Source organism: Capricornis sumatraensis, chromosome 14, assembly GCF_032405125.1.
Source record: "Capricornis sumatraensis isolate serow.1 chromosome 14, serow.2, whole genome shotgun sequence".
NCBI lineage: Eukaryota > Metazoa > Chordata > Mammalia > Artiodactyla > Bovidae > Capricornis > Capricornis sumatraensis.
The window spans coordinates 26309741-26453919 of record NC_091082.1 but is presented as its reverse complement, the minus strand read 5'-3'; the positions used below and the strand labels follow the sequence as shown (position 1 = coordinate 26453919).

The 144179-nt window shown below is 39.5% G+C and overlaps 2 protein-coding genes across 2 annotated transcripts in view; one reads left to right on the top strand and one right to left on the bottom strand.

Moving 5' to 3' along the window:
* USH2A (usherin) overlaps positions 1-19576 on the top strand; it is a 930103-nt gene extending 910527 nt beyond the window's left edge. The window contains exons 70-71 of the mRNA XM_068986285.1: positions 17860-18081; positions 19487-19576. Coding sequence (XP_068842386.1) covers positions 17860-18081; positions 19487-19576 — 312 coding nt within the window. The remainder of the gene's footprint in view (positions 1-17859; positions 18082-19486) is intronic.
* A 6646-nt stretch (positions 19577-26222) lies between these two features.
* Positions 26223-88947, bottom strand: KCTD3 (potassium channel tetramerization domain containing 3). Its single transcript, XM_068985863.1, is given in 19 exon segments — positions 26223-26379; positions 26382-26782; positions 27521-27659; positions 27739-27923; positions 30735-30831; positions 32378-32533; positions 36397-36567; positions 38431-38547; positions 38664-38751; positions 48552-48667; positions 60268-60458; positions 73604-73694; positions 74139-74279; positions 75289-75369; positions 75643-75701; positions 80808-80881; positions 82879-82924; positions 83161-83214; positions 88865-88947. Coding segments are annotated over 19 exon segments (2343 nt in total). The 3' UTR covers positions 26223-26326.
* Between the last annotated feature and the right edge of the window lie 55232 nt (positions 88948-144179).

The window sequence follows — 144179 nt, the reverse complement described above, 5'->3', positions numbered from 1 at the left end:
GAGGAGCCTGGTAAGCTGCAGTCCATGGGGTCGCTAGGAGTCGGACACGACTGAGTTTCACTTTCACTTTCATGCACTGGAGAAGGAAATGGCAACCCACTCCAGTGTTCTTGCCTGGAGAATCCCAGGGACAGGGGAGCCTGGTGGGCTGCCATCTCTGGGGTCGCACAGAGTCGGACACGACTGAAGCGACTTGCAGCAGCAGCGGCAGCGGCAACCCACTTCAGTACTCTTGCCTGGAAAATCCCATGGATGGAGGAGCCTGGCAGGCTGCAGTCCATGGGGTCTCTAAGAGTCGGATATGACTGAGTTTCACTTTCACTTTCATGCACTGGAGAAGGAAATGGCACCCCACTCCAGTATTCTTGCCTGGAGAATCCCAAGGATGGGGGAGCCTGGTGGGCTGCCATCTATGGGGTCACACAGAGTCGGACACGACTGAAGCGACTTAGCAGCATAGGTTGTTACAGAGCTCCAGTTTGAGCTGCCTGAGTCATACAGCAAATTTCCATTGGTTACATGTATCTTTCTGAATTAATTTTTTTTTTTTTTTTTTTTTTGCTGGATATATGCCCCGGGGTGGGATTGCTGGATCATATGGTAGCTCTATTTTTAGTTTTTTGAGGACCTTCCATTCTTTTTTTCACAGTTGCTGTACCAGTTCACATTCCCACCAGTAATACAAGAGGGTTCCCTTTTCTGTACAGCCACTCTTGTATTTGTAGTTTGTAGACTTTTTAATGCTGGTCATTCTGATCAGTGTGAGATGGTACCTCATTGTAATTTTGATTTGCATTTCTTTAGTAATTAGTGACACTGACCATCTTTTCATGTGCCTTGTGGCCATCCTTCTGTCCATTTCCCCACTGGATTGTTTGTATTTTGTTACTCAGTTGTATGAGATGTTTGTATATTTTAGAAATTAAGCCATCTTTTGCATTATTTTCAAGCATATTCTCCCAATTTATAGGTTGTTTTTTTTTTTTTTTTTAATAGTTTCCTTTGCTGTGCAAAAGCTGATAAGTTTGCTTAGGTCTCATTTTGTTTTATCTTTGCTTTTATTTCTATTACTTAAGGAAACTGACTTTTAAAAATCTTTGGTACAATTTACACTAGAGAATGCTTTGCCTATGTTCTCTTCTAGGAATTTGATAGTATCATGTCTTATATTTAAGTCTTTGAGCCAGTTTTAGCTTATTTTTGTGTATGATATGAAGGAGTCCTCTAACTTCATTGATTTGCATGTGACTGTCCAGCTTTCCCAAAATCACTTGCTGAATAAACTCTCTTTTCCCCATTGTATATTTTTGCTTCCTTTGTTGAAGATTAATTGATCAGAGAGTTTATTGAGTTAATTGACCATTGAGTTTATTTCTGGGCTCTTTATTCTGTTCCACTGGTCCAAATGTTTTTTGTTCCAGTACCAAACCCTGTTTTGATTACTGTAGCTTTGTAGTATTGTCTGAAGCCTAGGAAGATTATGCCTTCTGCTTTGTTCTTTTTCTTCAAGATTCCTTTTGCAATTCTGAGTTTTTTATGGTTTCATATAAATTTTAGGGTTATTTGTTCTTGTTCTGAGAAAAATGACATGGTTAATTTGATAGGGATTGCATTAAATGTATAGACTACTTTGGGCAGTATGGCCATTTTCACGAATTTATTTCTTCCAATCCAAGAGCATGAAATGTCTTTCCATTTCTTTGAGTCTTTTTCACTTTACTTTATTAATCTTTTGTAGTTGTCAGCATATAAATTTGTCTCCTCCTTTGTGATTATTCTGAAGTTTGTGGGGTTTTTTTTGATGCAACTTTAAAAGAGATTGTCTGATATTTCAGTTAGTGTAAAGAAATGCAACTGATTTCTGTGTGTTAATTTTGTATCCTGCTAACTTTCTGAAGTAGTTTATCAGTTCTAGTAGTTTCTATAAGGTGTCATTTTCTATATATACAGTATTTTGTTGTCTGTATATAATTACAATTTTACCTCTTCCTTACCAATTTTGGTACCCTTTTTAAATTTCTCTTTTATGATTGCAGTGTCTAAGACTTCCAATTCTGCTCTGAGTGGAAGATGTGACAGTGGGCATCCTTGTCTTGTATATTTTAGCACAAAGGATTTCAGCTTTTCACCATTAAATATTACACTGGCTATGAGTCCATCATAAGCAGCTTTTATTATGTTTATTTTCCCTTTCTACATACTTTCATATGGGTTTTTTTTTTTTTTTATCATGAATGAATGCTGAATTTTATCAAATGCTTTTTCGGTATCTGTTGAGATGACCATGTGGTATTTGTCATTTCTTTTGCTAGTGAGGTATATCACATCAACTAATTAGCATATCTTGAACCATCCTGTGACACTGCAAGGTACCAAATTGCTTGTGCCACGTGATACTTTTTTTGTGTTCTTAGATTTAATTTCCTAATATTTTATTGAGAATTTTTGCATCTATATTCATCAATGATATTGGCCTATAATTTTCTTTTTTGGTTGTGACTTTGGTTGTGGTATCAGGGTGATGGTGTCTTCATGGAATGCCTTTTGGAGTGTTTCTTCTTTTTCAGTATTTTGGAACAGTTTGAGAAGGATCAATACAAGTTCTTCTTTGTATACTTGGTAGAATTTGCCTGGGAAGACATCTGGTCCTGGAGTTTTGTTTGTAACTTTTGTTTGTTTATTTAAATTATAGACTCTGTTTCACTTCTAGTGATTGCTCTGTTCAAGTTATCAATTTCTTCTTCAGTTTTGGTACATTTTATGTTTCTCAAAACTTGCCCTTTTCTTCTAGGTTGTTGAATTTGTTGGCATGTAATTCCTCATAGAATTCTCTTATATATATATATTTTCATTTCTGTGGTATCTGCTGTCATTTCTCTTCTTCTCTTTCTTATTTTCTTTGTATCTTCTCCTGTCTTTTGGTCTTGCTAAGCCTGGCAAGAAGTTTGTCAATTTTGTTTACCACCTCAAAGAACCAGCCCTTCCTGTTGTTTTTTTTCCCCTAAACTTTAAAATCTCTAATTCATTTACTTCATCTCTGATCTCTGTTATTTGCTTCTTTCTGCTGGCTTTAGGTTTTGTTTGTTTCTTTCCTAACTCTTAGGTGGTGGATTGAATTGTTAGAGGTTTTTCTTGTTTCTTAAAGAAGTTCCTTAAAGAACTATTCTGATGCATCACACAGATTTTGTATGGTTGTGTTTTCATTGTCATTTGCCTCAAGGTATTTTTATTTTCTGCTTTTTTCATTTTTCAGAGAACATTTTTTTATTTTTCTTATTTATTTTAAAATATTTTATATTGAAGTATAGTATTTTGGAATGATGTGTTAAGTTTCAGCTGTACAGCAAAGTGATTTTGTTATACATGTTCACTCGCTAAGTTGTGTCCAACTCTTTACAACACATGGACTGCAGAACTGCAGAATTTCCTTTAGGATTGACTGGTTTGATCTCCTTCCCGTCCAAGGTACTCTCAAGAGTCTTTTCCAGCACCACAGTTCAAAAACATTAATTCTTCAGTGCTTAGTCTTCTTTATGATTCAACTCTCACATTGGTACATGACTACTGGGAAAACCGTAGCTTTGACTAGATGGACTTTGTAAGCAAAGTGATGTTTCTGATTTTTAATACACTCTCTATGTTTATCACAGCTTTTCTTCCAAGGAGCAAGTGTTTTTTAATTTCATTGCTGCAGTCACTGTCCACAGTGATTTTAGAGCCCAGAAAAACAAAATCTGCCACTGTTTCCACTTTTTCCATCTATTGGCCATAAAGTGATAGGACTGGATGTGATGATCTTCATTTTTTGAATGCTGAGTTTTATGCCAGATTTTTCACTCTCCTCTGTTACTTTCATCAAGAGGCTCTTTAGTTCTTCTTCACTTTCTGTTATTAGGGTGGTATCATCTGCATATCTGAGGTTGTTGATTCAGATATGCTGTGCTTCATCCAGACCAGCATTTCATATAATGTATTCTGCAAAAAAGTTGAATAAGCATGGTGACAATACACAGCCTTCACTTCTTTCCCAACTTTAAACCAGTCTGTTGTTCCATGTTTGATTCGAACTGTTGCTTCTTGACCTGCATACACGTTTCTCAGGAGGCAGATAAGGTGATTTGGCATTCCCAACTCACTGTGATCCACACAGTCAAAAACTTTAGAGTAGTCAATGAAGCAGAAGTAGATGTTTTTGGAATTCCCTTGCCTTCTCTATGATCCAGCAAATGTTGGCACTGTGATCTCTGGTTCCTCTGCCTATTCTAAACCCATCTTGTACATCTGGAAGTTCTTGGTTCACATACTGCTGAAGCTTAGCTTGACAGATTTTGAGCATAACCTTACTAGCATGTGAAATGAGTGTGATTGTACAGAAGTTTGAACATTCTTTGACATTGCCCTTCTTTGAGATTGGAATGAAAACCGACCTTTTCCAGTTCTATGGCCACTGCTAAGTTTTCCAAATGTGCTGGCATATTGAGTGCAGCACTTTCACAGCATCATCTTTTAGGATTTGAAAAAGCTCTGCTGGAATTCCATCATTTCCACTAGCTTTGTTCGTAGTAATATTTCCTAAGGCCTACCTGACTTCACACACCAGGATTTCTGGCTCTAGGTGACTGACCACACCATCGTGCTTATCCAGGTCATTAGGACCTTTTTTATATACTTCTTCAGTGTATTTCTGCCACCTCTTCTTAATCTCTTCTGCTTCTGTTAGGTCCTTGCCATTTCTGTCCTTTATTGAGCCCATCTTTGCATGAAATGTTCCCTTGGTATCTCTAATTTTCTTGCAGAGATCTCTAGTCTTTCCTGTTCTATTGTTTTCCTCTATTTCTTTGCATTGTTCACTTAAGGTTTTCTTGTCTTTCCTTGCTATTGTCTGGAACTCTGCACTCTGTTGAGTGTATCTTTCCCTTTCTCTTTTGCCTTTCTCTTCTCTTCTTTCCTCTGCTATTTGTAAGGCCTCCTCAGAAAACCACTTTGCCTTCTTGCATTTCTTTTTCTTGAAGATGGTTTGGTCACTGGCTTCTGTACAGTGTTACAAACCTCTGTCCATAGTTCTTCAGGCACTTGGTCTACCAGATCTAATCCCTTGAACCTGTTTGTCACTTGTACTGTATAAACATGAAGGATTTGATTTAGGTCATAAGTGAGTGATCTAATGATTTTTCTCTATTTTCTTCAATTTAAGCCTGAATTTTGCAATAAGGAGCTCATGATCAGAGACACAGTCAGCTCCAAAGCCACAGTCTTATTTTTGCTGATTGTATAGAGCTTCTCTATCTTTAGCTGCTCACTGGTAAAGAATCAGCTTGCCAATGAAGGAGACTCAGGTTCAATTCCTGGGTAAGAAGATCCCCTGAAGAAGGACATAGCAACCCACTCAAAGATTCTTGCCTGGGAAATCCCATGTATAGAAGAGCCTGGTGGGCTACAGTCTATGGGTTCTCAAAAGAGTCAGACACAACAGTGACTAAACAACAACATCTTCAGCTGCAAAGGAGATAATCACTCTGATTTCAGTGTTGACCATCTGGTGAAGTCCAAGTGTAGAGTTGTCTCTTGTGTGGTTGACAAAGGGTGTTTGGTATGACCAGTGTGTTCTCTTGACAAAACTCTCTTAGCTTTTCACTGCTTTATTTTGTACTCTAAGTTGAAACTTGCCTGTTATTCCATGTATCTCTTGACCTGATACTTCTGCATTCCAATCCCCTATGATGAAAAGGACATCTTTTTTTTTTTTTTGGTGTTAGTTCTATAAAGTCTTGTACATCTTCAGAGACGCATTCAACTTACTTCATCTTCTTAAGCATTAGTGGTTGGGACATAGACTTGGATTACTGTGATGTTAAATGGTTTGCCTGACTGTATTTTTGAGATTGTATGCATGTACTGCCTTTTGGACTCCTATTGACTATCAGGACTACTCCATTTTTTCAAAGGGATTCTTGCGGACAGTAGCAGACATAATAGTCATCTGAATTAAATTCACCCATTTCCCGCCCATTTTAGTTCACTGATTACTAAAATGTGGATGTTCACTCTTGCCATCTCCTGCTTCAGTCATTCAGTTCAGTCACTCAGTTGTGTCAGACTCTTTGTGACCCCATGGACTATAGCACATCAGGCTGCCCTGTCCATTACCAACTCCTGGAGATTGTTCAAACTCATGTCCATCGAGTCAGATGCCATTCAACCATCTCATCCTGTCATCCCCTTCTCCTCCTGCCCCTAATCCTTCCCAGCATCAGGATCTTTTCCAATGAATCAACTCTTCACATAAGGTGGCCAAAGTATGGGAATTTCAGCTTCAGCATCAGTCCTTCCAATGAATATATATTCAGGACTGATTTCCTTTAGGATGGACTGGTTGGATCTCCTTGCAGTCCAAGGGACTCTCAAGAGTCTTCTCCAACACCACAGTTCAAAAGCATCAATTCTTTGGCACTCAGCTTTCTTTATAGTCCAACTCTCACATCCATACATGACTACTGGGAAAACCATAGCTTTGACTAGATGGACCTTTGTTGGCCAAGTAATGTCTCTGCTTTTTAATATGCTGTCTAGGTTGGTCACAGCTTTTCTTCCAAGGACCAAGTGTCTTTTAATTTCATGGCTGCAGTCACCATCTGCAGTGATTTTGGAGCCCAAGAAAATAAAGTCTCTCACTATTCCCATTGTTTCCCCATCTATTTGCCATTGAGTGATGGGACCACTTGCCATGATCTTAGTTTTTTGATTGTTGAGGTTTAAGCCAGCTTTTTCACTCTCCTCTTTCACTTTCATCAAGAGGCTCTTCAGTTCCTCTTCACTTTCTGCCATAAAGGTGGTGCCATCTGGATATCTGAGGTTATTGATATTTCTCCCTGCAACCTTGATTCCAGCTTGTGCTTCATCCAGCCCAGTGTTTCTCATGATGTAATCTGCATATAAGTTAAATAAGAAGGATGACAATATAAAGCTTCGATTTACTACTTTCCCAATTAGGACCAGTCTGTTGTTCCATGTCTGGTTCTAACAGTTGCTTCTTTACCTGCATATAGATTTCTCAGGAGGCAGGTAAGGTGGTCTGGTATTCCCATGTCTTTAAGAATATTCCAGTTTGTTGTGATCTACAATTAAAGGCTTTGGTGTAATCAATAAAGCAGAAGTAGATTTTTTTCTGGAACTTTCTTGCTTTTTCTATGAGCCAACAGATGTTGGCAATTTGATCTCTGGTTCCTCTGCATTTTCTAAAACCAGCTTGAACATCTGGAAGTTCACAGTTCACGTATTGCTGAAGCCTGGCTTGGAGAGTTTTAAGCATTACTTTACTAGCCGGTGAGATGAGTGCAATTGTGTGGTAGTTTGAGCATTCTTTGGCATTGCCTTTCTTTGCGATTGGAATGAAAACTGACCTTTTGCAGTCCTGTGGTCACTGCTGAGTTTTCCAAATTTGCTGGCATATTGAGTGTAGCACTTTCACAGCATCATTGTCTAGGATTTGAAATAGCTCAACTGGAATTCCATCACCTCCACTAGCTTTCTTTGTAGTGACGCTTCCTAAGGCCCATTTGACTTCACATTCCAGGATGTATGGCTCTCAGTGAGTGATGACACCATCATGACTATCGAGGTCATGAAGATCTTTTTTTGTATAATTCTTCTGTGTATTCTACCACTTCTTCTTAATTTCTTCTGCTTCTGCTTCCATACCATTTCTGTCCTTTATTGTGCCCATCTTTGCATGAAATGTCCCCTTGGTATCTCTAATTTTCTTGAAGAGATCTGTAGGCTTTCCCATTCTGTTGTTTCCCTCTATTTCTTTGCATTGATCGCTGAGGAAGGCTTTCTTATCTCTCCTTGCTATTCTTTGAAACTCTACAATCAAATGGATATATCTTACCTTTGTCCTTTGCCTTTTGCTTTTCTTCTTTTCTCAGCTATTTGTAAGGCCTCCTCAGACAGCGATTTTGCCTTTTTGCATTTCTTTTTCTTGGGGCTGGTCTTGAACCCTGCCTCCTGTACAATGTCATGAACCTCTTTCCATAGTTCTTCAGGCACTCTATCTATCAGATCTAATCCCTTGAATCTATTTTTCACTTCCACTGTATAATGATAAGGGGTTTGTTAGGTCATGTCTGAATGGTCTAGTGGTTTTCCCCACATTCTTCAATTTAAGTCCGAATTTTGCAATAAGGAGTTCATGATCTGAGCCACAGTCAGCTCCTAGTCTTGTTTTGCTAACATTTCAGAGCTTTTCCATCTTTAGCTGCAAATAATATAATTAATCTGATTTCAGTATTGACCATCTGGCGAGGTCCATGTGTAGAGTCTTCTCTTGTGTTGTTGGAAGAGGGTGTTTGCTATGACCAGTGTGTTCTCTTGGCAAAACGGTTAGCCTTTGCCCTGCTTCATTTTGTACTCCAAAGCCAAATTTGCCTGTTACTCCAGGTACCTCTTGACTTCCTACTTTTGCATTCCAGTCTCCTATGATGGAAAGGACATCTTTTCGGGGGGTTAATTCTCAAAGGCCTTGTAGGTCTTCATCAGTTCAGTTAAGTCGCTCAGTCATGTCCGACTCTTTGTGACCACATGAATCACAGCACGCCAGGCCTCCCTGTCCATCACCAACTCCTGGAGTTTACCCAAACTCATGTCTATTGAGTCTGTGATGCCATCCAGCCGTCTCATCCTCTGTCATCCCCTTCTCCTCCTATCCCTAATCCCTCCCAGCATCAGGGTATTTTCCAATGAGTTAACTCTTCGCATGAGGTGGCCAAAGTATTGTAGTTTCAGTTTCAGCATCAGTCCTTCCAATGAACACCCAGGACTGATCTCCTTTAGGATGGACTAGTTGGATCTCCTTGAAGTCCAAGGGACTCTCAAGTCTTCTCCAACACCACAGTTCAAAAGCATCAATTCTTCAGCACTTAGCTTTCTTCACAGTCCAACTCTCACATCCATACATGACCACAGGAAAAACCATAGCCTTGACTAGATGGACCTTTGTTGGCCAAGTAATGTCTCTGCTTTTTAATATGCTGTCTAGGTTGGTCATAACTGTCCTTCCAAGGAGTAAGTGTCTTTTAATTTCATGGCTGCAATCACCATCTGCAGTGATTTTGGAGCCCAAAAAAAAACGTCTGACACTGTTCCCACTGTTTCCCCATCTATTTCCCATGAAGTGATGGGACTGGATGCCATGATACTAGTTTTCTGAATGTTGAGCTTGAAGCCAACTTTTTCACTCTCCTCTTTCACTTTCTTCAAGAGGCTTTTTAGTTCCTCTTCACTTTCTGCCATAAGGATGGTGTCATCTGCATATCTGAGGTTATTGATATTTCTCCCGGCAATCTTGATTCCAGTTTGTGCTTCTTCCAGCCCAGCGTTTCTCATGATGTACTCTGCATATAAGTTAAATAAGTAGGGTGACAATATACAGCCTTGACATACTCCTTTTCCTATTTGGAACCAGTCTGTTGTTCCATGTCCAGTTCTAACTATGTCCTTGCTTTATTTGTCATAGAATAGGTGATAGCAGGTGCATGGGTTTATTTCTTGACTTTCAATCCTGTACCATTGATATACATTTCTGTTTTTGTTCCAATACAGCACTGTTTTGTTTACTGTAGTTTTTATAGTATAGTGTAAATTCAGGTAGCCTGATTTCTCCAGCTCCATTTTTCTTTCTTACGTTACTTTGGCTATTTGGGGTCTTTTGGTTTTAATTCTGTGAAAAATGCCATTGATAATTTGATAGGAATTACATTGCATCTATAGATTGCTTTGGGTATTATAGTCATTTTCATAATATTGATTCTTCTAATCCAGTGCTATGCTATATCTCTCCATATCTTTGTGCCATCCTTGATTTCATCAAAATCTTACAGTTTTCTGAGTATGAGTCTCTTGCTTCCTTAGATAAGTTTATTCATAGTTATTTTATTCTTTTTGAGGCAGTGGTAAATGGGATTCTTTCCTGAATTTCTCTTTCTGATCATTCATTGTTAGTGTATAGGAAGGCAAGAGATTTCTGTGTATTAATTTTGTATCCTGTCCCTTTACCAAATTCACTGATGGCCTTCAAAAAGTTTCTGACGGCATCTTTAGAATTCTGTACATATAGTATCATATCATTTGCAAACAGTGAGTTTTACTTCTTCTTTTCAAATTATGATTCTTTTTCTTTTTCTTCTCTGATTGCCATGCTAGGACTTTCAAAAGTATGTTGAATAATGGTGGCAAGAGTGGACATCCTTGTCTTTTCCTGAAGTTAGAGGAAATGCTTTTAGTTTTTCACCATTGAAAATTGTATTTGCTGAGTGTTTGCCAAATATGGCCTTATTATGTTGATATTGGTTCCCTCTATGCACACTTTCTGGGGAGATTTTTTATCCTAAATAGGTGATGAATTTTATCAAATGCTTTTTCTATTTCTATTGAGAAGATCATGTGGTGTTTGTCTTTTTTGATGTGTCATATTTCATTGATTTACACTTCTTGGACCATACTTGTGACCCTGGGATGAATCAAAGTTATCCATGGTATATGATATCTTTATGTATTGTTGGATTTGGTTTGCTGATATTTGTTGAGAATTTTTCTGTATTCATCAGTGATATTGACCTATAAATATCTTTTCTGGTAGTGACTTTAGTTGTGGTGGGGCTTCCATGATAGCTCAGTTGGTGAAAAAAATCCATTGGCAATGCAGGAGACCCTGGTTCAATTCCTGGGTCAGGAAGATACACTGGAGAAGGGATAGGTTATCCACTCCAGTATTCTTGGGCTTCGCTTGTGGCTCAGCTGGTAAAAAATCTGCCTGCAATGCAGGAGACCTGGGTTTGATCCCTGGGTTGAGAAGATCCCCTGGAGAAGGGAAAGGCTACCCACTCCAGTATTCTGACCTGGAGAATTCCATGGACTGTATAGTCCATGGGGTCGCAAAGAGTCAGACATGGCTGAGCGACTTTCACTTGCACTTTCACTGTTTGTGGTATCAGGGTTGGTATCACCATGGAATGCCTTTGGGAGTGTTCCCTCCTCTTTAGTCTTTTGGAAGAGTTTGGGAAGGATCAATGTTATTCTTTGTATGTTTGGTAAATTTGCCTGAGAAAACATCTGGCCCTGGAGTTTTGTTTGTAAGTTTTATTTAAATTACAGATTCTGTTCCACTTCTAGTGATTGGTCTGTTCAGGTAATCTATTTCTTACTTCAGTTTTGATACACTGTGTTTCTCAAAACTTGTCTGTTTCTTTTACTTTGTTGAATTTGTTGACAAAATAATTCTTCACAGTTTTCTTTTTTCATTTCTGTGGTGTCAGTTATCAATTCTGCTCTTCCTTTTCTTATTTACTTTCATTGCATCTTTTTCTATAACTTTAAAATCTCTAATTTATTTCCTATCTGATCTTATCTGCTTGTTTCTGCTGACTTTAGGTTTTGTTTCTTCCTTTCCTAACTCTTTCAGATGGTGTGTCTATTAGAGAGTTTTCTTGTTCTTAAATTCTATATAGCTGTGAACTTCTGTCTCATCAGAACTGCTTTTGCTGCATTGCTCAGATTTTGTATGGTTGTTTTCATTATCATTTGCCTCAATGCATTTTTAAATTTTTTTTGTGTCTTTCACAGAAAAGTTTTTATTTTCCTTATTTATCTTAAAATAGTTTATTTTATACTGAACTATAGTTGATTTACATTGATGTGTTTCAGCTATACAGCAAAGTGATTTAGTTATACATAGTACATATTGTCAACATTCATGGATCACAGAGAAAGCAAGGGAATTCCTGAAAGACATCTACCTCTGTTTCATCAACTACACTAAAGCCTCTGACTGTGTGGATCATAACAAACTGTGGAAAGCTCTTAGAGAGATGGGAATACCAGGCCATCTTACCTGTCTCCTGAGAAACCTGTATGCAAGTCAAGAAGCAACTGTTAGAACCCTATATGTAACAACTGGTTGGTTCAGGATTGAGAAAGAAGTATGACAGGGCTATCTGTTGTCACCCTGTTTAATTTATACACTGAGCACATCATGAGAAATGCCAGGCTGGATGAGTTACAAGCTGGAATCAAGATAGGTGGGAGAAACATTAAACCTCAGATGATACCACTCTAATGGCAGAAAGCAAAGAGGAACTAAAGAACCTCTTGATGGGCATGAAGGAGGGGAGTGAAAAAGCTGACTTAAAAAAAAAAAAAAAAAACAGATCATGACATCCAATCCCATTACTTCGTGGCAAATAGAAGGGAAAAAGGTGGAAGCAGTGACAGATTGCCTCTTCTTAGGCTCTAAAATCACTGAAGATGGTGACTGCAGCCATGAAATCCGATGATTGTTTCTTGGTAAGAAAGTTAAGACAAACCTAGCCAGTGTGTTGAAAAACAGAGACATCACTGTGTGACAAAGGTCTGAATAGTCAAGACTATGTTCTTCCCAGTGGTCACATACAGTTGTGAGAGCTGGACTGTAAAAAGGGCAGAGCACCAAAGAATTGATGCCTTTGAACTAGAGAGGACTGGAGAAGACTCCTGAGAGTCCCTTGGAGATCAAACCAGTCAATTTTAAAGGAAATCAACCCTGAATATTCATTGGAAGGGCTGATGCTGAAGCTGATATTTTGGTCACCTAATGCGAACAGCCAACTCATTGGAAAAGTTCCTGATACTGGGAAACATTGAGGATAGAAGAAGAGAGTGTCAGTGAGATGGTTGGATGGCATCACCGATGCAATGGACATGAACTTGGGCAAACTTCAGGAAATGGTGAGGAACAGGGATGCCTGGCATGCTACAGTTCATGGGGTCACAGAGTCAGCTACGACTGGGTGACTGAAAAACAGTACATACATTAATGCAGTTTCAGATTCTCTTCTCAAATAGGTTATTACGGAGTATTACATTGAGTTCCTTGTGCTATATATTAGATTCTGGTTGATTATGTTTATACACAGTAGTGTATATATGTTAATCACAACCTTCTAATTCATTCCTACCCATAACTTTCCCCTTTGTAACCATAAGTTTATTTCCTAAGTCTGTGAGTGTGTTTCTGTTTTTTAAATTCATTTGTATCATGTTTAGATTTCACATATAAGTGGTATCATATGACATTTGCCTTTGTCTGTTGGGCTTACTTCCCTTAGTATAATGATTTCTAAGTCCATCCATGTTCCTTTAGATGGCATTGTTTCCTTCTTTAATGGCTGAGTAATATTCCATCATGTATATATACCGCATCTGTTGATGGACATTCAGATTGCTTCCATGTCCTGGCTGTTGTAAATAGTGCTGCAGTGAACGCTGGTCTGCATTGACTTTTTCCTGGTATGGTTTTCTCTGAATATATGCCCAGGTGTGTGAATGCTGGATCATATGGTAGTTCTAGTTTCTTAAGGAACCTCCATCCTGTTCTCCATAGTGGCTGTACCAATTTGCATTCCCACCAACAGGGGTAGGAGGGTTCCCCTTTCTCCACAACCTCTCAAGCATTTACTGGTCACAGACTTTTTGATGATGGCCAGACAGCCGCGAGGTGATACTTCATTGTAGTTTTTATTTGCATTTGTCTAATAATTAGTGATACCGAGCATCTCTTCATCTGTTTTTTTTTTTTTTTTTGTCACCTGGATGTCTCCTGTACAGACATGTCTGTTTGGATATTCTGCCCATATTTTGATTGTTTTTATTTTTTTATTGAGCTGTATGAGCTGTTCATACCCTTTGGAGATTAATCCCTTTCTGGTCACATGGTTTGCAAATATTTCTTTTTCCCATTCTGTGGTTTGTCTTTTTAATTTCAGTGGTTTCCTTTGCTGTGCAAAACTTAGTTTAATTACATCTCGTTTGTTTTTATTTACCATACTCTGGGAGGTATATGTGAAAATATCTGCTGCATATATGAAAAGATTCTTGCTTATCTCAAAGAATGTCCTGTCTATACTTCCCAAGAAGAGTTTTATAGTGTCTGGACTTACACTTAGGTCTTTAATCCATTTTGAGTTTTTTTCATGTATGGTCTTGGGAATTGTCCTAATTTCATTCTTTCACTTGTAGCTGCCCATTTTTTTCCCAGCACCACTTATTGAAGAAACCATCTTTTCTCATCTTTTGGTATATTCTTGCCTCTCTTCATAGGTAGGAGATGATAGGTTTATTTATAGGCTCTATCCTGTACCATTAATCCATATTTCTGTTTTTGTGCCAGAACTGTACAGTTGTGACTACTGTAGTTTTATAGTATTGTGTAAAGTCAGAGATCCTGATTCCTCCAGCTCCATCTTTCTTTCTCAAGATGCTTTGGCTATTCAGGATCTTTTGTGTTTCTATATAAATTTTTTTGTTCTAGTTCTTTGAAAAATGCCATTGGTAGTTTGGTAGGGATTGCATTACATCTGTAGACTTTCTTTGGGTTGTATAGTCATTTTCACAATATTGGTTCTTCTAAGCCAAGGATATGCTGTATCTCTCCATCTGTTTCTGTCATCTTTCTTTCATCAGTATCTTAAATGGTTTTCTGAGTACAGGTCCATTATTTATTTCTGGGAATTTATTCTTTTTGATGCAGTCGTAAATGGGATTGTTTCTTGAATTTCTCTCTCCAATCTTTCATTGTTAGTGTATAGGAATGCAAGAGATTTCTATGTATTTTGTATCCTGGAACTCTATCAAATTCATTAATAGGTTCTAAGTTTCCTGGCAACTTTTGAATTTTCTACGTATAGAATGATGTCATTTGCAAACAGTGGCAGTTTTGCCTCTTTTCTGATTTGGATTCTCTTCATTTTTCTTCTGATTGATCTGACTAGGACTTTCAAAAATACGGTCAATAATAGTGGTGAGATTGGACATCCTTGTCTTTTCCTGATCTTAGAAGAAATGCTTTGTTTTTCACCACTGAGCAAGATGTTTGCTATGGATTTGTCATATATGGCCCCATTATGTTGAGACTGGTTCCCTCTATGCCCACTTTCTAGAGTTTTTTCATCATAAATGGGTAACTTTTATCAAATGATTTTTCTATACCCATTAATATGACCATGTGGTGTTTGTCTTCTCTGATGTGGTGTATTATCTTGATTGATTCACATATGTTGAACCATCCTTGTGACCCTAGTATGGATCCAAGTTGTTCATGGTGTTTGATCTTTTTTATGTATTGTTGGATTCTGTTTGCTAATATTTTCTTGAGAATTTTTGCATCTATATTCACCAATGATATTGGCCTGTAATTTTCTTTTTGGTGGTGTCTTTTTCTGGTTTTGGTATCAGGGTGATGGTGGTTTAATTCAATGTCTCTGGGAGTGTTCCCTTCTCTTCAGTCTTTTTGGAAGAGTTAGAGAAGGATCAGTGTTTAAAATTTTTCTTTGTATGTTTGGTAGAATTTGCCTGTGAAGCCATTTGTAAGGAGTATCTTTTATTGTCTATTCTTTTTGTTTTCATCACTCTAAGAGGTGGGTCAGAAAAGATCTTCCTGTGCTTTATGTCAGCAAGTGTTTTTCCTGTTCTCTTTTATAGTGTCTGGTCTTACATTTAGGTCTTTAATCCATTTATTTTAGGGTGTGGTCTCAGGAGAGTGTTCTAATTTCATCCTTTTACTTGAAGCTGTCCAGTTTTCCCAGCACCACTTATTGAAGAAACTCTTTTCTCCACTGTATATTCTTGCCTCCTTTGCCACAGACTAGGGGACCACAGGTGCCTGGGTGTTGTTATTTCTGAACTTTTTATGCTCTTCCATTGATCTCTATTTGTTTTTGTTTAGTACCATCCTCTTGATTACTGTAGTTCTGTAGTATAGTCTGAAGTCAGGGAGTCTGATTCCTTCAGCTTCAGTTTTCTTTCTCAAGATTGCTTTGGCTATTCAGCATCTTTTGTGTTTCCTTACAACCTGTAAACATTTTTTGTTCTAATCCTGCCTTCAAACATTTAGTGGGCCTCTTCTTTGCTCTGTGTTGTCGCTGCATGTCAGGGGCAGGGCCTGCTCCTGAGTTGTTGGAGTAGAAGCCCTCAGTTCCACTTCTGAGCTTCAGTGAGAGGTAGACAGAACTGGAGAGCTCCTGCTGGGAGAGGTCGTTTGGCTGGGGTATTCCCTCCCTGGAGCTGTCTACTGTGGGGTGCATCCTGTGGTGTCACCTGTACAGGCTCACAGAATGAACTGATGGCAATACCCTTGGCACCGCCTCCACTGGGAATGGAGTCATTTGGCCCTGGTGCCCCTCAGGCGCTGTGGTTACAAGGCCACCAGCACAGATCCTTAGGTGCCCACTCACTGAAGTTGGGACCGCAGTGGTCACATACCTGGAGCCATCATGGGAGCTGTGGAAGCCTCCCAGCCCCTCCTCTGCGTGTACATGCCACAAAGCCCATAGCTGCTGAGGCCAGACTGGTGTCAGGTGTGGAAACACATACTGGCCTGCTCCCAGAGCCCTTAGAGGCAGCTTGATGAAAGAGGCTATTATGGCAGCCCACACCCACCCCTCCACATGCCCTTTAGCAATGGTACTTTGCTGCTGGGGTGGGCCTGGGCTTTTTCTGCAGTCACACTTTAGCCCCTTCAAGCTGTCTCTGTATAGCCAACCTGTGCTCTCCCTGGGCCTGTCCTGAACCCCGAGTTTCAGGACCCAGCCCCTGCATGTACAGGCAGGTGTGCATCTTGGGCTGCATACTGCAGCAAGATAGCACCAATCCTCTTTGCTGGTCTCTGTCTTCTGCCTGCTCCCACCATAGCCAGAGCACCAGTCAGTATACTCTCTTCCAAGTCTCTGAAGACCGCTTTCTGTCCAGACTGACCTCTTGGCAGTGAAGGGGCTTCCCAGAGCGCAGGAAGTTTCCTCTTCCACAGCTCCTTCCCCGGGACCAGGTCCCATCCAGATTCCTTTTTCCCTTGGTTATATGGAGTTCTTTCTTGAACTTCTGGGTGTATGATATCTACTGGCATCATTCAGTATCACGTGAGAATCCATCCACATGTAGATGTATTTCTGATGCATTTGTAGGAGGAGGTGAGACCCAAAGTCCTTTTTATTACCCCATCTTGATTCTTCCTTCCACAGAATTTGTTTTTAAATGTTCCACAGACTGATACTCCACTTTTGTTTTCAGTTTGACTCTGTGGCTGATGTATCTGATGTGTCAAGCAATGTTACCCTAAAAAGTTACACTGTGCACTTTGAGGTACCTCTGTGTGCTGCATAATGCATGATCTCTGCATGGTGTGTCAACTGCATGATGATAAGCCAGTTTGGTTAAATCAGCTCAATCAGAACCCTCAGATGTTTAGAGCGGCTACATTTCTTAATGGTACATTCTAGAACCTAATCCTAGAGTGCTTTTCTTTCTGATGTGTTTTGGGACCTCTTTATTTTGGAGGCTTTGCAACAAGGGGAACAAGGTGAGGTGAGAAGAGAGTGAGGGAGGAGTCAAGTTCTGTACATGAATCCAGGAATTTTACAGTGAAATACAACTGCTCACTTAGTGAGTGACCATGAGAGAAACTGCTCTTTCCTCTGGGGAAGGGAAGTTGTTGAGGAGGCTCTGTGCTGACGGCCCTGAAGAGCTTATCTTGCTACCCCTCAGCCCCACTCTACTGCTTTGCTATGCAGCAGCCCTGTACACAGGGAAACATAGCCAGTGCCCCAGCCAGTACATGAGCTCTTGGAGGCACCAAGGACACTGGCTATCTAATGAGACCATTAGCTTATTATCTCACTTTACCAGGAAGTTGTCAGCTACAGTATTCCTGATTTACTCAATTTTGTAGGATATGGGGACGGTGTTCCCTTCATTGACAATGTGTGACATATGATTTTTTATCTTGCTTAAAGCCCATTTTTTTTAGACTTTAGTCACTAACAGCAACTTTCCCTTCAGGGCTTAGCTGATACCAAAATCCCCCGGTCTGGGACACCTGTGAGCATTAGGAGCAACCGAAGCCTGTCTGTTCTGCGCATCCCAGGTCAGAGTCACGGCAGTCAGACCTATTCCCAAGGCTCTCTCCACCGGAGTGTCAGTCAACTCATGGACATTCAAGACAAGAAGGTCTTGATAGATGACTCACTGTGGGAAACCATCATGGGTCATGACAGCGGACTGGTGAGTCATTTCCTCATCTAGAGCTTTTGTTAAACACAAGTATGTTGATAAACAGGTGGCACGGTTTCCTGTACCCCGCAGAACAATCATCTCCAGAACACTCACTTCATCCCTCTCACCACTTACCCAATTATTTTGTAACGACATGTTTACCTGCCTGAGTAGTGGGGTAGAAACTGTTTTATTCTTTTGGCACACAATAGAGACTCAAAAAATACATTCATATGTAAGTGAAGAGATGAACAGGTTCTACTTCATTAACTTGGACAGGACATGACTGAAAACACTGGAACATGCCTAAATGAGGCATAAAGTACAAGAACCTATTTTACTAAAGTAAAAAAAAAAAAGATACGTATTTTCCTTCTGATTTATGGTTAGAGGAGAAAAAGTCTCTCAATAGGATCTATAGTTTCTCTTCAAAAAACTCAGAAAATCAGGATAAATATGAGTGTTGGTATGTATGAACCTCACTTTTCATAATTTCATAATTTTAAAAGTTAACCTCATCATTATCTAATACTTTTTTGAGTCCCTAGCTCCGGTTCTACATTTGAACTCTCACTCACCTCTCTCTCCCCCTAATTCTCACTTTTCCTTCACTGAAAAGTTGATGATTTTCATGAAGACTTCCTTAACTAATGGCAAGAAATAAACTTTCATGGCTCCAGATTTCAATCACACATACACACAAAATAAAATTGACAGTCCTTCTGGTTTGTTAGGATGATGATATATAATAAGGACTTTAAAATCATGGGCCTGTTTGAAGTTGTGATGACTACTGAATTCTATGACTCCATTTCAGATATGACATTTCTATGTCAGGAATAATTATATTAGGTTGAAACAAAGAATTGTTAATTGATCATATTTGACATACAAAATGGCAATTTCATATAGTTCAATATATTACACTGAAGGCTAGATGCATGTGTGCTCTTACCCAACGACACACATCTAATAGTAATTGTTTCGGAACTGGGGATCTTAAAAGCACTGATTACAGCGCCCCCATTCTTCACTATTGTACTATGCTGACATTTTTGCTTACTTTTGACCATACTAGTAATAGGCAGCATGCAAAGCAATTCAGTGAAAGCTTTTTAAGATATCCATATGTGGCAAATTATCTGTTCCGTATAACATAATCCGTATTCCTAGCCCTATTCAATTAAAAAAAAAAATACAGGAAGATCGGATACAAATGAAGCACAACAGCTTGCATTCTGGCTCTTCTGCTTAAATTCTGGACTGAATCATATGAAACCTCCCCACTTTCGGATGAGAAAACTGAGGCTTACACTGTGCCACGTCTTAACCTTTTAATGCTCAAAAGATATACATTTTGTATAACACTGTTGCCAGCAAATATCCTAACCAGTGATGACTGGTGTCTTTTCAGTATGTGGATGAAGAGGACCTGATGAATGCCATCAAGGGTTTCAGCTCTGTGACTAAGGAACACACTACATTCACCGACACCCACCTGTGAAGGATGGAAACCTGTAAGACATAAGCTGGATGCAGGCCCCACACCCCATCTCCACTGGATTATCAGATATCATAAATGCTAAAAAGCTAGTGCTTGTTATCTTTAAAGATGAGTGTTACGAGGGGTTTCTGAAATTTTATGTCCATGTGAAAATGCTTATTTTGCTCTCCTTATTTTGAGGCCACTAAGCATGTAACTGTCACTTGGCTATGTTTGGCAGTGACACTGCTATTTAAATGAATCAGTGGCGATTTCAGGTTGGCCCACAGTTGCTACAGGTAAGTTACTAACTTAAAAGCTAAGGGGTTCTTTTGAGAGGATGTCATTGCGGCTGCTTTGAGCAGCAAAGCACTGCTTCTGTTCTTAGCCCCGTGTTCATGGAAGTTGAAACAAACCTGTGAGGAACCATTCTAGTAACAGCTGCGAAATCAAATCCCAATGCCAGATCAAGCTGAAACACTCAGAGAAAAACAAACTCTGCATTGAGGCTACACATTTGACTGTGTAGGTTTCTATTTGATTTTGATGTTTAGTATTTACCAAACCACATAAATTTATAAATGTCTGTTCTTATATGTATGAATCTTCTAAAAACCTAAGGAACAAGCAGCTAACATATATTTCAGAGAGAAAAATGAACTGTTTTGATATTTTACATAGTTTATAGAATTCTGTCAGTTCACTGAATACCTAGGAATACCTTCACCTTGGCACATTCTATATGGAAACTACTGTTTTATTTGCATTTTTAACTAGCCTACGTAGAATTAAAGAAAAAAATTTATGTTCCTTCCAGCTTTGAAAATTTTAAAAATAACACATATATAAATATAGGAATATACATGTTTCATATATCTGTCTTATATTCCTTCATTTCAGAGAACTACTAGAATCATTAAAAGCAGAAATTGGTACTTTAACTGTTAAAGTGACTCATGACCAAATTTCCATGAGTCAAAAAGTTTTTCTTATTTACTCTATTGGGATTAGAAAGTTATTGGTAAGTCCTACCTCAAGAAACACTTTCCTCCCCAAGTAAACATAAAATGAAAGGTATTTAACTTTATTCTTCACAGAAAACAATGTAAGAAAACCTCTTCTTCATTCTTAAAGGTCTTAATGATTCTGGGAAATTACTTTTGAGTCTGTATGTCTCAAACACAATTGTTGGACATATTTTGTGAATTACATTCAGAGATAAGAAGATTTCCCCAAAGCTGAGCTGGCAAAACTTGGAGCACAAGGAATAACTTCGCTTATTCTGCCTGAAAATGAGGAATCACACTAACTGTCCAGCAGTCAAAGAAAGACCATGGACTTTGAGGGCACTGAGACTTTATCCAAATTTGCGGAAGAGCAGCTCCTCAGAATGACCAACTACTGGACAAGCCTTGCCAACACTAAGTGTCAAAAGAGCAGACCAGTGTTAAGCCCAAGTTTCTGCCCCCAAGTTAGAACTGCTACAAACGAATCCATGAATTCATTAGCTGACTCGTTCACATTTTGATCCCCGCAAGCCTGCATGGCTTCTACCCATGCCACCCCTGCAACACTCGGAACATGACATATCGATTTCAGAGAAGCATGCGATGTTGTCTTCCTGCTTTAGGTGGTACTATGTGCCAAGCCTCCCTTCAACAGTCAGACTCACCCCTAGGTATTCTGATTCAGCTGGTCTGGGGTGGCACTGAGGTGTCAGTACTTCTAAAAGCCTCCAGATGGTCCTAAAGTGGAGAACCGTTTTGTAAAGAACCTGAAAGAATACATGCTGTGCACTGGGATTCCGGTCCTCGTCCATTTCTCCTTTACAGAGACGACAGCAGACAGCTCTCTGTAAACCTCCTGACTCTGGTCCCATCACATACTCAGCTTCAGTTTTAAGCTCTGCTTTGTTGAGAACACACAGCTATGCTTGTATAAGCTCAACTAAGAACCGCACTTATCGATAATCTATTGTCATTTCTACCTGAATGTGAAATCTGTATTGGTACCTTATGCTGATCTAAAAATCATGTTGGCATCAATATAATTCACTGTAAATAACACATAGTCCAGGTGGAATAATTCAGTGAGTAGGAACTTAATTATGTCACACGTGAATAGTAGTTTATTTCCAATGCACAGATATCATGTAAATTAATCGAAAGTGGTTTGCTTAATAAATACTTAACTGTGAACCAAGTTTGATTTAATATATTTATGAAAAAATACTCAACAGCTCTGGGTTGTATTTACAGTTTACACATAATGATAAAGGTGAGCCCATTTAAGAAAACAGGATATTATGAATAATCGATGTACATTAGAATCAATGTAACACATTTTGTAAGACATGAGTCCCAACTGGCAGAGATACATATTTAGCAGATAACCTAAGGTGGCTCTGATATGTAAGCCTGGATGAGAAAGCCAGGAAAAGACCACAGGCTGCAGAGACAGACGTGGGTTCATGAGGTGGCTCAGTAGCTAAGGAGCTTTGTGGTGAAGCTATTGATCCTCAGAGGGCCTTGGTAATCTCATCTTGAAAGAGGATAACAATACTTATCTAGTTGACATGAAAATACTTATTTCATAATTACTGGGAAAACTTGATACCATGAGAACTATAATTGTTGTTTTTCATCTGTAACACAAAATATATACATAGATTCATTTTTTTCGTCCACATTTGTGTGTTTTGCAGTTTTTTTCTTGTAGCTGATTTCTAATCTCATAGCATTGAGGGTGGGAAAGATTCTTGATTAGGATTTCAATTTTCTTAAATTTACCGAGGCTTGATTTGTGATCCAAGATGTGATCTATTGTGGAGAATGTTCTGTGTGCACTTGAGAAGAAAGTGTATTCTCCTGCTTACGGATGGAATATCCTATAAATATCAATTAAGCCTATCTAAGCTATCATGTCATTCAAGGCCTGTTTCCTTACTAATTTTCTGTCTGGATAGACGATCTGCCCATTTAGGTAAGTGGGGTGTTCAAGTCCCCCCAGTATTATTGTGTTACTGTCCATTTCTCCTTTTATGTCTGTTAATATTTGCTCTGTATTTTGAAGTCTGCCTTTACCAGTGAGCTTTCCCATTGGTAATTTTGTTTCTAGTGTTTTGGGCTTTTCCACTTCCTTTGGCTTTTGCTGTAGAGATGGTTTGATGGTACTCAATTCTTAGCTTTTGCTTGTGTATAAAGCTTTCTGTTTCTCTGTCAAATCTGAACAAGAGTATTCTTGGTTGTAGGTTATTTGTTGCTCTTCCCCTTGTTGCTTTTAATATTTCTTTTTGTCTTTTTTTTTGGTCAGTCTGAGTACTGTGTGTCTCAGCGTGTTCCTCCTTGGGCTTATCCTCTATGGGACTCTCTGTGCTGGGTGACTATTTCCTTTCCTGTGTTTCAGCTATTACCACTTCAAGTATTTTCTCAGGCCCTTTCTCTCCCTCTTTTCCTTCTGTGACCCCCCTATAATGCAAACATTGGTGCATTTAGCGTTTCCCAGGGGTTTCTTCCATTCTTTGTCTCATTTATTCTGCTATTGATTTCTTCTAGTGTATTTTTCGATTACTGTTCATCTGTTTGCACTTTAGATCTTCTAGCTCTTCATTACAAGTCTTCTGTGTCTTTATTCTTTCTCCAGGTTCTTGGATCCTCTTTACGGTGATTACTCTCCACTCTTTCTCAGATAGGTTGGTTATCTCCACTTAGCTATTCTATGGGGGTTTTACCTTTGTTCCTTTGTCTGGGACATATTCCTCTGCTGTCTCATTGTTTACATTTCTGTTTGTACTTTTATGTATATAGGAGCTTAGTTATGCTTCTCCATCTTAGAGAAGGGGCCCTCTGTAGGGGATGTCCTTTGTGTCCCAGCAGAGGATCAGGGACCAGTTGGTCCCAGCATAGTCTCTGATCAGTGTTATAAACTCAGTTCTGTAGAACTGTACTTTCCTTGCTTCTGGCGTCTGCGCCCTGGTGGGTGAGGCTAGTCTAAGGGCTCTGTGTAGGTTTTCTGGGTGGGAGGGTCTCGTGCCTCCTCACTGGTGTGTGCAGCAGGGTCTTGGCCCTTTGGTGGGCCGAGCTCTGTCAAGGGATGTGTCTACGGGTGGCTGAGAGTCAAGAAGTCTAGGCAGCCTGTCTGCTGATGGACAGGGCCATTTCCTACCCCTCTGGTTGTCTGGCCTGAGGCATCCAGCGTTGGAGCTTACAGGCTGTTGGGTGGGGTCTCAGTGCCAAGGACTCAAAATGTCTGACTCCACCCAGCATTCACATAGGTCTCCACTGTATCAGCCACCAGCTTTTATGATGCCAGATACCCACAGCTGCCCCCACCTCCCAAGGAGACCCTCCAAGACCAGGAAGTAGGTCTGGCCCAGGTTTGTGTGGAATCTCAGCTTTCACCCTGAGCACCTGTGTGTGTCCTCCGAGGGTGGAGGCTGTTTCCCCCATCCTGGGGGCAAAGGGGAGGCTCCTGCAGTTAAGCCCTGCTGGCCTGTAAACCCCAATGCTCTGGAGGCTCCGCCTCCCAAAGACTGACTCCTGCGCTGGGGAGCCTGGCATGGGGCTCAGCTTCCACTCCCGTGGGAGAAGTTCTGTGATTTAATTATTGTCCAGTCTGTGGATTGTCCAGCTGGGTGGCATGGGATCTGATTACCCCATGAGTGCACCTGTCCTTTCGTCTCTTGATTTCGTCTTCATGTCTCTGGACGTAGACTTTTTTTGGTGTGCTCAAGAGAGGAGACTGAGTCCTACTCCAGCACCTTGGCTGAAAAAAATCTCTGTTCATGGTTCTGGAGGCTGTAAGCCTGGCATCAAGGTGCCATGGAGGTTGGTTTCTGGTGAGAGCTCTCTTGTAGATGGCCATCGTCTCTCGAGTTCTCACATGGCCTTTTTTCTGAAATCTTATTCTTCCTTACAACAATGGACAGTGTTCTTGTTCTCCTAAGAAGTGAAAGAAGTTCACATGGCACAGGTGGTTCTGGAGGTTTTCTCCCTTTTTGGACTCAAAAACCCTAATAAAGAAACTATCCCTGCTATGCCTAAGGTTTTTCATTATAATCTGCTGAAGTTTACAAAGTTAAGTGCCAGAATAGACTCAAATTCCTGCTGTACCATCAAGGTTCAAGCTCTTTTTATGGGAAAGAAAAACAATCTGAATATAATGCAACTATTTATAGAATAACTATAGTGAGTTGCCACTGCAGTTTTTTTTTTTTTCCAGAATTACACTAAAATCTCATAAAGAGCCCTTTTACTCTTGGGAAAGACTGGGTAAATATTTAATTTTTAGTTTTCTTACTTGCCCACCCAACTTTTTACATGAGTATAATAATGAGAAAAAGGGGTTTAAGAGATAAATACAATCCTTGGTAATACTGAAATTATGCTTTGTGTAACCTTTTCCCTGATGATACAAATTAGTTTTCATACATATAAGATCCTCCCTCTTTCCTTTATTATGGGAGAAAGCAAAGCATGAACAAAACCTAAGTACACTTTAAACAGGATTACTATTCCTTAAATAACTGAAAACACCTCATCATTTTTATTTGCCTTACTTGACAAATAAATGCAAGAAAGTGTCTATGAAACCACTGGCAATATAATAAACTTTAAAGAATTTATTTTGACTTGACCCACTTATATTTTTCAGAATGGGAATATATACATTATTCACCAATAAATGCTTAATGCTTTAAATTTACAATTACCTTACTTGCAGAAATTTGGAAACCATTCTAATTAAAGTACAAAAGATTTCTTTGTTCTTATAATTAAAATAAAATTTCTATAGCAGCCAAAACCTTTAACCAAAAATTCAGAAGTGCAGTCTCTTAAGTTTAACAAAATGGCCACATTCTAATTTAATTATCTTCATTATTAACACAAGAAAAAAATATGGTGGTTCCTCAAACAAGCCAAACTAGTAACTGGTAGTTTTCTTTTCTGGGCACTCAAAACTGTCTTTATTTCATCTGTTCAAACAGTTGCTCCAACTTTAAAGAAAGTTTTTAGATGGATTTTTGACATTTAATATTGGTGATACTTGCTAAGACTTAAGTACTCCAACAATGAGAATCAGGAAATGACCACAATTAAAATTATCCTAAAGGACTTAGTACTACACAGAGCAATCTGGTATTCAATAGTGTTTTTGAATTACATATTTTTCCACAAACATAGCACCTCATTAAATACCTGGTAAACCACTCTGCAGTCACAGTTAAGGGTTGGGAGATTAAGTTCCAAAGAGAATCATGGAATTCGTTAAACATAACATTGCAAGACAAAGCTCAGGCAAAATCAGCATAAGGAATGCAGTCTGTTGATTCTCACACTCTAAATGGATGGTCATCTATAATGGGCACCATCTTATTGAGACATGGTATTAATACTATGCTTCCAAAATCCAGAGTAGATAAACATGGAAATGGACACCTTCTTTACAAATGATCTATTAAATGTGCCTGTAAAACTAAAAAAAATTTTCCAAAAGATCAGATGAGATACGGTTATTTTATCTCCTTAACCCACGTAATTCTGTCAAAAAGATACTAAATGAAGTCCAATCTTGATTTGTAAAGTTTTGGTGTAAAAGCTAATTGAAATCCAGTAGAGTTTAACTCTCTTCTGAATAACGGAACTACTACTCACTCTGCTGAGTTGTCACAAGCTGTACTCTTGACCTGAAGAGTCACTTTTTTTGTGCCGAGGAGAGGGAGCAGTCTTTGTAGGAGACGGGGATGCAGTACCAGGTGAGTCAGTTCCTCCATCAGACGTACTTGGTGAAGATGCCAAGTGAGGGACTTTCTTTCTTCCGAGGAATCCGCCTCCTTCAAATCCTCCTTTCTTCCGTGACTCCACTTTATTTTCATTTTCATCTTCTGATAACCTTTTCTTGGATTCCAGAAAACCTTCGGCTAGTCTATGAACTTCCACTACACTATCTGATTCTCTCAAGCTTTTGACTTCTGTTCCAGGAGACTTCCTCTCAGACACATTACATTCCCCTGCTGCCCTCTTAACTTCAGCTTGTGTTGGACCTAAGTTACCATTTTCAGGGACAGCTCTTTCTATGTTTCTGTTCAAGTTCACAGTCTGGAAGTCCCTATAACTGTGAAAGCTCTCAGTCCTCCTTGCTCTTGCTAACAAAGGACTTTCTCGGTAAGGCCTAATGGAACCATAAGTAGCTGCTTCGTGGATGGTTTCATGGTGCTGGAGTTGAAGACTGAAATATAAAAGTCACATGTCTTCTTGGGAATTTTCAGGGGCACATCTAATTAATTAAACTACCAGTTAAAATGTAAATATATATAAAGAATATTATAGTTATACATAAAAATGTATCTTAGCATGCTATATAAAAATATATCTTAAGTACTCTATATACTATGTGCATAAAATTAACAATGCAAATACCATACATATATTCACAATGAAGCTAGATTCCTGAATAGCTGAAAAAAGCTAGGGGAAAAACACCTTTAAAATCAATGTGGAACTAATATAATTTCAGTATGTGGCCCTTAGTTCACATTTTGGAATCTTTCAAAAATATGCTTAACTAAAAGCATACATGTCATTGTATTAAAAGTACATACTGTTTAAGACTAAAGGTGTAATCATTTTGGTTAATATGTCCCTGAGACAATAGGAACAAAAGTTCCACATAGCATCTAAGGGGACATGTGATTTTTCCAATTTCCTTTGAATGAATTCTTGATCACATTAACAGACATCTAAATTGGCAGTAATTCACAAATAAGTCAAAGGGCGAAAGATATTTTTCTATGAAAGGAAACATGCATGTAGATGAGAAATTTAGTAAAAAATTTTTTTAAAAAATTGAATAGTGACCAAGTATGGATTTAAAATGTACTTTGAAAAATTTGGCTTTCAAAGGTTATGTGATTACAGTATTTTAGTCAATTTTCCAAAAAGCAATCAATTCAGTGCATGAACCTACCTAGAATTTGATTCGCGAAGACGACTATGCTGAACCACAGAAGTTGCTGGACTGATATTAGGAGTAGCGCAGCGAGATGTGCTCAGGTCACACTGATCCAGTAATTTGAGTAGTTCTTCTTCAGTTGGTCCACCTACATCTTAGGAAAACATACATCACTGTAGTCATTTGCATCAAAAGCTGACCCTGTGACGAACACTGTTCCTTAAGGAACCTACCCTTATCCTCACTTTTGTTGACCATATCCATGGCAGTGGTCAGATCCCACATCTGAATGCTGCCGTTTGTGTGGCCTGTGAACAAGTACCGCCTTGGCCTTGAACCCATCCTGCTGGAACCCTCACATTCTCTTACTGTAAATGAGGATATTGTAGTACAGTCAACAGCTTGGATTTCACAGATTCTGCAAAACATATTTTGCAGCTGTTAACTATGGAGAACAAATCACATTTTATAATTCAGACTTTTGAAATTAATTGCCTCTTTGCAAAGTTATAGTCAAATATTCCACATATATAAAACAGATTTAAAGGGATCAAAGAAAGTCAGTAAAATTCAAGGCTTGTTTCTTTGAACCTAGAGAAAAGGCTCTTATAAAACATTAAGTAATTGAAATAAGACAAATCAATCTTAAAAGAAAATTTAAAAGAGCCTCGATGAGAATTAAGCAATTATTCAAAAGGAAGTTACTAAACTAAAAAGGCATAAAGAAACAAAGCAAGTAGGCATGATACTAGAAAAACAATCTCGAAATCATTTAACATTTCTGTGAAAATTTTAAAAATCTAAAACCAGAAATGTACAGCTATATGGGGATGTCTAAACAGTATCCTCCAATAGATTAATATTGTTAGTTATTAAATGCTTTGAAGTTATTTTCATTAATTTTTCTTCATAAAAGATAAATAGTAATCCACATTTGACAAATGAGAGGACAAGTAAATAATGTCAGTAAATGACGTGCCAAAGTCATAGAAAGGTTAACAAAACTGTACTCGATTGAAATATTTATCCCAGCCCATTTTAAAAAGAGAAAAAAAGATTAAGAACAATTAATACCAGGCAAATGCAAGGTGAGAAAATGAAGAGGAAACACAATTCATAAGAGAGACACAGGCACAGAATATGAAGCTTAGCTGAGCTTCCCAGCAAGCAGGGAAAGGGAGAGTGAGGGGAAGAGTTGATTCCTGCAGGGCCCACATAGAGTGATAGAAGCTCTATCAGTCTCATTCCCAACCTCAAGGGAAAAGCTTGTAACATTTTACAACTGAGTGTGAAGTTTGTATAATTACTTTTGCAGATATTATTCATCAGGTTAAAGAATGTTCCTTTACTAAGTGCTAGGATTCTTTTTTTTTTAAATCAAATGGTTGCTAAACTGTCAAATTTTTTTTCTGTGTTTATCATGATCACTTTTCAATATTATGTATGAACTGACAAAATATTTTTTAAAATCTTGATTCCTGTTTAGAACCACTACAGTCAGCTCTCCATGATGTGGAACCCACACAGATAGAGGGCTGAGTGCACGTATCATTTTATATACGGGACCTGAGTGTGGTGGGATTTTGGTTTCTGCCTGCAGGGGGAGGTTCTGGACACAGAGGGCCCACTGTCAATGGAATTAAGAAAACAGGGACAGTCACATGCAGTCAGTGAAATCAGCGCACACCTTCACACCATGCACAAAAATAAACTCAAATGGCTTAAAGACAATGTAAAATACACGATACCATAAAACTAGAAGAGAACACAGGCCAAACATTCTGACAAATTATACAGACATCTAATAAAATGTTTTTTGATGTCAGCTGCCCAAGACAATAGATATAAAAAGAAACAAACTGGATCTACTCAAACTTACAAGCCTTTGTACAGCAAAAGAAACCATAAACAAAACGGAAACAAAATCTACAGACTGAGAATAAATATTTGCAAGTGATTTGACCCACAAGGGCTTAACTTCCAGAATATACAAACAGCTCATAAAACTAAAAAAACCCAACCCAATCAAAAAGCAGGAATAGGTAAATAAAGCATTTCTCCAAAGACATACAGATGGCCAACAGGCACATGGAAAGATGCTCATTATTGCTGCTTATTAGAGAAATGCAAATCACAACTACAATGAGGTACCAGCTCACACAGGTTAGAATCGCCATCATTAAAAATATCTACAAATAACAAAATGCTGGAGAGGGTGTGGAGAAACGAGAACCTTCATGCACTGTTGGCAGGAATGTAAACTGGTAAAGCCAGTATGGAGAACAGTATGGCAACTACAACAAGAACTGCCACAGGATCCAGCAATCCCACTCCTGGGCATATATATCCAGACAAAACTATAATTCAAAAAGATACATGCACCCCTACATACACAGCCACACTGTTTACAATAGTCAAGACACGGAAATAACCTAAATATCTAGCGACAGATCGGTGGATAAAGAAGATAATGTAGTTATACACAATGAGCTATTACTCAGCCTTAAAAAAGAATGAAATGATGTCTTCTGCAGCAACAGGGATAGACCTAGAGATTTTCATATTAAGAGAAGTCAGAGAAAAACAAATACCACATGATATCACTTAGGTGTAGAAATCTAAAGTATGACACAAATGAACTTATTTATGAAATGGAAACAGACTTGCAGAAGGAGAATAGACTTGTGGTTGCCAAAGGAGAGGATGGATAGATGGTTAGTTTGAGCTTAGTAGACGCAAACTGTGTCTATTAGTCGCTCAGTGGTGTCTGACTCTTTGCAACCCCATGGACTGTAGTCCACCAGGCTCCTCTGTCCATGAGATTTTCTAGGCAAGAATAGTAGAGTGGGGTGCCATTAACTACAGGGAACTATATACAAAATCCTGTGACAAACCATAGTAGTAAAGAATATGAAAAAGTTGTGTGTGTGTGTATGTATAAAAAACAATCACTTTGCTGTAGAATAGAAATAAATACAGCAGTGTAAAGCAATCGTATTTCAAAAAAATAAAATTTTAAAAAAGTACAGAAAGCCTAAATGTGTGAAAATAAACATATGATTTGGCTCTTTTAATTTTTCCTATAGGATAGAGTCCTTAGAATTACTTCCTCCTTTAAAAGATTTTACAGGTTCTTCTCCCTGCTCACTTTTACCACTGTCAAATTACTTCCCCTTTTGTAAGACAAACGTTGACTTCTGAACATAGAATCTTTTCAGTAAAGTGTTACCTTTTCCCAGTAGATGACAGTCTTACAAACAATTTATTAGTGATGGGAACAACTTTCTGGATAAACACCTGTTGATCATCTCGCTCTCCAAAAGGTCCTTGATCAGAAAACAGAAAACACTGATATAAGTGTAAGTTGATATTTTTTGCAATTTTTTAGATTTCTAATGCCTGGAACAAAAGTACTCAATAAATATGTCAATGCTACACCTTTCAGTTACACAATGTTATGTGTCAATTATATCTCAATAGTTGGGAAAAAAAAAATTTGTCAAAACTGTAAACATTCAGCACCTATCATCCCAGTGGGAAGTGGGTTCACAGGGCAACTGTTAAAACTGACAACACTGAGCATTTCTCGCTCTAAAGATACTAAGACTGGTAGTACAATTCTCATAAGCAGCTTACATTTTTTAAAGATAACTATTTGGAAGTCTTTACTGTGGGTGCATATTCATTTAATAGTTTCATGCATAAACAATTCTCATGCGCTCCTTACATTCCACCAGTGCTGTAAGTTCTGCCTATACAGGTGATCTAGAAGGCACATTAATTAACGAACAGGTCCTACAGAACTATTAAAAGTATGGTGGGTATAATACATATACATTACAGATTGTTTCAAATGGATCTTTAAGGGAAAGAATCTACTTCTGTGAAGATTCTGTGTGTATATATATGGTGTGTTATGGTGTAAGGAGAAACTGACTTAACTTTATATACCTTTTGCTAAAATCAGAGTCTTTCACTAGAGACATGCTATACTATTTCCTGACGAATGCCATCAAAACCACTCTCAGAATCTAAGAACATCAGCCCCTTTCCAGCTTCAAAGTTATTTTCAGGTTAATTATTAGCAACTATGGAAAAAAAGTATTTCAATTTTCAAATGTGTATAGCCATCATGGCTTCTAATTTTTTTTAAAAAGTGGTATTTAGAGATGGTATCACTTAGGAAACGCTAGTAAAGATGAAAAATCTGCTCTCAACTTTTTAACAACTAAAAATAATTCCATAATACATATCTTCCTGAGCTTATGAGGGGGTTATGACTTACAATACTGAAAATACCGTTAAGTCAAAACTGCATTTAGTACTGAACATCACAGCTTAGCCTAGCCTACATTAAATGTGCTCAGAACACTTACATTAGCCTTCAGGTGGGCAAAGCCATCTAACCCAAAGCCTATTTTATGATAAAGTGTTGAATACCTCATATAATTTACTGAATACTGAAAGTGAGAAAGAGAATGGCTGTGTGCATACAGACTGCTTCCAAGCATATCACTTATTTACCCCTGTGGTCATGGGGCTGACTGGGAACTTACCAGGCCTGCTGCTGCTGCCCAGCATCACGAGGGAATATGGTACCACACATCCCTAGCCCGGGAAAAGATCAAACTTCAAAGTACTAGTTCTACTGAATGACTATCACACTTTTTGTACCATCATAAAGTCAAAAAATATCATCTGTATAATTTTTTGACTTTAGATAACTTAATCAGAAAAACACACTAAGCTTCTGTTTTAAATAAGTTTAAAAGTGAAAATGAAGAATTTATATTTAGAACTCTATTTTTTAGGTTCCTACTACCAAGAATACCCTTCTTCAGCACTGCCTTCATAGTACTTGAGAATGACCACCTATGTCGTTCCCAGAGGAGTAGCTTCCGTGGCTTTCTGTCTCCTCCAGAGACAGGATCTTGAATGATGCTAAAGGAGTAGAGCCCGGCTGAGTAGAGATCATTCCTCTGAATCGTGTTACTGTCCAGGTCCGGACATGATTATTATCTGCACAAACTAGGAGAGAAAGAGAACACACAGAGTTTTTAAATACAGATTGTAAGAGCACCAACAACATCACTCTTATAAATACATTTTAACTTTTTTCACTATGATCTACAATAAGTAGATCACAGCACATTTTGAGTGACAAAACAACTTCCTTAAAATCATACTTCATTTGTACCTAGCCAACAAAAATGAGATAACAGAATATGGTTTACCTTGCTGCAAATATAAGGTATATAAGTTAATCTGCGGATCCTTATAAAAGTAGCCTATAGGGTATAGATTTAGAAAAGGTTAAAAAAAAGTGTTTGTAAAAGAGATGTTGAATATTTTCTGTTCTGTTGGTAAACTACACTGTAGACAAGTTGCCTACTTTATTTTTTCCAACCATATAAACGGTTTCTGCTTATGTTACTCAAATATCAAACAATTAAGACCAGGAGTTACTGAAAATTTACTGGCACAAATGACATTTGTCCCCAAACTTGCTGCTCATTCAGTTACATCACAGAAAATTAAGATTTCAATACTAAAGTTGAGAATTATTTTTATATAAGAGTCTGTATTTAAGAAACATATTCCAATTAGCTTAATTTATTTTTCTGTAGTAATAATATTAAGCAGTTATATACTGAGATATCTCCGAATAAGTATCTGTTTCTGTTGCTTCTGTCTGGATACCCTATTAAAATATATAAACAATTATAACATTAATGCAAGAACTGTACTTTTGTGGCATGTTTTAATAAAAATATTTACTAACTTGTCTTTTATTATGAAGTCATCAGTATATACTATGAAATTATCCAAAATTTCTTTTATACACACATTTCCTCCTGGATGAGTGTCACAGTTGCACATTTAAAACAGAAATTTAGAAATTTAATTTTAAGCAAACAGCAGTAAGAATAAAAAGTGTACATATTATACAGCAAAATTCTCAATTCTCGCAATACTAGTTTTCTGGTGAAAAAGAAGACATTTAGTTCTAGCCTATTTAATCAGCTTCACGGGAAATAATTTCCTGATTTCATTATTAAACTTAAGAGGATTCAGAAAAATAACTGAAATACTTTTAGCTGACTCAAAAATGCAATTATGAAATTTGTTAGTATGAACCATCATCTAACATTTACGACAGTGAAACTAACACTAAGGGAAACAGAATGTAAATTACATGTACATTCATATCCACCAGGTGGCAGAGTAACACAGTTGAGTACATATAAAATACCCCAGATTTTTGGCTAAACTGGGTATTTTTCTTGACAAATTTAGATTTCAAACCTATACAGCTATGTTAAAATGCAAACTTTACCAAGTAATTCTTAGACATCACATCCAACACTAACATCATTACCATCAAAACAGTATTAACTGCTCTTTAGTGCGGCACTGTCATTACCTATCAAAATGGTCTAGCAAAGGAATAGCCTATTTTTCTCACAGGATCATATTGTGTCGTTTCATTCGTTTATTCACAAGAACTATGCTAAGTGCTGAGGACAGGGTGGAGAAAGTTTCTGCTGCTGTAGAAACCTACATTCTAAAACAGGGAGAGAGAGAAATAAGAAAGCAACAGTCTGTGAAGAAAACAAATGGACGCTGACAGCACAAGCTGACTGGACAGAGGTCTGGCTAGGTTAGACGGAGCGGCCAAGGAGGCCTCACGAGGAGGAGTTTGAAGTGGGACTTGATTGGCAAGGAGAGGCAGCCAAACAAATATCTAGGAAAGCACATTTCAAATGAAAAGAACAAGGTCAGAGGTTCTAAGGCATCTTTAAGAAACAGAAGAGCCAATGAGCTAGGGTATCATGCGTGATAAGAAAAGTGACAAGGGAGGCTGAGAGAAGAGATCTGAAAGCTAAGCAGGATCCAGAACAGGAAGTGCCATATTAATTTATTTATTCCACATACAATAGATCTGGTTTGCATTTCTAAAGATATTTCTGCCTGTTGTGCGGAACATGAACCATAGAGAGCCAAGACAGAAACAGGGAACAGACTGAGCAGCTCAGCAACCTAGGGGAGAAATGCTGATTTGAGCTAGCAGGTTGGCAGCAATGGACACACAGTGAAGTACTCAGACGTGTGATGTATGCTAAAGCAAAGAAATGGGAGTCACTGATGGACTCCACATATTGAGGCAGGGAGGTGACAGAAAGGGAGGAATCAAGCCCGATTCCTAGATTTTCAGCTTGGGTATAAATGATTAGTGATACTGTGTAATAAGATGTCTTTTGAGAGAGAAATCAAAAGTACCATTTTATCCACCGGGTTAATTTAGAGATGCCTCTTAAACCTACAACCAAATCCTAAGGACAAGCACTGTATATACAAGTCTGGAAGTCTGTGGATGGTCACAGGTGGAAGGAAAGTCTGGAAGTCACTGGCATACAGATGATAACATTCAAATCACCAGGGAAAGAAAGTACAGACAAATAAGAATGGAGAATCTAGAAAAGATTTAAGGCAAACCAACACTTAGTAACTGGGCAAAAGAGGAAGAACCAGCCATAAAGAGTAAGAAAGACTCCTCAGTGGGGCAGATGTTAGATGAGCGCTGCTGCTGCTGCTGCTGCTGCTAAGTCGCTTCAGTCGTGTCCGACTCTGTGCGACCCCATAGACGGCAGCCCACCAGGCACTGTCATCCCTGGAATTCTCCAGGCAAGAACACTGGAGTGGGTACTGCTTTATAAAATATTAAAAAAAGAGATTGTTGTGGGAAGGCATCATTATATCCAAAAGAATGAGACATTCAATAAAAGCAGTCATCCATCAATCTACCCTTCTACCCATCATCCATCCATATATGGAAAAGGTATTTCAGCTCCATGTAATGTTTAATTAGTGAAAGATGCATCACCTTTTTATATTAGGTAGTCTTCATATAAACAAAGTTGATATATGAAAATGATGTTTATAAAAATTTAAATTAGGCAGGAACTGATCTACAAAAGATTCAATGCAAAATTGTTTTATAAATGCAAATGCTACTGATATACAATTCAATTTTTGTAAGGTCTTTCAGAAATTATCTATCATATAAAATAATTTCACAGTGAAATTTTACTTTTTGATCATTTTATGTTGTGTCATCCTAATTTTGCTTTAAAATCTGTAGCTAAATTTTTAAATATCAAATTGGTATCTAAAATTTTTTTAAATCTATGACTATATAGAATAGAAAGTTGCTCAAGCATGTCTGACTCTTTGTGACCCCAAGGACTATACAGTCCATGGAACTCTCCAGGCCAGAATACTGGAATTGGGCAGCCTTTCCCTTTCTCTAGGGGATCTCCCCAACCCAGGGATCGAACCCAAGTCTCCCGCATTGCAGACAGACTCTTTACCAACTAAGCCACCGGGCAAGCCCTCTATGACTATGAAAAACAATAAACCCACAAATGTTATTTTCTTCACACCTTTTTACACATTTTCTAACTTTTAACATTAGTAGTTGATGTTAGACTACCAACATTCTACTAACTTTTGCATTAAACCTTAAGACAACCAAATTCATATAAATTTCTCTAATAAAAATTCTTCTCAACAGGATTGAGAAATTTTCTGAAGTAAAACATGCCATAAGAACAAACTATTAAAATAGAGTAAATAAAAGATACAATACCTTCTAAATTTATGTATACTACAGCAGACAAGATCAAAGAAAACCATGATATTTTCACAGCATTAAGAGACAATCACAGTATTTCTTCTTAAACTTTTCTACCATTTTTTTTTTTTGGTATGCCTATACATAAGACACTGCTTTTGTATTCTTTTAATTTGTAGGAGTCTAGAAAATTATACCCAAGGCAAGGTTTCATATGAGGCAGCCCACCTTAGCAATACCAATAAAATCACTTCACCTGATACCAGATGCTTCTCTGACAGCATGATTTTTGTGACGGGACTTCGGTGAACAGTAAATGTCTGAAAAAGCTGAGGGCCTGACCCAACCGTCTCTGGGTGCTGCACAATGACACGTACTGCACCAGAACTCGTACCATAGGCAATCTCGATCCAGTTACCACTGACGCCTACACAAAATCAAAAGTAGAAGGTGAAATAACAGAAGACGATCAACAGAAAGCTGCCCCTGCAAGTGTTCTCTGTGACAGAAGAGGCAGAGCTGGATTCCGCACTGGTATCAGCCCAAATCCAGCTCAGCACAGAAATCTTAAGACTTCTCTGACCGTCGTAAATGCCTTACTTCCTTTACAGATCGCTTCCTAACACTCACTCCGCTGTACTATGTGTTAGATTCTATCACAGCAACTGTAACCCCCGAGTTCTCTCTCTACCTCTACTCTTTATTCATCAGACTGAACCATAATCATTTTAGATCTAAAACACCTTACAGAGTGCCTTGCCTGAGACATAGTGGGTATTAATTAACTGCTTAAAGAATAAATCTGATATCCTAAGAACACCACTGATACAGCACAGTATTCCAGGAGTAATGCCTCATATGACTTCTAGCTTAGAATGACCATCTGTGTTACTTCTGCTACAACATTAAACCTTCTCTTTGAGTAATCAAGTACTGTAATTACTTGTACATATACAAGTAATATGCTCTTCAACAGTTTCAAAGCTGTTAACCAGGGAACAAATATACCCGCTACGCTGCTGACATCACACTTACCTATGCTGTCTCTTTTAATTATGTACAAGTAGTTCATCATGTTAGATTCGTGTGTGAATGTTTTTCTCAAACAGGTGCCCAGATTCCATCACATATTTAAAGACAGAATGGAGTTCAGGGATCGAAAGCCTTTCAAAGCTTCACAGAGAACCTCTTAACTTTAATAGCTGTTGTTTCTGATCAACCCAAAAATATTTGAATCAAGGGAGAAAGGGCAGGCTATGGAAAACACTTCTCAAAATGTAACACAACTACACCCTCATGTCTTAAAAGATACTGCCACCACAAAAGAAATTGTTTCTCCCTTTTAAATTGCGGGGGCAGGGGGAGTATACTTTATTCTAGAGCAGGGGTCAGCAAACCTTCTGTAAAAGGCTAAACAGCCAACAGTTTAAACTCTGCATGCCAAACTGTCTCTGCAACAACCACTCTACTCTGACACAGCTGCACAAAAGCAGCCAAAGACAACACATAAAACTGTCAATGAAAAGAACATGGTTTGCTGACCTCTGTTCTGGACCAATATAGTTTAAGTTCTACCATAATTTCAATCAAAATAATCTGTGTACACCAGAATATTTTTCTTTCATACAGAAGATAATGATTTCTTACAATCAATTCAATAATATGATTCTACCCAAGTAATATATTCAACCTATTAATATTACTGGCCACATGTAAATATTTCTTAGAATTCCTTTCATTACAGATAAATTTTCAGTTTCCCATTTATGTTTATCCTTCACTCTAGAAAACAAAAATTCTTAATAATTTATAGAACTAGTTTGTTAATTTCACTCCAATGGCCTCTGAAAGAGAAGTTACAGTACTGATGTTTTCAAAAACTTAAAGCTGAAGTTTCCTAGAGAAATAAGCTTATTTTCCAATAGAGATTAATAGGCTAAAAGTTCTGTTGTTGTTAAAAAGGTAAAGCTCTTAATTTCAAAATGAAATCAGTGATCACAGGAAGGTAAATGTGCAGGTAAGTTTTAAAAATAATTTTAATTATTATCATCATAAGAATTAACAATACAATTCAAAAGAAGAAAAGTTCTAATTTTCTACCCCAGAGTATGTTTGTTGGTCATGTTTGACCTCAATCTAAAACCAAACATCAACTTCAGACTAAAAGAGATGAAATCCTAGCACTGCAGCTTACCAAAAACAAAGGACCAGATTAGTATTAGAATAAATCAATGAATAAACATACATAAAACAACATCAATAGCTTATAATAATTTTGATAGGCACTAACTTGTTTTGGGTGTGAGGTAAACACTCAGAGCAGTAATAGCATCATTTGAGGAATCATGATAAAGTTCAGTTACAAGAAGATCATTATCCTTCATTCGCAATGGGAACTTCTGCATATCTAAAAAGTAAAAATAGTATGAAAGTAAATAATAAATCTAAAACTTGTTAGTATTTTCTTGTTTTCATTTAAAAAGTCATACTAAACAGAGCCATACTAAGTGTCTGGCCACTTACCTATATAATATATTGATCCATTGTTACATCCCAGCAGAAGGAATGAGCCAGCAGTGTCATAACTAGTTATAGGAACAACATCTTGAACCTGATACAGTGAGAATATTGTTAGATGTCAGATGTTAATTACAATCTATATTTTCTGCTCAATTTCCTCAAATTTTTTATTCAATAAAGAAGATACTTAATTAGGGCTTAGAACATGGACTTTCTTTATACACGCACACATCCATGGGGAATTCTGAAGAACCACCAATATAGTCCCCGTTAAAGCTTTTTTCTAAAAAACAAAACAAAACTTATTTCCAACAGCAGCACTTTCCTTTCAGAATTTAGTTGGGTTATCTCCATTTTCTGCAAATGACCATGAGGTTAGAGCACATATTAGGACTGGAAAACTAAGTCTGACCCAGGCCCCTTTCTCCTTCTCTCTCTCAAATAAGAGATGAAATGACCTGCCCAGAATTAGAATCATGAAACAGATCAGCCAACTTCAAGACAGTACTTGCTCCCTTGATACACTGTCATTTCTTCGAAAATGCAGCATTCTCTATCTCCCCGCTGAAGACTTCACCTCTATATCCTAGGAAACGGCCAACCAAGTTCTCAGATGCTTTTGTTTCTTCAAGCACTAGAATAAAAAGTACAGAGGAGGCAATGGCAACCCACTCCAACACTCCTGCCTGGAGAATCTCAGGGACAGAGGAGCCTGGTGGGCTGCCGTCTATGGGGTCGCACAGAGTTGGACACGACTGAAGCAACTGAGCAGCAGCTTGGCAGAATAAAAAAATCAGTTTTCCAAGGAAATCAGGCTAGTTACAAATTAATGAATGCTTATGTTTGTGCTAAGAGAAAAGCAAAGGGCATGATTTTTACTATGGAACAAAATGAAAACCAGAAAGTCTTACTGAGTACTGGCAGTAAGATCAAACTGAATCGCCCTTATGTACAGCCAGACCAGGCATGCATGTGAAACTTTACACACTCAACGTTCACATTATACACTTTTTATGTACTAGGTATTATCCAGGTGAACAGGTACTGGAATGGATAAGGGATGTGAAATACTACTTCTGCTCCGTAGGCGCTTTGAAACTCATGGGCAAGAAAGAAAAAAAAGACAATTACAGGGTGTCAAGCTCTAAAACAGGATGTACCATACAACCGTGGAGGAAGAAAGGATTCCTGTTTGAACTCCAGTCCAGGGAGAAGGACAAAGACCAAGGAAAAGTTCAAAAAGGAAGTAACACTTGAAAACAAAACCAATCAATAACCAGGAGTTAGGCAGAGAAAGGGAGAAACACACATCTGAACAACAGCAAGTACGGCACAGAATCTATGCCAGTTCTAACCAAAAACCAAATTTAAAAACAGCCAAATCTTGGAAACAAAAGACTCCTAAAGCTGTTCATGTGCACAGCCCTAATTTCTGTGTGTACCTTCTGGTGTCATGCTTGCTTATAAGTCACACTAGCACTACCTCTGCAGAGACTTGATGGCCACCCTCAACCCCAGGTCAGGTTTCTGTTTCATCAGAGCCAACAGGTTCAGAGGCAGGTAGTCACCGAAGAGTTCTCAGTGGGTCAAGAGGTCTGAAGAAAGGAGGGGAGGCTGCTTCACTGATGTATTGTCTTATATCAACTGTATCTTTTTAGTTCCGGTACTCCAGAAAGTGCTTCAGTTCTACCCCAGAGTCTTCACAGTCAAAGGATAGGGGTAGGTAAGGCCATGAGATTCCTCTCTCTCTAGACCATTTTTCAGTGAAAGGCTGGCAGCGGCCTGGAGCTTTCCCCGGCACATCCCAGACAGACACTTGACCTCCTATCCTCTGGGAGGGTGGGCGCCAGTATTAGAGCCTTCCTAATCCTGGAGCAGTGACGGATTTCCTCTTCTTAAGCTCTAAAATCACTGCTGATGCCAACTGCAGCCATGAAACTAGAAGAAAACTGCTTCTTGACAGGAAGCTATGACAAACCTAGATGGTGTGTTAAAAAGCAAAGACATCACTTTGCTGACCAAGGTTCATAGAGTCAAGGCTATGGTCTTTCTAGTAGTCATGTACAGATGTGAGAGCTGGACAATAAAGACAGCTGAGCACCAAAGAATTGATGCTTTTGAACTGTGGTGTTAGAGAAGACTCTCGAGAGTCCTTTGGAAAGCAAAGAGATCAAACCAATCAATCTTAAAGGACATCAACCCTGAATACCCTTCGGAAGGACTGATGCTGAAGCTGAAGCTCCAATAACTTTGGCCACCTGATAGGAATAGATGATTTATTGGAAAAGACCCTGATGCTGAGAAAGACTGAGGGCAAGAGGAGAAGAAGACAACAGAAGATGAGATGGTTGGATGGCATCACTGATTCAAGCGACATGAACCTGGGCAAACTCCAGGAGACGGTGAGGGACAGGAAGCCTGGCATGTTATAGTCCTTGAGGTTGCAAAAAATCACACATGACTTGGTGACTGAACACCACCACCACCTCCTTCCTGCACCCCAACCACGTCCTGCCCTTCTCATGTCCACCTCTCAGCACAAGGAGAACAGAGAACGCAGAGGACATGTGAAGTTAGGTTACAGAGGAGGTGGTACCAAGATCTTCTCTCCCAGCGTAAGCAATGAGGCAGTCATTTTGTGGCCTTCTCTTCTTTACCCCCAATGACTTCATGTCAAGAACCTGAGAAACCACACTGATCAGTACATGTGGTTCCATCATGGTGATCACAAACCTAAGGTGGAAGTGACTTTTCTCTCCTAAGGTAGTTCAGTGATTATCATTAATGTCTATGTAAAAATTTAAATGATTTACATTTTGAAAATAATGAGTCTATCTTCCCAAGCAATACAAGGCCCCTTAAATCTTGTAATCACAATCTCTACCTGGATAATCATTTTTTTAACAAAATGTTTTAACTCTCCTCCATTATTTTTTAAATACTTATTTAGATTCACCAACATATCGAGAAATGCCTTTGCTAGTAATGTTTGCAGTATTCCATTCCTTCGTCTTCTAAGTAAAATAACCTTATCAAAGCGCATTTCTTCAGCAGTCCTTCCACTGAGGGTTATAAGTGACAAACTCTTTCTGTATTATATGAAAACATCTCTCATTCATTTCTGAATGACAGTTTTGCTGAATGTAAAGTTCTAAGTTGAAACTTATTTCCTCAACTAACTCGAGAATAGCCTACTGTCTCTTCTGGCTTCTACTGTTGCTCACGAAAAGTCTGTTTTATATCTAGCTAGAGTGTATCTGGGAGCTTCCCTGATGGCTCAGACAGTAAAGAATTGCCTCTGCAAGGCAGGAGGCACAGGTTCAATCCTTGGATTGGGAAGATCCCCTGAAGGAGGAAATGGTAACCGACTACAGTATTCTTGCCTGGAGAATTCCATGGACAGGAGTCTAGGGGGTTACAGTCCAAGGGGCTGCGAAGAGTCAGACACAACTGAGCGATTCATTCTCTCTCTCTCTCACACACACACAATGTACTTGTCAGTAATCTATGGACACCTTTTGATATTTTTATCTTCTATTTTATCACAATGTGTATACTGATTCACAAAGTGTGAATTTGATTTTATTCAGCCTTGATGTATTTCTTTAATCAACATAATCAAGCCTTTCTCCAATATTGTTAGCAATTATCTTTTCTAAATCCCCCCATCTCCACTATTCCCTTCTAAAAGTGACTGTCTCATTTCTTCTTTTCCTATTTTCTACTCACTTTCTGCTTCACTGTGAATGATTCTCTCAGACGCATCCAGCAATCCACTGTCTTTTTATTTGTTCTTCTGTTTAACACATTAAGTCAGCAGTCCCCAACCTTCTGGCATCAGGGACCAATTTTGTGGAAGACAATTCTTCCACAGACTGGGGCTGGTGGGAGGGATGGAGAGAGATGGCTTTCAAGCAATCGTGCACATTACTCCTAATCCAAACGCACCACTGATCTGACAGGAGGTATGGGTCAGCCCGGATGCTGGGGACCCCTGCACTGAGTATGAGTTTTGTTTTGAATTTTCAATGGCTTTCAAATTTCTACTGTTTTATTTTGCTTCTTTTCTGACTGTTCCTATTTATTATAGTCTAGTCCTTCATCTTTCTCATTAAATAACTTGAAATTTATTCAGTAGTACCTAATTGTTCAATTATTTTCAGCTCTAAGGTACATTTGTACTCCAACTGCCTACATTTTATGACTTTCCCTCATTTGCTCTCATGTGTAGTTTACAAATTTGGGGAGGTTATGGGCTCACTTTCAGTAGAAAATATTTATTTTGTGAAGCCCTGTGTGCCATGTCTTATTTGGTTTCATGTCCACCCCTAGAAATGTAAATGACCCTAGACCAGTTCTATAAATTTCTCAAATTGGAATTCCCAAAGCACAAAGACTTATCTTTTGCTTTCAATTCATGTATTTGTACTCCTAATATGATTGTGGCCTCAATTTCTCATTGATAGTTTTCTCCTGCACTACCTTTCCCAAGCCAAGATATGGAACATATATCAAGATTTCCTATTCCAAAATTATTAAGCCAAATTTTCCCAGTCTTCTTCTCAGGGACTGAGACAGATTATTAAAGCTTCAGCTTTTTGCAGGAGGCTGGATTTACACGCTCCCCTGAAGCCATGCCTCCTGGTCCTGGTGGGATCCCAGAATCTAGAGACTTGACTTTGATATGTGGTATGCAAGTATGTATAAAGAAACAAATAACAAATGCAATTCAATACCTGATATTAACAGAATATATACTATTTTAGTATTTTTACTCAATATTTCTGTATGTCAGTATTGAGGAGGCTAGTGTCAGCTGATTTAGCATTGTTACTGTAAATCCCGATGGTTTAGCAAGTAAAGAATCTGCCTGCAATGCAGGAGATGCAGGTTCGATCTCTGAGTTGGGAAGGTCCCCTGGAGGAGGAAACAGCAACCCACTTCTGTATTCTTGCCTGGGAAAATCCCAAGGACAAAGGAGCCTGATGGACTACAGTCCACAGAGTCACAAGGAGCCTGACACGACTGAGCACACACACATACACTGAAAATCCTAAGCAAGCAAATAAGACATACTCAGGGTAGTGGTGAGTACACAACGGACATCCAGGCATCAAGTCTCCTCGCCAATGACTGAGCTATTTCAGCTGTGTTGCTGTAAATCCCAAGTCAGAAATACAACCTACTTAGGATAGCATTCAGGACACAATGGGCATCCAAATGCCACTCCTTTCTCCAATGAATTCTGGCCCTAAGATGCCAATTCCCACCTTATTCCTAACTTGCAGGGCTCACAAACCTGTTACAAATACAAAAAACAAGACAGCTCACCCACCAAACTGTACTTGCGACATCAGTGCTGCAAGCGCATCAGACCACAGCAGAAGAGAAGCGATATGAAGCAAGCCTCCCGAATTCTAGTCCAGCACAGCCCTCAGGCCACAGAAATTCACTTTCATTCTCCATTAAGCCAAAATTTCCTCCTCAAGTTTGCCCTCCGCTGTTCAGTTAGGTTATAACTCAGATGACTCAGGTGACTTTGGCTGACGATTCTAGTCTTTCAGAATGAACAGAGTTTTCTGATCCTTTAGGAATCAGGACACACAATGACTTTCCAGGACTGACTTCCAAAACTGTCTTTCAATATGAGAATGAAACATGTAATATGTTTCCAATATGCATCTACATTTAAACTTGAACGACTGGGGAAATAAGTCCTAAAACTGCTATTCTGTCCTGTAACTCAGCCTACGCTACCTATTTGAAACACTCTTATTACTAACCTTCTTAAATCTAAAGAGGAATTAAGAAGAAAATTAAAATGTTTCTTTTAAAAAATAATTTCCCTTTTTCTTACTCAAATCAGATACAATGCGCATATAACATTTTCATTAACATTTTACTGAAGCTGTCCTAGCGCACACGTTTGTATGTGTTTTGTGCGTTTAGTCGCTCAGTCGTGCCCAACCCTTTGTGCCTGCCAGTCTCGCTGTCCATGGAATTCTCCAGGCAAGAATACTTGAGTGGGTTACCATTTCCTTCTCCAGGGGGTCTTCCTGACCCAGGGATCTCCAGTCTCTTAAGTCTCCTGCACTGGCAGGCAGATTCTTTACCGTCTGAGCCACCAGGGAAGAGCTACAGTAAGAAACTGCTACACCTAAATACCACCACGGCTTTTAGGCTTAAAAACGCTTGCTCTCAGCCTTGCTCATCTGACTCAAATATTTCAAATCAATCTTGATTATACAACTGGAGTCAGGAACTGCATCAGTTGTCCTGTGTACTTCTGTGTTACTCCTGGGCAGAACTGTGGCTGCAGGCCAGATCTGATTCTGGTCATCCGTGCCACAGCAGTCACAGGAGTCAGCCCCAGGTCAGAACTGTCTGTTGAGATTTTCAGAACAGACACTGAGATTTCATACTAGCCAAGTCCTGCACACCAAAAAAAAAAAAAAAAATCATCTATCTAGGTTATAAGTTACAAGGCTTGTTTGCTGCATGAATGTTCAACTTACCCCAGGTCTTCCTGAAATGTGATAACAAACCTACTTTGTCAGCTATGGTTTTCAACTCATGCATGTACCAAACAAGACGCAACAGGTTATACCCATGGGACTAAAAGCTTAAGTATCCACGTTGAGGACACCAGTACAGTTTCAGGGATCTCAAAAATATGAAAATTTTTATATGCAGTTGTGACATTAGAAAAAACAAAAAAGGTGATAAAGACACATGTTCCTTTAGGAACTAAAATGCACCTCACGAGTTTCATGGCACAGATAGCACCACTTCTCCGAGCCACTGAAAGCTCAGACTTGACATATTAGCCAAGTAACCTACCTGAGAGCAGACCTTCCATAGATCATTAAAATCCACATTCCTCTTTACAGGAACACCAGCTGAAGAATCCCTCCTCCTCAATTTTAGATCAACCTAGATCAGTCCTTTCCCACAGTCCCTGGCCCATCACTTTTATGGTAATACCTTTATGATGCCTTTTCTGTACCTATATGGAAGGTCTTGTATGAACTAGCTCAGGCACTAGCGAGGAGACTTGACACCTCTTGTGTACTGACCACTAACTGCCCTGAGTATGTCATATTCGCTTGCTTAGGATTTTCAGTGCATGTGTGTGCTCAGTCACGTCACGCTTTGTGACTCTGTGGATTGTAGCCCACCAGGCTCTTTTGTCCTTAGGATTTTCCAGGCAAGAATCCTGGAGTGGGTTGCTGTTTCCTCCTCCAGGGGACCTTCCCAACCCAGGGATCAAACCTGCGTCTCCTGCATTGCAGGCAAATTCTTTACTTGCTGAGCCATCGAGATTTACAGTAATAATGCTTAATCAGCTGACACTAGCTCCACCTAATCTTAGCTAATATCTTTTTTCTACAACCATGACTTCCACGTCATGACTTCATTTCTAGAATGAAACTTAATTTTCCCTGATCGTAATCTGTTTCACTGGAAGTCATTCCTTCTCTCATCACGTCCCCGCCATCTTTTGTTGCTGTTCAGTGGCTAAATAGTGTCTGACTCTTTGAGACCCCATGAACAGCAGCACACGCCAGGATTCCCTGTCCTTCACTATCTCCCAGAGTTTGCTCAAACTCATGTCCATTGAGTTGGTGATGTTATCCAACCATCTCATCCTCTGTCGTCCCTTTCTTCTCCTGCCCTCAATCTTTCCCAGCATCAGCGTCTTTTCCGATGAGCTGGCTTTTCTCATTAGATGGCCAAAGTATTGTCACTTGTTAGGCCCTGCCATAAGATCTCAAGGACATCCCTGCACAAGATCAACCCAAGCATGACATTCAATTACCCTCTCTCTGCCCCAACTGCAGCTTCCAGATCAACCTATCACCTTTGCTGAGGAGCTGGGCATCTGATCAGCTGGCTTTTCGTCCCATTCTCTATCACCATCCTGGTACCTACATGTCCACCCTGATGACCTTTACAGTTCTATGACCCCTATTTCAACTACTTTCACCTTTAAGTCAGTCCAACATATGATTTAAATGACTACATCGAGAACTGCTCCAACTCCAAAATCTTAATTTCAGCCTTTGACAACAACTTCCTATCTTCACAATTTCCACAATTTCCTTTTAAGTCATCAACCTGCTCTACCTTCCCTCTAGTCCCTAGAATCCTTGCACCCTCCTTTGCTTACCTGGTACTCCATTACAATTTCACAATTTCAACTGCTTTGCCATTTTATGTTTTCTCTTCCCTTTGTGTGTCATACCCATTTAATTACCTCTTCAATCCTGAATCAAGCCAACACTGTTTTCTCTTGCTCTTGTTCCCTCCCAGTACTGAGGATTAAGGAAGAAACTCATATAACTGTATCAAACAGGTCCCTTATAAGGATTTATAATCTCTGCAATCCCTGAAACATACCCCCATGTCGTTCTCCTCCACAGAACTCCTTCCTGACTCTTCCGTCACAGAGAAAGAAGCCTTTCTTCTCTTTTGGGTCTACTATGTCCTAGACACTATATACATATACTCCTGACTTCTATGGGACTAGCAACATCTCCATTCTTTCAATCTTTAAATGCTTTCTCTGTCAACTCCCTTCTCTGACTAGCAAGCATGCTCAAGCTTCTAAAACCCTAGAGAAAAAAATAAAGCACTGAATATCTTTTCCTCCATCTAGCCTTGCTCCTTAAAACTATCACTTCATTTCTCTGCTCTACTTCACCATCAAACTTTTGAAAGACATGCTGACTTTGCTGTCTCCAATCTCTGATCTTTTAATTTCTTAATTCCTGCAATCTGTCTCCCCACCACAACCGAACTTTGCAAATGATATTCTACCACCAAAACCAACGCCATTTCTCAACTGCACCATGTGTCCCTTTAGCTCTTCATTTCCTATCCTGTTCCCTTAAAAAGCTAATGTTCCCCAGGATTTTAGTTCTGGCTTTTCTTTACAGATATCCTTTCAATGGAAAATCTTATCAATTCTTATCTTTCAATTACCACAGAAGTGTTGTGGTTTCTAAATTTTTTTTTTTTCTAGCCCTTTCTTCTTTCCTAAATTCCAAAGGGGTACTCCCTACTGTTTCCTGAGCTCCTATATTCGGATACATACAGGAATACTCAAAAGAAACATATTTAATCATTCTAATTATTCCTCACACTATGCACCAATATATATGCTTCTCTCACTCCATTCCCTTTCAATTTAAAATATTACCAGCCACCCAACTGTCAAAATTAGAAAGCCATCCCTCTTCTTTAATTTTCAACATCTAATCAGATAACAATCCTTATCGTTTTGGGATGGCTTACGAAATGTTTTTCAAATAGTCTCATCTTTACCGTCTACTCACTCTGGTTGAATCTCTGCTTCTCTTGCTGGATACCTTCCCTGATCTCCAGTCCACTTCTCCTATTAGCTATTACTGTTATCCTTCTAAATCACTGATCTGATCAAGTCACTCTCTGCTTAAAGTTCTTTAATTGTTCTCCTCTCCTTCAGAATCAGGTATTAACCTTTCTTTAGTCTTATATCCTTCTTGTTCCTCTCAAGTACCTGAAACCATTTAGCTAGCTATCCTCTATTTTCCTACAGAACTGTGCTTCTACTCAGGAGATGAAGTTTGCCTGAACTACTACTATTCCCAAGGCATAACACTTAAAACATACGGCAATAAAGAAATGTCTAATCAGAGTATAAAAACCCACTCATTTTCCAAAGTACTTAAGATTCTTGAATATATAGTCAGACTTGTATCCAGAAGCTAACTTACCACTAAATATATTCAATATTCTATATAATCAAAACAGAAACAATACGAATTCCACAAGAACGAAGTACATGCACAATCAGCACAAGTTTGAGAAATAAGCTCATTTGTGTGATACACATTAGTTAAAACTAACCTGCCAGTGCTGGGTGACAGCATTCCACACTCCCACTTTCCCTGTGTGACTCGTGGCCACCAACTGGTTACCAATAAAGAAGAGAGCATCGACAGGAACACCAAGGCTGAATACTCCTTAAATGATAATAAAAAAGAGAGGTTAATCAATCACCATCTTTCAGTCAATCAAAACTCAGTCTAAAAACATCTTAAAGGTATCTCATTTCTACAAATTATGTGCCAGACATTTTGGGAACCAGAAATAAGAAACTTTAATTAAACTCTTAAACAGCATGTAAAAGTTTGCCCCAAGTAATCTCACTCTGACTGAACAGCTTGGTATCTGAAGCTGTGGCTCCCAAACCTAGCTGGTGTTGTTCAGTACAACCCCATGCGTTGCAGCACGCCAGGTTTCCCTGTCCTTTACCATCTCCCACAGCTTGCAAAAGCTCATGTCCATTGAGTCAGTGATGCCATCCACCCATCTCATCGTCTGTCACCCCCTTCTCCTGCCTTCAATCTTTCCCAGCATCAGGGTCTTTTCTAATGAGTTGGCTCTTCACACCAAGTGGCCAAAGTAATGGAGCTTTAGTATCAGTCCTTCCAGTGAGTATTCAGGGTTGATTTCCCTTAGGATTGACTGGTTTGATCTCCTTGTTGTCCAAGAGACTCTCAAGAGTCTTCTCCAGCATCATAGTTCAAAGGCATCAATTCTTTGGTGCTCAGCCATTTTATTGTCCAGCTCTCACATCCATACATGACCACTGGAAAAACCATAGCTGACTATCAAAACAACTGAGTAGATTTAAAGTGAACATAATAAAATAGCAAGGATCCTGGCATTCATGCTAGACCCACTAAATGAGAAAACCCACTGCCTTTGTATAAAATCCACAGAAGCTTTAGCTACAGCCTACTCACAGACCTGATATTTGAGAATCACTGATCTGAAGACACAGACTTGGCAACCCAACTATCCACAATGTATATAGAAATCTGAAAATAAGCAAACAAGAAAAACCAAACAACAAGTAGTCATGCTGTGTGCAAAGTAAACATTCAGGCCTTTATCAGAGCTTATTTTAAACCTCTCATCTGCCAATATTGCAGATTTCAATTTAATTGACTCCAACTACACTATACTAGGCCATGTGATTAAAATACATGAAATGATGGATAAACAACAAGGATTTACTGTATAGCACAAGGAACTATATTCAATATCTTGGCAGTAACTTGTAATGGAAAATAATCAAAAACAAAAAAAATAGAGACAGAGGACTGTCCCAGCAGTCCAGTGGCTAAGAATCCACGTGCCAGTGCAGGCCATATAGGCTGGATCACTGGTCCGGGAGGATTCAACATGCCGGAGCAACTGAACCATGCACTGCAACTACTAAGCCCAACCACCCGAGAGCCCATGCTCTGCAACAAGAGAAACCAGCAAAAACGAGAAGCCCACGCCTCACAGGAAAAAGCAGCCCCTGCTCGCTGCAGCTAGAGGAAGGCCGCATGCAGCAACAAAGACGCAGCACAGCCAAAACTAATGTTTTCAAAAGAATATATACATATTATCTATCTCCGAATTACTCTGATGTACAATTGAAGCTAACACAATACGGTAAATCAACTATACTTCAATAAAAAAGCAAATAAATATGAGAAAATAATATCTTACTAGGTACTTGTGATTTACAAGAGAGAAAAAAAAAAACCCACAACCAATTATAACATAATGCAACAAAAGGATGCACAGAGTAATAACAAGAAGAATAAAAGAGAGTTTCTAGGAAAAAAGTTTTCAGAATCTTTCTTAGAAAAGAAGGCCTCTGAGTTGGGTTTTTAAAAAGATGAAAGCAAGTTCCTCAAAGTGGGGGATTTGGACTGGGTAAGCCCAGGGAATCTGAGAAAGGGGGAGAGGAGAACAGGTGAGGAAGGACCTTGTAAGGAGAGCTCACATTAATAGCAAAAGAGCCACAACTGCCCCAGCTAACCTTGGTTTCCGGTGTGCGGCACCGCACAGCCGTCTCTCTTTAGCCGAGCACTACACCTGCAGTCAGGAAGATTATGTATTGGAATCCTGGCTCTGAAAGTACCTTTGCCACTTTTCGGGTTACTTATCTGATCGATAAAACAGGGTCTATGCTCAATGTCTCAAGGCTCACTTTTACCTTAAAAATGCTGTAATCCAATTTTGACATTTAAATAGTATTAACTTCATTATTTGAAAAGCATCTTTTTATCTAACCGCAAGTCTCATTATAGAATAAGTCTACATAAGTCTCATTATAGAATACCGTTTTATGTGGATCTTTAGCTGTTTCAGGTATCAGATTTTTTTTTATTTTTAAAAAGGTAACTAATATGTGACAACAAGAAAAATTTTCTCAGCATCTAGGTGAGAAAAACAAAGATTCACAAGGCTCTGAAGAACTCATGGGAAGAAACAAAGCAATTAAATGTAACTGCAATGTGTTAAAAGCATAAGCCAGAAAAGGTTAACTGATCTCTTTTGAATTTTGTATCAATGAGGGGTATTTCTCTTTCTGTTCAGAACTGTACTACATATGAGACCAGGCCAGTGGCAATAAACACCTTGAAAATTCTCAACCAATCTTGAAAAAGCCAGGCATCTCGCAAGGATTAAAAATGATATAAACTTGACAAAAATGAAAAACAAATCCGGAAAGTATGGCCAGGAATGTCTTCCATATACACATCTTAACTTTTATGTACTTATAAATACATATTTATACACATGAATAGATCACCTCAGCCCAACCTGTCAACCAGAAAAACCAGAGCATAATAAAACAAAGTCTGCACACAAAGCTAAGCTCTTTCATCAAAACTGGTTGAGAAACAAACTTGCCACTTCAAAGCACAGTGTAATCATTTCACATGCAATTTCAGGGATTCTCATATATTAGTATTTTAATTTTGATGCTAGACAATTTTTCAGAACATGTTAAGATACCTATATTCAGTAATACAGGCTATGTGAAAGGTAGAAATAAAAACTGGAAAACTAACAAACACTGATTACTTGACAGAAGAGTGAGATTCTGGGAAATCAAGGAAGACATTCTGAACGATCTCAAGAAATTTAGTGTCACCCCTTACCCTTTAGACTCAACAATCCTGACTGCTATCCACAAAGAAGACGCTGTGAATGACGATGACACGTTCTTGTCTTAAGGGAGCCTCCTGGTAAAACACTGCTTATAGAAGCAATCCAGCAGTACTGTCTGATACAAGTTATAATGAAGGAATTCACCCTCTAAGGGAGCTCTATCACAGATACACCGGCTCTCAAGTTTTTTTTGGATGGTTTTGTCAAGTTCTGAAGAATATTTTTAATAACAAATCATCTCTTTTACAGGGTGTGAACAAATTACTATGTATTATCTCATTAAGTAGCTAGCAAGTCAGCCTTTGGGGGGGAAAAAAGGCAAGGCATAAAATCTTCACTTATTGGCATGTTACAAGTGGCAACTTGTAAAAATAAACAAAAATCACAATTGATCTCCTTTCTATATAATTACAAGTATATTATAATTTCAAAACATTTTAAGTTTTTTCCCTAAAGTTTTAAGGAGAACTTTCACTACCAGTCATGATGGATACATGACATCAGACTATTTCTCACTATAAACAACAGTAACAAAAGACTGGCCAAAATACAGGAGACAGCTGTTTTCAGACACTGGCCAACAGGCAGCAGGAGACTTGAAAGCCAGTAAATACATAAGATAAGCCCCAGGATCAAACTGGCTTTCTGTGTAAGCCTTCCTGACAACAGGGAGGTGAAACCCAAGGGAAAACCAAACGACGATTTTTCTCAACTGAGAAAGCTGAGATCAGAGGCCAGAGCTGTTGAGGAAGCTAGAATTTAAGAATAAGATATAAGAAAGAAAGGAAACGCACCATGGTGGGTGTGGGGATGGCACAGAATTTTAGGGGGGTTTCCCTAGTTTCCCTATGCCTTGGCTGAGGCCAGGCTGCACCTGGGCTGGCCTAAGAATCCAAAAGGAATAAAAAAGAGAGGCTGCAGCAGGCCTGGGAGCTGAGTGGAGATAGCAGAGGTCACTTGTGGGTGAATTCAATAGTTCCAGCTCAGTAAGTGTGAAGAGTCTTTCACTCTTCAGGCATTCTGTTAAGGTTCCAAAATGACAATACTTAACACACCCTGAGTAGGAGCCATGCCCTAAAATAAAATATAAAGCTGAGAAAGACTACCTGTCCTTAACAAAGCAAACAAACAAGCCTAGCAGAATAAACATCCTCTGGTAATTTAACTGCCTGCTGGAACAAAACTCATCTCTTAAAAGAAGACAGCACTATTAACCCATACTCCCTACATAACAGATCATGCAATGCCCAACACGTCACAAGTTCCTAGACATGTGAAAAAGCAGGAAAATGTAACTCAAAACAAATCAGATGATTCAGATAATAGATTTAGCAGACAAAAACTAGTAAAACAGCTATAATGAATATGTTGAGTTTAATTAAAAAACAGGACACAGTGAGTGAACAGACTAGAAAAATCTCAGCAGAAAACAAACTAAAATAAAAATTTAAAAAGGCAATCTTAGAGCTGAAAAGGCCAACATTTCAAATAAAAAACATCATATAGGCTCCACTACAGACTAAATGAATACCACAGCGAAATGGCAAAAGACAGTAAGATACTGATCTAAACTGAAGGATGGGGAGAAAAGAAACTGGAAAAAAACTAGTGCTCCAATGGTCTCTGAAGTGAAGTCACTCGGTCGTGTCGGACTCTGCGACCCCATAGACTGCAGCCTGCTAGGCTCCTCTGTCCATGTGATTTTCCAGGCAAGCGTGCTATAGTGGATTGCCATTTCCTTCTCCAGGGGATCTTCCCGACCCAGGGATTAAACCCGGGTCTCCCTCATTGCAGGCAAACACTACCGTCTGAGCCACCATGGAAGCCCAACAGTCTCTAGGCAAATATAAAGCAGCCTAACATGAAACTGAATCTCAAAAAGAGGAAGAGAGAAGAGGGAATGAGGGAGGGATAATAGGGAAAGAGAAATGGGTGAGGGGAAGTGGGGGAGGAGGACAGAAGCCTCCTCCCTCAATGGTGTCAACCCAAAATGTCTCCAGACATTCCCACAGGCCCCGGAGGGACATTATCCCTCATTGCAAACTAATAATCCAATCTATGCACAGATTAGATTAGATCTACGTAATCTAAACTATTACAAATCAGTAAGAGGATGACAATCTCATAAAAAGAGGGTAATGATTTTTAAAAGACATGTCTCAAAAGAAATAGTACAAATGGTCAATAAGAACATGAAAAGATGTTTAATACCATTAGTCATTAGGGAAATACAATTAATCCCAACATTAAAATCACTGTATATCCACTGAAGTGAAGTCGCTCAGTCATGTCCAACTCTTTGCGACCCCATGGACTGTAGCCTGCCAGGCTCCTCTGTCCATGGGATTCTCCAGGAAAAATACTAGAGTGGGTTACCATTTCCTTCTCCAGGGCATCTTCCCGACAGAGGGATTGAACCCAGTTCTCCCGCACTGGAGGCAGACGCTTTAACCTCTGAGCCACCAGGGAAGCCCATATGTCCACTAGAATGGATCAAATTAAGACAATGTCTCAAATTAAGACAATAAAGTGTTGGAAAAGGTATGGAGCAACCAGAACTCTAACATAAAATAATAAAAAATGAAAAGTCACTCAGTCGTGTCCGACTCTTTACGACCCCATGGACTGTAGCCTACCAGGCTCTTCCGTCCATGGGATTTTCCAGGCAAGAATACTGGAGTGGGGTGCCATTTCCTTCTCCAGGGGATCTTCCCGACCCAGGGATTGAACCCAGGTCTCCCACATTGTAGGCAGACGCTTTACCATCTGAGCCACCAGGGAAGTCCTAACATACTGCTATACAAATGTAAAATGATTTAACCATGTGCAAGACACTTGTATATTTTCTCATAACATTAAGCGTACACTTTTCATGCATCCCAGAAATTCCACACCTAGATATTTAATTTATAAAATGCCCATAAAAAGTTCTACTTAAATGTTTACGGTAGCTTTATTCTTAGCATCCCCAAATTGAAAGTAAACCAAAGGTCTATCAACAGATGAATAGATAAACAAATTCTGGCATATTAATTCAATGGAATACTACTCAGCAATAAAAAGAGATGCACCACTGAAACACTCAACAACACGATGAATCTCAAAAGCATTATGTTGAATGAAAGAAGCCAGACACAAAAGACGCACTACATAATTTCACTCATATGAAGTTACGGACAAAAGAAATCTAATCCATGCTGACAAAAAGCCTAAACTGCTGTGTAAACACTGGGGTTTCTGCTGAACATCTGCTTTCCTTTCAAGAATCTGGAGTCTTGGTACAGGCTAGGCAGAGGGTACTTCAGTGACTAACCTTAGTAATAAACTTGGGTACTAAGTCTCTAATGAACTTCCTTGAGACATCTCACAGTTCAGTTCAGTTCAGTTCAGTTCAGTTGCTTAGTTGTGTCCGACTCTGCGACCCCATGAATCGCAGCACGCCAGGCCTCCCTGTTCATCACCATCTCCCGGAGTTCACTCAGACTCACGTCCATCGAGTCCGTGATGCCATCTAGCCATCTCATCCTCTGTCGTCCCCTTCTCCTCCTGCCCCCAGTCCCTCCCAGCATCAGAGTCTTTTCCAATGAGACAACTCTTCTCATGAGGTGGCCAAAGTACTGGAGTTTCAGCTTCAGCATCATTCCTTCCAAAGAAATCCCAGGGCTGATCTCCTTCAGAATGGACTGGTTGGATCTCCTTGCAGTCCAAAGGACTCTCAAGAGTCTTCTCCAATACCACAGTTCAAAAGCATCAATTCTTCGGTGCTCAGCCTTCTTCACAGTCCAACTCTCACATCCATACATGACCACAGGGAAAACCATAGCCTTGACTAGATGGACCTTAGTCGGCAAAGTAATGTCTCTGCTTTTGAATATGCTATCTAGGTTGGTCATAACTTTTTTTCCAAGGAGTAAGCGTCTTTTAATTTCATGGCTGCAGTTACCATCTGCAGTGATTTTGGAGCCCCCCAAAATAAAAGTCTGACACTGTTTCCACTATTTCTCCATCTATTTCCCATGGAGTGATGGGACCAGATGCCATTATCTTCGTTTTCTGAATGTTGAGCTTCAAGCCAACATTTCCACTCTCCTCTTTCACTTTCATCAAGAGGCTCTTTAGCTCCTCTTCACTTTGTGCCATAAGGGTGGTGTCATCTGCATATCTGAGGTTATTGATATTTCTCCCGGCAATCTTGATTCCAGCTTGTGTTTCTTCCAGCCCAGCGTTTCTCATGATGTACTCTGCATGTAAGTTAAATAAGCAGGGTAACAATATACAGCCTTGACATACTCCTTTTCCTATTTGGAACCCAGTCTGTTGTTCCATGTCCAGTTCTAACTGTTGCTTCCTGACCTGCATACAGATTTCACAAGAGGCAGGTTAGGTGGTCTGGTATTCCCATCTCTTTCAGAATTTTCCACCGTTTATTGTGATCCACACAGTCAAAGGCTTTGGCATAGTCAATAAAGCAGAAATAGATGTTTTTCTGGAACTCTCTTGCTTTTTCGATGATCCAGCGGATGTTGGCAATTTGATCTCTGGTTCCTCTGCCTTTTCTAAAACCAGTTTGAACATCAGGGAGTTCACAGTTCACGTACTGCTAAAGCCTGGCTTGGAGAATTTTGAGCATTACTTTACTAGCATGTGAGATGAGTGCAATTGTGCGCATTTGAGCATTCTTTGGCATTGCCTTTCTTTGGAATTGGAATGAAGAAACATCTCACAAGTTAGTCACAATTCACTGCTAGGGGAATTTTTAAGCAAATATCATTGGAAGGGAACTCCTGAAAGCTTGTACCTGGTTTCCACTGAACTTCTCCCTCTATTTGCCATGAAGTGATGGGACCAGATGCCACCATGGGTCTTTCGTCAATTCTGCTTTGCATGCTTTCACTATAAGACACCATGGCTCCAAGTATGTATGCACTGAGTCCTCTGGGTTCTTCTAGCAAATCACTGAACCTGGGAATATCTTGAGGAACAGACACAGATATCGAGGAATGTAAGCCCTGGGGCATGCCAACATTTTGAAATTTGGCAAATAAGGAAGAACTATCAAAAGGAACTGAGAAAAACTAAAGAGCAAGGATAAAAATCAAGACAATGAAGTGTTCCAGAAGCCAAAGGAAGAAAGTCCTCAAAAGGAAAAGACTAATCAACTGTATCAATGACAGTTCTAATCAGATGAAGACTATGAACTATATCCTAGGATTTAGCAGAGTGCAGACCCATGGGTGGCACTAACAGGAGTAGCTGCAGACAGTGCTTAGGGACATGATTAGAGCAACTTCAAATCATGAAGAGGAGATGAGGAAGACATAGAAACAAGATCAGATAAGGATAATGTGGTAGGATTTCTGGGTAGCCTTTAAAGGTCCACCAGAGAGAGGTCACAAGTTAAGACTACTGTTCTGGGTGTGCACACATTTCTTTCTCTGCACTACACTTGGCTATTCAGGAAAGAAATGCCGATTTGGCCTGGGCTGTGGTTTCTTCAGGTAGGTAAGGCAAAGGGAGAGACTGAAGAAAACAGAGGCTCTATGCTAGAGTGACTGTAAACACAGAATCCAAGCCTGATGGCATGCGAAGCAATGAGTCAAGACCCCAGTGGAGTTAAAGAATTTCTGAGTTAGAAAATTAGAGTTAGTAATCTCAAAGGAATGAAGGGGAGTAATCCAAAGGGCAGCGGAGCACTACATCAAGTGTAAGTCCAGATGGAATGAAATTCGAAATCTGGGCAGATGCGGTGGTCGGGGCTGGGGAGGATGGGACACCGAGAGAGAAGGGAAGAGACATGGTCTAGAATAAAGATTCCCCAAGCGTGGTCTGGGAATCCTCATGGGTCTGTGGAAACCCTCCGGGAGTCTCAAGTCAAGACTATTTTCATTCCCTTTAAAAATGAAAACCTCTCATTATCTCAAGAAGTACAGACAAGGAGTTTTCCAGAGGCTACATGACGTGAGGTCACTGTTGAGACAACGGCACCTGCACGTGTATTCTTCTGTTTTCTAGAATGGTTTATGGTGGCAGGCTGGGGGTACAGCTAAGTTTCCCAAGACTAACTTAATTTGGCCTAAATACTTCCACTATCTTAAGTAGCTTTCTTCAGTTATAACTGCTGTAATTATTTTAGAATACAAGTTTTCCTTGAGCCTACAAAGAAATATAAGAAAAAGGTACACTTTGTTATTCTGCAATGTTAGTTTTTAAAATGTTATAAAAATCTTTCTACATTTTAAAATTTTACCTACAACTGTTAAATATTTTATTCTGAAATAAATTTATTTTTAATACATTTTTATTGTACTTAACTTGCCTCAATCCACATAAATCCAACAGAACTGACAAAGATAAATATGACCTAGCAGAGTTCTTTGATTCATGGAAGGAAGGACTCTAAAGAAACTGGCAAAACCAATACAGTATTGTAAGGTAAAATAAAGTAAAAATTAAAATTAAAAAAAAAGTAAAGAAACTGGTCAAAATTGCATATAAAAATTTTAAATAACAACTTTCCCCCCAATTTATAGATGTTAATAACTTGCTTTATTGCGCTTAAGCAACAAAACCTTTTTGAACAGGATTATAAAGCCAGTTTTGGGTTCTTTCAGACCAAATACTCGAGAGTTTAAAGAAGGATTTTAAATGAAGATAGGAAAAACTTTTGATAAACTGTTACAGAACTTCAAACTGAAGTGAAAAAGTCACCGAAGCATCCTCCTGGGTAAGGTATGGCACTGCTCTAGCGAGAGGAGGGCACACCATTGCTAGGAGACTAGGCAAGCCCGGACAGACGGCGATGCTGAATGCCTGTGAGATGAACGTCAGTAAAGGAAACCACAGTGCTGGCCCTTTCAGTGGCACAGTAAATCCTCAAGTTAAAGACTGGCGCAGACAGTAGCTTGTCTGCAGAACTGCATTTCTGTCTTACAAACACACAGATGTAGCTGCACCTCGTGTTCTGTTCCTCCCCCTCTAGTATAGCCTCAACCAATCATTAAAGATCTTTTATATGAATATTTGACTACAAATACACATGGCACTGGAATACCCAAAGTGTTGAAAACTTACGAATCTCACGCCTTATCCTAGAACATCTGTGTTGATCTTTGCACTAACGATGCAAAGCAACATTGGGTACAAACAGCACACACCTTAGCATGAATCAAAGGAGTGGCAGTAAACTATGCTGGTAGTGATTAAATTCCTCTCTGCCACATTTTCAAGGAAAGAAAACAGATTAACTTAAGAATTTCCTAGATGAAGCAATCTGCCTAAGAAGTTTTACTGACTAAGTCTCAATTTTGAGGGTATGTCTTCTTAACATTCTGTGTGACTAAGTCCTCTCTCTGTGTCGAGAAGCACTTCCCAACTGCTGGAGCTGAGAGGAAACCAGCTGCTCCTTTCACATGGGACCATTTTCACTAGACAGGATGACTTAACGACTATGTAATTCAGTTTTGGGTATCTGATAGACTTTCCCCCAAAAGTGGAACAGAGCAAATCTGTTATTTCAGTGACACAAGCTCAATGCTTCAAGTGAATATCAGGAATCTGGAAAATGTTTTCTGCCACGGTAAGTATGAAAACTTCCTAACATACTGGAGTTCACAGATGTGATCAGTGGTTATAGTAAGAAATGTGATTTTTTTTAAATGTACTGTACAATGAAAGGTATCAACATTTCAAAGATTTTACATGACTCAGTAAACCAACACTTAACATGACCAATGTATGATGTTATACAAAATTATATAAGGACAAAAAGACCCATTCAAAGTACAAAACAGACTGATTTCAATTTAACAGAGCATGTTCTATATGAACAGAGTTCATCAATATGATTTCAAAATTTGGGGACAGGTGCAAACAATATCAACAATTATCTAAAAAGATTATATAAAAATGTTTTTTCCAACTATATATCTGTGTGAGGCCAAACTCTCCACCAAGTTCTACCAGAATAACAAATCACACACAGGAGACTGAATGCAGAAATAGGTATCAGAATTCAATTAAACATAAAGGAGGTTTACAAAACGGTAAACCACTGCTACTCTTCCCATTTTGGAGATAGTTATTTTTTACTAAAATTATTCATGTTACCATGTAATGGGTTTTTATCATTATTTTTTAAATTATCAGAATTGCAGTATTAACTCGTATTCTGGAAAACAGCAATAGATATAACCTATGCAAACAAAAATAATTAGCGGTCCTGAATGATTTAAGAAAGTAAAGTAGGCTTAGAGGAGATTGAAAAGCTTGAGAACTTTGGGCCTAGAAGCAACAAGTGGGGAGGACAAAGTCACTTATCTACCCCACCTTCAGCCAGCGGTATCAAAGAGGTGGAGAGGATGCAGCCACCACTAAACAGGGTTCAGGAAGGGCACCCTCTTACAGAGCAGTCAAGTCGGGTTTTTTGCCTCTTTACCAGATCATTCCTCTCACATTGAGCAGTCTTACTGTTACTGGACACTGAACAGAAGATGCACCAGCTCTAGCTAACTAATAACTAGTCCAAGTTAATTTTGATATTTATGGGCAATCCCTCTTAAACTTCAGAATATTAAATGCAACAGCATAAACCACATTTTCCTACCAATTTCGCTTCCACTTCCTCCATCTTGGACACTCCATAAGATGATGCTACTCTCTGAGGCAACAGCCACCATTTTGTCCTTGTCTCCGTGTGGACCCCCGACCACTTTTGCATTTAAAGCTACTCGTTCAATAGTCCAGTCCAAATATGGGCTTGTAAACACTTGTTGCCATCCTGATGATTCTTTGATTCTGTTGAATATAAATAGACAACATAAATAAGACTCAGCAGTATTTAGCAAAGAGAACATGAATGAATGTACCAAAGTAAGTTTAATCACAGCTATTTATCTATGTATTTACTAAAAAATAAAATACACAGAAACCACTTAAAAAGAGACTAAAGGTCTATACTCCTCCAAAGAATAATTTAGCAAAGTTCTGCAAACTATAAAGACTTAGAAACTTACCAAAAAAAAAAGTATTATCTTTTTGCATTTTACACAAAAAAGTGGTACTTTGTCATTATTTGTGAATAGAAATTAGTCAACAAAATCAGTTTCAGGAGAATTAATATTTGAATCTATCAGTTACTATGCTTAACTGAGAATCAATCATTTCTTGATACTTCAGATGATAGTTTATTAAGACAAACTAAGATAAGGGAGTGACCTGGTATATGATAGCCTGGCATAATCTAATGAATGAAATGTGACCTTTGGAAACCACTCACTGAGGACTGGATTTTAAAGGTTTCACACAAAATGAAAAAAAATCTCATGAGCCTATTCCTTCTCCATAAGTAAAGGTGTCTTATCATGATTTAGATTTAGTTGACTGAATAAAAATACTTTAATATATAATTGTTGATAAACATACTTGTAAATTTTTAATAACTTTTGCTGTCCTAACTGAATTGAAGTCTTTCAGACATGCATTATTTTGTGGGGTTACACTTTAAGCCTTCAAACATTTAAAAACTACACAGTTAAGCAATCATGACAATAAACGACCTGAACTTTAATGATACAATATTTATTTTTAAAGTTACACGAAACAAGTGACAGAAACAAAACAAAGAATCTCTTTGCCTTATCCAAAGACAATAAATATGAGTATGTGCTCCTTTAAACACTACTACCCGATATAAAACCACAAAACTCAAACTTAAGCATTCATAAATGATGACCAACTAACAACCTATAAAAAAACACTGTAGCTTTATTTTTGTTTAAAATGTATGTTAAATACAGCTATAATCCACAAAAATATGCAATTCAACCTTTATTAATTCCAAGAATTAATGATTTCCTTAAACTTAAAGGCAATATATAGAAAAATCTCACATGGTTTTCCTAGGCAATATATGGTCTGTAATTACCCACTTCAGCCACCAGGTGGGATTCATGTGTCAAAATACAAAAATCAAAATAATTATCCAAAAAACCCTAAATAGTGACAAAACACTGAGAAATTAAACCTAGATCCGCTTAAGGACCGGCAGACTGGACACAAAGCAGGGACTGCCAGCACTTCAAGAATAAAGACAATATGTCAGTATGTGCATGCAGACATACACTAGGCCCTAGGCTCACATTCTTCAAAAAAGGGATGCTGTACTGATTGAATGAGGTGAACGGTGCAATCTTATAACCACTAGTAAAATAATAAAACTAAATATGATCTAATCTTTTACAAAAACTACTTCTAAGTCATTTTCCTCTAGCGAAATTAGGGTATTGTAAAACAAAAAGATGACAATAGTAACAAATCAGGACAGCACATTTGAGAGTGATTGTAACGATTACATAATTTAGCTCAATGAGATCTGTGCATTTACTACTTTTTAAGTTAAAATCAAGTACAAAGAAGAAGCAATATTTGCTTTACATTTTTCCATACACATAAATACACAATTTTAAATGTGTAAAAACACAGAACAAGCTCTGATATTCCAACAACCCATCTCTTTATTCCTGCATAATAAAATAACAACTCTGAAATCGCGACAGCTATGCAAAGAATATGGCTAACTTTCAAATTAAGACCATGAAAGATACAGTGGAGGGTATATGCTCTCAAATTTTTGAAACTTGCTGTCAATATACTGTAACCATATAAATATGTCAAAAGAATCTAAAATGACAATAAGAGCATGTTATTATTGTCTAACATGTTATTAGACACTAAGTCGTGTCCGAATCTTTTGCGACCACATGGCCTACAGCCTGCTAGGCTCCTCTGTCCATGAGATTTCCCAAGCAGCAATTCTGGAGTGGGTTGCCATTTCCTTCTCCAAGGTATCTTCCTGATCCAGGGATCGTACCCATGTCTCCTGCACTGGCAGCCAGATTCTTTATCACTGAGCCACCAGGAAAGCCCAATAAAAACATATGTACAGATAATTACCTTAAATGTAAATGGATTAAATGCTTCAACCAAATGGCATAGACTGGCAGAATTGATTAAAAAAAAAAAAGATCTACATATGTGTGTGCTGTTTGTAAGAGTTCCACTTCATATCCAGGGACACAAACAGATTGAAAGTGAAATGGAAAAGGGCTTTCAGTGAAAATGGCAATCAAAAGAAAGCTGCAGTAGTAATACTCATATCAGACAAAATAGACTAAAATAAAGACTGTTACAAGAGACAAAGAAGGACACTACATAATGAACAAAGAATCAAACCAAGAAGATACAAGTGTAAATATATATGCACCCAACATAGGAGCAACTCAATAAATAAAGCAAACAGTAACAGTCATGAAAGGAGACATCAGCAGTAACATAGTAATAGGAAAACTTTACCACCCCAACTGTATCAATGAACAGGTCATCAGACAGAAAATTAATAAGGAAACACAGGTCTTACATGACACATTAGATCATTAGACTAGATGTTCTTAAAAAGATATTTATACAACATTCCATCCAAAAGCAGCAGAATACACGTTTTTCTCAAGTGCACATAGAAGATTTTCCAGGACAGATCACAAGCAGGCCATAAAGAAAGCTTTGGTAAATTTAAGGAAATTTAAATCCTATCAAGCACCATTTTGATCAATGCTATGAGATTAGAAATTAATTACAAACAAAAAGCTGCTAAAACAAACAGTAGAGGCTAAACGGATCACTGAAGAAATCAAAACGTACCTAGAAGCAAATGATAACAAAAACACAACAATCTGAAACCTATAGGATACAGCAAAAGCACTTTTAAGAGAGAAGCTTACAGCAATACAATCTTACCTCAGAAAACAAGAAAAATTTCAAATAAACACCATAACCTTACACCTAAACAACTAAAGAAAGAAGAAAACGAAACCCAAACTTACTGGAAGAAATCATAAATATCAGCAGAAATGAATGAAACAGAGACAAAACAACAGAAAAGATCAATGAAACTAAACGCTGATTCTGTGAGAAGATAAAATTGATAAACCTCTAGCCAGACTCAAGCAAAAAAGAGGGCTCAAATGGATAAAATGAGAAATGAAAATGTTACAAGGGACAGCACAGAAATACAAAGGATAATGGACTACTAGAAGCAACTATATGCCAATAAGACACCTAGATGAAATGTTTTAAGTTCTTAGAAAGGCACCACCTTCCAAGGCTACACCAGAAAGAAATGAAAAATATGAACAGACCAATCACAAACACTGAAACTGAAATTTAAAAACTTCCAACAAACAAAAGTCCAGGACCAGACGGCTTCACAGGTAAATTCTATCAAACATTTAGAGAAAAGTTATTATGTTATTACTGATCTGTCTAAAATCATTCCCAAAAACTGCAGAGAAAGGAACACTCACAAACACTTTCTATGGGGCCACCATTACCCTAATACTGAAACCAGACAAAAGTAACACACAAAAAGAAAACTACGGAGCAGTATCACGAATGATGAAGCCAGGCTTCAGCAGTCCGAGAACCGTGAACTTCCAGATGTTCAAGCTGGATTTAGAAAAGGCAGAGGAACCAGAGATCAAATTGCAACATCTGCTGGATCATAAAAAAAGCAAGAGAGTTCCAGAAAAACACCTACTTCTGCTTTATTGACTATGCCAAAGCCTTTGACTGTGTGGATCACAAAAAATTGTGGAAAATTCTTAAAGAGATGGGAATACCAGATCACCTTAACTGCCTCCTGAGAAATCTGTATGCAAGTCAAGATGCAACAATTAGAACCAGACATGAAACAACAGACTGTTTCCAAATTAGGAAAGGAGCATGTCAAGGCTGTATGTTGTCACCCTGCTTATTTAACTTATATGCAAAGTACATCATCAGAAATGCCAGGCTGGATGAAGCACAAGCTGGAATCAAGACTATCAAAGGGAAATAATACGTCAGATACACAGATGATACCAACCTTATGGCAGAAAGTGAAGAACTAAAGAGCTCCTTGATGAAAGTGAAAGAGGAGAGTGAAAAAGTTTGCATAAAGCTCAACATTGAAAAAACTAAGATCATGTCATCCAGTCCCATCACTTCATGGCAAATAGATGGGCAAACAATGGAAATAGTGAAAGACTTTATTTTTGGGGGTTCCAGAATCACTGCAGATGACGACTGCAGCCAAGAAATTAACATACACTTGCTCCTTGGCAGCAAAGTTATGACCAACCTAGATAGCATATTAAAAAGCAGAGACATCACATTGCCAACAAAGATCCATCTGGTCAAAGCTATGGTTTTTCCAGTAATCATGTATGGATGTGAGATTTGGACCATAAAGAAGGCTGAGTGCCAAAGAACTGATGTTTTTGAACTATGGTGTTGGAGAAGATTCTTGAGAGTATCTTGGACTGCAAGGAGATCAAACCAGGCAATCGTAAAGGAAATCAGTCCTGAATAGTCACTGGAAGGACTGATGTTGAAGCTGAAACTCCAATACTTTGGCCACCTGATATGAAGGACTGACTCCTTTTAGAAGACTCTGATGCTGGGAAAGATTGAAGGTAAGAGGAGAAGGGGATGACAGAGGATGAGATGGTTGAATGGCATCACCGACTAGATGGACATGAGTTTGAGCAAGCTCCAGGAGTTGGTGATGGTCAGGGAGAAAAGACAGTCTCTTTAATAAATGGTGCTGGGAAAACTAGACAGTTACCTACAAAAGAATGAAATCAGAACATTTTCTAATACCATACACAAACTCAAAATGGATTGGGCTTCCTTGGTGGCTTACTGGTAAAGAATCCACCTTCCAATCCAAGAGACACAGATTTGATCCTTGATCTGGGAAGATCCCACATTGTGCAGAACAACTTAGTCTATGTGTCCCATCTGTTGAGCTGTGCACCCCAACTGTTGAGCCTGTGTGCTAGAGCCCGGGAGCTACAACTACGGAAGCCCACATGCCCTACAGACTATACTCTGCAACAAAGAGATGCCACCACCGTGAGAAGCCTGTGCACTGAAGCGAGAGGGTAGACCCCCCTTGCAGCAACTAGAGAAAAGTCTGCACAGCAATGAAGACCCTTCAAGGCCATAAATAAATACATAAAATTATAAAAAATAAACTCAAAATGGATTAAAAACCTAAATGTAAGACCAGATCCTACGAAGTCTTAGATGAAAACTTAGGCAGTATGCTGTGATATGCATCGCAGCAGTATCTTTTTTGAATCACCTCCTACAGCAATTAAAATAAAAAGCAATAAATAGGACCTGTGTGTGTGTGTTAGTCGCTCAGTCATGTCCTACTCTTTGGGACCCCATGGACTGCAGCCTGCCAGGCTTCCCTAACCATGGAATTCTCCAGGAAAGAATATTGGGGTGGTTTGTCATTTCCTTCTCCAGCAGATCTTCCCGACCCAGGTACAAAACCAGAGTCTGCAGCATTTCAGGCAGTTTCTACACCATCTGAGCCACAGGGAAGCCGAATTAAACTTAAAAGCTTTTGCACAGCAATGGAAACCATCCACAAAATTAAAAAACCCACAGAATGGGAGAATATATTTGCAAACAAAGACACTGATAAGGGATTAATCTCCAAATATACAAACAACTCATGTAGCTCAATATTTAAAAAAAAAAAAAAAAAAACGCAATCAAAAAATGGGTGGGTGGTCTAAACAAACATTTCTCCGAAGAGACATACAGATGACCAAGAGGCCCTGAAAAGAGGCTCAATGTCTAACTGAGCCTTAATTTTGCTAATTTATTAGAGAAATGCAAAAACTACAATGAGCTGTCACCTCACACTAGTCAGAATGGCCATCATCAAAAAAATCTACAAACAATAAATGCTGGAGAAGATGTGGAAAAAAGGGAACTGTCCTACATTTGTTGGTGGGAATATAAATTGGTATATCATACAGAGAACAGTATGGAGATTCCTTAAACACCTAAATATAGTACTACCGTAGGATTCAGCAATTCCACGTCTAGGCATGTATCTGAAGAAAACCATACTTTGAAAAGATACATGCACCTCAAGGTTCATTTACAGCAGATGTGGTATATATATAGAATGAAATATTACTCGGGCATAAAAAATGAAATAATGCCAGTAGCAGCAACACAGATCTACCTAGAGATAATCACACTAACTGAAGTAAAACAAAGACAAATGTCATTTATCACATATATATAATTTTTTTAAAAAAGATACAAACAAACTCATTACAAAACAGAAACAGACTCACAGACTTTGAAAACAAACTTATGGTTACCAAAGGGGAAATGCAGGGTGGAGAGATAAATTAGGAGTTTAACATATACACACTACTACATATAAAATAGATAATTAACAAGGATCTACTGTAAAGCACAGGGAAATCTACTCAATATTCTGCAAAGACCTATATGTGAAAAGAATCTAAAAAAGAATGGATATATGTATATTTATGACTGAATCACTTTGCTATACACCTAAGTCTAACACAACATTGTAAATCAACTATAGACTCCAGTTTAAAACTTTAAAATAAAGTCCTGCCTCAATGGCTTCCCAGGTGGCTCAGATGGTAAAGCGTCTGCCTGCAATATGGGAGACTTCAGTTCGATCCCTGGGATGGGAAGATCCCTTGGAGAAGGGAATGGCGACCCACTCCGGGATTCTTGCCTGGAAAATTCCATGGACGGAGGAGCCTGGTAGGCTACAGTCCATGGGGTTGCAAACAGAGATGACTGAGCGACTGCACTTTCACTTTCTTTCCTGTTTTGATAGGAGTCTTGTAGCAATTAAAATCCACACTAGAAGAGTAATATTTGCCTCCAAGTTGATGTCTGTCCTTTCTACCTGAACTATAAAACTCCTCACCAAGTGTGGTAGGCAGAATAATGGCTCCCTAAACATGCCCTTGTCTAAATTCCTGAAAATGGTAAAAATGTTACCTTACATGGCAAAGGGGCTTTGCAGATGTGATTAAGTTAAAGAGATGGAGGGACTATCCAGGTGCCTAGAATGTAATACTAAGGTCCTGACAAGCAGAGGTAGACGAGTGGGACACAAGGAAGAGATCTGAAGATGATACGCTGCTGTTTGGGAAATGTAAAAAAGGAAATGTGATTAAAGGAACACAGATGGCCTTTATAAGTTGGGAAGGACAAAGAAACCTGCTGGAGCCTCCAGAAGGAACATAAACCTGCCAATATCTTGACTGCAGCCCAGCAAGATCCAATTTGAAGTTTTCTGAACTCCAGAACTGAGTGATGAAAATAAATATATGGTAATTTGTTAAAGCAGAAAGAAGAAACTAATACACCAAGGCACCTACATTATTTTCATTTTATACTTCTCCTCAGCCAAAACTTCGTTGTTCAGTTAATTTGTTAGTTGCTTCCACACCACTCCACTCCCTTAGGAAGAGAAACCACAAAGTGAGGAGGGGTAGCTCTGAGACTGAGCCCAGCCCACTGCCTGTCCCACTGAATCAAAGAACTACTAATAATGTTGTCAAAACTAACACTACTCACTTATACCAGAGACCAGGAACATGGTGTTTATTCTAACGCATTCTTAGGAATCTACTATGTGCCCGGGACATGAGAAGCACTGGGATGGAGAATGTTAAGAATTCTGTCATTCCTTTCCCCAGGATGACCTAGGGAATTTCTCCAACTTGGTTTTCTCATTATTAGAATAGGGATGATGAGATCCATGCCACAGGTTGTTGTGATAATTAAATGAGAAAATGTATACAAGAGACTTCAGTGTTATATGCCTGGCATAAAATAACAGGTGAATAAGTCCTAACTGGAAAGTCCAATTAATTTCTCAATATTCAGAAGCTATTTTTATGGAACTGGATGTTTTCCCAATATTTACTAATGAGGAGCCTCTAGAGCCGAGTCATCTTATTTTGAAGAGCTCTCCCTTCTTCCCACACCTCTCCATTTCTTCCCCAACTCCCAAATACATCATTTCTGCTCAGTGCTGAAATGATTTGCCAAACCAGACTCTGTCAGATTTCCCTTTGCCTATTTTTCTTCAAGAGATGGACCCCAGACAGAAAAAGGGTTCTGGAGGTTGGTAAGGAGACTCTGCAACTAAAACCACAAATGTGGTTTGGGGTGGGTACCACAAGAAGGCAGAAATACAAGCACACAATGATTCTTTCCTAAAGGTCCAGATGGAGGAGCTAGTTCTGTTAGGGTGATTTTGCTTGCCTAAGTTCTTTTTTTTAATTTTAACACTAATATATCAGCACAAAATCCCTCATTGCTTGTTTTCTACTGGACTTTTCTCAATATAACTTTCACTGTTTTCTTTCCAACACCTCACTACCAGGCTAATTAGAAAGGAAGCTGATTCTACCTCTCAAAGGTTAAATTATGAAGCCAAACACGTGCGCAAGTTTTTCTCTTTAACACATAATATTTCATATTATTTCTCTTCCATCTAACACAACACACAAAAATCCTCCAATCTCCTATTTCAAATTCTCACCAGCTAATGAAAGGAAAGATTAAGAAGATCAACACACAAATAGGCCTATGGAATATGATTAAGAGCCCAGAAATAAGTCCAAGCATATCTAGTTAACTAATGTTTGATAAGGTAGCCAAGAATACTAAATGAAGAAAAGGGAGCTTCTTCAATAAATGGTGCCTGGAAAATTGGATACTTAAACAGAAAAGAATTAAATTTGACCGTTACTAGCTTCCCTAGTGGCTCAGATAGTATAGAATCTGCAATGCAAGTGGTGCAGGTTCAATCCCCAGGTCAGGAAGTTCCCCTGGAGAAGGGAATGGCAAACCACTCCAGTATTCTTGCCTGGGAAATCCCATGGACAGAGAAGCCTGGCAGGCTACAGTCCATGGGGTCGCAAAAAGTCGGACACAACGGAGTGACTAACACTTTCACATTCACTTTATACTACTGACAAAAATAAACTCAAAATTGATTGAAGAACTAAAACCATGAGACTCCTAGAAGAAAACATAGGGGAAAAGCTCCTTGACATGAGTTGTGGTAATGACTGTTTTCAAAATCACACATAAAGCACAAGCAATAAAATCAGAAATAAACAAATGGGGCTACATCACACTAAAAAGCATCTGCACAGAAAAAGAAACTATCAAAGTGAAAAAAGCAACCAATGGAATAGGAAAAAATATTTGCAAACCATATATCTGATAAGATGTCAATATGCAAATATATACAGAACTCAACTCAACAGCAAAAAAACAAATAATCCAACTAAAAAATGGGCCAAAGACTTGAATAGACATTTTCGCAAAGAAGATATACAAACAGCCAATATACAAGAAAAGATCCTCTGCATCACCTGTCAATAGGGAAATGCAAATCAAAGCCACAGTAAGGTTGCAACGGCCATCATGAAAAGACAAGAGATGGATACATGTACTATGGCTGAGTCTCTTTGCTGTCCATGTGAAACTATCACAACATTGTCAATTAGCTATATTTCAAAACAAAATAAATATTCTGAAAAAACGACAATAAATGGGGGTGTGGAGAAAAGGGAAACTTTGTCACTGTTGGTGGGACTGCAAATTGGTATAGCCACTATGGAAAACAATATGGTGTTTGTTCAAAAAAATTAAGTACAAATCTACCCTATGATAACACAATTTCAATTCTGGGAATATATTCAAAGAAAACAAAGACACTAGTCTGAAAAGTTCTGCACTCCCATGCTCACAGCAGCATTATTTACAATAGCCAAGTGTCCAACAATAGGGGAAAAAAAGTATAAAATTAGATGCAAGTATATAAAAATAAATATAAAGCAAGATGAAGGTTTTCAAATTCAATGAGAAAGGATAGTTTATCTAATAATCAGAACATAATTAGCCACTCATGTGGAAGAAAATGGATTCCTAAATGTAGTATCTTATACAAAAAGTACATTTTACGTGCATTAAAAATCGAAAGTGGACGGCTTCCCTGGTGGCTCAGTGGTAAAGAACCCCCTGGCCAAAGCAGGAGAAATAGATTCGATCCCTGATTTGGGAAGATCCCACATACTATGGAGCAACTAAGCCCCTGCGCCACAACTAGTAAGCCCAGGGGCTGCAACTACTGAAGCCTGCTCACCCTAGGGCCTGGGTTCTGAAACAAGAGAAGCCACTGGCACAGAGAAGTCAGTGTGCCACAATCAGGGAGCAGCCCTCACTCACCACAGTTAGAGAAAAGCAAGCACAGGAATGAAGACCCAGCACAGCCCAAATAAACAAATAAATACAATTATATTTTTAAAAATCTAAAGAGGAATATAAATTCCAAAAGGGTAATAATCCATACAAATACTCTTTCGATAATTCAAGTAACATGTGGTAAACTGAACAAGAAAAAAATATAAAAGTGAAGCATGACAATGCAGACAAAATGCCCAAAGAACTATGGACAGAGGTTTGTAATACTGTATAGGAGGGAAGGACCAAAGCCATCCCAAAGACAAAGAAATGCAAGGAGGCAAAGCGGTTGTCGGAGGAGGCTTACAAATACCTAAGGAAAGAAGAGAAGGGAAAGGCAAGGGAGAACCATAAAGATATACCCAATGGAATGCAGGGTTACACAGAACAGCAAGAAGAGATAAGGCCTTCTTGACTGAACAATGAAAAGAAATAGAGGAAAACAATAGAAGGGGAAAGACTAGAGATCTCTTCAAGAAAACTGGAGGTCTCAAGGGAACGTTTCATACAAGGATGGACATGATCAAGGATAGAAACGGTAAGGACCTAAGAGAAGCAGAAGAAATTAGGAAGAGGTGGCAATACATAGAACTACACAAAACAGTCTCAATGACTTGGGACAATCGCAATGGTGTGGTAACTCGCCCAGCAGCAGACAGCCTGGAACATGAAGTCAAGTGGCTCTTAGAAGAATTACCACAAAACACCTAGTGCAGGTGACAGAATTCCAGCTGAGCTATTTAAAATCCTAAGAGATGATGCTGTTAAAGTGCTGCACTCAATGTCAGCATATTTGGAAAACTTCGCATGACCACAGGACTAGCAAAGGGCAGTTTTCATTCCAGTTCCATAGAAGGGAAATGTCAGAGAATGTTGAAAACTATCATACAATTGCACTCATTCCATATGCTAGCATTTTGAGCTCATTATGCTCAAAATCCTTCAAGCTAGTCTTCAGCAATGCGTGAACTAAGAAATTCCAGATGTACAAGATGGATTTAGAGAAGGCAGAGGAACCAGAAATCAAATTGCCAATATCTGTTGGATCAGAGAGACAACAAACGAACTCCAGAAAAATACCTACTGCTTCACTGACTACTTGGAAGCCTCTGACTGTGTGGATCACAAAAAAACTGTGGAAAATTATTGAAGAGTCAGGAATACTAGACAACCTTACCTTTCCCCTGAGAAACCTGTATATGGGTCAAGAAGCAACAGTTAGAACTGGACATGGAACGGACTGGTTCCAAACTGGGAAAGGAGTGCATCAAGGCCATATAATGTCATACTGTGTATTTAACTTCTATGCAGAGCACATCATGTGAAATGCCAGACTGGAATCAAGATTGCCAGGAGAAATACCAACAACCCCTGCAGATATGCAGATGATCCCACTTCAGTGGCAGAAAGTGAAGAGTAACTGAAGAGCATCTTGATGAAGGTGAAAGAGGAGAGTGAAAAAGCAGGCTTAAAACTCAACATGCAAAAAATTAACATCATGGCATCTGGTCCCATCACTTCATGGCAAATAGAAGGGGGAAAAGTGAAAAATATAGGCAGATTCTCTTTTTCCGGGTTCTAAAATGACTGAGAACTGTGACTGCAGCCATGAAATTAAAAGATGTTTGCTCCTTGGAAGGAAATCGATGACAAATCTAGACAGCATATTAAAAAGCAGAGACATCACTCTGCCAACAAAGGTCCATTTAATCCAAGGTATGTTTTTTTCAGCAGTCATGTACAGATGTGAGAGTTGGACCATAAAGAAAGCTGAGCACCAAAGAATTGATGGTTTTGAACTGTAGTGTTGGAGAAGACTATTGAGAGTCCCTTGGACTGCAAGGAGATCAAACCAGTTAATCCTAAAGGAAATCAGTCCTAAATATTCATTGGAAGGACTGATGCTGAAAGCTCCAAAACTTTGGTCACCTGATGTGAAGAACTGACTCATTGGAAAAGACCCTGTTGCTGGGAAAGACTGAAGGAAGGAGAAGGGGATGACAGAATATGAGATGGTTGGATGGTATCACCAACTCAATGGACATGAGTTTGAGCAAGCTCCGGGAGCTGGTGATGGACAGGGAAGCGTAGCATGCTGCAGTCCATGGGGTTGCAAAGAGTTGTATACGACTTAACGACTGAACACCACCACCGTTCCCCCATCATCAACATTTCTCACTTCATACAGTAATTCTGAACTAAGAATCCTACCTTTCAGACAAATAAAAAAGAGAAATCCCTAGTATATACTTTTCCTTGTTCCTGCTGGTTTCTGAGAATGCAAGAATTAGATAAAATAAAACTACCTTGCACGTTAGATACTAAACTACATTACTTCTGTTCACAATGGTCCTGCTTAACTACCTCACTCCCAAGTGTACAGTACTCATGACCAATGTCTTATTCTCCTTTAAGAGTACAATATTTAATCATTACAGACAAAAAAAACACAGGGATCACATTAACAAGCCTGCCTCATTTAACACAACAGTTAAACAATTTGGAAGCTGGATACACTAAGCAAGAAGGTGTACCTTCAAGATATTTCACTTATTTCACAGTTTATACTGTATGGGCAATATTTAAACATACTGAGGCTATCAGTATTTATGAAATTAGTTGTAAAAATAAAAGTAAACTGAATTTAATCAGCAGGCAAAATTGGAAGGAAAAAAAATCTGATGACTAAAATTAAACAGCTCTTAAATCTGTAAGTATAAAATCACAGCTATTAAAAAATACCCCCCAAAGTAAAAAGCAAGCCATTATTAATCATATAATACCTGTAACACACAGCAAAATGGGCATACGCAGCTACAATCCAGTTGTGATGGCCAGCTACTATCAGCACCTTGCGTGGATCCACAGGAAACCCTGCTGACATTAGAAAAAGAAATGTTTTTTGTGTTCTAAAAAAGCGGTTTGCAAACTATGGCCAAGAGGCCAATTCCAGTCCTCTGCCTGTTTTGAGAAAGAAGCTTTGTTGGAACACAGCCAAGCACATCTGTCCACACATCAAAGCTGCTTGTGTGCTACAAAGAGAAATGAGCAGTTCCAACAGAGACCTTCAGGCTCATGAAGCCCACTATGTCCACCATCTGGCCCAGAAAAAGTCTGTCAACCTCTGTTCTAAAGGTTTACAGCAAACAGAAAATCACAAACTTTTTAAGTAAAAATATTAGGTGAGACTTTTCAAGATATAAATGGGAGATCTAGATTAAAAAGAGATATAGCACAAGCCACATCTTTAAAAATAATTACTCAATATCTAGAGCTAAAAACGTATATACTTTTTAAATTTATGTAAGCTATACTTACCTAGCCTAACAGTTTCTTCTCCAGTTCCAGAAAGAACAGGCTGAGTACCATTTCCTCGAGCTTCACCTTCTGTAAAATTTAGTCCATTTCTAGAATCAGCTGAGGATCTAGTAGTGTTGTTTATTTTACGACTAGGAATACCTATGAAAGCAAAGAAGATAAAATTTTTTAAGTTTGCCCACCAAAATTTGAAAATTTCATATGTTCTTATGGCTAAAAAACAAAAAAAATAAACATTATAGCTGAAATTTATCTTCTAATATAGCAATTTATTGCAAATAACTACCATAACAAATAAGATGAAATTTTTTAAAAAAGATTTCTGATATTTTCCATGTTAATATTTAATAAGTAAGACTAAGATTTATCATATGTATAAGACCAAATCAATCACCACTAATTCATTCATTCTGTCACTAACTCTCTACATTTATGGAACAGTTACTACGAGATAGGTATTATCCACTAATTTAAACTTTATTAAGTTTACATTTTAACTTTAAACTTAAGCTTAAATTTTTAAACTTTATTTACTAATTTAAATTTTATTCAGCTTTATAGCTGAATTGCCCTATACTTCTAAGCATCCCTTATTTGGCAGAGGAGCCTTTTTGAAATCATTTTGAAATGAACTCTTGTTCAAAACTCTGCTACAACACAGGCACAGATCAAACTGTACTAACTAACTGAAGAGGGGCAGAAATGACATGCACCTCACCCTCCTCTCCCCTATACACTGACAAATCTCTGCAAAGCTCCTAGGGTTCCACAAAGGAGATGGACAACCAGTTCTCAAACACAGGAATGAGCAAAATTGACCACAGCCAAGTCCAGTCTGATGGCAGTTTATGTAAGCAAAGTTGTATTAGACACCGTCACACCCATCCATTTCTGCAGTGTTTACAGTGGAGTTCAGTTAACTGCCAGAGATCATCTAGCTCACAAGCCTAACTGGCCCTCTACAAAAAAATTTTGGCAAACTCCTACCCTACCTTATAGTCTGACCTAACTTCTGTTAAGATTAAAGTTCTCATCTTTTCTAGTAGATTTACAAATGAGATAACCAAGAAACAGATTTTCCTATTCACACATCTGTACTTAACGTAATGATAAAAAGACACGAACAACTCAATGAACAAAGCAGAAGTACCTGGTGGAGGCAAGTAACCATGGAAAAGGACACTGCCACAAGATGAACGCTCCAGCTCTTCACATAAGAGAAGCCTTCTTACTAAAAACATTTCAAAGCAAACTTGTCAAGAGTACATGCAAACAGAACAATAGTACTCCACTTATTTTCTCTAGTTAAAGAGGATAAGGAAACAAAAGGGAAAATGTTTAAGTTAAATCAGCTGACAATATCTTTTTTCTATGAAAATCCACAAAAAGCAAGCACTGACTAGTCCATCAAAAATCAGGACCTGATATAAAAGACACTTCATCTGGGCAAGCTGAATGCTCAAAGGGTCGAATCATAAACAAAAAATAGTAGTAAGATACATACCTAGTGGAGTGATTCCATAAAATTCAGCTTCATGTCGGAGAACATTAATGCTCACTCCCCTACAAAGAAACAAATTAATGATGTAAATCTTCTAACACTGGCAGCCTGGATTATCATCTGAAGCAGAAAAAGTACTAGGCTCTTAACATGAACAAAATCATGAGCTTTAAAACTTCCTTCTTTCCTAAGATCCTTAATCATTTGAAGAAGTATAAACAATAAAACCGCACACTACCATGAACTTTTTCTTATGAAAAAACCACTCATATATAGATGAACTGGATGACTAAATTAGAGATGAGGGCTTTATAGGGTTAATACAAGTAATTATCAATAAGTATCTAAGAGGCAAACAAGAGCAGAAATCATTTATAAGAGTAGAAATTAATTGCCTCTGACTGTAATTTCTATACATATTCTAACCTCCCCAATTAATCTACAAGCTCCCTGCAAGCATGATCCACCTCTGATCCACGTCTGTATATGTCACACAGTGCCTACCACACATCAGCATGACTCCTCTGATCAGAAACCAAAAAGAAAAGCAAAACAGAAGGTAGGGAGGAAAAAAAGATCAACCTTAAGAAGGGCTATGTTATCCAGATAGAGATGTTACAATAAAGTAATAAGAAAATAAGAAGTAAAAAAAAAAAAAAAAAGGAAACAAGATTTTAAAAGCACTCATTTTAGGTTTCAGTTATAATTGTCCTTATTTTAAAAACACTGCCTGGGCAGAAAGGAGAGGGGACAAAATCCAACATCTATTCATAAAAAAACTCTCAGTAAACCAGGAACTGAGGGGAATTTTTTCAACTTGATAAGACTTTTAAAAAAATATCCTGTATCGAGCATCATATTTCATGTGAGAACTTTGAACTAACATCTGGTTACAAGACAAAGATTCCGTCACCACTCTTTTCAACTTCATACTGAAATCCTTATTAACACAAAACAAGAAAAGAAAAGGCATACATATTGGGAAGAAAGATATAAAACTGATGATCACAGATGATATGGCTGTCAAAATAGAAAATCCAAAGGAATGAACCCAAAACTCTTGGAGTTAATAAGCAAGTAAATCAAGGTTGTACCATATAATGTTAATGTACCAAAGTCTACTGCTTTTCAATATACCAACAGTGAACAAGAGAAACTTGAAGTTAGAAACACCACCATTTACACTAACACTCCCCTAAAAAGTAGTCAAGTATAAAACTAAACACACACACAGACACACAATATATATATACAAAATCTACAAGAAAGAAAACCACGAAACTCTGATGGCAGAAATCAAAGAACCAGAAAAATGGAAAGAGATTTCTAGTTCATGGACAGAGAGATGCAGCACTGTTAAGACATCAGTTCTTCCCTGCTTGATTTGATTCAATGCAATTCTAATCAAAATCTAGCAACTTATTTTATCAATATCAACAAGTTGATTCTAAAGTTTACATGAAAAGGCCCAAGAGCCAAAACAGCCAATATAATACTGAAGAACAAAGTTGGAGCACTGCCATTTCCCAATATCAAAATTGTAAACCTAGAAAAACCAAGATAGTGTGGTACTGGTAAGAAACAAACAAATCATGGAGTAGAACAGAAAGCCCAGAAATAAATCCCATACATACAGTCAACCGATCTATAACAAAGAAGCAAAGGCAAAATAATGAAGTAACAGATAGTGCTGAAACAACTAGACATCAGCATGCAAAAAAAAAAAGATAACATTCAGGAAAAACCCTAAATGACACTGGGTATGGTCGTACTTGTTTAGATAAAGCCCAAAGACACAATCCATGAGAGGAATAAGAATAAGCTAGATTTCATTAAAATTAAAACATTCTGCTCTACAGAAGACAATGTCAAGAAAATGAAAAGCCGCCAAATGAGCAAAATATGTGCAAATGACAGGTTTGATAAGGGAGTGTTGTCCCAAGTATACAAAGAACTCTTAAAACTCAACAATAAAAAAACTAATTCAATCAAAACATGGGCCAAAGACCTCAACCAAAGCTATAAAGGCAGCAAACGTACGAAATAAGATGCTCCATACCATATGTCATTAAGCAAATATTAACTAAGACAACAAGTCACTACCACACATCAATTACTATGGCCAAAATCCAAAATGCTGTCAAGGATGTGAAACAATAGCAATCCTAATTCACTGCCAGTGGAAAAGGAAAATGACAGTCACTGTCAAAAACAGTCTGCAGGTTTCTTATAAAACTTACCATATGATCCAGCAACTGTACTCCTTGACATTTACCCTAAGGAGTTGAAAACTTAATGTCCATGCAAAAACCTGCACATGGATATTATAGAGGCTTTATTCATAACAGCTAAGACTTGGAAGCAACTAAAATGTTCCCTTCGGTAAGTGAATGGAAAAACAAATTGGTATCCAGGTAATGAAATATTATCAGCACTAAAAAGAAGTAACATGAAAGAAACTTAATTGCATATTACTAAGTGAATGAAGCCATTCAGAAAAGGCTCCATACTATGTGAATCCAACTATGACATTTAGGAAAAAGTCAAATTATGCACATTTTTGAAAGATCAGTGGCTTGAGGAGAGAGAGAGCAACAGGCAGAGAACAAAAATTTTTAGGGCAGTGTAAGTACTGTGTATAGTATTATAAAGAGGTCCACATATCATTATATGTTTGTGCTAACTCCTAAAATGTACAACACCAAGAGTGAACTGAAGATAAACTATGAACTTTGGGTGATTATGACATCAATGCAGGTTCATCAACTGAAAAAAAGAAAAAATGTATCATTCAGGTAAATGCCATTAATAATAGAGGAGGCTGATAACGGAAGCAGGGGGCACACGGGAAACCTCTGTACCTTCCTCTCAATTTCGCTGTAAACATAAAACTGCTCTTAAAAAAAAAAAATTGATAGGCCTAATAGACACATGTGATGGAAATATTAAATTGCTTTTATTTGAGAAAGTGGTTGTTACTAGCTTAACATAAGAAAAGTTAAAACTGGCTTACTTCAGGAAGGGGGTTCAGGATGGGGAACATGTGTATACCTGTGGCGGATTCATGTTGATGTATGGCAAAACCAATACAATATTGTAAAGTAATTAACCTCCAATTAAAATAAATAAATTCATATTTTAAAAAATAAAGTATAAAACAAAAGAAAAGTTAAAACTTTCTTATTCTATTTCAAAACTACCTGTCAACAGTACAGTAGCTCAGGACACAAATAAGTTTTGGAGAGGAAAAATAAATAGGATAATAATACAGAGTGATAAAGGCAATGGAAGAATTTTATGTAAAAAATGGAAGTAGAATATAGTGTTCTTTTACCAATTCCCTCCCACCTTCTTTTAGAAGATACTACTCAGAGAATTTAAGTTTGCTAGACTGCCATTAACTGAAATAAAGAAGCAAGTTGTAAGAAAAGCAATGAATACAGATATTTAAACTACTGCTGCCTTTTATGGGTAATTTAGTTGTAAATGAGTCACAAGGACACTGACAAAAAGTAAACTTAGATTTTCATCAAATGCTAAAAATAATTTTACCCCAGAAGTAAACAGCTAATAATAAACTTCCCACCTACCACCCCAGGCCAAAAAATAAATAAACAAAAAGCCCCACCAAATTATTATTCATTTAATAAATATCCACTAAGCAGTTTACTATACATAATTTTTCTTTTTTTTTTTTTTTAACAACACTCTGAATACAGCAAGGAACAAACCAAACAAAAAAATCTTTGCTTTCAAGAAGCTCATATTCTAGTGAATATGTCAAAAATTATGTAATATTATACAGAAGTGGCTTAAACAAATATTTAGAATTCTAAAACCTGTATCTAAAAAAGTATTAACAGGTCCTAGTAAAAGTTCATTAGGCATGAAAGGTGAAAGTGAAAGGTGAATATATAAAATAAAACAACAATGAAATACAAATTAGACTGTAGCTTCCTACTAGGAAACCAGACTATGGCAAAGTTCATAAATAGCTTAAATTGTTATTTACTTGTGTCAAGTAAAATTCTATGGTTATGTGTCATACAAAAAAATGTATGGCTATATGTCAAGCATAATACTTGATACTGCAGGTATACAGGAAACAATACAGCTCTTTTAGAATCTCATGTAAGACTGACTACTGGAGTTGCGGCAGTACAGGAAACTCTGAACACCTGTCTGTATCAGGTGACACAGCAGAGTCATCAGAAAGATCAAGATCAAGCCAAGAGCAGAAAGGGTTAAAAGTGTTCAAGCAAGAGAAACTAAGCAGGGGCTAGATTAACAGAAGTCCAAAATCCTTCACCATTAATCCAGCAGCTGATTAAATACATAAGAGTTTTAAGCAAAGTAATAACTAACTAGATTTTGAACTATGGTGTTGGAGAAGACTCTTGAGAGTCCCTTGGACTGCAAGGAGATCAAACCAGTCAATCATAAAGGAAATCAGTCCTGAATATTCATTGGAAGGACTGATGCTGAAGCTCCAATACTTTGCCCACCTGATGCGAAGAAGAACTGACTCATTAGAAAAGACCCTGATGCTGGGAAAAATTGAAGGCAAGTAGAGAAGGGAGTGACAGAGGATGAGATGGCTGGATGGTATCACTGACTCTATGGACATGAGTTTGAGCAAACTCTGGGTGTTGGTGGATGAACAGGAAAGCCTGGCATGTTGCAGTTCATGGGGTTGCAAAGAGTTGAACATGACTGAGCGACTGAACTGACTGAATAACTAGATTTATATTTTCAGGATGTAATTTTGGCTACAGTGTGAAAGATGAATTGAAGGGATAAGACTGAAGGCAGGGAAACTGGCTAGGAAGCTTTGAGAGTAATCCATTAAGAGACGATTGTGGCCTGAATCAATGAGAGAAATTCTGAGGAAACTTTCAAGCAAAAATAATCTTAAGGCAGGGAAAAAAACCTTCTTTCATAAGCTAAGACCAAAACCATGCCTACCAATAAAAATTTACTTTAAAAAGATACATTTCTTGGGACTTGCCTGGTGGTCCAGGGAACAGACTCCCCACTTCCAGTGCAGGGAGCCAGGGTTCAATCCCTGGTAGGGGAACTAAGATCCTGCAAACTGTGAGGCGCCACCAAAAGTACATATGTAAAGAAATAAAAGCTTTAAAAAAAAAAAGAAAAGATACATTTCTTACCTTAAGTCTAGTTCTTTTGTCCGAAGAAAATTTAAAATGGGTGCAAATGCTGCTGGATCTCTATCAATAAATATCTGTAAATAAAAGAATTATAAATTATATTTTCAAATTATCAGCTTCTAACTTTAATATCTGTAACACTAACAGAACCCATATTGAATTACATAAAAACTCTATTTCCTTGACTATACTCTTAAATTTTAATGCTTCTAAAATGGAAATGTAGTTATAACCACTACTATATACCGTATAAATGTACAGTAGAAATGGTGTCTTTTCTCTCCCTGAAAAGCTATCATGAGATTGATGTTTTAATATGCAGGGGAAAAAATGGTATCAAATTAGCTCATTTTCTCATTTCTAATTTGTTTAAATTTCTATTTATTTATTTTTGGCAGCACTGGGTCTTCATTGCTATGCACAGGTTTTCTCTAGCTGCAGTGAGCGGTGCCTACTCTCTGGGTGAGATGTGCAGGCTTCTCACTAGTATATGCTTCTCTGGAGCAGAGGCTCCAGGGCACTTGGGCTTCAGCAATTGCGGTGCATGGGCTTAGTTGCTCTGTGACAAGTGGGATCTTTCCAGACCAGGGATCCGACTGTGTCCCCTGCACTGGTGGGTAGATTCTTAATCACTGGACCACCAGGGAAGTCCTTATTTAACTAACATCTTTAGTCAAAGGGATTCTGAAAGGAAAATTTTTACCTGAAATAGTCTAGAATTTAACACTTTGAAAATAATATGCATAAATAATACTTTTTATATCATCTGATCCCTAATTATTGGTGATAGTGATTATGATTTACATAATCTGTGACTTAAATGAATCATTAAAACAACTGTGTACTTTTACAATACATATGGGGCAATCAAGAAAAGTCAAACCTGAATAACACTTTCACAATGTTTTTCAGTTTTGACAGTTTTGCTTTTCTTGATTGTTCCGTGTGTATTATAAAAGTACACTTTCACATACCACTATCTGTTTTCTCAAGGATTAAGGGTGGGGTGAAATAAAAAGTGACAAGAACAAATTTTTTTTAAAATAACAAATACAGTTTCACGGAATAAGGTCACATATAGTTGGACATGGCTGAAGCAACTGAGCACCCACCCACCATGAGACACTTATGGGGTAAATGTTTAGAAAATAGGAAATATATAATTGATAACTCTTTACAGGAATGTATGTCAATACTATTTTGAACCAATTACAAAAGCTCTAACTATAAAACTGAATCCCTTTTAAGATTTATATAAGTCAATTAGACAGCAGAATGAAGCAAAAAATATACCTCCTTATACTATGATCAATTATTATATACAGTGTTCTATACAGTGAATGAGGTTCTTTTGGCTTCATAAATTCTTGCTTTTTATTAGAATCAACCTGAAGTTGAAGAAACACCACAGATTTGTGGGTCTTATTACTGACGTCCTTTCCACAATCTCACATGGACACATTCGCTCGTGCTACTTTATCTGATCTCCAATCTCACCACAGCAAATAAACACCTGTGGTCATTTTGCTGCCTCCAAACTGAAAGTCTTATTTGCTTTTCACAATTACTTGACCTGCTACTGTGCATATTAAAACTGCTTTTTAAATATAGATATACATTTTTGTGTGCTGAAACTTAGTAATTCTTTACTTCCCTCACTCCACCATTGCTGCACAAGTTCATAACCTTATTCTCCAAAACAAAAAATTGTAGGGCTTCACAAATTTGCAACATTTTACCACTCTAATATCAAAATGTTTTCCTGTTTACACCTATCTATTCACTGTTAAAGTTTCAATTACTGATTAAAAGAAATATTTCCTCTCGACAATGTAAGCTCAGATCCTTCAATTTCTAATGATTATTTAAAATAGTATATGCAGTACTCTGTTTTGAGTTCTCATCTATAATTATAGAAATAATTCATGACAAGAAATAAAAACCTAAGAACATATACTTTCATTTAGTAGTTATTAAGAGTAGTTCCCCTATCTTCTAAGAGTATAAGGACCAAACATTAGAGCATTATGTGATCTAATTTAGAAATATACATCAGCATTGTTATACTCACAGCACCAGTTTCATCTCGAAGTGTTGAAATTCTTCCACTCAGCAAACTAAAAATCATTAAGACAGGATTAGTTTTTAAAATCTGAGTATGAATAAAATGCCCTAATTCTTTCAGGTCAAAGACCAGTAAAAATGAATCACTGTATCTCCAAAGTAAATAACAACTTAAATATTCAAAGAGTTAAGATTTTATCTAATAAAAATATTAATGCAAGATAATTTTTATTGTTTTAATAAATAATCACTTTATTTTTTTAAAGTACTAAAGAATTACATGAAATACCTGGAAAAAAAAGAATCTGGAATCCACATAAGTGTTTGTCTTGAGGTACTAAATCTGCAATTAAAAAGTATATGGTATTACAAGGGAGGACAAGATTTGAAATGTCAATGTTGGTTAACTTGCTTTAAACCGCTGGCTAATGACTTACAAGTTGTTGCACAGCTATAGCTGTATCAATTATATTCATTAACATCTAACATTGTAAAATTCTGCTTTCATTTCAGAGTTAAGATTATTCCAAGAACTCTCAACAAAATAATTAATTCACTTACATATAAAGCTTCCTAAAACACTACTTTCTAACATGTCCATCACACTAAGTCTAAACTTCTCAACATAACATATGAAATTATCTTCAGGTCACCATTTCACCTCTCCAACACAAACTACTGCCCTCTAATAAGATAGCATGTAACATTCCCATATAATCCATGCTTACACCATCTTAGAACATTTCAGAATCTTCATCGCAGCTGTACCAACCTCATGTTCAATTATCCGAGTTCTACCCATCCTTCTTGATACCACAAAGGTTTTACCTTCTCCTTAATTGGCTTCTCCAAATAGTCTATCCCATAGTAGCTTTTTGAGCTCATATTAATTCCACTAAACATAGTACATTTAACACTTCCTTTACAGTCTTAGGCTAGTCACAACCATTGAATTAATTCATTCAAAAATCACTCAATAAACACTGTTTTGAGGTTAACTCCATCTGATCAAGCCTACTTATTACCACCATGGTGGGGGTTAGCCGGTGGGGAGCATCCTTTATCAAAGCCTACTGTAACAGACCGAGACAAAACAATAAACTGACATAAACTAGTAAGGCAAAGAATCTGATACAGGGTTCAACTGATGTCTGAATATTTTCATTTTAAGACTCATCACACTGCACTACGTATTCCTGACTCGTTGCCCCATCATCATGTGTCCTCGCACAGAAGAGAGCCTTACAGACCTTTATTTTTTCTCCACATTCATTTTCCAGCATCATGACTGTTTTAAAACAGTTCCTATGCCCATCAGTCAGACTGAGAAAGCAGCCAGTTTACCCAAGAAAATACGGCGAATTTTCCCAAGCGTATTTCTTAGCATGATCTTTAAGAAAAAATGAAAAGTAGATTACAATTAAGTAGAGGAAACTGACCTGGTCAAATGGAAGCAAACCCAGTAAACAGTAAACTGAAAGATACAAGGATCCACTGCAAAAAATGAATCACTGTGTTTTGGAAGCCATCAAATTCATTTCTAAATAAGGATTGTTTCTAACTTGTGAACTTTCATGTTCACTGCTTACTCAGCAAACTGTCTGCCAAATAACTCAAATTTTGTTACTTAGAAAATTACACAGGTCTGCTTAAGGTCATACTAGCAATTTAAATTAAAATCAGTAATTCAGGTGGGTATGAAAGTGAAAGTGTTAGTTGCTCAGTCTTGTCTGACTCTGCGACCCCATGGACTGTAGCCGACCAGGATCCTCTGTCCCTGAGATTTTCCAGCAAAGAATACTAGAGTGGATTGCCATTTCCTTCTCCAGGGGATCTTCCCAACCCAGGGACTGAACCCGGGTTTCCTGCATTGCAGGCAGTCTTTACCATCTGAGCCACCAGGGAAGTGCACAAATTATCAATTTAAATTAAAATCAACAATTCAGCTGAGTTTAGTAATCTGGAATTTTTAGGCAAAGGGATTGGACTCTCATCCCCACCAATTTATTTTTCCCCCCAAACTTTAAAAGACAGGAGGGGAAAAAACCCCCATGACTCTAAAAATGTTTCCAAATATGATTTCATGAAAACTACAACATTTAAATTACACACAACAAGCATAACTTCTGAAATACATATGAAAAGCCTTTTCTGTTTTTATTTCATACCCACAGTATGCCAAGAAAAAGGTCATGTGCAATCTGGTCCTTATCCACATTTATACTTTATGCTACTAACTTCCTACTAAATTTACTTGGAAGCAATCAAGTTAAAACTATTCTGTAAAGTTACTATTGATAGCTAATGCCACTAAACACTTGTATTTCCCACTTGATGCTTCAAATTAGTTTAGAAGGCTGGTACTATTTAATGTCATTAAATATTTTGGGAAACTAAGTACTAAAAAGTAATTTGCCCAAGGTTGCTGAGCTAGACTTCCACTGACTGGTCCCAGACTTCTCTCATGAGGCCTCAAATCATACTCAATCAAAGGAGAATTAATCACAAATTGAGCCAAACTGTCTTTCTTTCACCTCATTAGGCTTTTTGGGGGGTAAGTAATGATATTAACAATTCGAATTGAAACCTCATCTTCTTTCTGAACCATCCATAAAGTGTTAAATAAATCATAAAAATCAGTCATATCTATAAATACTTTGAATAGATCAATTTTTCTATCCTCTCTGGGGGAGAGGGGAGAGATGCTCCCTACTCTGCTCAAAAGAAACACTCCTTTTGAGTTTCACGGTATCACTGCACAGCTGACATCAATTCTATGCCACAGGTGGTTCTCCTGGGGGCAATTCCTCAACTTCAAAGACAATCACAGGAGGATTTTTTTTTCTTTCACAATGCCTATCTGAAGAGGATCAGCCCTGGGATTTCTTTGGAAGGAATGATGCTAAAGCTGAAACTCCACTACTTTGGCTACCTCATGCGGAAGAGTTGACACACTGGAAAAGACTCTGATGCTGGGAGGGATGGGGGTCAAGAGGAGAAGGGGACGACAGAGGATGAGATGGCTGGATGGCATCACTGACTTGATGGACACGAGTCTGAGTGAACTCTGGGAGTTGGTGATGGACAGGGAGGCCTGGCGTGCCGCGATTCATGGGGTCGCAAAGAGTCGGACACGACTGAGCGACTGAACTGAACTGAAGTGACTATTAACCTGTGTTTTACTCAAGATAATTTCTAGATCCCTCTAGCTCTAAAATGCTGCAAGTGTCTATGATCCAAAGTAATTCAAAAATATCTACAGAGAACTTGGAACTGGATGTTCTATTTTCTATACACCATGTCATCACTTATTTTATAAACTTATCCTAGCAAGTCTCAAGTTTGGGCTTTTTAAACTTTTTCATTCCTATGTAACAACTCTCGTCTGCCTTCTAAACTGTCCAATCTGATAATATATTTATCTTATTTCGTATTTTTTAAATCACATAGAAAAATTTAAAACCTGATAAAATCAAATTTCATACGTAATGAAAAATAAAATGTTCATCTCCAAGATAATTGTCTTATACAATTTAAAATTTTAAACTCAATTCTGCAATCATTAGCAAGAGTTCATTCATTTTTAAGCCATTTACTTTCAAACACAGTGAACACTTTTAGAATCAAATTAGCATGTCTTCTATAGCATTCAAAAAGTATATGAACAATCAACAGAAATTAGAAACTAGGGTTGACTATAGTGCTACTCTTTTGAAGGCCAGTCCTTGCAGGGTATTTCATTTTTGCATCCGTAAGTTCCAGAAAAATATCTACTTCTGCTATATTGACTATGTCAAAGCCTTTGACTGTGTGGACCACAACAAACTCTGGAAAATTCTTCAAGAGACGGGAATACCAGACCACCTGACCTGCCTCTTGAGAAATCTGTCTGCAGGTCAGGAAGCAACAGTTAGAACTGGACATGGAACAACAGACTGGTTTCAAATGGAGAAAGCAGTACATCAAGGCTGTATACTGTCACCCTGCTTATTTAACTTACATGCAGAGTACATCATGAGAAGAAGCACAAGTTGGAATCAAGATTGTCGGAAGAAATCTCAATAACCTTAGATATGCAGATGACACCACCCTTATGGCAGAAGGCAAAGAAGAACTAAACAGCCTCTTGATCAAAGTGAAAGAAGAGAGTGAAAAAGCTGGCTTAAAGCTCAACATTCAGAAAACTAAGATCATGGCATCTGGTCCCATCACTTCATGGGAAATAGATGTGGAAACAGTGGAAACAAAGAGAGACTTTATTTTGGGGGGCTCCAAAATCACTGCAGATGGTGACTGCAGGCATGAAATTAAAACACACTTACTCCTTGGAAGGAAAGTTGTGACCAACCTAGACAGCATATTAAAAAGCAGAGACAATACTTTGCCAACAAAGGGCCGTCTAGTCAAAGCTATGGTTTTTCCAGTGGTCATGTATGGATGTGAGAGTTGGACTATAAAGAAAGCTGAGCACAGAAGACTTGATGCTTTTGAACTGTGATACTGGGGTAGAGTCTTGATACAACCAGTCAATTCTAAAGGAAATCAGTCCTGAATATTCATTGCAAGGACTGATGCTGAAGCTGAAACTCCAGTCCTTTGGCCACTTGATTCGAAGAACTTACTCATTTGAAAAGACCCTGATGCTGGGAAAGACTGAAGGAGGGAGGAGAAGGGGACGACAGAGGAAGAGATGGCTGGATGGCATCATCACTCAATGGACATGAGTTTACTCAAACTCCAGGAGTTGGGAATGGGTTGGAGATGGACAGGAAGGCCTGGCATGCTGCAATCCATGGAGTTGCAAAGAGTCAGGGACAACTGAGCTGACCTTAAGTTACCAAACCTGCGAAACTTTCATTTAATGTTAGGAAACTATCCTTGTCTTACATTAGGAAACACCAATCTTCTACTCCACGAAACCGAAATCTATGTAGCAGCAATAAAGCTGTAAATTCTTAAACCAACAGTTTTGCATGGGGGATTGGGGGGGGGGGGAAGTGAGCAGAGTAACAGTGAGGAATTACTGTTTCCTGTGTTGAATTCTCCAGCACACTTAGAAAACTTTTAAAACACTACACACTGTTATCACTAGGGTTTATAGTGCTGCCGCTCTGCATTTTTAAAAACACTGGTTAAAAACTCCCAAGCGTTGAAAAACTTGTATCTTCTCCAGCACAGCAAAATACACTGAATTCCAAGGCGCTTCATGGCTTATCTCTTACCTAGTCTAAAACGGCAACCACCCCTTCCTTCAAACAGAGCTGCCAAACTCGCATTTCCCAAAGGAGTGACTCATAAACCATACCAAATCCAAAAGCATACGATTTTTTTTTTTCACCCCAACAAGCTTATTAAAAGACACAGTAAGGGAACGGAAGACCAGAGATTTGAGCGGAGAGCTTTCGCTCTGTTTACTAGGAGGGCGTCACACGGTGCCACTACCAAGGCTTCCCAGAATCAACTCTTCAAAACTGCAGCTTCCAGACACACTGCGCTACAAGAACAGACCCTTCAGAGCCATGAACCAAGAAACTCTGGGAAAAAATAAGAGCGCACCGCAGATCTACAATGCTCCCTCCACCAAAATTATTGGCGATTAAAAACAGCCCTCAACAAGGCGTTCTCGCCCAAGCAAACCGATGTTACCTTGTTGACCAAATAGAAAGGGAGGCAGGTTCACCTCCAACAGCCAGACCACAAGGCCGGGCTTCGACAAAATAAACTCAAAAGTACACGTCAGGTTAGGTAAAGGAAGGTTACAGAAGGTTCCCCGGCCAGATCTCCTAAAAAAGGGGGGGAGGATCGTGGCCGGCGTCCTAGGAAGGCTGCAGCGCGGCCAAGGGCCCGGCTCTCAGAGACTCTCAAGGGCGCCTGCCACCCCCCGACACCCGCCCAGAGGGCCCTGTGCTCCCCACCCCGCTCGCCTGCGATGCTGGCCCCGGAGGACCCTTGCCCGCCGCATCCCGGCCCCGAGCCCCTTCTCCCCGGCTCACCTGGTCCCCCCCACGTTCAGCTGCACGATCTCGCCGCTGCCGGCCGCAGCCGCGGCGAAGCTGCCGCAGTGCCCTCCAGCCATGTCCGGCGGCTCAGGCGGCGCTCGCCGCCCTCCCTCCCCGGCCGGGGCCGCCAAGCCCGCGGCGGGAGCCCGAGGCGGCGGCGGCGGCGGAGGCGGGGGCTGCAGGGCCAGCAGGGCGGCGGCGGCCGGGGGGCCGGCGGCGCGCGGAGCCTCCCCCACCTTCTCGCCGGCCGGGCGGGGCTCCCCGGCGTCCGCCTCGTCCCCTCGGCTCCCGCAGAGCTGGAGGGCGGCTGGGCCTCCGCCTCTCGCGGCCTCCAGGCCGCCGGGCCGGGGGGCCTGCCGTCAGCGCGCCGCGGGCCCCGTTGCCACCGCCGCGGCCACGGCGTCCGCGCGAGGAGGGATCGCCGCGCGGGACAAAATACGGCGGCGCCGGGCGCTTCGCCCGCCGAGGCCCGCGAAGCTCAAGGAGGGGAGAGGAGCGGCGGGGTGGAGCTCACAACCCCGCGGCCCGCGCGCCGGGAGGGCGGGAGGAAAGCCCTCCGGGCCCAGCGCCGCCCCCGGGATCCTGTTTCTTCCCTCCTCCCCGTTACAATCGCCTCTGCCTTTTAGGTCTCAGATTTTCCGAGATTTCTCACATTGAGGCCAAGTCTGGGCAGACTGTCCTAAACATCTTTACTGTCTCCCTTTGTAACCAGGAAGGGTTTATGTTGACCCCACATTGGATCTGCTTCTGTCACTTTAACTCTTATTTTGCCTCTTTTGTTATTATGGGAATGATAATAACATTCTGGGCAGAATGGCCTGCCCAGGGAATTCCTTACCCCCAGCCCTACCCCCACCTCCCCCTCCCCCTCCCCTCCCCCTCCCCTCCCCCACACACCTTCCACCTGACCCTTGGGCTAGGGTGACTTTGTTTGGCTCACTGAGAGATAACCACACACACACATCACCTGACCCTTGGGCTAGTGACTTTGGCTCCACTGAGAGATAACCCTCCCCTTCTACCCCCTGACACACACACACACACACCCTGACCCTTGGGCTAGGGTGACTTTGGCTCCACTGAGAGATACACACACACACACACACACACACCACCAGACCCTTGGCTCCGCTGAGATACACACACACACACACACACACACACACACACCCTGACCCTTGGGCTAGGGTGACTTTGGCTCCACTGAGAGATACACACACACACACACACACACACACCCCCACCTGACCCTTGGGCTAGGGTGACTTTGGCTCCACTGAGAGATACACACACACACACACACACACACACACCACCTGACCCTTGGGCTAGGGTGACTTCGGCTCCGCTGAGAGATATACACACACACACACACACACACACACACGTTTGGGGGGGCCAGAATCCCAGATAGCTGTGGCATCTTTGTTTATTGATATGGCGGGAGATAGTTTCACACCACTTGTGAGCTGACTGTAAAGAAATGAAACTAACACATCCCCCCTGCCTGAGGCTTGCCCTTCTAGGAGATGTTTTTGAGAATTAAATAGCCTTTTTACTTTGTTCCCTCACCTCCCCGAACCTCTGAGCCATAAAAGAACCTGGCATCCAGGCCCCAACGAGATGGTTATTTCCAGACACTACTCTTCCATCTTTTCTGTCAGCCAGCTAGCCAGCTGTCTGAATAAAGTCGTATTCCTTGCCTCAAACACCTTGTCTCGGATTTATTGGCCTATCCTGCTGTGACAAGACTAATGGACTCAGTAACACCTTCTCCATGTGGATGTGGGAGATGAACGGAAATTTTCTTAGAGGTTGAAGTTGTGCCTAAACGTGTACTATTTACTGTGGAAATGCGGTGAAAATTTGAGGATTTTAAAAGTTTATAGCGCTTACATTAGCAAACTCCTTACCTTATCCTCTTCCATCTCATCCCTACTCTCCCAAGAAGTTTGATTTTTTTAAGCAGGGGAGGAAACAAAAAACAAGCAAAAAAAGGTAAAACCCTAGGCTGTGTAGGGCCCCATGTTCCTGGACTACAGTAAGCAGTCAACTAATGTTACACACACAGATACAATTTTTGTAAATGTATTTGTTTTTGCTTTAAGTAGTACATATTGGAAACTAAAGCTCTAATGGCTACTAAAATATATCTTTAAATACTATTATTTAAATACTATACTTTAAATACTGCTGCTGTTGCTGCTGCTAAGTCGCTTCAGTCGTTTCCGACTCTGTGCGACCCCATAGACGACAGCCCGCCAGGCTCCCCCATCCCTGAGATTCTCCAGGCAAGAATACTGGAGTGGGTTGCCATTTCCTTCTCCAATGCATGAAAGTGAAAAGTGAAAGTGAAGTCACTCAGTTGTGTCCGACTCTTAGCGACCCCATGGACTGCAGCCCACCAGGCTCCTCCATCCATGGGATTTTCCAGGCAAGAGTACTGGAGTGGGTAGCCATTGCCTTCTCTGACTTTAAATACTATTAAACACTATAATAGCTTGTGAAGTAAAATTCATATTTTATGGCAAGAGGGGGAAAGTTTTAAGATCAACATAAGGAGCATTTGCCTTCCCCGGACCTCCTTAGGAGATAACCTTCCTTCTTAATCTTGGGACCATTCACTGTAGATCTGAATTGTGTAAACCATCAGTAACACAGCATTTAGTGTACAGCCCTCTGTTTCAAACACTTGTATAGCTGTGCTTTGACCTCTTGTGGGCAGAAGTTTTCTATTTCTTTTTTAATCTTTGGAGATTTTTAATCTTTGGAATCCTTCGTTCATAGGATTTTCCAGGCAAGATTACTGGAGTGGGATGCCACTGCCTTCTCCAAATTTCTTTTGTCAACAACCTGATTCCCCTCAAGCTAGCAAAGATGGTATATGATGTTTCAGAAGTTGTCTGTGGTTCTAAATCCTTAGCATGAATCGTGTTTTGTATAGTTTCACCACTGGAATTCAAAGTGAAGACCTACATGATATTGTTTTTAATTTTCATTATTATAATAATTTTTAGTCCTCTGCTGGCAAATATGACAGTGATATGATGACCTTGGGCTTCCCTGGTGGCTCAGCGAAGAAAAAAATCTGCCTGCGATACAAGAGCTGCAGGAGACTCAGTTTTGATTTCTGGGTCAGAAATGTTCCATGGAAGAGAAGGCATGGCAACCCACTCCGTGTTCTTACCTGGAGAATCCCATGGACAGAGGAGCCTGGTGGGCAACAGTCCAAGGGGTAGCAAAGAGTCAGACACGACTGAAGTGACTTAGCACACACAAGATGACCTTATCCAAATTTGACTTAAAAGAGGATAGCAGTATTTACAGATATAAGATAAATATTATTTACTCCCAGTTAATGATGGTAACGACAGCTAATCTGTATTTGTTAAGGATTTATCATATGCTAAGTGATTTAGATATTTTCTGTCATTTTTTATCACAAATATTGTTCCACTATTTCAAAAAAAGAAAAGTAGGACTTGAAATGATCAGAAAACTTGTTCAAAATTATGTAGCTGGCATGTGGCATAGCAGGAATTTGAAGACAGGCAGTTTGAAACCAAGGCACAGCATTTCACATCTTCAGTTTATTATTGTTGTTCAGTCTCTCAGTCGTGTCCAACTCTTTGGGACCCCATGGACTGCAGCACGCCAGGCTTCCCTGTCCTTCACTGTCTCTGGAGTTTGCTCAAACTTAAGTCCATTGAGTCAATGATGCCATGCAACCATCTCATCCTCCATTGCCCATTTTCCCCTTGTTCTCAGTCTTTCCCAGCATCAGGATTTTTTCCAATGAGTCAGGTTTTCACATCAGGTGGCCAGAATATTAGAACTTCAGCTTCAGTATCAGACCTTCCAATGAATATACTGAGTCCTTCACTTTATACTGAGAAGATAAGGGAGCAGCAAACTAATTATTTTTCTCTTTGTTCTTAGTAGCTCAGTCGTGTCTGATTCTTTGCAATCCCATGGACTGCAACCCGCCAGGCTCCTCTCTCTGTGGGAATTCTCCAGGCAATGCTGGAGTCGGTAGCCTATCCCTTCTCTAGGGGAACTTCCTACCCAGGAATTGAACCAGGGTCTCCTGCATTGCAGGCAGATTCTTTACCAGCTGAGCTACCCAGGAAGCCATTTCACTGTTTAAATAGTGTTAACTGTCTTTGTTCTAACCCTTTGCTTTCAAATTTGAAGGATAGAATTAGGTGGTTAAAAAAGACCATTTAATATCCCTGGGTGTTTAATTTTTCCACTGGAAGAAAGTAAAAGAGCATTTATTAACAGATTTTTCTCTTTAATAAACTTAAGAGCCAACATAGATTGGAATAAAGCCTTGTAAATTAAAAAGAAAAAAAAACTGTAAAATTATTGTGACAAGGCTTATCTTTCCTGAAATAAATAAATGAAACTATATTCATCTCATGCATAGTAATGATTAACTATCAGCAAGACGTCTCATCAGAAGAGGAAAGACCCACTATTTTATAAAACAGAATGGTCAGGGCTTCTTGATGTGTCTAGATCAATGTGAGTCTGAAGGGATTTCTTACTCATAAAACTTAAAGTTAGGATATGATTTACTCCTTAAAAATAAATAAGGCAGCCCTGGTGGCTCAGTGGTAAAGAATCCATCTGTCAACGCAGGTTCAATCCCTGGGTCAAGAAGATCCTCTGGACAAGGGAATGATTACCCACTCCAGTATTCCTGTCTGGGAAATCTCATGGATAGAGGAGCTTGGTGGGATGACAAAGAATCTGACGCTAACACTTTCGCTTGAACAAATCAGAACATTATTAACAAAGATAAGTAGCAGAATGGAAAACAATATTAATACTACCAGACAAATGATTAAAAATCCAAGGCACATGATTACATGTATCATTTGACAAATCACCTGAGAAGACAAAATGTAAAAAATATGGAAAGTATATCAACAGGCAAGTGATGGAATGATAACTACCAAAAACACTGAAATGTTTTCTCAAACAACAGAGAAAGATGTAATTTTCACTTACGAGATTGGAAAAAATTAAGAGGTTTGGTAAATATCTAGTATTGCAATGGTCACATACATGCACTGTTGGCTGAAATTTAAAGGGTACAGTTTTGGGAAGACAACTAGAGAGTATCAACATTTGAAATGTAAACACCCTTGACGCAGCTCTTATCTTCTAGGAACAGATCCTGCAGAACTATCGTAGAAATGCACAAAGTGCAGATCAAGAAGTGATCTTGATACTGCTACATTTATTGTAGCAGTATTTAGAATCAATTAGACTGTTCAACAATAGGGGAATGCTTTTTTGAATTGCTGCATATTATGATTATTATGGAGCAAATCATTATGAAATGACCAGAAAAGTTCTCCAAATAAATTAGTGGGGAAAAAAATCAGGTCACAGAATAATACATTGAGTGCAATGTCATTTATTTTAAAAAAGCAAAACTAAAGTTGTCTGTGTCTACTAATTTCTATGTAAAAGTGTACATATTAAACTGGGAAGAAATGTTAACACTAGAACAGTCATTAGAATCAAGGCGAGGAAGGCATCAGTGAAGAACAGAGGTAGAACTTTTTAACTCTGGACTTTCACATTGTTTAAAGTGTTTACAATGAGTTTTCATTCATATATTACTTTTATGTATGTACATGGGAAAAAAAGTGAAAATTTGAGTCGCTCACGCTTGCATGCTAAGTTGCTTCAGTTGTGTCCAACTCTTTGGGATCTCAGGGACTGTAGCCCACCAGGCTCCACTGTCCATGGAATTCTCTAGGCAAGAATATTGGAGGGTGGCCCAGGGACCCAACGCTTATCTCCTGCAGCTCCTGCACTGCAGGCCGATTCCTTATCTCCTGAGCCACAGAAGTCACTCAGACTTTCACTTGTCTGACTCTTTGCGACCCAGGCCAGAATACTAGAGTGGGTAGCCTTTCCCTTCTCCAGGGGATCTTCCCAACCCAGGGATCAACCCAGGTCTCCCAAATTTCAGGCAGATCCTTTACCAGTTCAGCCACAAAGTAAACCCAAGAATACTGGAGTGGGTATCCTGTTTCTTCTCCAGTGTATCTTCCCGACCCAGGAATTGAACTGGGGTCTCCTGCATTGCAGGCAGATTCTTTACCAACTGAGCTATCAGGCTGTATGTATGTATTAAAAAAGAAACGAATAGATTCAAGTTGTCCAAATGACAGTTTTAAAATTTTATATCATTTAAAGAGTTATACATGTAAAAATATAAATTAAATGTTTTTTAAATAAGCTTTTTTTTTTTAACATACATGTTGAATTTGAATGTCTACTAGACCAATACTTCTCAAACTGTCCTAGGCTAAGAACAATTTTGTTTCATTTCCAGTTTATTGCAGATCAATGTTTGTTCTTACTGCATGTGATTAGAACTCATCCCATGCCAAGTACAACTTACCAAGCAAATTTGACAACATCCAAACTGGTCTACACCTTGTGCAATGAATTAAGAACATTGCTGATGGACTTGAATGAGGTGAAGTGAAATTGCTATAGAAGTTGTTAAACTCATTCTCATTTTTGTACTTAGTCTGTTGCAGATAACAAATGATTTGTGGATGGACTCCAGTCAGAGGACCACAATTAAGGCAGCACTGTATCAGATACTGAAGTGAGATTTTGAGTAGGCAGCTATATTTTGGGGTCAGAAGTTTAGGAGGGAGACCCAGACTGAAATCACCCTTTCTGTTGTTGTTTAGTTGCTAAGTCAGATTTGACTCTTTGTGACCCCGTGGACTGTAGCCCGCCAGGCTCCTCTGTTCTTGGGATTTCCCAGGCAAGGATACTGGAGTGAGTTGCCATTTCCTTCTCCAGGGGAACTTCCCAACCCAGGGATCAAATCCAATTCTCCTGCATTGGCAGGACAGTTCTTTACTGCCAAGCCACCAGGGAAGCTTCAGTCAAATTCTTAGGCTGGATTTTCTCCCCACATTGTCATCATAGATAAAAAGAAAACAATGTAATGATTTTCTTTAACTTTGTCCAGAGGAAACTCCCATGGTTGTGATCATTCTTCCCATTTCCCCCAGATATTGTGCAACATACTTAAATTTCTGATTTACACGAATGTGGGTTAGCTATTGAAATAGGATACAGTAGATTGGGACATCCATTAACTTTTAAATCTTAAATACAACCAGATATAAATAAAAGGTTTGTATTTATACAAAATTCAGCACCAACAATTCCTTAAAGTGTAAAATGAACTAAAACTTAGACTACTTTGGCTATAATAATATGTCTATTTTGGAACAATTTCTCAGATGATGTTATTGATTACTATATTCAGTTGAGTACTTTTTAAAAGTTTCTTATAACCATTAGTCAACATCTGTTGAATTTTCATTAAAGGTTAATAAATTATTATATAAAAGTACTTTGAAAACTATAAATCCAAATCCCATTCCATTATTGCAAGATTTGGGGAAAAAGAAAGGAATCAGAAGAATTCTTCAGTGTTCAAATTGTGACATTATGTCCTGTGATCTGGTTTGTTCCTGTATAAGCACAAAATATAGAAACACTTCCTCTATAATTGATACTATTTCCTTTATATCATTTAAGAGAGCATTAGTTCTGCCTCACATTCTTGGAAAAAATGTTTACAAATTTCATTATTTCAAAGGCACGACATTTTTTTTTGATAGGTTTGCTCAAAGTCTAAGAGTCTAAGAATGGTAGACTTCTTAATTTAAAAGAATACAGAATAACTGAAGGTGGGGTGGAATTCATTTCAATAAGATTTTTAACTAAAATTGGTTTCTGTGATGAAGATTGCTTTCCTAAAAAGTAGCCATCATCTTATGCTTAATTTAGCAGGAAAAAATTTGGACCAGAAATATACACAATATACATGAAATTTTGAGAAAGCACTTCCTAATGCTATGGTTTAAATAAGAAATCATATCACTGTAGCTGGAAATTGTGATCTCCTTGTTAAAAATCAGAAATATTCATCAAGTCTCAGAATGAGTTCACATGATGAAGAGAAGTGAGTAAAACAAATAAGATTTCTGTTAACATGTAAGCAAAATATTAGGTTACTTAAATGAATAAATACGTCAATGCTAAATATAATTTGATTATTTAAAATTCCCATAGGGGAAAAAGAAAATTCCCATAGAATCTGAAAGGTTAGTTTAGGAAAAATTTCATCCTAGTTTATAACCATTATTGTGAGAGCCATTAGATGCAAAGAAGAGTATTACTTCAAACCTTTCTCCATTCAGCACATCCTAGTTAGTCATTCCTGGTTGACCAAATTCCTCAGGCTTAATATCATTTTATAATAATTTATTGTAATATAAGCACTAAAGGTCCCTTTTTTTGAGGTTTCTAAAGGCTATTAAAGAGCCATTTTGCAGAAGACATCTAAAGAAAATTTTCTCAAATTTTTTTTGTTAGTAAGTACTAGATTTCAATCTGAATAGTATTTTCTTTTCATGGGGGCCATTGTTTACCTAAGTGACAGTCATTGAGTTCTACCAATGAAATAATCATCAAAAAAAGCAAGAGAGTTCCAGAAAAATATCTACTTCTGCTTTATGGACTATGCCAAAGCCTTTGACTATGTGGACCACAACAAACTATGGAAAATTCTCCAAGAGATGGGAATACCAGACCACCTGACCTGACTCCTGAGAAATCTGTATGCAGGTCAGGAGGAAACAGTTAGAACTGGACATGGAACAACAGACTGGTTCCAAATAGGAAAAGGAGTACATCAAGGCTGTATATTGTCACCCTGCTTATTTAACTTATATGCAGAGTACATCATGAGAAACGCTGGGCTGGAGGAAGCACAAGCTGGAATCAAGATTTCCAGGAGAAATATCAAAAACCTCAGATATATAGATGACACCACCCTTATGGCAGAAAGCCAAGAAGAACTAAAGAGCCTCTTGATGAAAGCGGAAAAGGAGAGTGAAAAAGTTGGCTTAAAATTCAGCATTCAGAAAACTAAGATCATGGCATCTGGTCCCATCACTTCATGGGAAATAAATGGGAAAACAGTGGAAACAGTGTCAGACTTTATCTTTTTGGGCTGCAAAAACACTGCAGATGGTGACTCCAGCCATGAAATTAAAAGATGCTTACTCCTTCGAAGGAAAGTTATGACCAACCTAGACAGCATATTCAAAAGCAGAGACATTACATTGCCAACAAAGATCCATCTAGTCAAAGCTATGGTTTTTCCAGTAGTCACATATAGATGTGAGAGTTGGACTGTGAAGAAAGCTGAGCGCAGAAGAATTTATGCTTTTGAATTGTGGTGTTGAAGGAGACTCTTGAGAGTCACTTGCACAGCAAGGAGATCCAACCAGTCCATCCCAAAGGAAATCAGTCCTGGATATTCATTGGAAGGACTGATGCTGAAGCTGAAACTCCAATACTTTGGCCACCTGATGTGAAGAACTGACTCCTTGGAAAAGACCCTGATGCTGGGAAAGATTGAAGGCTGAAGGAGAATGGGGACGACAGAGGATGAGATGGTTGGACGGCATCATCGACTCGATGGACATGAGTTTGAGTAAACTCCAGGAGTTGGTGACAGACTGGGAGGCCTGGCTGCAGTCCATGGGGTCACAAAGAGTCAGACACAACTGAGGGACTGAACTGAACTGAATGAAACAGAAGTTCTTTGTTCACCATACAGCTTTGGCAAAGATTAAAATAATAAAATGGCACATCAAACACATTATAGTTAAAATTATACTGTGAGTTGCCATTCCTTCTCAACAGAGATGATATTTTTCAGATAGCACACATCTCTACTGACTGGGTGGCCTTTGTTTACTGAATTCTGTATCACATCTGGTTTGTGGAAAGACCATATTGTAAATACGTAACGCAGTATTAGCTAACACAGTATTGTAAATCAACCATACTCCAATAAAAACTAAATAAAGAAAATAACCAGATATTGGAGTGAAGGTTTTGCACACATCAAGTTCCTGGTGTCATCATATAATACTCTCCACCTACTTCCCTAGGGCTGTCATGCTGTTTTTAATCTGTCTGTTCACACCTCAGGGACAATCATTCTCTTTTTATGTTTTATAGTTGGGTCATTAGAGAACTAGTTGGTTTATTAGAGAACATTGCTGAAGGCCTCACCATCCAGTCATATATTCTGCCACATTTAGTGTTCATCATAGGTTACACATCTAGGTTTAATCCCTGGGTCAGGAGATCCCCTGGAGAAGGGCATGGCACCCCACTCCAGTATTCTTGCCTGGAGAATCCAGTCTGGCAGTCTATAGCCCATGGGTTTGCAAAAGAGTCAGACACGACTAAGAACACATACAGATACACAGTTTACACACAAGCCCACTTATTTTCCTTGAATTCTATCAAACCTGGTAACTGGTCTTTAAAGACAGAAGATCCACTAGTGACTAGAATGTCCGATAGTCTTTCCTGGGTGAGTGGGTGATAAGCTCATTACTGAAGGGAATGGTACTCTGTTAGAGTCATTGTTCACTTTGCCCTTCATTTGCAGATTTGTTGTCTTCTCAAGCTGATTTCCAGACACAGACAACTTCTGAGTAGAAGCTGGCCGCTTTCTGCAGTCACAGTCTGCTTTCCATCACCCAGACTGCTGTTTTAGCAACATACCATCTTGATTTATGGTCACAAAGAATGAAAACCTCTGCTGTTCAGCATCATCTCCCTTCTCTGTTACATTGGTAGTAATTCTCTCATGCCATCTAACATGCAACATTGGGATTGACACACACACCCTTTTATAAAGCAGATAACTAAGAAGGACCTACTGCTCAGGGAACTCTGTTCAATACTCTGCAATAACCTGTATGGGAAAAGAAGCTAAAAAAGAGTGGGTGTATGTATAACTGATTCACTTTGCTGTACACCTGAAGCTAACACAGTATTGTAAATCAACCATACTCCAATAAAAACTAAATAAAGAAAATAACCAGGTGGTAACATGGTCTACACATTGTGAATGGAGTAATATCTGTAATTCATAATTTGTAAATTGATCAATAGCCTTCACTACTTGAGGGAGAAGAAGACTACCATTTACATGGAAATTAACGTCACATGGACTCATCAGTCCCCTGGCAGAGGGCATGGCAACCCACTCTGGTGTTCTTGCCTGGAGAATCTTATGGACAGAGGAGCCTGGCAGGCTACGGACCATAGGGTCGCACAGAGTCAGTTACGACTGAAGTGACTTGGCACAGCATGGCAAGGGCTCATCAGTTACCAGGGACTAATTAAGTCTTATAATTAAGAGGACTGGGTAGTCATGTGAGTGAAGCAGGGCTTGGCTGAGCAAGGGGTTGCATAAAAAGCAAAAGAACAGCCATCTTTATATGGCCTGATCACACACCTGGTCACTCACAACTTCTGACTGGGCTACAAATCTGAGATTCCCATAACCCTCTCCTGCAGTTTGATTAATTTGCTAGATTGGCTAACAGAACTCAGGGAAACACTTACTTGAGTTTACCCATTTATTAAAGGTTGTGGTAAAGTCCATAGGTAAAGCGCCAGTTGAAAATATATAGAGGGTGAGGTTTGGGTGGTCCCTGAGAGCCGGAACTTCTGTCCCTGTGAGGCTGGGGTGCACACCATCTGGATTCATGAATGTGTTCACTGACCCAGAAGCTCTCTGAACTCATACTGTTGAGATTTTTACAGAGGCTTCATCTCAGAGACATGATCAATCAACTCCGTTACTGGCCCTCCTCTCTTTTTAGGAGAATGAGGGGCAAGGCTGAAAATCTCAAGCTTTTAATCATAGCTTGTTTCCCTGGTGGCTCAGATGGTGAAGAATCTGCCTACAATGCAGGAAAACTGGGTTTGAGCCCTGGGTTGGGAAGATCCCCTGGAGAGGGGCATGGCAACCCACTGCAGTATTCTTGCCTGGAGAATCCCATGGACAGAGGAGCCTGTTGGGCTATAGTCCATGGGGTCTCAGAGAGTCAGACATGACTAAGTGTCTAACACAATCATAGCTTGGTCTTCTTGGTGACCACCCCTCATCCGGGAGCTATTCAAGGGCCTATGAGAGTCACCTCATTAGAACAAAAGACACTCCTATTACTCAGGAAATTACAAGGGTTTCAGGAGTTCTCTGCCAGGAACTTGGAGCAGAAACATATATGTGTGTGTGTATTTATATATATATATATTTTTTTTTTTCTATTATTACATGCATGGTGATTGTCTTAGGTAGTGTAGCACTTAGGGTAAGAACAAATGGAATAGATGGGTAGAGTAAAAAGGAAAAATAGTGAAACAGGTAGGATGCATATCATAAAAGATCTTGTAAGCCATGTTGGAGAGTTTTGACAGTGTTATACTTAATAGGAAGGAAAAGGAATATGTTCCAAATTAAGAACTGCTAATAGCTTTGTGGTTACCACATTTTGGATGATATTTCCTGAATTTTATTTCTCTTAGAAAACTATTTATTAGTTGAGAGAATAAAAACCCCAAATGGATCTTCAAAGCAGTTTAAAATTGGAACAGCTTTTATTAAACAATATTTTAATGAATCAAGATTAAGCAAGTCAGAACTATATGTCTCAAATTTTCCTTGAAATGTACATAAGTACCACAACAGCATAATTTATTAAAAATCTGGAAATTGATTAGTAAACATAATAAGCAACTAATTACAATAAACAGCGTATCTTCTTCATCACTTTGCTGTTCAGTTCAGTTCAGTTGCTCAGTTGTGTCCAACTCTTTGCGACTCTGTGGACTGCAACACACCAGGACTCCCTGTCCTTCACCAACTCCCAGAGTTTACTCAAACTCATGTCCATTGAGTCAGTGACGCCATTAAACCATCTCGTCCTCTGTCATCCCCTTCTTCTTCAGCCTTCAATCTTTCCCAGCATTAGGGTCTTTCAAGTGAGTCAGTTCTTTGCATTAGGTGGCCAAAGTATTGGAGTTTCAGCTTCAGTATCAGTCCTTCCAATGAATATTCAGGACTGATTTCCTTTAGCATGGACTGGTTGGACCTTCTTACAGTCCAAGGGACTCTCAAGAGTCTTCTCCAACACCACAGTTCAAAAGCATCAATTCTTCGGCTCTCAGCGTTCTTCACAGTCCAACTTTCACATCCGTATATGACTACTGGAAAAACCAATAGCTTTGACTAGACAGACTTTTGCTGGGCAAGTAATGTTTCTGCTTTTTAACATGTTGCCTAGGGTAGTCATAACTTTTCTTCCAAGGAGCAAGCGTCTTTTAATTTCATGACTGCAGTCACCATCCACAGTGATTTTGGAGCCCAAAAAATAAAGTCTGTCACTGTTTCCCCTGTTTCCCCATCTATTTCCCATGAAGTGATGGGACCAGATGTCATGATTTTAGTTTTCTGAATGTCAAGTTTTAAGCCAACTTTTTCACTCTTGTCTTTCATCAAGAGGCTCTCCAGTTCTTCTTTGCTTTCTGTCATAGGGGTGGTGTCATCTGCATATCAGAGGTTATTGATATTTCTCCTGGCAATCTTGATTCCAGCTTGTGCTTCACCAACTCTGGCATTTCGCATGATGTACTCTGCATATAAGTTAAATAAGCAAGGTGACAATATATAGCCTTGATGTACTCCTTTTCCTATTTGGAACCAGTCTGTTGTTCCATGTCCAGTTCTGTTTCGTCCTGACCTGCATACAGATTTCTCAGGAGGCAGGTAAGGTGGTCTGGTATCCCATGTCTTTAAGAATTTTCCAGTTTGTTGCGACCCACACAGTCAAAGGCTTTGGTGTAGTCAATAAAGTAGAAGTAAATGTGTTTCTGAAACTCTTTTGCTTTTTAGATGACCCAACTGATGTTGGCAATTTGATCTCTGGTTCCTCTGCCTTCGATTTTCTCTGATGGCTCAGACGGTAAAGCGTCAGTCTGCAATGTGGGTGACCTGGGTTCGATCCCTGGGTAGGGAAGATTCCCTGGAGAAGGAAATAGCAACTCACTTCAGTACTCTTGCCTAGAAAATCCCATGGACGGAGGAGCTTGGTGTAGGCTACTGTCCATGGGGTCGCAAAGAGTCAGGCATGACTGAGAGACGTCACTTTCCCTTTTCTCTGCCTTTTCTAAATCCATCTTGAACATCTGGAAGTTCACGGTTCATGTACTGTTGAAGCCTGGCTTGGGGAATTTTGAGCATCACTTTTCCAGCATGTGAGATGAGTGCAATGGTGCGATAGTTTGAGCATTCTTTGGCACTGCCTTTCTTTGGAATTGGAATGAAAACTGACCTTTTCCAGTCCTGTGGCCACTGCTGAGTTTTCCAAACTTGCTGGCATATTGAGTGCAGCACTTTCACAACATCATCTTTTAGAATTTGAAATAGCTCAACTGGAGTTCCATTACCTCCACTTGCTTTATTCATAGTGATGCTTCCTAAGGCCTACTTGACTTCACATTCCAAAACATTATCCAAAACACTTTGCTGACAAAGGTCTGAATAGTCAAAGCTATGGTTTTCCAGTAATCATGTGTGGATATGAGAATTGGCCATAAACAAGGCTGAAAGCTGAAGAATTGATGCTTTCGAATTGTGGTACTGGAGAAAACTTTTGAGAGTTCCTTGGACTGCAAGGAGATCAAAATAGTCAATTCTAAAGGAAATCAACCCTGAATATTCATTGAAAAGACATGATTACGCTCCAATACTTTGGTCACTTGATGTAAAAAGCCAACTCATTGGAAAAGGCCCTGATGTTCAAAAAGACTGAAGGGAAAAGGAGAAGGGGGCAGCAGGAGATGAGATGGGTAGATAGCATTAGTGACTCAAAGGACATGAACTTGAGCAAACTCCAGGAGACAGTGAAGGACAGAGGAGTCTGGCGCATTGCAGTCCATGGGATTACAAAGAGTGGGACACAATGCAGCAACTTAACTTCTTCATGAATACATTACACACAAATTCATGCAGCATTTATACACACACACACATGCATCCACACACACATATCTATACACAAAAACCGTCTCTTGGTTCTAAAATGCAGTATTGTATCATTACCACCTTCAGTTAAAATATATTTGTAAGAAATCACTTCTGATACTAGGATTGTGTCACCATATTGAAATAACACCTTGAAAAATTGATGAATCAATCATTTTGAGAAGTATTAAAAAATAAAATACTGGATTGTAACACTTGTTATTTTCCAATATATAATATACAAACTTCAGAAACTACCCCTGTGTCAGCTTCTGTCATGAAATTTCATACTATGTATATTTGTCCATATGAGTTGTTCAGTGACTGAATGAAAGAGTAGAATAATTTATCTTCTTACATTCTCACTTGTGTTCAAATAATACCTTTCTTTAAAGAAATATATTGCTTTGCCTATACTGCTTCATAAAAATCAGAATCATCAGTACAGAAAAATAACTGACAGTATCCCACCTAAGGAAAAGGGCTAAAGTTTACCAAACAAGCTTCCTAAGTTTCAATGTGGGTTCTGATTCTGACTTTGTCATATTATTAGCTCTGTAACTTTGGGAGTCTCCAGTTTTTTAAAAAATAAAAAGATGATAACAGAATGTCACTTTTCATGCCAATATGGTTAGAGGGCAAAATTTATTCATTCAAAACTATTTATCGATCACCTACTCTGTGTAGAGCACTGAGAAGCTAATGAAAAACAAGGACAGTCTCTGCTCTCAAGAGATTTATGGGCCAGTTGGGAGGCTAGACAAGTAAACAAACAGGCAGTCCTATTAGCCTAGGACACCATGAGAACTCAGGAGGATTAATGCAAAGATGTTATTTATCATTTTAGATGCTGGTATGAAAATTCCTCTGGGTATCTTACAGCACGCACTCGAAAGCAATACTCGGGTAAACCACTTGATGTGGAAGGGGAAGCTCAAAAGACACTTTCCAGCTGTAGCATATGGTTGCCACATAGACTTCTAGCCAGGTGGGTCTGTAAGCTGCAGGGCCTTTTGTTTGTTGAGCCCTGGGGCTAATGCAGCAGGCAGTTTGGAGAAGAGTGGAATTGCTCTCCACAAGAGAGGAGGGGAGGGGAGCTAAGGCAGGAGGGAGAGATCAGACCTGTCAGTGGCAGAAGATAGAGGAGACAGCAAGAAGGAGAAGCAGCAAAGTATGTAACAGGATTTCTTTCACTGAGCTATTTACTGTGCCAAGCTATGGTGCTGAGTACTCTTCAAGTAAATCTTAGGATGCCAACAAGGCGAGGAGGTAGGTCATATTATATCCATTTTAGAGTTGATAAGATAGAACAGTTAGGTGTAGGCTGTTTTGGAATGGTTATGCAGCAAACAGAATCTCTTCTGTCTCTCCTATGAAGTCCTCAGTTAATCTAGCATTATTCCCTAATATTTTCTAGCAGCATTCCCAACCTTTCTGGCACCAGCGACCAATTTCATAGAAGACAATTTTTCTATAGACTGGGGCTGAGGGGGTGGTTTCAGGGGATGATTCAAGCACATTACATTTATTGTGCACTTTATTTCTAATCTAATGCCACCTCTGATCTGATAGGAGGTACCCATCCACATTCTGGAGGTTGAGGACCCCTGTTTTATAGAATTGGGTTTGGGAGAGGTGGCTTGAAAAGAAGCTGGAGAATACTGTTGAAAAAAATCCAGGTTATACATCAAATGGGCATCTAATTCAATGTGAGAGGCTTAGATACTACTTCTCCCCAAAAGTGTGATTTGAACAGACATGAGAGAGACTAGGATTCAGCCAGACTGTGGGTGTGATATTAAGCAGAGAGAAGAAAATATCTCAAGGCTTGGAGCCAAGAGTACCTGTAGAATATTTGGTGGTACTGGTTTAGTCGCTAAGTCATGTCCAACTCTTGCAACCCCCCAGGACTATAGCCCACCAGGCTCCTCCATCCATAGGATTTCCCAGGGCAAGAATGCTGGAGTGGGTTGCCATTTCCTTCTCCAGGGGATCTTCCTGACCCAGGGATTGAACCTTGGTCTCTTGCATTGCAGGTGAGCTCCTGCACTTCAGGCAGATTCTTTACCAACTGAACTATGAAAGAAGTCATAGAACATTTGAGAAACTATTAAATGTTAACTTTCACTCCAATAGCATCATGCATAATAAAGACTATAGGACTTGTTTTCAGTTTCTTTCTTTCTTGCTTTCTCTTCTTTAACTAAGCATGGCTCCCATGAGGGTTATACTGCCCATGAACATTCTGAATATACATAGAAGATATGGAATATATCACAGCAACTGATTATGCCAAAGGAGTGATGGTGAAGTATCACTGCCTACTGTAAATCATTAACAAAGGATAGCTATCCATTTTATTAAATATATTTGTTCTGCTGTTGTATCAAATCTATCACAGATGCCCTCTTTATGTTCCCCTACTGCCATCCAAAATTGGGCATCCTTGGTGTTCTGAGGGTTGATTATAATGGTTTACTAAGGTCTTTATGCTGTTTGTCTTCTTTCCCTGCCAATTAATTCCTCATACTGCTATCCAAATATATGTAGGAGGTCCTCTGACCATGATCCTTAGTGCAATCCTTAATAGATTAGGTCTAAACTCCTTAACCTGGAAATTTGTTTCTTATGTTCTTTGGGAGTTTGGTATTCCTTCAAGCCCAAATGCTATTACTTTTCAACATATGTGTCCACCAAAGTGCATTCTCTGAAAATGCCCTTTATTTGTATATACTGGTGCTTTTATTCCCCATACTTGGACCTCACACAATATCCTATGTCCCCTTGCAAAGTCCTACCTTCCTCTGAATTCCAGCTCTTTGACATAGTGTGAGTGTGTGTTCAGTCGTGTCTGACTCTTTGCCATCACATGGACTGTGGCCCACCAGGCTCTTCTGTCCATGGGATTATCTCAGCAAGAATCCTGGAGTGGACTGCCATTTCCTTCTCCAGGGGATCTTTCCGACCCAGGGATCGAGCTTGTATCACTTGTGTCTCCTGCATTGGCGGGTGAATTCTTTACCACTGAGCCTCCCTTTCATGGAGACTTTCTGATTCTCTATTCACTACTCCTGATAGAGCAAAGATGAGATTAACTCCTCAGCTGAATATCCATTGAGTTTTAGGCTTATTTTATATATCGTGTATATCTGTAATACGTTCTGTCATCATTGTACACTACCCCTCTTGCTGGTCTCTAAGTTCTTGAGAAGCAAACATCTCTGGCCCCAAAACTTGGGTGAGGCTTGTGAAGGCCAATATGCATTCCTATGATTCTCAGCCTTCTGGAAATTTGTGAGCCTAGGGACCTATCTTCTTCTCTGTTACTCTTCCTCATTCAAAGTCCAGTGGTTAGGACTCTGTATTTTCACTGCTGAGGGCCCAAGTTCAATCCCTCATTGGGGAACTAAGATCCTACACACAGAGCAGCCAGAAAAAAAAAAAAAAAAAAGGAGAAAATTATAGAGCATTTGCTATGTGCCTAGCAAATAGCTTTGGGGGACATAAAATGATAAGGACAACATGCTTCCTGTCTCTGTGAATGTATAATTTTGGTAAAGGGGTAGGTGAAAAAACTAACCACCAAATAATTACACAGAACTATAGAATTTCAGTTGTATAAGTGCTTAAAGAAACATAAGGACTCAATCAAAAAGTGGGCCAAAGAACTAAACAGACATTTCTCCAAAGACATACAGATGGCTAACAAACACATGAAAAGATGTTCAACATCACTCATTATCAGAAATGCAAATCAAAATGACAATGAGGTACCCATTTCATGCCAGTCAGAATGGCTGCTATCCAAAAGTTGACAAGCAATAAATGCTGGAGAGGGTGTGCATTAAAGGGAACACTCCTGCACTGTTGGTGGGAATGCAAACTGGTACAGCCACTATGGAGAACAGTGTGGAGATTCCTTAAAAAACTGGAAATAGAACTGCCTTATGACCCAGCAATCCCACTGCTGGGCATACACACCGAGGAAACCAGAATTGAAAGAGACACGTGTACCTCAGTGTTCATTGCAGCACTGTTTATAATAGCCAGGACATGGAAGCAACCTGGATGCCCATCAGCAGACGAACGGATAAGAAGGCTGTGGTACATATACATGATGGAGTATTACTCAGCCATTAAAAAGAATACTTTTGAATCAGTTCTAATGAGGTGGATGAAACTGGAGTCGATTATACAGAGTGAAGTAAGCCAGAAAGAAAAACACCAATACAGTATACTAACGCATATCTATGGAATTTAGAAAGATGGTAACGATAACCCTGTATGTGAGACAGCAAAAGAGACACAGATGTATAGAACAGTCTTTTGGACTCTGTGGGAGAGGGCCAGGGCAGGATGATATGGAAGAATGGCATTGAAACATGTAAAATATCATATGTGAAACAAATCGCCAGTCCAGGTTTGATGAATGATACAGGATGCTTGGGGCTGGTGCACTGGGATGACCCAGAGGGATGGTATGGGGAGGGAGGAGGCAGCGGGGTTCAGGATGGGGAACACATGTACACCTGTGGTGGATTCATGTCAATGTATGGCAAAACCAACACAATATTGTAAAATAAAATAAATTAATTAAAAAAAAAGAAACATAAGATACTCTATTATCAATATACTCTGAACTGTCAAGCCACCAGTCAATTTTTCCATTGAAGTCCTTGCCACAGTGCTTCCTATACCTGCATTCCATTGAAAAGACACAGGCCAATCCCGTAGCTTTTTTAGAGTGCTCAGTCTACCAATTTGCCCTAACTGATGCCTGGCTCTGCCCTTTCCACGCCCCCCACCCACCTTACACCACTTGTCTTAAAATTCTCATGAGTAGAGGCTACTCTATTAGATCAGGAGGCATGCTTCTTACTCTCCCTCAACCTTCAGGCTGGCCCAACCATGTTCTGCTTCCATTCCAAGGCTTTTCCAACCTCAGCCTAAAGCTCTACTTTTCAAACTTACATTAAGCATTTGGAAAGAGCTTTGTATTATATAATCAGGGAACTGAGAGACAGCTAGTGTGGTTAGATTTTTTTTTTTTTTTTCTGGCTGCACTGAGCAGCATGTGGGATCTTACTTCCCTGTTCTGGGATCAAACCCATGCCCCCAACCACTGGACAGCCAGGGAAGTCCATGGCTGGAGTATTGATTGGGGGAAAGTGTTTATAAACGAAGACTGAAGGGACAGGCAGAGCTCAGACCACGTAGCCCTGTGGGCCATTGTTACCTGACTCAAAGAATCTGCCTACCAACCCAGGAGCCGCAGGAGATGTAGTTTGAACCCTTGGGTCAGGAAGATCCTCTGGAGGAGGAAATGGCAACCTACTCCAGTATTCTTGCTGAGATAATCCCATGGACAGACAAACCTGGTGGGCTAGAGTGAATGCAATCATAAGGAGTCAGACACGACTGAGCATGCATGCACACACCAATGAAAAAACAGGTGTGAAGAGTTCAGCTGAGTGGAGCTGTTATGTGTCCCCTGCCTACAAAAATGAACCAAAATGAAAGCAGTAATCAAGCCTTTAATCACTTACTGTGATAGCATATGCAAAAGGCTAAACGAGAGAAAAAACTGACTCTAGTTTCCATTCCCCCCCCCCCCCCCCACTGAAATGGAGTCAGCATAGGGTAAGTGAATTAGCACAGCTCTGGAGAGAGTAGTCTCCAGCTAAGGAACCCCCTGCCCTGCCTCGCCCAAGCAAAAGACTCCTGAAGTTTTATGAGACTTGGGGCAGGAGGCAGGGAGACATCAGTCTGAAGACAGATCACTTGGGAACTCTGAAATCTCGCGTGGTGGAACTGCAGCATCCTGGATGAGAGACACTTTGGAAACCTGATTCTTAGAGAGAGCCGGGGCTCATCAAGCAGGAAAATTGAAGGGGCACTCTCACCACCTCTGTAGCCAAAGCATCGGATCATAACCTCCACCCAGGAAGATATCCACATGTGGTGACACCTGGCCATAGCCCCATAGGACTTGGGTGGGTGGGGCCCAGGTCCCAGCTGCCCAAGGCCTGGAGAGATGGTCATACTCTGCACGTTAGTGAAGCCAGTGTGCTGGTCACCAGTAAGGTCACCAGTAAGGAGAGGCCGGGTCAACTGAGCAGGGTACTGGGGAACAAAGCATCTGCCTAATTTAAAGCCCTAAGCCACCCAAGAGATACCCCACGTCTAAGGTAAGAGAAATGCAAGTAAGATGGTAGGCATTTAGAGAGGGCACCAGAGGGCAGACAGACTGAAACCACAATCACAGAAAACTAGCCAATTTGATCACATGGACCACAGCCATGTCTAAACTAAGCCATGCCATGTGGGGCCACCCCAGATAGACAGGTCATGGTGGAGAGGTCTTACAGAATGTGGTCTGCTGGAGAAGGGAATGGAAAACCACTTTAGTAGTCTTTTCTTGAGAACCCCATGAACAGTATGAAAAGGCAAAAAGATAGGACACTGAAAGATGAACTCCCCAGGTCAGTAGGTGCCCAATATGCTACTGGAGATCAGTGGAGAAAAAATGCCAGAATGAAGGGATGGAGCCAAAGCAAAAACAATACCCAGTTGTGGATGTGACTGGTGATAGAAGCAAGGTTCTAAGCTGTAAAGAGCAATATTTCATAGGAACCTAGAATGTTACGTCCATGAATTAAGGCAAATTGGAAGTGGTCAAATAGGAGATGACAAGAGTAAATATCGACATTCTAGGAATCAGCGAACTAAGATGGACTGGAATGGGTGAATTTAACTCAGATGACCATTATATCTACTACTGTGGGCAGGAATCCCTTAGAAGAAATGGAGTAGCCATCACAGTCAACAAAACAGTCCTCAATGCTGTACTTGGATGCAATCTCAAAAATGACAGAATGATCTCTGTTCATTTCCAAGGCAAATCACTCAATATCATGGTAATCCAAGTCTATGCCTCGACCAGTAACGCTGAAGAATCTGAAGTTGAACAGGTCTATGAAGACCTACAAGACCTTTTAGAACTAACACCCCCAAAAGATGTCCTTTTCATTATAGGGGACTGGAATGCAAAAGTAGAAAGTCAAGAAACACCTGGGGTAACAGGCCAATTTGGCCTTGGAGTACGGAATGAAGCAGGGCAAAGGCTAATAGGGTTCTGCCAAAAGAACCCACTGGTCATAGCAAACACCCTCTTCCAGCAACACAAGAGAAGACTCTATACATGGACATCACCAGATGATCAACACCAAAATGAGACTGATTATATTCTGTACAGCCAAAGATGGAAAAGCTCTATAAAGTCAGCAAAAACAAGACCAGGAGCTGACTGTGGCTCAGATCATGAACTCCTTATTGCCAAATTCAGACTTAAATTGAAGAAAGTGGAGAAAACCACTAGACCATTCAGGTATTACCTAAATCAAAACCCTTATGACTATACAGTGGAAGTGAGAAATAGATTTAAGGGACTAGATGTGATAGAGTGCCTGATGAACTATGGATGGAGGTTCGTGACATTGTACAGGAGACAGGGATCAAGACCATCCCTAAGAAAAACAAATGCAAAAAAGCAAAATGGCTGTCTGAGGAGGTCTTACAAATAACTGTGCAAAGAAGGGAAGCGAAAAGCAAAGGAGAAAAGCAAAGATAGACCCATTTGAATGAAGAGTTCCAAAGAATAGCAAGGAGAGATAAAAAAGCCTTTCTCAGTGATCAATGCAAAGCAATAGAGGAAAACAATAGAATGGGAAAGACTAGAGATCTCTTCAAGAAAATTAGAGGTACCAAGGGAAAATTTCATGCAAAGATGGGCTCAATAAAGGACAGAAATGGTGTGGACCTAACAGAAGCAGAAGATATTAAGAAGAGGTGGCAAGAATACACAGAAGAACTGTACAAAAAAGATCTTCACGACCCAGATAATCATGATGGTATGATCACTCACCTAGAGCCAGACAGGAGATGAGGTTTGGACCCTTGGGTCGGGAAGATCCTCTGGAGGAGGAAATGGCAACCTACTCCAGTATTCTTGCTGAGATAATCCCATGGACAGATAAACCTGGTGGGCTTGAGATCATGCAGTCACAAAAAGTCAGACACAACTGAGCATGCATGCATACAACATATGAAAAATAGGTCCTCCCAATGAACACCCAGGACTGATCTCCTTTATCCGCAAGGTCTGCTGCTGCTGCTGTTGCTGCTGAGTCGCTTCAGTCGTGTCCGACTCTCTACGACCCCATAGACGGCACCCCACCAGGCTCCCCCGTCCCTGGGATTCTGCAGGCAAGAACACTGGAGTGGGTTGCCATTTCCTTCTCCAATGCATGAAAGTGAAAAGTGAAAGTGAAGTCGCTCGCTCATTGTGTCCGACTCTTCGCGACCCCATGGACTGCAGCCTCCCAGGCTCCTCCTTCCATGGGATTTTCCAGGCAAGAGTACTGGAGTAGGATGCCATTGCCTTCGCTGCCCCAAGGTCTAACCTCCCTTATAAAGGATATTCCTCCTGAAGGCAAAAGGAAAGATCACTAAACTGCTTGGCCAGGGCGGGGCCTAGCCGCCTGGCCAGTATATTCTCCAATAAGAGATAGTCAGGAACTCTCTCTGTTGGAAAAGGCAGCGGTCGCCAATTTGCACCTGCCGCCTAAAGAGTTGTTTTAGAAGGTAGGTGCCCTCCAACATGGCGGCTCTTCCGTGTTGGGGGTCTGCAGGTGGGCGGGCGCCATGAGTGCTGAGGGATGCGAAATGCGCATGGGCCTGCTGTGCAGCAGTGGGGAACCGGGGCCTGGAATTCAGCATAAATAAACAGAAGCCTGGTCACAGTGGGGAGCATTAGGGCGTTCACAGGGTTAAGCCTAATCACAGGCTTGAACTATCCAGCGGGGACTATCCCCGCTAAAGACGGAAACGCAAGGTTTAGTTGACTGTCCTGGCGGACGAATATTTCCCAATAAGAAACGACCGGGAGCCTTAAGTACTGGAGGAGCCCAGCATCCGACCAGAACTAAGTCCAAATGAGGACTGATGGTGGCCAGTCTACCACTGCCGCGTCAGAGTGATTTCTGCGCCCTGAGTGCCCTCCACCTGGTAGCTATGCCTATGGTTGGGGCCGAGCTGTTGTTCCACAGACCTGGGGGCTACTGCTGCCAAGGCCTACTCACGGGAGTAAGCGGATTGAGGGTAACGAGGTTTCTGCGGAATTTCCAAACCCTGGTGAGCATAATCATCCTTAAGGCAGAGCAGGTGGGGGGTGCACTGTCTTGATGGAGAACACCTGGCCGGGTGCCCCAGTGGCTGCTGGGAGCTGGGAGCAGAACACTGGTTGCTGGAGAAGCCCAGGGCCAGACCCGGCCGGAGGTTCAAATGAGACTAACAGTCATCAGTTTGTATCCCATGCCTTTGATTAATTTTCACTTATTCAATGGAGACTATTTATCCTCCTGGCAAAATACAAGGATCCTCCACTACCTTTTCAGCTCTGGGCCCCACAGGCTCACCAAAGTTTGCCAGGTAAGAGACCCCTGGGATCTCTGATTCCTAGAGAAGCTGGTGTGCTGATCCCACAGAAAGTTCACAGAAAAACTGTCAATCGACGGTGGTTTGCACCTGCAGTCTCAGAATGATTTTGGGGGTGCTGGGGCCCTTCACCATGGAGGCTTTGCTCGAGTTTGGAGCCCAGACCCAGCTCCACAGGCCTGGAGGACCCCACTGCCCGAGGACCGTTAACCAGGTAAGTCCTGATGATGCGCGTGCAGCCAGGGCTGGGGGACCTCTTAGAAGGCAAAGCAAAGACCGTGAGAAAAGGGGTTCATAGGAAAAGACTCTTGGGAGACAAAAGGGGAGATCGTTGGCAATTTGCCTCTGCCGTTTTAGAGTGATTTTTCTGGGTGTGCGCTCCCTTACCCTGGAGGGTATGTGAATTTGGGGGCTTGATGCTCTTTCCACAGGCCTGGAGGGCCCCAGCTGCCTAAAATGAGCCAAAGGGATTCCCTTACTGTGTGTGCGCATACCAAGTGGCTCAGGGTGGCCACAGACCTGGAACAGGTAGCCAATTTGCCCGTTGTCGTCTCCGAGTGATTTTTGTGGGGGTGTGTGTCCTCCATCTTGGATGCTCTGCAGTTGTTTGGAAGCATGCGCTTAGCTCCACAATCCTGGAGGACCCTGGCTTTCCAGGGTCCTCCGTTGGCACTCCTGGGCATGACCGTCAGGGAAGCCAGATGTGGAGAACAAGTGAAGACTGACTGTAGCCCATTTGCAGCCTCTGCTTTGGGGCCATTCAAGGGGGTTTTCACCCATCTTCCTGAGGTCATGGAGGTGGTTGGGACCTGGCTAGCAAGTGCCTGCTGAAGGATCTGTGCTGCGTGAGCCTGTGCCAGGCAGTTCAGGGCAGCCAGGGACCTGGATCAGGGCAAAGGTTAGGGGTGGTCAGGTCAGAAGAGCAGGATCTTGTGAGGAAAAGGCATCTTTCTAAATCTGAGCCCTGATATATGCAAGTGGGCATATTGCCCTTTAAGGCAGGGCCTGGGGATACTGTACCGCATTGTCAAGTTTTCCGAAGCAGATTGGGTTGGTTATATCCAATAAGAGGCAAGTGGGAGTCCTGGTTGCTGGAGAAATCTGGTTGCCTGAGGCTTGGTGTTGGAGCTAGCAAAGCTTTCTATGTAATGGAGTGAGGGTGCCCAATTCTGGTACTGACTGCTGGTGTGGGCTAGCAAAGCTTTCTATGTAATGGTGTGAGGGTGCCCAATTCTGGTACCGAAACAGCACCAGGGCCCATTCAGGTGTGGTGAGTTTTTTTAGCTTGTTCATTTCCTGCAAGATATGCTGTTATTTTCTAATATCCATTTCCTTGTGTTTAATTCCAAACGGATCTCACACACATACTCCAAATTTCCCTGACAGCCTCTAGATGGTATATGTTGTCATCTTCCATGTCAATGGGTCATTATTGAAAGTAGCACAGAGGCTGCTCTGCAGTTTTAAACTTCTCACAAAGTTCAACACAATGAGGACCTAATTTTTCAAAATGAGTTATTGGCTACACAGTGAATGTTCTCTTTGTGTGACTTACAGCAGCTTTTGTTAATTGCCTAAAATCTGCAAACCTGTGGGAAACATTTGCAATAAATTGATTTTTCTAGACATTGCCTCAGTAATAAATAAGTCAGTATGGTGACTAATAAATGCCCCTTCTTTTGATTTTGTGCCCTTGTAATTAAAAAAACCTGAAGACAAGAGAAATCTGAAAGCTACATCCTCCAAAATATCACAGTAAGAACACCAACTAGGGCTGAGGTCTGCAGTTGTTCTTACTGTAAATTCCACTCTTGAGGCTTTCAGTTGCAAATGACAGGAACAGAATTTAAAGTAAAGAATAAATTTTAGGGCTGTGCAACTAGAATTTTTTTTTAAGGAGATATTGTTTATTGAAGTATAGTTTATTTACAGTGTTGTGTTAATTTTTACTATAAGCCAAGTGACTCCTATATATGTATATATACACACATACACATTCTTTTTAATATTCTTTTGCATTATGGTTTATCACAGGATATTGAATGTAATTCCTTCTGCTATACAGTAGTGTTGCCAAGATCAAGCTTGCTCTGCTTGCTTCATGACAGGCCAAACTATTCCTCTTTGACATAAAACTATTTTGAACTGAAAGCAATTAAGAAGCAGCAAACCCAGGAAAAGCTACCCCTTTTCTGCAGGATCAGTTCAGTTCAGTTGCTCAGTCGTTCAGTCATGTCTGACTCTTTGCAACCCCATGGACTGCAGCATGCCAGGCCTCCCTGTCCATCACCAACTCTGGGAGTTCACTCAAACTCATGTCCATTCAGTCGGTGATGCTATCCAACTATCCCATCCTCTGCCATCCCCTTCTCCTCCCACCTTCAATCTTTCCCAGGATCAGGCTCTTTCCCAATGAGTCAGCTCTTCGCATCAGGTGGCCAAAGTATTGGAGTTTCAGCTTCAACATCAGTCCTTCCAATGAACACCCAGGACTGATTTCCTTTAGGATGGACTGGTTGGATCTCCTTGCACTCCAAGGGACTCTCAAGAGTCTTCTCCAACAGCACAGTTCAAAAGCATCAATTCTTCGGCGCTCAGCTTTCTTCACAGTCCAACTCTCACATCCATACATGACCACAGGAAAAACCATAGTCTTGACTAGACGGACCTTTGTTGGTAAAGTAATGTTTCTGCTTTTGAATATGCTGTCTAGGTTGGTCATAACTTTCCTTCCAAGGAGTAAGTGTCTTTTAATTTCATGGCTGCAGTCACCATCCGCAGTAATTTTGAAGCCCCCCAAAATAAAGTCTGCCACTGTTTCCACTGTTTCCCCATCTGTTTGCCATGAAGTGATGGGACCAGATGCCATGATTTTAGTTTTCTGAATGTTGAGCTTTAAGCCAACTTCTTCTGCAGGGTACATGCTCTCTTTTTACTGGGGACCCTCTTATCAGCCCAGAGACCTTTCAGAGGAATCTGCAAACAAACTTTCCTTCATTAGTTGCTCCCGTGTATTTATCTCTCCTCAGTTTGCCGCTTTTGGAAGCCTGAAACTGTGTGCTTTGTTTTGTCATTTCTCTATAATATGCTGTTTTGTCAAGAGGTTGTGTAAGCGGGAATCTAAGCACTCCAGCTTGAGTTACTTTTCCTTTAGGTTTCTTCCAAGTGGTATTGTGTTGATACACTGCTTGCTTTTGTTAATGTCTCTTTGTTAAAGAGTTCCTGCTGATAACTGAAGCAAGATAAAATGTTGCCTCCCTTACATATGAAACATGTCATGAGTAACCTTCTCTGCCTTGGTGTCTTGGTTCTTATCTTTCTTTGGAATCTGTTCCACGGTTTCCCTTCACTTGGCAAAGAGCCAGCCATAGACAGTTCCCTGCCCATATCATTCTTGTAACTTGTGGACTTAAACTCTTTTTCTTCGATTCTACATATAGACTTTCAGGGCTGAACACTGAGGTCTAAACTGTGCATTCCCTCTTAGGGTGTGTACCCAGGTGGATCCATGTTCCTGAGCATCTGAAATATGCAAGATATTGTCCCAGGTACCAGGGAAGTGACGTGAACAAGAGAAATGCAGCCTGTACTCTCCTGAGGTGAGGAGAACATTAATGAATGAATGAATTACTCCATCCTGGTAATGAACAAACCAGCCAACTAATCTCTGATAATGGTAATTTTATATCATAAATGTGCCTTAAAGGAAAATAAAGCAAACTGAATGGGTAAAAGATAACATGGTATTGTGATGGTGAAAGTGAAATTGTTAGTTGCTCAATCATGTCCCACTCTGCATCCCATGCACTATAACCCACCAGACTCCTCTGTCCATGGGATTCTTCAGGCAAGAATACTGGAGTGGGTTGCCATTCCCTTCTCCAGGGGATCTTCCTGACTCAGGGATTAAACCCAAATCTCCTGCATTGCAGAAGATTCTTTACCATCTGAGCCACCAGGGAAGCATTGTGATGGTGGTCTCGACTAAAAAAGATGCACAATGTAAGAGCTGTGAGTTAAGTTTTATTTGGGGCAAAATGAGGACTGCAACCCGGGAGACCGCACCTCAGATAATTCTGAGGAACTGCTCCAAAGAGGTCGTGGAGGAAGATCAAGATATAAGATTTTGGTGAAGGCAAAGTTCAATGCAATCAAGCACTTATTTTACAAGAGGCTTTCTGCTAGTCATGAGGAGCTGTTGTCATCACGAAGGGATTCAGTGCAAAGATTGGAATGCAAAGATTGGGATCACGAAATCAGTTTCTGAAAATGTCTAACCACCTAAAGACCTGTTCTGCCAGTTTCCCTGGAGTACGGAGTGTGTCACTCTTGCACCCTGAACTCCTTTTAGAGCATGTTGAAGGTCAGAGCAGCACTAGCAAAGGGTTCAGGGCAAATGCCCTACCTTGGCAAGTGCCAGTTTGTAGTTGACAGTGGTATTTGTGGGGTCAAGAGAGGACTTTGTAAAGAGGTAACATCGAGTTGCAACAGAGCATGGTTTCAGGTATTGTGTTCTGACTTTCTGTTTACTCTAGACAAAACACCAGGTAGGGAGCATTTGTCTCCAGAGCTCCTGGAAGTATACATGGTAAGAAATCTCCCAGACACTTGGATGTGTTAGAGTTGGATGTATTAGAAGACAGGTATAGGAAGAACTGTTTTCTCTTCTTGGAGATGTAGCAGATTACCCAAGACATGTGGCTTCTCCTGATGGAGGGGTGTATGATTCCCAAGATCCCTTTCAGCTCTAAATTCAGTGAGTCTGAATTCATTCTATAAGCCATTCATTTTCATATTTCCTTTTAGCATTCAATAATGTCAGAATGAATGATGCAAGGAGGGCAAAATTGAATTGTAGAACTATCATTTACATTCACCGGTTTATAGAAGGACATTATAAATAACCTTACCTAAAAAAGACAGAAGTCCTATTCTTCAATGACTTATGTGTCAATATTTGTAAATCCTATTAAATAACTTTAAGAAAGCCTAGTGACATAGTCATTACTTTCTAGCTTCCAAGCAACTGTGATTAGATTAACATCTTTTTGATCAGTGAACAGCCTCTGGTAGAGTTGATATAACCTTGGCAGTTAGTAGAACAAATACTTAAAGGAAATTTTATATGTTGTGCCTATTCTTCCTGGTGCACGGCTGCTCAGTCTTTAAGTTATGTCCAACTCTGTGACCCCGTGGACTATAGCCCGCCAGGCTCCTTCTTTCCGTGGAACTTCCCAGGCAAGAATACTGGAATGGGTTGCCATACCTTCCTCCAGGGAATCTTCCCAACCCAGGGATTGAACCTGTGTTTCCTGCTTGCCTTGCAGATTCTTTACCACTGAGCCACCAGGGAAGCCTATTGCTACTGGTATCCTTTGATTTGAAAGTGAAAGTGAAGTCGCTCAGTCGTGTCTGACTCTTTGCGATCCCATGAACTGTAGCCCACCAGGCTCCTCCGTCCATGGGATTCTCTAGGCAAGAGTCCTGCAGTGGGTTGCCGTTTCCTTCTCCAGGGGATCTTCCCGACCCAGGGATCGAACCCAGGTCTCCCGCATTGCAGGCATACGCTTTAACCTCTAAGCCACCAGGGAAGTGAGCGTGAAATAATTCCCTCGAGAAATGTTATCTATGAGAAGTGCTTCCTTATTATTAACTTTTCTATTGATGTTTATGGTTTTCTATTGATGTCTACAGTGTTTTACATCTACATCATAGTGATTCAGTTTATATGTATAAAATATTCTTTTTCTCATTGTTTCCCATTATAGGTTTTTATAAGATATTGGGTAGAGTACCCTGTGCTGTACATTAGGGCTTTGTTTTTTTTTTTTTTTTTAATTTATTTTATATATAGCAGTGTAGAGATGTTAATCTCAAACTCCTAAATTATCCCTTATTCCCATCTCCTTTGGTAACCATAAGTTTGTTTTCTATATCTGTGAGTCTGTTTGTTTTGTAAATAAATTTGTGTCATTTTTTCAGATGTGATACCATATGGTATTTGTCTTTTTCTGACTTAGTGTGACAATCTCTAGGTCTGTCCATGTTCCTGCAAAGGGCAGTATTTCATTCTTTTATATGGATGACTAATAGTTCATTGGGTATATATATACCACCTTTTCTTTATGTGTTCCTCTGTTGATGGACATCTAGGTTGCTTCCATGTCCTGGCTGTTGTAAATAGTGCTGCGATAAACAATGGGGCACATAGAAGCGCTTCCTTTTATTGACCAGTCATGCTTAAACAAAATAACTATAATAACCTTCAATTATTATATTATCTATAATTATTATATTGTGTTAAGCAATAGTAATAGTTAACATTTATCAAGCAGTTACTGTATGTCAGACACTTTTCTAAGATGCTTTACATATTTATGTATTTTAATCTCCACTGAGGCAGTCTGAGTGCAGATTGGAAAAGAATTTCTAGACAGAGAGTATTTCAGAAGGGATTATTCAGAACAAAGAACAGAGATAATGAGGGCACTGTGAGCACGGTGGGCCGACCTCCTGACAGACCACGGAGAGTGACAGTTTTTGTGGATAATAGCTGATTTTTATAGCCTCAAGACAAAGGAGATTCCTGCTGAAAAGTTGGCATTAGATGATTGGTTAGAGCACTGTAGGGTGACTACCGGGTTGGACTTTTGCCTAATTTGGAGTCAGGAAGCCTGCCGGTGATGATCAGGGGGCTTTTGGCAATGGTTATAAAGGGGCTTAATCAGCTTTGGTGTTGACCTTGATTCTAGGCTCTGCTTCTGTGGTGTTGAAGCAAGGCCTTGCACTCAATAATGTTGGCAACCCTATGAAATGCTGCTATTATTAATCTACTTTTCAGATGAGGGAATTGAAACGTGGTGAGGAACCTGTACCTCATGACAGCAGATGAGGTGATTCGATGGCATCACCGACTCGATGGACACGAGTTTGAGTAAGCTCCGGGAGTTGGTGATGGACAGGGAATCCTGCTGTGCTGCAGTCCATGTGGTTGCAAAGAGTCAGAAGAACTGAACTGAACTGAGGAACCTGCCCTAGTTCACAGACCTGGTTGGTAACAAAACAGTGTTTCAAATCTAGGTGTTCTTGATCTTATTAAATAATCAAGATTTTAGCCACATATGCTACTTTACATGTATTTTAAATCTGAATGGGAAATGGTGTTTGTTTGTTTGTTCTGGTGTGGCAAATAGTATTCAGAGATTGCGATCATCTTTGCCAGAAGTTGTCTTTGCCATAGGTTGCCATAACATAGGGTAACTATGGGAATTAAACTAATTTCACAAGCCAGTAGCTTACAGGATCATATCTTTTAATTAAGCCAATAAAGAAGTGACATACTCCGACCAGTAATAGATTAATCACACTATTGTTTCAGGCAAAGGGAAGATGAAAGGAATAAAGTACAAATTTAGTTTAGATATACCTTTGGTAAGCTGATGTCCAGCTGTCAGTGCAAAGTAAAAGTCCTTTGTTACTAGGGCGCGTTGCTAGGGAACAAAGATACCAGTGTTGGCAGGCAAGATGATCTCTTTGGACCACTGCATGGCTTTTACCACTACCTGACAAGGCGTCATCTTGCCCAGGCAGGAGCTAATGCCACAAGGTCTTCGGAGAGCTATTGAGATCAGCAACGCAGACAGAACACTCTTAGGGTGCTGGTCAAACCTTAATGTCTCCCAGAGATGCCTCCTACCCCTTCTTGTCCATCAGAGCTTCTCAGTAAATGAACTGCTGAGCACTTGACCACAGGGGTCAGCCCTGACATCCGGCTACAGCTTCCTAAATATATATGACTTCACTCAGAACCAAACAACCTCAGTCTTAGATTAAAAAAAAGAAGTCCAAAACAAGTGGATTTGAAATCATATCAAACCAATATATATCAGCATTTAAGTCTACTTTAGGAGAAATTTACTTTGGTAAAGAGTCTTTCTGCAGTGCAAGAGGCCTGGGTTCGATCCCTGGTTCAGGAAGATCCCCTGGAGAAGGGAATGGCAGCTCACTCCAGTATTCTTGCCTGGCAAATTACATGGACAGAGGAACCTGGCAGGGTACAGTTCATGGGGGTCTCAAGGAGTCAGACACGACTGAGGAACTAACACACACGTAGGAAAAATTGGACGGTAGGTGACATTTACGTACTATCAATTTTCTACTGTTGTGTCCTCTTTCCCTCTTTTGATCTCTGCCCTGTTCCCTCCTGCAACCCTGTATTTCACCCTCAAAGTATGTGAACCCCCAAAGAAGATGATACTAATTGGTTACAATTTAGTATCATTTTGGAGAAGGAAATGGCAACCCACTCCAGTATTCTTGCCTGGAAAATCCCATGGACAGGGGAACCTGGCAGGTTATAGTCCTTGGGGTCACAAAAGACTCGGACAGGACTGAGTGACTTCACACTTCTAGTATTATTTTAGCCCATGGTTTGCCTCTTTTAGAAGGATTTATACTTTGTATTTTATGTAGGAACAAAAGGCTTTTTGCTGCTGAAGGGATTTCAGATAGAAACCAGTGAAAGGGAGAGAGATTTGGAAGGTTAGGTTGCTCCTGCAGTGTCGTTTCAGAGCTTGGCAGTCTGTCTTCTATGGTACCTATGCAAATTGTTTCCCAATATTTGATGCTGTAAATATGCTAAATTATGGGTGGGCAGAGGATAGCACTACTGATGTGAAGTCATTCCTAGAGGATGATTTTATTTATTTTTAACAATTTGTTTTTTAATGAAACAAAGATGAAGATTTTCAATGATAAAAGGTACAGTTTACAAAGAAGACAGATATCATAAGCCATTAGACACTGAACAACAAAGAAGCAAAGATACATAAAGCAAAAATCAGAATGGAGGATGATTTTAGACTGCAATAAATATCGAAAGGTCTTTGAAAGGTCTTTGAAAAGAATTGGCATAAAATGAAGTAAAACTCAAATTGTTCAACCACCTTCTATTGTGATAGAAGACATAAAATGTTGCTCACCAAAACAGGGCTAAATATCTTGCCTCCTTGATGAGTGTTCTGGTTAACCATATTGTCAGTGGGATGGGAAGATACTTCTGTTGCCTAAGGAACCGTGTAGGTGCCTCGGATCTCCTCGGGGCTTCCCAGGGGGCTCAGTAGTAAAAAGAATCCACCTGTCAGTGCAGGAGGTTTGGATTCGATCCCTGGGTCCAGAAGATCCCGTAGAGGAGGAAATGGCAACCCACTCCACTCTTCTTGCCTGGGAAATCCCACAGACAGAGCTATAGTCCAGTCCATGGAGTTATGAGAGAGTCGGACAGGACTGAGCGACTGATCACACCTATCTCCTTGGTTCCTGTCCCACCCGGTGGGCAGGGGAGGCCGTGCTGAGGCAGACCAGCCCGCAGACAGAGTTAAGCACCCTTCAGTTGCTGAACTTTTAAACTCTGATTTGTGAGGTGTCTGCCTATGTATTTTCTATGTATTTTCTTTATCCCCTGAACGCCACGTACCTGTCTGGGGGACTCTGTTTCCTAGTGAGGAACCACTGCCTCGCATGCTAACCTTTGGAGGAAACCAGAGGTAAGCAGAATTGGCAAAGCGTCTACTTTCTGTCTTTTTTCCAGTCCTTTTTTCCTTTTGTGATTCTTCTCTCAGTCCTTTCTCCTCCTTCTCCCTTCCTGACTTGCTTTGGAGCCCAAACGCCTCCTTTTGAATTCTGGCTCGTAAGCCTTCTTGTTGCGTGACCTCAGGCAAGTTTCTGAACTTCTCTGTACCTCAGCATTTACCTTCTAGGGTCGTTGGAAATATTAAAGGAATTTAAAATGTGTAAAGCACTTCAAATAACACCTGGTACTTAGTAGTCAAGTGTTCACCATTCTCACCATTGTCATAATCACTATTTATTTTTGAAAGTCACTCAGCTGTGTCCGACTCTTTGTGACCCCATGGACTATACAGTCCATGGAATTTTCCAGGCCAGAATACTGAAGTGTGGGTAGCCTCCCCCTTCTCCAGGGGGTCTTCCCAACCCATAATCATTGTTCCTGTCCATAAATATTTACTGAGTCTTATGTATGTTTGGGGGGGAAGATCTTCTGGAGGAAGGCATGACAAGCTAGTATTCTTGCCTGAAGAATCCCATGGACAGAGGAGCCTGGTGGGCTACAGTCCATGGGGTTGCAAAGAGTCAGACACGACTGGAGCTACTGAGCACGCATGCGCGTATGTTTGAAGGGCTCCCCTGGTGACTCAGTGGTAAAGAATCTGTGTGCCAATACCAGAGACATGGGTTCAATCCTAGCTTTGGAAAGATCTCCTGGAGAAGGAAATGGCAACACATTCTGGTATTCTTGCTTAGAGAACCCCATGGAGCCTGACATGCTACAGTCTACAGGGTCTTTTAAGAGTTGGACAAGACTTAGCAACTGAACAATAATAATCTATGTTTTAAATGCTGTGCTAAAGAATTAAAATGACCAAATGAAGAAAATATTTCAATAGAACTCTTGGATTCAATATTCAAAGCCCTACAAGCCAGTGTGGGGATCCTTACTCTTCCCTGTCAGATCATATCTATTCTCTTTTCTCATTTCTTAGAGAATGCTCTTTGCCAAGTGGTAATAGTGGTTAAAACAGATGAATATACACATTTAAAAATGTTAGTTTGAACCCAGTAAATATGCACGTTTCCAGAAGCCTTTGAAAGAACCAGCCTTGTGGTAATAGTTTCAGGTACCACAGCTACTGTGGTTTTAGGGCTCAGTTATATTCACACTGGCCTTTCAGTGGCATTCAAGTCACATCCAAGTATATTAATCATTTTGCCTGCACGCTTGGACAGCTCTTCCTGCTAATTTTCTTTTGTAATTGACATAAAGCATAAGATATCGAGGAAGAAGGAGATGTTCTCTACTTGCTTTTCATGCTTTCTTTTTTTTTTTTTAAACTCTAGGAGGTGCTCGGAGAAGGCAGTGGCAACCCACTCCAGGATTCTTTCCTGGAGAATCCCAGGGAGAGGGGAGCCTGGTGGGCTGCTGTCTATGGGGTCGCACAGAGTTGGACATTATTGATTGAAGTGACTTAGCAGCAGCAGGAGGTGCTCAAAGTTCTTTTTGATAACTCATTTTTGTTTAGAATTATGAGAGTTCATTTTAATTCCAATTAGTTGGTAGTTCTTGCCGTCATGCTTCAAACCTTTTTTAAAAAGCAGATTAATGAGAAAGAAAGTTGGTAGATCCTAGGGGCATTTTCTGTGTCCTTAGCTGGGTTATTTGTAATTCCCAGGTTAAGAATGATCACAATTACTGGTCTTCAGAAAACCCCGCGTATCAATACTTTCCTAGTTTACTTTGGTTGAAGTACTCCCTAAAGAGAAAGTACATCTTTTCTTTTTTCCCCCTCATTTTGATTTGTTCACGGATGTGCAGTAAGGTCTGAATTTCCAGTCCATGCTGCAAGATGTAATAGACACTGTGTTCATGCCCAGTGATGGCATTTATGCTGTAGGGCTTTTCCCTATCTCTTCTTTCCTTGTCAGACAGCAGAATATCCATTTCTGGTCCCTGTTTTAACTCAGTTCATTAGAAGCAGTATTTAGGTAGGATGACTAATGTGGAAGCCAAAAGAGGTTGTATGTATTAACTAGAAGCAACCTCTGACGGAAAGCCTAGGGCAGAGTAAGAGAGGAAGATGACAAAACCCTGCTCTACACACGAACTCTTGGTTTGGAGGCTGAAACTCAGGTGGTTTTCCTGCCTTTGGGGCCTTTGCCTGTAAGCACTGTAAACAGTTAAAAAAATAAATTTTGCTGGAAAGTGGATAATGCAGGCAAGGGGATCTATGTAACAAACACTCTCTCAGCTGCTCATTTTAGACGATGATTTCAGACGCTTCCTGAAATTGTATTACATCCCGTGTGACTGTTTTTTCCCTTTGATTAACAATTCAGTTTTGTGTAACATGCCAGTGAGTCAGAAGTCTTAGCTTGAGAAGGGTCCTGCCAAGATGATGACAAATTACAAATTATATACTAATCTTTATGGGGATTAAAATAGATGAAATCGGTAAAACATTTTGACTAGTGTTTGCTGTAACTCTGAGCACTCACTACTTATTAGCTCTTAATAGTCTTACTGTTACTATTAGGAATTACTCGGAGTTCATTTTATCCTGTGGCACTGCCCTGAAATTAAAGGCACAAAAACCAACCCAAATGCACAGTGAGAGCCTGATACAGATGATGATTTTAGTATGGACTCACATGGCTCCCTGAAATATATAGCAAGTTCTATCAGTAGTGTTGAAAAAATGAACTTTAAATCATTTTGAATTCAGTTATTACCAACGTTTATTATGTTTACTGTGTCAGGCAATCAGGTACACATTCTACTTGTAATTAATCCCTTTTCACAGTTGAGAAAAAGTTCAGAGAGGCCATATCTAAACCTTCCAAGTCACAGAGTTAGAGAGTGATAGAATGGGTTCTCTGTACCACATTGGTTTACAAAATGTTTTGAAATAAACTTTTTTTGGCTGCACTTTGGGGCATAAGTGATCTTAACTCCCCAACCAGGGTTAAAACACATGCCCCCTGCAGTAGAATTGTGGTCTTAACCATTGGACAACCAGAAAAGTCCCTAAGTAAATTCTTTATTAAAGTGTGTTGAGTGATGAATGGTCTATTAATTTCCCTCTAGCTAGTTTTAAAAAGTTTTTTATTGAAATATAGTTGATTTATAATGTGTTAGTTTTAGGTGTACAGCAAAGTGATTCAGTTATATATGTGTATATATAAATACATATATTCTTTTTTTTAAACTTATTTTTCTATTGGTGGAGAAGGATGTGGCAATCTACTCCAGTGTTTTTGCTCGGAGAATCCCATGGACAGAGGAGCCTGGCAGGCTACATGCCACGGGGTTGCAAAGAGTTGGACACGACTGAAGTGACTTAGCACACACGCATATTTTATGTTGGGGTACAGCTGATGAACAATGTTGTGATAGGTTCAGGTGAACAGCAAAGGGATTCAGCCATACATACACATGCATCCATTCTCCCCGAAACTCCCCTCCCATCCAGGCTTGCCACATAACACTGAGCAGAGTTCCTTGTGCTATACACACACACAGTGTGTGGTTGGTTATCCATCTTAGTATATAGCAGCTACTTTTGCATGTGATTTTCACTATTGATGATGTAAGTACACAACACGTCATGAAATTTGTGTTGATTTGTTTCCCAGGAGTCCAGATTGCCTCTTGCTCTTCCTGTTGTCCCATTGAAATAATCTACCTCGGTGGGAGGGGGGAATAATGGTTCTTTACAGATGCCCATGTCTCATCTCTGGACCCTGTAAACCTGTTACCTTACTCAGCAAAGGATTTTGTAGATGTGAGGATTGAAAGAGGGAGGCAGGAGAACCAGAAGAGATGAGGACAGAAGCAGAGGTCAGAGGGATGCAGTTGGTACCTCGGAAGATGGGGGAAAGAACCGTAAGTCAGGGAACGCAGACCAGCTCTAGAAGCTGCAAAAGGCTAGAAGACCAGTTCTCTCCCAGAGCCTCAAAAAGGAACACAGCCCAGCAGACACCTTGGTTTTAGCCCCATGAGACCCATTGCAGACTTTTGATCTCCCGATCAAGTTTAGGTTGTTTGAAGCCACCAAAGTTGTTGCAGTGGCAATAGGAAACTGCTGTACCCTCCCTGCAGTGTTTCCAGAGTGTCTCATCTTTTATTTTAATGCTTCTGTGAGTTAGGACAATTGGCTTATTTATTATTTAGGTTGGGGTTCTGAGCAAGTTGTTTACAATGATACACACGGATCAACTCAACTTTTTAAAATCATTCTTTTAATCAGTAAAGAGCTTTGGGTGGATTGATTCAGTATATGAGTCTAGGAGAAGGAAGGAAGGGAGATGGCAGCTTGAACCACTAGAGGTTGTGGGGATCTTGAAGGAAGGAAATTGCTTTAACTTGAGAGTTTCTCAGGAAATCCTGATTAGGCCCGATGAGGGCCTGTGAAAATCATTGACCTAATGGAACTAGTCACAGTTGAGCAATTCTGTGCTAAAGAGCTTAACTTATATTGACTCTCTTTTCCTTATACCAGCAGTGAGGTACATACTATTGATAACACCTGTTTTTACCAATAAGGAAACTGACACATAGGGCTCTAGGTTTTACTTAAACATTTTGATTATAGTAGGATTGTTAACATTGAACTGGTTGTCAAATTGTATTGATAACATATGTAAACATTTATGATCACAGAATTATTTTATGTTCAAATTTTAAGCCTTAGAGGTTTTTTTTTTTTTTCCTACCATTTTGTATTTAACTAGCTATAGGGTTAATGGGTTCTAGGTAACTAGCTATTAGGTTTATTCTAAACTAGACATTTAGAATATAACTGTTAAAGGACAGGTTTAAAAACAGTTGTTGAAGCATCTTGTCCATAAAAGCACTAAGTAAGACGCTGCCTTAGCAGAAAATGTCCACTGGATGGCAGGTTTTCATAAAAAGTACACAGCATTAGATTTCATATCATAAGTTTCCCCAAATTTATAAGACCAAACAACTCATTTGCTTTGGGTTGTTAAATAGCTAACTTTTTGAGTTTCTTAAACTGTATTTAATATCGATTCAAAATAGAAACAGAGCTTTAGCGGCTTAACACTTTTGAAATATGTATATCCCTTTAAATAAGGACTTAACTTGAAGTGCATTTTACAAATTAAACTTGAGCCCATGAGCAAACTTGTAAAATGTTGATTTTTTTAAAAATGAAGCTGTAATAATAAAAAATCTATATGGTCTTACATCTAGTAACTTTATACTAGAAAAATTTTAGTTTTTTAAGAAAGCAAAAAATTATACACTATGAACTTATTTACAATTATTGCATGAACTTCTTTCCTACAAGCTTAAAGTTTTCACATGGAGGACAAATTTCCTCCCACTAAGAGTTTTCAGGGTTACAATTTGAGGCCAGATCAAAGTTATTTACTTGTTTCGTGCTGAATTCAGGAAGAAGGTACTTTAAAGTTACTCAGAGTACCTTTAAAGACTGTTTTGGTGCCTTTGTCAGCTGACACCTGCCTAACTGCCCTTCATCCAAACTGTAGACAGGAAGGTGCCACCAGGGGACGCGATACCAGCACCAAGGCTGCCCACTTCCACACTCATCTCCACAAAGCTTATTAACAAGTACTAACTTTCTCTTCCTCCTCCTCTCCTGGTGCTTTAATCAGTATTCCTTTGGCCTGTGTATCAAGTTGTTAGCACAGTGGTCTAGGTGTTTCTAAGACATCACAGACTCTTCTGTCTTTGGTAGGTGCTATGAGCTCTGGCTCCCTAGCCTTTAACATGTAAATATGCTAATTTGTGAATTTCAAACTGTACTTTACAGTGATCAGTTCAGTAGCTTGCCCTAATCATGAAATCATGAAAAAGAAAAGATTCTGCCACTATGCCCTCATTTAAATGTCAGTGACTACACATTTAATGGCTCTTATTTTATCTATTGAACTGAATTTATGAACTTAAGTTTTGAAGTACAAATATTCAAATACAGTTGAACTTTGAGCCTATCATAGCAAACGTGATATGCTACACAAGTAGGATGAAGTCTACCAGAATATTTTCTCCATCAATTAGCTCTGCCACACAACTGAAAGGTGAATTCTCCAGTGGCAATTTATTCATACTGTTTTTGACAGTTCTCAAACCTGAAGCTTACATTTAACATCAGCACTTTATCTTACTTTATATTGGTTCTAAATTTAAGCAATGAAATGTCATCATTTCCTTATCAGAAAAAATAAAGGAAATGAAAAAAATCAATAGCTGATGACAGTTGGCAGAAACAAACAACATAATCAATCAATTAAGGGGATATTGAGTATCCATTCAACGCAGAAACTGTAGTAGATACGGAGCTAATACTCCACTGCTGGTTGATTTATTGACAATGCTTGTTTCTGTCCATTAGCCTCAGACATTCATGTTTTTTAAAAAAGAAACTCACTGCAAATGAAAATGTGAGCAAGAATCAGTAATTCACTTTTAATATTAGCATATAGGTGATTAACACGGTTGTGTTAGTTTCAGGTGTATATCAGAGTGATTCAGTTATACATGTATCTATTCTTTTTCAAATTCTTTTCCCATTTAAGTTGTTACATAATATTGAACAGAGTTCCCTGTTGGTTCTTGTTGGTTATCCATTTTAAATATAGCAATGTGTACATGTCAGTTAGAAACTCCCTAATTATCTCTTCCCCCTCAACCATAAATTTATTCTCTAAGTCTATGAGTCTGTTTTGTAAATATGTTCATTCGTATCAGTTTTTTTAAAGATTCCACATACAAGTGATACCATGTAATATTTATCATTCTGTCTGACTTCCTTCAATAAGACAATCTGTAGGTTCATCCATGTTGCTGCAAAAGCATTATTTCATTCTTTTAAATGACTGGGTAGCATTCCACTGTGTATATATATCACATCTTTATCCATTCATCTGTTGATAGACTTTTAGGTTGCTTCTGTATCTTGGCTATTATAAATAATGCTGCTATGGACGTTGGGGTATTCTTTTGGGTCATGATTTTCCCTGGGTATATGCCCAGGAGTGGGATTGCAGAATCATATGGTAGCTCTATTTTTATTCAGAATGGCCATCATAAAAAAATCCATGAACTATAAATGCTGGAAAGGGTGTGGAGAAAAGCAAACCCTCCCACACTGTTGGTGGGAATGTAAATTGGTACAGCCACTGTAGAGAACAATATGGAGGTCCCTTAAAAGTAAAAATAGAGTAATTGACTCTTGTTTTTAGCCAACTATGTTGTCTCATTGCCTCAGTCAGTTCAGTCGCTCAGTCGTGTCCAACTCTTTGGCCCCATGAACTACAGCACACCAGGCTTCCCTGTCCATCAGCAACTCCTGGAGCTTGCTTAAACTCATGTCCATTGAGTTGGTGATGCCATCCAACCATCTCATCCTCTGTTGTCCCCTTCTCCTCCCACCTTCAGTCTTTCCCAGCATCAGGGTCTTTTCCAGTGAGTCGGTTCTTCATATCAGATGGCCAAAGTATTGGAGTTTCAGCTTCAGCATCAGTCCTTCCAGTGAACATTCAGGACTGATTTCCTTTAGGATGGACTGGTTGGATCTCCTTGCTGTCCAAGGGACTCTCAAGAGTCTCCTCCAACACCACAGTTCAAAAGCATCAATTCTTCAGCACTCAGCTTTTTTATAGTCCAACTCTCACATCCATACATAACTACTAGAAAAACCATAGCTTTGACTAGATGGACCTTTGCTGGCAAAGTAATGTCTCTGCTTTTTAATATGCTCTCTAGGGTGGTCATAGCTTTTCTTCCTAGGAGCAAGCGTCTTTTAATTTCATGGCTGCAGTCATCATCTGCAGTGATTTTGAAGCCCCCCAAAATAAAGTCTGTCACTGTTTCCATTGTTTCCCCATCTATTTGCCATGAGGTGAAGGGACTGGATGCCATGATCTTAGTTTTCTGAATGTTGGGTTTTAAGCCAACTTTTTCACTCTTCTCTTTCACTTTCATCAAGAGGCTCTTTAGTTCTTCTTTGCTTTCTGCCATAAGGGTGTTACCTGTGTATATGAGGTTATTGATATTTCTTCCAGCAATCTTGATTCCAGCTTGTGCTTCATCCATCCTGGCATTTTGCATGATGTACTCTGCATATAAGTTAAATCAGCAGGGTGACAAAATACAGCCTTGATGAACTCCTTTCCCGATTTGGAACCAGTCTGTTGTTCCATATCTAACTGTTGCTTCTTGACCTGCATACAGATTTCTCAGGAGGCAGGTCAGGTGATCTGATATTCACATCTCTTTAAGAATATTCCACAGTTTGTTGTGATCCACACAGTCAAAGGCTGTGGCATAGTTTTTCTGGAACTCTCTTGCTGTTTTGATGATCCCACGGCTGTTGCCAATTTGATTTCTGGTTCCTCTGCCTTTTCTAAATCCAGCTTGAACATCTGGAAGTTCTGAGCTATCAGGGAATCCCTCTCATTGCCTGGGATACTATTAGTAGAAAATATAGGTTAGTGTTAACTTTAAACATAACTGTAAGAAAACATTTAATAGAGTCCTTATGCATTGCAGAGTTGTTTTTCTTGTTGTGCTAAGTCCAAGTTGTGTTTTTTTTAAATCATGTTTGTAATTGACTATTATCAAATAGTTTACAATTTTTAGCAAAACAAGACATACACAAACTGGACATTTGGATGATAAAAGAGGACAAAGTATAACACTAAGTGCCAAAATGCACGATATCCTAGCACTCACTGACAAGCATCACAATGAGGAGCAAAACGCTCAACAGGGTATCTATCTCGTTTTTCTTTAAATAAAGCATTTACAATGTGTTGTCATTTTTTTAAAACTCAAAATGAATGCAAGTTCTAAATGTAATTTTAATGCTCAAGTCTTTTCTATTCATGATTTTGAAGTACAGAATAATTAGCATTTTTCATTTTTTATAGCTCCATGGAGGAGTTACCACATGACATACTATGTGGAAAATATACTTCAGAGAAATCCTCATCCAACTTACTAATATTTAGACAATTTTTCCCTACAGGCTGGTTGTAATATTAATATAAGTCAGCACTGCAGACCATTTTTTATTTGGGCTAATTATTGTATTTTCCCATTCTGTAACTCTCCACCACAGTTTTATTTGTTGCTTTGAGCTTTTCTTGCCCATTTCTGTGGCCATGGTGTAGGCTGAGGAGTGGGAAGACCTGGCAGGAAATAGAGATGAGCTCAGCTCACCCATCTTCAGACAGTGCTCTCACTGACTCTCCAGGCGTGGCAGTAAATACAGAAATGGCCATCATAGGCAGCTTATATTTTCTCCTCACAATCTAATCGAGAAGACCAGGAATGCTTTTGTAGTTCCACAGCTGCAGGATGGAAAGCAAATGGCAACACTCACCGTCTCGTCTGTTGGCCCACTCTGATGTTCCAGTGCAGAATGAAAAGCACTGAATCAGGTGCCTGCCGCCTTATATTGTTGTTGTTCAGTTGCTCAGTTGTGTCTGACTCTTTGTGACCCCATGGACTGCAGCATGCCAGGCTTCCTTGTCCTCTACTATCTCCCTGAATCTGCTCAAACTCATGTCCATTGAGTTGGTGATGCCATCCAACCATATCATCCCCTGTAGCTCCCTTCTCCTCCTGCTTTCAGTCTTTCCCAGCACCAGGGCCATTTCCAATGAACTGATTCTTTGCATCAGATGGCCACAGTGTTGGAGCTTCGGCATCAGTCCTTCCAATGAATAGTTAGGATTGATGTGATATATACTCAATAAGATAGTTTTCTCTTTTCTTTTATAAAGTTAACTCTACTCATTAAAAACAGTGATATGATATGCATAAAATTATAGCTTAAGAGAACCTTAGAATTGAAGTAAGCCTTTACTATTTTCTAATCAAATTCCATCTCAGTCTTCTCTATAACACTGAAAATTTGTAGGATGGCTGAGTATAATCAGACATCAGGGAGGCCCTGGATAGCATATTGTTAGTAATATTTTCAGCTGGAAAACTCAAACTGGCATAAACAAAAAGAAATATATGTTATGAAAACTTCATTGGTCAGGCAGTTTTCAGGCAGTTTGGTTGATTTAATAGCCAAGGACCCAGACGTCTCCCCATCTCTGCTTTGACATCCTTTGTGAATTTTACTCACTAATTCATGATCTCAAGATGCTGTAGTTGTGCTTAGCATCGCAGGCAGATGTGACTACAACTGGAAAGAAAAGGGACCTTTTCTCAGCGTCTTTTAACTTATTCATACAAGAATCAGGAATTCATTTCTGGAAATCCCCTCTCATTTTGATTGGCTGAAATATTATCCATTTCCAAATCAGTTACTTGCAAAAAAGAAAACCACCCCAGGTTAAAAAACAACAACAACAACAAATGAGTTTACTGTGACTTTTTAGAATAAGCATGTGGAGAGAAAGACTGCTGATGAGTCAAACTGATTTTGCTGCTCTTCAAAGCAGCTCCTTTTCAATAAAGAATTTGCTAGTTCTCTCCAATTTATCTTCCTTTGTTTCAGATAAGACTAATGAAAGGTCCTTCAGAAAGGCAAGTTCAGCATTAAATGATTGTTACAAAGATTCTGTAATGAGCACACACACCCATGTGAAGGCACACAGTCTAGAGATCCAAATGAAGGAAGGGTCACGTTGATGCTGAACTTGTGACTTATTCTTAAGAAATTAAGTTTCACTGGTGAGCTCCCTCAAGTTTAATTTGGAGAAAAATTCAAATACATTATCTTCCAAGTTATCTTTGGATCTTACAGTTTTTCTAACACTTCGGGGAAAGGGCAGTCGGTGAGACCTGAGGTTTAAAGAGGCAGCTTTATTTTTTAGGTAGACCGTGATGGATTGCAGGATGTGCTTACTGCTCCTTTTGTACCTGGGTCCCGTGCAGCCCAATCCTATTCTGTTTCATGCCAAAGGCATGAAAGAGCAGCATCACTTATGCGTTTTTGTTGTTGAAGTTTGGTTGATTTACAGTGATGTGTTAATTACTGTTGTAGAGCAGAATGACTGTGGCATACGGATATATTATTTTCCATTATGGCTTATCACAGGATATTGAATCTAGTTCCCTGTGCTATACAGTAGGACCCTGTTTACCCATTATATATATATAATAGATGTCATCCACTAAACCCAAACTCCCGATTCACCCCTCTCCCATGTCCCTCCCCCTTGGCAATCCAGTCTATTCTCTGTGTCTGTGACTCTTTTTCTCTTTTGTGGATAGTTTCGTCTGTGTCATTTTATATTCCACATAAGTGATATCATATGTTTCTTTGTTTCTGACGTACTTCACTTTGTATGATAATCTAATTTCACCCATGTTGCTGCCAGTGGTGCTATTCCATTCTTTTCTGTGGCGCGGTAGCACGTCTTCCTCCTCCTCTCATCTGTTGATGGACAGCCATTTAGGTGGTTTCCCTGTCTTGGCTATTGTAAATAGTGCTGCAGTGAACATGGGGGTGCATGTATCTTTCTGAATTACTTTTGTCTGGATATATACCCAGGAGTAGGATTGCTGGATCATATGGTAGGTCTGTTTTTAGTTTTCTGGGGAATCTCAGACTTTTTCCATAGTGCTACACCAATTTACATTCCCACCAACAGTGTAGGAGGGTTCCCATTTCTCCACACCCTCTCCAGCATTTGTTATTTGTAGACGTTTTAATGATGGTCATTCTGATCAGTGGACCATTATCACCTCCACTTTAATGAAAGACTTAGTATGCTCTAATGCGAATCTCTACTCCAGACTGTGAGACAGACTGAGAATTAAGAGGGGGATTCTGCTATTTGCTGTGGTAAGAACCTGCCTGCCAACACAGGAGACGTTAGAGGCGAGGGTTTGATCTCTGGGTTGGGAAGATCCCCTGGAGGAGGAAATGGCGTCCCACTCCAGTATTCTTGTCTGGAGAATCCTCATGGACAGAGGAGCCTGGTGGGCTACATTCCATGGGGTTGTAAAGAGTCAGACATGACTGAAGCTATTTAGCAAGCATGCAAACAGAAAAAGAAAGAAAAAAACAAAACTAGGAAACAAAGAATTATTTGAAGGATAATTTAAAGGAGAATTATTTGAAGGACTATTTTTCCTTTAGCTTTATTTTAAAACGGTAATGATAATATTGGTTAGTGTAGTATGATGAAATAGAGGGTTTCATTCATAATTACATAAATTCCTGAAAGAAGGGCCCATGTAAAATATTTCACCTACTATTTATATATTTTTCCAAATAATAATTTTGTCCAGATTCTCTTTAAAGAAAAAGCTACCCAAGACGCTATTTCCTTCATGAGAATGGCCCACTGAAGGTGGGTCTGTGTAGTTTGCTTGATTAGTCAGTGGAGTCAATGCTGTCAGGGTTTTAATTCCCCAGTTTTCTGGCTTTACAGCCACATGAAGCGACCCAGATTCCTGGTTAAGTCAAATGCCTGGATTTTCTCTCCCAAGTTTTCTATCCACACTGTTGATTGAGTGAAGGAAAGTCCTAAGGAGGAGTTAAGAGATGCTGGGCAATGCTTATTAGGCAAATACACAGTGGTAGCGTTTATTTCACAGATGCTTCCCTGACAATATACAGTTTACACATAAAGTGAGGTCACTGATACCTTCACTTGTTACGTGCCAATATATTTTTTTTAAAGGACAATTTAAACCAGTGTGGAATAAGACCTTTCTGTGTTAAGTGCCTGTGTTTGTGCTGGCTGTCAAGAACTGAAGGGGCTGAAATGCAACCCTTCTTACAGGAAACCAGTAGCCTGCCACCGTTTCATATGTGCAGAGTGCATACGCAAGGCTGTCGAGGGAGAGAAAGGATGTCACCACTGAGGGTGCAGCACGTGGTCTGAGCAACACCTGTGCCTGGGATCCCCCTGCCCTCCACTTCCAGGCAGTGGCAGTGATGACACAGAGCAGGCCTGGGGGACGCTGTCTGGTCTGTTTGTGCCCCCTGAAGAACACCGAGCTTAGGACTCTCCCCACGTTGTAAGGGGCTGCTGAAAAATCCATCCATCCTTTGCCCCGAAGCGAGGCTATGTTCTTATTATGTGCATTGGGAGACAAATTTGCCCTCCATCCCAGAAGGAAATGCTCTATTTTTTCAAGGCTATTTGCTCTACAGACATTCTTGTAAAGATACCCTGGAATAAAATACTCGTATATGGTATATACGGTGTTGTGTGGGTGATATCTACGTATATCATTTAATTCTCTCAGTAATTCTGTAAAGATAGCTCAGAATTCTTGTTTTAGATGTAAAGAAGGAATATCAGCTAAGCATCTTGCCTCATGTCATAGAGATTGTAAGGGACAAATTTTGGATATTCAATCCTTTGTTCTTCTACTCAACAGCCCGTAATCTCTCTGACCAGCCGATGCACTAATTGCCTTGAAAAACAGAGACACACATATGTATTCTGTGACCGTGAGTTCTAGAAAGAAAGCCCTTTGACTTTTTATACTGCTTCTGCTAGATATATCTATTTCTATTAAAGAAATATCTGTGGTGCTATTGTCTTCATGATTGGATTGCTACAAAGCGTATCATGTGCAATACCATCCAAACAAGTATGGAAGATGGTGATCAATGAAGCAGTAAGGTTTCCCCCTTCAATCAAACCAATTGCTTTTTGTAAGTATTATTTTGGAAGATACAGTTAAAAAGATGTTGAATTAAATTAAGCTTCTTAAAATTGCTCACCTCATGATTCCTTCTGATTACATCTTGGCATAATTCTGCCAAGTTTCAATATGTAATTTAGGGATAATGTATAATGGGTATTGGAACTATTGCAGTTTTTCCACATTTAAAGGAGAGGCCAATTTTATTAGTAACAACTGTAATAACTCTGCTAAATAGGTTCTATGACTTAGTCACTCATTAGGAAATTATTTCTCAGCAGGAACATATTACCTTTATATATTTAATTCAAGTTTTAAGAAGGAAATTTATTAGCATTGCAAGTGTTTTCAGAGAGCTAGTTTTTACAGATACTATATTAAGATTCTAATGAATTGTTTCCTCGTGTTAAACTCAAGAGCTTATTTTTCATTGTTTTATTTTTTAAAAACTTTATTTTCACATGAGACATTTAAAACTTATGCAGTGATGTTTAGACTCCAGTTATCAAAATACCAGAGAAGTGACAAGACCCCCTTCCATTTCATCACTCAGTGTTTAGTTGATACCTCTTATGGGGGAAGAGCATTTTTGGATTAAAAAAAATTACTACAAATATGTAGCTAGACACTGGTATGTATCATATACTAACCTAAATGATGCCTACTCTAAAAGGAGTATCTCTAGTAAAATACATTTGGAGAAAAGCTGGTTAAGTTTTTACAGGAATTATTGTTGTTTAGTCGCTAAGTCATGTCTGACTCTTGGTGATCCCATGGACTGAAGCCCACCAGGCTCCTCTGTCCATGGGATTTCCCAGGCAAGAATACTGGAGTGGGTTGCCATTTCTTCCTCCAGGGAATGAACCCAACTCTCCCACATTGACAGGTGGATTCTTTACCACTGAGCCACCAGGGACACCCCAGCAGGGCTTATGTAACACATTAAACAATGGTGCTAAGAGGTCCTGCTCAGAAATGGAGTTGTTTCATCATCTTTGAAATGTGTTTGATCCCAGAGCCATTTTACTTTGTAAGCTGCCCTATATTTGAGGAAGTCCTGAATACTCTCTTGAAAGAAAGTGAAAATGAAAGCTGCTCGGTTGTGTCCGACTCTTTGTGACCCCATGGACCATACATACAGTCCATGGAATTCTCCAGGCCAGAATACTGGGGTGGATAGCCTTTCCCTTCTCCAGGGGATCTTCCCAACCCAGGAATCAAACCCCAGGCTCCCACATTGTGGGCAGATTCTTTACCAGCTGAGCCACAAGGGAAGCGCCCAAATACTCTTTTAGAAAAATTTGTTCATTTACTTATTTTTGCTTGTGCTGGGTCTTAGTTGTTGCACTCAGGCTTTCTCTGGTTGCTGTGAGCAGGGGTCCCCTTTCTTGTGGTGCTTGGCCTTCTCATTGCGGTTGCTTCTCTTGTTCCAGAGCGTGGGCTCTAGGTGCGTGGGCGTCAATCGTTGTAGCACCAGGACTGAGTTGCTCTGTGGGATGTGAGATCTTGCTGGACCAGGGATGGAACCTGTGTCCTCTGCACTGGCAGGCGGATTCCTGTCCACTGGACCACCAGAGAAGTCCCTGAATACTCTTTCATGGATCAGAATCTTAATTGTTTGAGGGTTCTCACATACTGGATACAACCATTTGTTTTCAAAAAAAAAAAATTCAGTGAGTTCTTTGTGTTCCCAGTTCTCACGCTGCCTTGAAGAGAGACAAGTGGAAAGGTCATGATAGCAGATGGAAGAGGTGACCTGGGGGACTGAGTGAGGCCGAAAGTGCTAGGGTGATGGCAGAATGAATGACGGAGATTTCTTGGTCATTGTCTCTAAGCTCTTCATTGTGTCTTGATTTCCTGATCTTTAAAATAAGAATAATGCCTTCTCGATGTGTTGACTGTAAAGATTTGTAAAATCATCTACTTTGGAATATTCCATAAATGGCAGTTATTTTAATTACTAATTATTTCAGCTCATAAAAAGTGACTTTTGAAGTTATAAACATGGAAGTAAATAAAAAGAAGTAATCTTTTTGTTTTTCTTCTTGAAAGTTACTTTCTTCTTAATACTGTGTAATACTTACATGAAACTGTGTGTATAACTCACCCAGCACTGTATCTGTAGTGCAGTATGATACACATGTACTGGAATTTTCTTTAGAAATTAGTACAAAATTATATCACATTTTGCTCAGTTAGTTCAGCAATATTTTTGAGTTACCATGTGGCAGATGCCTCTCTAATTGCTATAGATACATCAGCAAATAGAAAGCAACAAAAGTCCCTACTTTTATATAGCTTATTTTCAACTGAGCAAGTTCTTATACTTTCAGTAAAAGCAGAGAGAAAATTACAGAAAATTGGAAAAGCAGCTTAACAATAGCATGCGAAAAAGACTTAAAATTCGATTGCACTGAAGTAGGCAAGACTTCATGTCTCTTAAAAGCAGCTCAGTTAATTTCTTGACAGAGACAGTGTGCATGGGTATGGAGATGATAAGAATGCCGTTACAGCTCTGAGCTGCTGATTTTAAGATGGGACTTTTTTATATTTGTAAGCTTCTAGCAACTTATTTTTCCACCAAACTGTGCAGATTTATTTTTACTTGATCTTTAAATCTCTTCTTTTCAAAATAGACTGTGTGAGGCTCTTTCCATTTTGCAGATTTGAACAGCTCTCCTCAGAGAGGTGCTCCCTGAGTTCACTGAGAAGCAGGTCAGTACAACAGAGAGAGAACAGAACCAGACCTGACTCCTGGTGGAGGGTGCTTGCTGTTCTTAGTTGTTAAGGAAACCTGACAATATCACCCTTAACAGTGACAGTAGAGGATGACTGAGGCTGACTTTTCACATGCATGCAACCCGAGCATTCTTCAAAAATCATTTTTCCCTGAAAAGAGATAATTACATCGAAAGTGAAAACTTGAGAAGGAGAAACATGTTAAGGTCGAATCGCCTTTCATTCTATCTTACTAATTATTCAACATATAATTTGCGACTTCACGTATTTTGAATGAGCCCTAGCAATTTGAATTTTTTTTTCCCGTACTCTGATGGAGGGCTGAGAGATCCATCACAAATATGGGTGTGCCCTGGATTTGGAATGGCCTTCACACAGGAAAGAAATTACTGTTAGAATGCCAGTTAGGAGAACTGACTTGGTAACTTACCGTGTTTGCGTGATGTGGCCTTGCTTCGGGAAGCATAGGGGTTAAACTGCTTGTGGGTGAACTCAGGACTGGGCTTATATGCTGTCTCTACTAGGGGACATTATTCAACATCTCTAAGCCTCATTCTTCTTGATGTATAGACTTAACAGCAGTGTCTACTTAGGTATAACTTTAAGGTTTACATGAGATAATGTATATGCCTGATAGTGATCACTCAGTCAGATATTAACTGTTATCATACCCCTTTGAGGTTAATTGTTCAAAATATGTTCTACAAAATTACCAATCTGCTGAGACATCTTATCCCAAGTTACTTTGCTCAGAAATTTACCATGCAGATGTCTTATGCTTTTGGAAGTCTCAAATATTGACAGTCTTAAACTTAAAACATATATGAGGCAGATAAAGAGGTAACACACAGCCAGTAAAAGATTAAATCCATTTTGAACATGACTTCTTGTATATCTGTCTCATGCTTGATTTTTAAAATTATTTGATTTTTTGGTTGCTCTGTGTCTTTGTTGGGCTTCCCTGATAGCTCAACTGGTAAAGAATCTGCCTGTAGTACAGGAGACATGAAATATGTGGGTTGGATCCCTGGGTCAGGAAGAATCCCCTGGAGTAGAAAATGGCAACTCACTCTAGTATTCTTGCTGGGAGAATCCCATGGACAGAGGAGCCTGGTGGGCTACAGTCCACAGGGTTGCAGAGAGTCAGACCCAACTGAGCAATCAAGCATGCACGGATCTTTGTTGTTGCTAGTGGGCTTTCTCTAGTTGTGGTGAGTAGGGGCTACTCTTCATTGCAGTGTGTGGGATTATCATTGGGATGGCTTGTCCTGTTGTGGGGCACAGGCTTAGTTGCCCCATAACATATGGAATCTTCCCAGACCAGGGATTGAACCCATGTCCCCTGCATTGGCAAGTGGATTCTTATCCACTGAACCACCAGTGAAGCCCTGTGTTTGATTTTAAATGTTCATATGGATAAATTCTTAAAGTTTGTTTTTCAAAGATCCTCTGCAGAAGAGTTTCTGCTATCAATGAGAATGACAGTTAAACATAAGTGCTCCTTTTTCAATTTGCCTTCACATGACATTCTTAATTTAATTCCTGGGGAGACAGAAGTAGGAAGAACGGAGACCTGTAACATGACTGGTTTTAGGCCTGAGCGTGAAGGGAAGAAGCACTCTGTCCCAAGGATGCTGTGGTGGCAAAATCTCAGCTTCTGGTTGACAAGTTCAATGAGGAAATTATACTGACAGCTCCTTGTCAAAAGATAAGAAGACATTTCTCTACTGGGAGTGATGTGCAGTTAGCATAATAGTTATTATTAGGCAGGAGGGGTTGGAGAAGGTATGAATTCCATGGGGTGTTATCGTTATATGGGTTGCATCAGGCAATTTCAGATGCATGATTTTTAAGATGGGTATGGATGGTATGATTTTCCAGTGGTGTGATAGTGGAATTGCTCATCTAAAACACGGTGTCTCCTCAAAAGGAGTGAAAAAAAAATCTTGGCTTTACAGAAGGTAATGTAGCAGAATTCAACAGAACATGATGGCCTCAGGAGCCAGCCTGCCTGGGTTCATAGCCTGTTTCTATCGCCTCCTATTGGTGTGATCATGAATAAATTGCTTAACTTATTTATCCTTCAGACCCTTCATCTGTAAAATAGGTGTAATAATAGTCCTCACTCTATAGGGTTTTCTAATGCTGAAATAAGACAGTGACTATAAAAGATCTAGTGTGGAACATAGCGTGTGTTTAATAGATGTTAGCAGTTATTACCTGTACATAGAGAAGAATGCCTTAAAATAACATAGCACTTGACCATATTAAATGCTGCCTCATTTCACCTTCACAGATCCTAAGGTAAGAAGTTCAGGTAAGACCCTTCTCCCTGACAAACTAGTAAGTTGAAGTTCAAAGAAATCCAGGGACTTGCCCAAGTCACATAGCTATTCAGTGGTGGAGTTGATTCTATAATGAAACATCCAGTTGGGTAGACATTCTCCTTTAATATTTTTATCAGGTCACATCTTCACCATCACAGGCGATGGTTTTCCCACAGGATAGCTATGTGCCAGAGTTAACAGATGAGTGACATAAATAACAAAAGCTGTGTTTCCAGGGAGGGTCAGAGAGAGCAGCTATACTGACTTTAGGGAATAAGAACTGCTAGGGGTGGGTCTTCAGATAATCTCGGAAGGCATAAGAAACACACTGCAACATAGCTGCTACATGAATGCAGGCTGAAAAGAAAAGATCTATCAGCTAAAATTGTAAAATACCTTAATGTGAAATTAAAATAATAAATGATGTGGTGTATTATATACTGATTACTTGCCACATATCCAGAGACATCTAATTCTCTATTTTGTTCTTGGCTTTGTAAGTGTAGGGAGAAGAAATCAACCTTTATTCTAATATTTAAGTTGCCCTATCACTCAATATAAATTGCCTGCCTTCAACAATTATGGAAGATATTAGGCACAGCAAAACAGGAAGAAAATTAAGTCAGTTCTACAAAAGGAAATATTGCCTTTTCAATAGCTTTTACTAATGTCACTTTGAAAAATCTTGAATATCTATTTTCCTGTTCAATTATTAAAAACAATATGCTCATGAGACTTAGTCCATTAGTTCTGAATTTTGTTTCATGCTGTTTTGTATAGTGAGACACTATTCTAATTATCCTGGGCATTAACTTAGCCCTTCAATATTTTTCTTTGGATTTGTTACATCCTGCCAATGATTTATAAACATTCAAGTATAATTGCTGAAATCTTTTTTTTATAGTTAAAAATAATTGAAAAAGGTGAAGCAATGTCTGGAAAACCCATAATTTAAACATAAAAGCTTTCTTTTGCATTAAAATTCCTGCATATATGAAGACATATAAACCTTTGGAAAAGGAGATGAAGTTCATAAACAAAGAGTAAAATTCTTGGCAACATGCATAGTACTACTTTGGAAACATTAAAATAATAAAATTTTACTGAAACTTTGGTTCAATTAAATTTAACTTAGTGATTCTTATTAGGCAAGAAATGTTACTTAAAATTTATTTTTTAGCATAACACTTATAAGAAAATGTTCAAGTCAAAGCCTTGTTTTTAATCTCTAAAATAAAATCAGCATCTCTTAGAAAAGAGTTGTGATACTTAAATTGCATACTGTATTTTTGCCACCATGTATCAGTTACCACAATGTCAGATCTAATATTTCTGGAAGATAAATTCAATGTTAAAGAGAATCATTTCTAAGTATATTTAAATTATAAATCCTTTTGAGACCCTAATGGAAGCTGTGGCCCCTCTTTCATGAAAAAGCTGCACATATGCACTATGGGTTTTAGATTTACAGATGAAATAACTTTGTCAAAGGAAATTTGTCTTGTGATTTAACTGATTTAATCAATATATATTTTTAGCCTACTGGGTCTGGAAATTATGAAAGAGGGAAGGTTTGCATTTTTTTATTGGCTAATGTGGCATTACAGATAACATAGCCATTGAGATCATTAAAAAGAATTATAAGAAGGGACTATTTACAGAAATATAGGGAGGATTTAAGAAACTAATAAAGGATGGTGGAATGTTCAGTGATGCAGCAGTCTCTGATATAAATGTTAGGGCAGAGATTCAAACATATTTGAGAAGAGTCTTTAACTTGAAAGATACAGCCTAAATGAAACAATAAAAAAAGACTAAATGGACAATCCAGGAAACATAGGAAACTTAAAGAGAAACTCCTGTAATTTGTCTTATTCTCTACTTGATAAGAGAAGAATATTGCGTCTATTAAGTAGGACCTGGATGCGATCTAAATGAACATTCAGAGAATAAGAAACAACTGTTCAAAATTAAGTTGCTAGTTAATATTTTTAAAACCATGAGTAAAACTGAGTAACATAAAACAAAAGTAGATCTCCTTAGATGACAAAAAGGTATAAAAGTCAACTAGGAAAACAGTAAAGGACCAGTCCAAGAGGCACATGAATGAAGGCTCAAGACAGTGGAAAATACTATCAAAATCCCAGGAGAACATAATGTACAATCTATAACCCCATACCAGGAAAAGTAGATACACCGAGTATGTGGGTGGGATAAAGTTATTTTTATTATACAAAGTTTAAAGTCTTCTTCCATGTAGTGTACCTTTGCAAATGAAGTTATTGGAGAATGGGGAAACAATGGAAACAGTGATAGACTTTATTTTCTTGGGCTCTAAAATCACTGCAGACGGTGAGTGCAGCCGTGAAATTAAAAGACAGTTGCTCCTTGGAAGGAAAGCTGTGACAAACCTAGACAGCATAATAAAAAGCAGAGACAGGGTGCCCACTTTCACCACTACTATTCAACATAGTTTTGGAAGTTTTGGCCATAGCAATCACAGCAGAAAAAGAAATGAAAGGAGTGCAAATTGGAAAAGAAGAAGTAAAACTCTCACTGTTTGCAGATGACATGATCCTCTACATAGAAAACCCT